At 43.8% G+C, this 144,179-nt stretch overlaps 3 protein-coding genes across 6 annotated transcripts; 2 read left to right on the top strand and 1 right to left on the bottom strand.

Annotated features, from left to right (window-relative positions):
• Window positions 1–35,882: 35,882 nt before the first annotated feature.
• pofut2 (protein O-fucosyltransferase 2) lies at window positions 35,883–52,907 on the bottom strand. Of its 2 annotated transcripts, none has more exons than XM_080535507.1 (9): window positions 52,757–52,907; window positions 51,873–52,123; window positions 51,604–51,748; window positions 51,236–51,346; window positions 51,002–51,068; window positions 50,718–50,843; window positions 50,344–50,524; window positions 42,524–42,647; window positions 35,883–37,147 (listed from the first exon to the last, which is right to left on the bottom strand). In XM_080535507.1, exons 1-9 carry the CDS (start codon window positions 52,900–52,902, stop codon window positions 36,994–36,996), a joined length of 1,305 nt encoding a protein of 434 aa, XP_080391633.1. In that variant the 5' UTR covers window positions 52,903–52,907; the 3' UTR covers window positions 35,883–36,993. The 2 variants fall into 2 exon arrangements, 1 of the variants encoding a protein (XP_080391633.1); XR_013937534.1 differs by having other exon boundaries at window positions 37,016–37,147; window positions 42,524–42,639.
• A 1,248-nt stretch (window positions 52,908–54,155) lies between these two features.
• myo1b (myosin IB) lies at window positions 54,156–116,816 on the top strand. 3 transcript variants are annotated; one of them, XM_080535512.1, is made up of 32 exons: window positions 54,156–54,371; window positions 66,504–66,648; window positions 69,709–69,824; window positions 85,241–85,335; window positions 89,406–89,510; window positions 90,959–91,005; window positions 93,311–93,374; window positions 95,800–95,898; window positions 96,335–96,438; window positions 98,136–98,283; window positions 99,420–99,538; window positions 100,562–100,648; window positions 100,788–100,853; window positions 102,599–102,703; window positions 103,875–103,937; window positions 104,242–104,442; window positions 104,868–105,094; window positions 105,292–105,492; window positions 106,288–106,381; window positions 107,413–107,562; window positions 107,778–107,846; window positions 107,953–108,039; window positions 108,470–108,556; window positions 109,825–109,911; window positions 111,033–111,119; window positions 112,200–112,274; window positions 112,412–112,546; window positions 112,734–112,840; window positions 113,198–113,330; window positions 113,590–113,742; window positions 113,947–114,077; window positions 114,184–116,816. In XM_080535512.1, the coding sequence occupies exons 2-32, from the start codon at window positions 66,523–66,525 to the stop codon at window positions 114,311–114,313; spliced, it is 3,498 nt and encodes a 1,165-aa protein (XP_080391638.1). In that variant the 5' UTR covers window positions 54,156–54,371; window positions 66,504–66,522; the 3' UTR covers window positions 114,314–116,816. The 3 variants fall into 3 exon arrangements, with proteins under 3 accessions (XP_080391638.1, XP_080391639.1, XP_080391640.1); XM_080535513.1 differs by lacking the exon at window positions 109,825–109,911; XM_080535514.1 differs by lacking the exons at window positions 108,470–108,556; window positions 109,825–109,911.
• Window positions 116,817–124,516: 7,700 nt separating this feature from the next.
• LOC308162649 (F-box only protein 39-like) lies at window positions 124,517–129,115 on the top strand (the record flags this gene model as incomplete). Its single annotated transcript, XM_080536793.1, has 4 exons — window positions 124,517–125,346; window positions 125,534–125,909; window positions 128,117–128,293; window positions 128,978–129,115. The coding sequence occupies 4 exons, from the start codon at window positions 124,517–124,519 to the stop codon at window positions 129,113–129,115; spliced, it is 1,521 nt and encodes a 506-aa protein (XP_080392919.1).
• Between the last annotated feature and the right edge of the window lie 15,064 nt (window positions 129,116–144,179).

Here is a 144,179-nt window from a genome sequence, read left to right as displayed (position 1 = left end):
AAAGGCTTCATGCAGGGAGCCAAGGCTTCCACCTGCTCCATGGCTATTCTGATCCCAAGAATACTGGGAAAGAGAAAAACATAGACATATGACATAATGATGTCATTATATTTGTATGGCAGAAAATGTTGTGACATATTAAAATAGAGTGCTTTCACAGAGAATGAGACTCATGAGAATGAAAGGTTTCATACATAGCCTATACAGTATATCCATAGGTACACAAGTGTAGACCTATGTGAAATGAATGTTTTTGTGATACAGCTAGTCCCATTAGAATAATAGCGTATCAGAGTAACTGATAGAGTTACAGTTTCTACAAAAACTCAAAGCAGGATGCAGAGTTGATGTAGTGGTCAAACTGAAATAGAGAGTATACTGTATGTGTAACCTCTCGTCCTGTTTCTTAGTTTATGTTTATCTTTGTTTTATGTTATTAATTTATAGTTCCTGTTTATTTTGGGTTACTCGCTTTTGTCTCTTATTTCAAACTACCTGCCCTTGTGTGTTTACCGCCTGTGTGATTGTCTACCCCGCCCTGATTGGCTTCACCTGTTCCTCATCATACTCCCTGTGTATTTAGTCTGTGTGTCTCTGTGCCAGTTCATCTTTGTACCTTTGTGTGATACGGTCCAGCATTCATCCTAGTGTTTATTGATTCCCTGGTTTTTGATCTACGATAGTTTATGCAACCTTCCTTTTTGTCTACCCGTGTCAGATTATCTGCATTCTCTTTGAACTGACAACCTGTGTACTGAGCTGTGTTTTGCCCAGCCTTTACAGTATGTACTGTACTGTGTGCTTTCATGCAGCCTACTGCCTTATTCCTACACAGAATAATAACTCAGTAATGCAATAATTTCTGATTCTGAATCTAATGTTATCATAATATCAACATTTTCATACTTATTCATATTATTTGGATCTAATTTGAGCCTTGATAATAGACTTTGGAATATTTCCATGGTGGTCAATGAGCTAAGACTCATGCAGTCTGACTTGATTGATTCCCCAAGATATGCATAATGTGATTCTTATCACCACTGAGTTCACTATTAGAGCGAGCGCATAAAGGGAAATCAATTTAAGACGAAAGAGAAAGAGTCCCAGATAACTGAATAATAGTAGCATTACTATTTGCACAGACCTGTTTTCAGGCAAAGAGTCAAAGCAAATGAATCTGCTTTGATTGTTCCAATTCTGTATGGATAAAACTGGTTTGTCTCCTTGATGAATGTGGATAATATTATAACCCCAAATTGAGTAGTGTATTGTGTGTTATTGACAATTTAAGCAGAGATTACTTTTCTTGAGATGACTGACGGATATATGATTCACTTACTTAGACAAATGTATTTGTTGTAAGTCGCTTTGGATAAAGGCGTGTACTAAATGCCTAACATACCGGAGAGTCATGTAGAGACGGAAATGACTTGCACTATTCAGCATTGTATTTACTCAAAACACACCCACCCACTGGTGGCATATGACATATTATGGCATATGTCAACATTATGATCAGATCAGGGGGGTATTCCATCAATGTCACTAAAGGACAATCCAGGCTTATTTTGATAAATCTCGCAAGATTTATTTAAAAATCCATCCTTATTTTGATAAGTCTAGCGAGATTTATCAAAATAAGCCTAGATTTTCCTTTAGCAACATTGTTGGAATACCCCCCAGGTGAGTGTGGGCTGATAGTCACCTCTGGCTTAGCTGCAGGGCGAGGAACTGGGCTTCCCATTCGGCCATGTCTTCGGGACTCATAGTCAGTCCTCCCAGCTGGGTGATATGACTGAGGACCTCAGCAGTGAGTTTCTCAATGACCAGGGTACGGTTAACATTGACCCAGTAGAAAGAGTGCAGTGCCTCCACAATCCCAGCTGCTGTCGCATTCACTGATGCTGTCCCCATCCCCATGCCCTGTGTGGACAACATGCAGAGGGAATGTGTTAGTACTGTTGTGGTAGCAAGGTTAACCTGGTGAGGCCACACTGCCATTTAGTGGAAAATGCTTTGAAACATTTAATTACGAAAACAAATGATAATGATCATAGAATAACTACTGTATTGACCCGAATATAAGACAGGGTTTTTTCCCCGGAAAAAAGTCTGAAAAAGTTGCATCGTCTTATATTCGCGCCCTAGACTTTTACACGTCAATATTAATTCACAACAACGTATGGCACCAAAAGACTGTTCCCCACGCGAGCCACCGTGTTTCTCCCTCTCACACACACCCCAGTGACGGGTGCCTGGAGAGATGGAGACACACTCACACACACACCCGCGGAGAGACACCGCAGAGACACACTCGGACCAGCTCGAAAAAAGTGGCTCAAGTGGTTGGTCAAACAACAGAGGAGGAGTTACGATGCCAATTTTAAGACCATGGTGGTCAATGAAGCAGAGGCATCAAACAACTGTCGAGGAGCCAAGAAATATGATATTACAGAGTGTAATGTTAGAAGTTGACGAGCCCAAAAAGATCGGCTTAAGAATGGTAACAGTCAGAGAAAACCGTATCGCCGTCCGCAAAGCGGCCTCTTCCAGGTGATTGACAGGAGGGTGTGTGAATACGTGACTGAAAAACCTAACGATTGTATGCCCATACCCCAAGATGATAAAAAATAACCTACATTGTTTCATTCAATGTGAATACAAATCAAATAATTTTCTTTATTTGGTCTTCTTGATTTGGTCTTCAAAAAAAGTATTTTACCAAAAATAATTATTGAAAAAGTCTTATAATCAGGGTCGTCTTATATTCTGGTCAATACGGTATATCACCCAACAAGGTTGGTCACAGGACTTAAATAAATCAATTACCATATCAAATGTGTCTGATTAACATTCCCTCTAGTAAAGTACAATTACTCACAGTCATATTCAGGGTGGCAAAGACATTATCAGATGCTGCATAAGCCTCCATGACTGGCAGCAGGCTGATGTTACACCACATTCCCAGGCTGGCCTTACTGAGCCCTGCCGCCTCTCTAACTGGCTCCCAGGCTTTCAGAACATGCTTGCACTCCAAGGCCCCACTGCTCACATTCGCCTATGGGGGAGATCACAATCATGAATAGACAGTTTAGTTTATTAGGAACCTCATTGACTGTTGATAATGCAGCAGCTACTCTTCCTGGGGTCCAGTCAACATATAATAGTGTACAGAACTGTTATAAACAAATTATAGACAAGAATAACACAAGGAACACTGTCAAGACACTAAGAGACAAGACACTTACAGACATTCAGATAACTGAGACAGCTAGATAGAGGAGAGGTCCTGTGACACAAGATGTTTCTGGAGCGTAGCCTTGCTGTTCACTTGAGTTAGCAGTGGTGGCAAAGTATTCCATGTTAACATGGTTCTATACATTACTGTACACCACATACTATTAATTTTGGGTTTGGGTACAATTAAGAAACCCACCTTTCATGAAACCTATTTAATCACCTTTCTCAGCCATTGTTCACACAAAACCAGTTTACTCAAGACAAATTAAAAAACAATCCACACGCATTTTAGCATGAGCCAATGAAAAAGGCAACAGTCTCACACAGGTAGCTGTGATAATCTTACATTATTACAGTTCATCTTACAATCTGCTTTCTTACACATAATGGGTATAAAATTCCTGCCCAGCTTAAAATCTTAATACTGGAGAGTAACCTGATTCTCTCTAGGATAAACACGAAAAAAGGTATCATGTGAGGGATATTAATAGCATTCCTTGTGATGATACTAAACAACAAGAAGAATCTGTCATCACAGTGCAGGACAGAATGGCTGTCAGACCTGTATGGCAGCTTCCACCGTGTGCTGGATGGCCTGGGGCAATCGTTCGAAGACGTCAGCCATGTTGAAATGACTGGCATTTACAGAATATGCAATGTCTGCCATCAGGCTAGACAAGGGCTTCTGGAAACTCACTATGAACTCTGGGGAGGAAAGAGAGAAGGTTTGAAAGTTCAGCATCAGTGTACATAATGAGAATACAATCTAGGAACCAGAACAACAGTGTTGGAGAAGACTGCCTCCCTCACCAGTTTCAGCCTGCATGTTATGTACCAAGGCTCCAAAGACTTTGCCCATCATAGAGACAGCAGGGAGGAGAGGGTCCCACACTGGGGTGTCCTTGAGGGTTGACAGTACAGCCCCCACCATCCCTTCCAACCTGAACACATGGAACACTTGGTTTAAGACACAAACTAATCTGGGAAAAAATAAACATAAGCTAAATATGATAACAATATCGGGTATACATGCAGCAACAGATGATTCGACTATGTCTCTCAACATCATATTTTGAGTTATTGGTTTTGTTTTGTACAGATGACTCCTGAACATACTCGTCCCAGCTGTGCTGGTCTGCCTGTCCCAAGAGGAGCTGCGTCAACACAGGGATGAAGTCAGTGAAGACCTCAGGAGAGGGAAGGGTTAAAGCCATGCCCGGTTCACCAGAGATGAGGGGCAACAGAGAGTTCAGGAGTCCACCCATCTGAAGAGAACACAAATGAAATGTTACTGTTCTCCATTTTGGACTGTTAACCAAATATACACAAATGGTTATCATGGCTTTAACGTATAAAGGATGATTTTATATCAGTCTACCACAATCCACATCATTTTTACAACTGAAACAATCTTATATCTATTTGAGATAACGTTGCTTTGTTGATGGTATGTTGTTTGGCTGCCAGTGACGTACATCCAACCTCCACCAAACCTGACATGCACATCATCTCTCAACTACAGCATGAGAAGGAATAATTACTGACTCTTAAAATAATTAGTTGTCAGTGAGGGAGCATTGTATACAGACATTACTAATAAAGAGAGACATAATTTTATATGCCATTACACCAGGGCAAGAAAGGGTGCCTAAAGAAGGGTCAACAGGGAAGTCGCATCGACAGCTACTTTTTGAGAAGCAGGCCGAGTCAGTCGACTGAAGTTCAGCAGCAGGACACACACCACAGTCTGCAGGACATCAACACCCCTGTCCCAGAGGAGGAAGAACAAGGCACAGGAGAGCAACCTGAATCCAACACATCACGACCACCAGCAGAGAAGAAGATCCAGGGGCGAAGGCCATTAGTCAAGTGGCCAAAGTCCTGCAACAAGACGCTGTGGAAGGAGGTCAACACTGATCTCTGCAACATCCTAGAAGGGATCAGAGGCACCACCATGAAGAAGTTGGAGAGAATGGGCAACCTCATCTATGCCTATGGAGTGGAACAGTTCGGAGTGGTCGAAGGCAAACGATCTACTCAGTCAATTCCCACCAAGTCCAGAAGGCAGACAGAAATAGACCGACTAGTCAAGGAGAGGAGGCAGCTGAAGAAGCAATGGAGGAAGGCCACAGAGGAGGAGAAGGAGGGAATAAACCTGCTGCAGGAAGAGATTAAGAGCAGGCTTGCAACACTGAGGAGAGCTGAAAACCTCCTGAAGAGGCGCAGAAGGAAGGAGCAAACAAGATCACGCTTCTACAAAGATCCTTTCAAATTTGTGAAGACTCTCTTCACAAAGGAGAAGAGCGGAAGTCTCTCTGTGGCAAAGGCCCACCTGGAAGAACATCTGAAAAAGGGCTGCACAGATGACCGACACCAGGAAGAGGTCACGCTCCCACCTGACATGCCACCAGTCAATCCACCAGAGCACGAACTAGATATCAGTCCACCCAGGTGGAGTGAAGTAGACAACACTGTGCGTAGAGCAAGGGCCGCGTCAGCTCCAGGTCCCAACGGAGTTCCATACAGGCTCTACAAAAACGCACCAGATGTCCTGAGATTCCTCTGGAAGCTGATGAAAGTTGTGTGGCAAAAGAAGGCGATACCAACGTCCTGGCGGAGAGCCGGAGGGATCCTTATCCCCAAGGAAAAGGACTCAACAGAAATCGGACAGTTCCGGCAGATCAGCCTTCTAAATGTCGAGGGAAAAATCTTCTTCAGCGTGGTCGCTCATAGACTGGCAGGATACCTGCAAAGAAACAACCTGATTGACACGTCAATCCAGAAAGCAGGCATCTCAGGCTTCTCAGGGTGTGTCGAACATGCTAGTGTCATCTGGCATCAGATCCAGGTCGCCAAGAAGGAGGGAACGGACCTCCACGTGGTGTTCCTGGATCTCGCGAATGCCTTTGGCTCAGTCCCTCACAACCTCCTGTGGACAGCCTTCGACTACTTCAGGATCCCACCAGCTCTCACAACCCTTGTCAAGGCCTACTTCCAGGACGTCCAGCTCTGCGTGACCACAGCAGAGTACACCACAGCATGGCAACATCTGGAAGTGGGAATCATGGCCGGCTGCACCATCTCCCCGCTGGCCTTCACCATGGCCATGGAGGTCATTATTCGGGCCTCTCGATGGGTGGTTGGCGGACAGCGAATAAGACCTGGGCTGAGGCTGCCGCCGATCAGAGCCTACATGGATGACCTCACAACACTCACCACGACCAAGGCTTGCACAGTACGGCTACTAAGAAAGCTCCAGGAAAACATTGAGTTGGCTCGCATGAAGATCAAGCCGAGCAAGTCCAGAAGCATCTCCATTGTCAAGGGGAAGTTGTCAGACCACCGCTTCCACATTGGCAAAGAACCCATTCCAACGGTCTCCGAGAAGCCTGTGAAGAGCCTAGGTCGTTGGTATGATGCCTCCCTCAAAGATAAAGAGCAAGTAGAGCAGCTCAGGAAGGAGGTAGCCAGCGGCCTGGAGAACATTGACAGAACCCTGCTTCCTGGCAAGCTGAAGCTCTGGTGCATGCAGTATGGACTACTTCCACGTCTCCTGTGGCCACTAACCCTCTATGAAGTTCCTCTCTCAAAGGTGGAAAAGCTGGAGAGACTGGTCAACTCATATGCAAGGAAGTGGCTTGGCCTTCCCAGGTGCCTCAGCAGCATTGGGCTCTACGGCAAAGGGATGTTACACCTGCCCATTTCCAGTCTGACAGAGGAGTACAAGTGTGCCAAAGTCAGACTGGAGATGATGCTTCTGGATTCGAATGATCCATTTGTAGCCCAAGCTGCCCCCATCCTGGCCACTGGGAGGAAGTGGACCCCATTGGCTGCAACTGAGCAGGCAAAGGCAGCACTCAGACACAGGGACATTGTGGGCCGAGTGCAGGAGGGGAGGAGTGGTCTTGGCCTCGGGATTAGTACACCGGCCTGGAGCAAGGCCAATCCATCTCAGAGACGCAAGCTGGTGGTCCAGGAGGTACGTCGGGAAGAGGAAGCAGGAAGGCGCGCACAAGCTGTGGCGCAGTCAAAGCAAGGGCAGTGGATGGCATGGGAAGGAGTGGAAAAGAGGAAGATCTCCTGGAAAGATCTGTGGGAGATGGAGGCATTCAGAGCGAGCTTCACCATCAGGGCTGCCTACGATGTCCTGCCTTCTCCTGCAAACCTAAGCCAGTGGTATGGCGAAGACCCCACGTGCCCTCTATGTCAAAGTCCAGCAACACTGAAGCACATCTTAGTGGGATGCAAGACCAGCCTCACCCAAGGCCGTTACACCTGGCGGCACGACCAGGTGCTAAGGTGTCTTGCAGCAGTGCTGGAAAGTCAACGGACAAGTGTGAACGCCCTTCCTCCCCCATCATCCCGGTGGCAGCCAGCACCATTTGTTCGGGAGGGCGAGGGTCAAGCCAGCCTCACCACCATAAGACCAGACACTGGGCAGCTGGGCAGAGCACGGGACTGGAAGCTGCTGGCAGACTTGGACAAGAAACTCTGCTTCCCAGCTGAGATCGCAGCCACCAACCTGCGACCAGACCTTGTGCTGTGGTCAGCCTCGCTCAAGCTCGTTTACATCATCGAGCTCACTGTGCCCTGGGAGGGTGCAGTGGAGGAGGCCTACGAGCGGAAGAGGCTGAGGTACACTGAACTCGCAGCAGATGCCCAACAACAAGGCTGGACAGCGAAGGTACGCCCAGTGGAAGTAGGCTGCAGAGGGTTCGTAGCCACCTCAACATCCAGGCTACTCAGGGAGATGGGAGTGCGAGGGAAGACCCACCGGCAGGCAATCAAGGACCTCTCCAGGGCTGCTGAAAAGGGGAGCCAGTGGCTGTGGATGAAGAGAAAGGACTCGACCCGGGCGTTCAAATGAGCTGATCGCATCTAGGGAGTGAACCTGGGACGCTGGGATTCACTGCTGAACCCTCTGGAGGTGTCGTGGGCTTATCAGCGAAACATTCATGAAGGAGGGCGCCCACTTGACAACCCAAAGGATGCCATCGCTCATTTGAACACCACAGAGTCTCATCGGTGCCTTTAGTATGTATGTATCGAGGGATATCAACATCTAGTCCTACATAACAGATCTATACATTACCTGATGAGTGATTTCTGTAAGGTCTTCAACAGTCATATTCCCAAAGCTTGCCCAAAGGGTAATGTTACCTAAAGATAATATTGACACAAATATGAAAAATGAAAATATGTAGTCCCTCAGAAACATAAAATCTAATCATCTCCATTGAGACTTCAAATACTAATAGTTAAAGGTCCCATTTGTAGATTTGAGATTCAGAAAGTGCAAAATGGACATGATAAATCGGTAGCAATCAAGGAATGACACAATAAATAACCTTCAGAGAAAAGCTTGGTTCCAAACAAAGCACTGTCTAAAATCTGTGTTGAATGTGTTGAAGTTGAAGTCGTAACCTCTAGTAACATTTGTACACTTTGTTATGTGCAGATATGCACATATTTGCCACTCTAAAAAATGTAGCATACTGTAAATTTCACGTTTTTGTTTTTGTTTTTTTGGTGGGGCCACTAATGGCAGCAAAGCACAAACTACATTTTTTACTTTTTACAGCTTCACTAAATCATTTACAATTTATCAGACACTTTTAATCCAAAGTGATTTACAATTAGAGATTACAGGGACATTTTCAACTCAACTCAAAGACACACTAGTGGTGGTGTTCTGGGCAGGCTTCGAACTCATGACCTTCCGACCATGACCTTCCGTTCATCAGTCCAACTCACTATCCCCTAGACTACCACTACCCCTAAGTCACAGTCCATGAAGACACATTACGTTGCACACCTACAGTGACATTGAGAAGCTGACTTGCCTTGGCTAGAGTCCAGAATGAAGTGAGTGATGTCCATGATTACAGAGATATAGGCCTGTGCACTACTGTCCGGGGGCAGGAGGCTCTGTACTGCCTTCAGCTCATTCACAATGCTAAGTGGAAACAAAAACATCAGGTCACATCTGTATAATAATTTAGTAACTAAATCATCATCATCATCATCATAATCATCATCATCATCATCAACTACAACAACAGCAGTTCTTCAACCCTGATTTTAGACTATACTCACATCTCATTCCATGCATCTGGTCCACCAGTTTGAGAGATGGTCTCAAAGTAAGTGGCCATGAATTTGATTACTGGCAGCAGATAATCAGCAGCCATCTGAGGGAGCAGGCCTTTGATGATGCCCTCCCCTTTACTGAGGATGCCCAGGGTGAGATTACGGGCTTCTGTGTAGGACATCTCAGGCCTGAGGATCAGGTGGAGCGAATCCTGCAGCATTCCCAGGATATCTTCACTGACAGATGCTGGCAAGGGTCCTGTCACTACAGTAAGGTTACGCATGATTGTCCTGGCTGCTTCCAAGATAGCTTCAGTGAAGAAGTCACTTTGTAGGCCGCCTGGTTGGCTGGCCACTAGTAGAGCCTGGTTGAGAGACTGGTAGATGCGGTCGATGACTGAGAAGTAGGCCTGCTGGTCGGCAGTGAGGAGAGGAGCTATGGTCTGGAGCAGCTGCTGCATGTCCATTCCTGGGGTGGTGATGTCCATCAAACTTGTGTTCCATTGGAGCATGCTGGTGATAACTGAGGTCACACGAGGATCTCTCAACCAATCCTGTGTGATGCTGAGGTATCTTCTGACATGGGCATCAACCTCATTCAGTAGGCTGGTGTTCAATAACGGGAAGGCCATGGACTCATAGTAGTCATTCTGAATCTCAATGTTGACCTTTATCAGCTCCATTTGATCTTTGAGTATCTGGATGATTGAATGTCCAATTGTAGTTACATCTGTCCCATTTATGGGGTGGTGGATACTTCTTATCAAGTACTCGACCTGATTAGACGCAGATATACTAAAATCAGCCTGAGCGAGCTGGATTGCCAATTGCATCTCTGTCATGCGGAAGAGGGGGGCCAAAATATTTGAAAAAGAGCTTGTCTTAGTCACATTTTCAATGTCATTCAGATACCACTGAATGATCTCTAGATACACTTTTTGTGCGTATTGTGGTTGTTCTAGCGAAGTGGAGTTGATGTTGAAGAGATACTGTCCTGAGGAGGCCAGTTTGAGCAAACCCTCCACTACATGGAGCTCATTACTGATCATCTCCATAGACGTTAGGTTGAGATGCTGGAGGTTCTCTCTGATATTGGTCAAGGTGCTTGTGAGAGCCTGCATGGTTGGAGTGAACTGATCTGGGCCAGAGGAAGCTAAACCAATGCTAACAGAGTGGTTAACTAGAATTGGGATGAGGGAGATAAGCGCTGTGTAATTTGACTGGTTGCCTGGAGGCATGGGCAGGGCCTGGAAAAAATCTGTGACCCTGTTAATCAGTTTGAATGCACATTGGGCCTGGTTGGAATCAGTGAGGCCCATCTGGGCTGAGATGTTCATAGGCTGGGGCTCTAAGCACTGTTGGATGTTGATGATGCCCATGATTTTAGCCAGAAGATCACGTGTATTTGCTGCTCCCACTAAAGTAGCGATGCTGTCCAACTCCTCAAGTGTGATGTTGGACTGTTGCAGAGCCTTCTGGAGGTCAGATATGCTGATGTTGGGAGAAGCTGTGACCTGTTGGAGAAAGTTCAGGGTCTGGAAGACAGTCTTCATTAAAGCCTCTGGGGAGGTGGACATGTTGCTGGCTTCTGTCCAGGATATGAGCAGAGAGAGAAGATTGGCTGTCACAGTCATGGACTCCTGGCCAATGGGGTTGGGGTTAGCTGGGCCCAGAGTAATGGTGATATCCCCGCTGGCTGCTCGCATAGCTTCAACGGCCCGAGACAAGATCTGCAGATTCTGTAGAACTGGAGCTAGGCAGTCCTGGCCAGATGCTGCACAGGACATCAAGCTCCCCGTCAGGGCCTGTGTGTGGTCGACCAGGCCAAGGAAGCGCTGCTGGAGCTCTGGAGGTAGGAGGGCACCAAGTTTCTGCAGTAAAGCCCCCACTGCAGCTTGCCCTCCAGCCTGGCTGAGCTGCTGAAGGGAGGCAGGCGAGAGTAGCTGGAGGATGTCCACCACAGCCAGGTGTAGGTCAGTGACCTGGGCTGTGTTCAGGTTCCCGCTGGGCAGCAGGACCTGCTCGTATCTGCGTAGCTGCAGGGCAGAGACTAGGAACTCCTGCAGCTGACGCACGTAGCCAAGGAGCAGAACTGTGGGGTCACCGTTGGGGGCTTCAAGCACCTGCTTCAGTAGCTCCATGGCGCGTAGGACTGTGTCAGTAATGCCTGCTGAGCTCTGGTTGGTGACGGACTGCAGGAGCTGTCTGAGGAAGGCCAGGTCTGTTGCATTTAGAGAGCCAGAGTAGGTGAGCAGGATGTCTCCCATACTGAGAGACAGAGGGAGGGTTGCATTCCCCTCCAGGGACAACCACTTCATCACCAAGGCGTCCAGCTCGGCCAATGAAGTGCCAGTGTGGTTGACAGGCAGTCCAATCAGCAGGTGCTGGGTGTTCTTGGCCACCTCCAGGGCAAGGGACAGCACAGAGGAGGAGTTGGGGGAGTTTTGGGTCCACAAGGCCTCCAGGGGCTTCAAGCCAAGGGCATCCAGCATGTTTCCCAGGAGCGAGAGGGAGAGCTGGGGGTTAAAAAACTGATCCAGAGACACGAGGTTGGATACGAGCTGGATGTCTGTGTCTAGCTGGTGGATCAGGTTGCTAAGGAAGCTTCTGATGGAGCCGTCACCTGGCAACATCCCAGGGGAGTTGAGATACTGTATGACTGTGCCTTTGTAGAACTCTCTGTAGATGTCTTGTAGGAGAGCCAAAGACCCTTGGACACACCTGTGGAGTAGAAAAATGATATATTGTTTAAATCAAACGTCTTATGTAATGTAATGTTGTAATATGATCATTTTGAAAATCATATGAGTAATTGTCCAATTAAAGCAATGTTTATACAAAAAACATAGCATAATATGTGTGCAAAAACAAATTAATCAATACAAGTTTATCTATTCTCATACTGTAGTTTTAACATCTATATAAATCGCCTCTAATAATGTTACCTCAGTAAGGCTGCAGGGTTGGCTGAGAACTCCTGCATCAGATCAGCAGTGGTTGGAATGAACGTCTCCCAGGTAAAGCCAGTGTTGCAGAGAGGGACCAATGTGGTAGGATCCACAGTGCCTAAGTATGAAACATACAGTATATAAAAACTCATGGACTGGCAGTCTGGCAGTCATTCTGTTACAGTGCTACCATTCAGTATCAATGACAATAGAGCAGTTAGACTAATGCAAAGAAACCCCATCTACTTAGGTCTGTTTTTGTGTGGGCAGTATTTGTGACTCACAGTTTGGTGGTGCAGTGACATTGGGTTGGTAAGTCATGATCCAGTAGGCGATGTGGAAGTATGTTTCCATAGAGGGCCACGTGGTGCTCTTCTGTAGCTGTGTGCCTATAGTCTCAAATGCTTTCAAACCCCTGAGAGGCGCATCAACAGAAATGGAAAATGAGTGAAGAAACCACACAACATATGTGACACAGTCTGGTGAAAAGGGCCACATGTCGGCAATTCTCAACTCGAACAAAAAGAAGAAAAAAAGAAAAACAACAGTTTTAGGACCACTAAATACTTGTGAGTTGGATTCACTGTCTCATCTGCTGTAGGCTACTGGTAAGTGATACATGGCTTGTAAACAAACTTGTGTTTTAGGACGTGTTCAAAAGCAAGGACTGCGTGATCATCTAATTATGAGTAGTTATGTGTTTTTAGCATTATGTTCTATCAGGATATTGTGATGTGCTAAACATGCAGTTAGATGTTTGTAGTGAAGTTCCTTTTTAGCACTAGCTATTAGCAGCTGTTTTGCCTGTGTTTTGATTCAGAGTGCGTTTCTCTGCTATTTGGTTTGAGGTGGACCAACATTCAAATAAGCAAACATTCAAATAATATCTTCTTCAACTATTTTCAGATTTCAATGTATGACGCATCATTTGAAAGCTTACAATCTTTCATAATCTGGAGGGGGTAAAAAATGGAAGGGGGGAAATGTAATTTTTAACCAGACCCTGTCACATGACAGAACCATGTGCACGTACAGGATATTGCTCTCTATTGTGATTCACCATCCTGAATGCAGCACATTTCTGCTAACTCTACTTTGGTGGTAGAGTACATTATATCACCACACACATCATATTACAGTATATCTCCTCCAACCGTTCAGATAATTCTGTGTGTATTGCAAAACTAATGTTCTTTTTCCATGTCTTAGTAATCACAATAGGAGCATTATAGAAGTTGCAGACATTCCCTTTGTTTACCTTTCTTTTTTTTTCAGCAACTGAGACAAAAAATAAATAAAAAAAACTAACCTAGTCATGAGGATATCTGGCCAGTTGACAGTGACATTTTCTGGGACCCAGCCCACAAGGTAGCCCACGTTAAGCTCCGTGAGAACCCTATCTAGGAAGGCTCCAAAGCGCAGGGAGGTTCCAGACAGCTGGCGCCACTCAGCCAGGATCATGGGAAGGGTGACATTGAAGGTTTCTCCCCCCTGGACCACACCCATAAGCTGCATTACCTAGGGTATACACAACGACATGACAAAATAATAAAGTATGAAATACACTTAGAAATAGAAATAGAAATAGAATACTGCATAACACTGAACATACCTGATGGCTTCCCTATGTAAAGACTACAATGAATGAACCTTCCCAGCAATTATTTTAAGCAATCACTACCAGTGGAGGCTCCTCCATAGAGGTGGAGGAGGCCTGGCCTCCCCAATAATTTGAGAGAAGAGAGAGAGATTTAAAAAAGCAATAATTATATTTTTTATCAGACACACAACATACAATTCAGAACAATACTTCACCCATTTCTAATATTTATCCTGCAGAACAGCACTCATACACGCGTGTGGCGGAAAAAGGTACTACACGGAGGCCAGGCCTCCTGTCGGAAAGTGGTTTCTCATAGAAGTCAATGTAATGCAATTTTTTTCATGGCAATATGTGATTGGCCAAATCACTGAAAATGGGTGGGCACAGGAGGCCTGGCCTCCGTGTAGTACCTTTTTCCGCCACACGTATATGAGTGCTGTTCTGCAGGATAAATATTAGAAATGGATGAAGTATTGTTCTGAATTGTATGTTGTGTGTCTGATTGACATAGTGTTTGAGTGCTTTTGACATGTCATTGATTGTATGTAGTATGTTGTGGTGAATGTTGTGAGCCTGAGCAGAAGGGACAATAGCTGCTGCAGGCGGACCAGAGATTCATGCCAATTGTTTTGTTTATTTGATGACCCATTGTGCAGGCAATAAAAGCTGCTTCATCCACCATCTTGAGAGTGTCCCAATCCCTTCAGTACCGCCAAACACAAATTAATAATTTTTAACAAAGACAGATAAGAAGAACAGGGAACATTCCATCGCGAGTGAAGCGAGCAAGCGGAAAAAAAATTGGCCTCCTCAATTCTGGAAGTCACCAGCCTCCACTGATCACTACTCAAAATGGCAGAAACTTGATTGGTCTACTCTACAGCATTTACAGGGTTCCTACAAGTTTCAACAAGTCAAATTCAATACCTTTTTAGACCTTTTTTAGACCTCTTTGAATAGAATTTTAGACCTATTCGCGACACCATATGATAGCTTTTTGTCATCCTCGAGGTGATGAAATTAGGGATTTCACTGCCATACAAACAAAAAAGGAAGCTGTGGGGAGCATGGCGCGTTCTGGCCTGCAGAGGGAGCCAGACTGTCGTTGAGAGGGGGATAATGAGCTGATTACGGACAGGTGTCAGTGATCAGACTCGTTATCCCACTGGTCTATTTAACCTGTGTGTGTTTGTTCCCTCGGGAGAGTGGAGGAGGCAGTGAAAACCGATCGAGAGAAGGAAGGAGGCAGGAAGTACCTGCCCAGAGTGAGAGAGAGAGAGAGAGAGAGAGAGAGACGGCGAACGCAGCAGCAGCAGCAGCAGACCTCGAAAGGGGGTGTGAACCAGAGACGCAGTTGAGAACTATCCCGAAAGGGGAACAGCTGGGCGGGACACGCAGAAGCGGCCGCGCGCCAGCGGAGTTCTAGTGGACACTGCCGGTACTATAATTGTGAAAGTCTCTCTCTCTCCAGCACGCCGGTGGCGTTTGACTGTCGCAGCAAATAAATACGTGTTGACTGAACCGTTTCTCTGTGTCGACCTCCCTCTGTGCCTAGAGACCTTTACATCTGGCACCCAACGCGGGGCACAGAGAGGGGGTCGGCACACACCCAGAGGAATGGATTCGTCGCTAGGCCAGGTGGTGGCGCACCTGGCCTGGATACAGCGGTCGCAGGAGGCGATGGCTGCGGAGAGGGTGCGGGGACAGGCGGAGCAGCGGGCCATGCTCCGCGAACTACTGCACCGCACCAAGCCACCCGGGGGAGGTCCCCGGGTTCGGGCCCAGAGGAGGGGGGTGCTGGTACGGCCAGACGCTGTGCGCGCCCACCCGTATTTTGTATTGATTAGGGACAGACTGTATAGAGTGAGTCGTGACACTCGCAGGGACAAGGAAGTGACCCAGTTGTTGGTACCTAGAAGCCGCCGGGAAGCTATATTCCAGGCGGCGCATTATAACCCTATGGCAGGCCACTTAGGATACGACAAAACACTCAATCGGATAATGGCTCGATTTTATTGGCCGGGGATTTGGGCAGAGGTGCGGCGGTGGTGCGCATCCTGCCGCGAGTGCCAATTAGTCAATCCCCCGGCCGTGCCCAGGGCGCCGTTGTGCCCCCTCCCCCTGGTAGAGGCACCATTCGATCGGATTGGGATGGATATAATCGGGCCATTTGAACGTTGCTCACAGGGCTATCGGTTTGTGTTAGTCCTCATAGACTACGCGACTCGATACCCCGAGGCAATACCGCTTCGTACTATCTCTGCAAACTATCTCTGCGGCCGCACTCTGCGTATGCTGCGGCGTACATAGATGACATTGTCATCTATGCGGACACCTGGCCACAGCATATGCAGAGGGTGGCTGCGGTACTGACGGCTAACCCGGCGAAGTGCGTGATCGGGCGGGGGGAGATCCGGTATCTGGGGTACATCCTGGGCGGTGGGGAGGTGCGACCGCAGGTGGATAAAACCACTGCAATCAGCTACTACCGGCAGTTTGTGCCGGGGTTTTCGGAGCTGGCCATCCCCCTTACCGACCTCACCCGGAAGGGGGCCCCAGATCCGGTCCAATGGAGTGAGCTGTGCCAAGTAGCGTGGGGAGACAGTCTTGTATGCTCCTAACTTTAACATTCCTTTTTCTCTGTAGACAGACGCGTCGGATAGAGGGCTGGGGGCGGTGCTGACCCAGCAGGTGGAGGGAGCCGACCGTCCGGTGCTGTACCTGAGCCGAAAGCTCAGAGAGAGAGCTCAGAGAGAGAGCTCAGAGAGAGAGAGAGCTCAGAGAGAGAGAGAGAGAGAGAGAGCAGAGAGAGAGCAGAGCGAGAGAGCGAGAGAGAGAGAGAGAGAGAGAGAGAGAGAGAGAGAGAGAGAGAGAGAGAGAGAGAGAGAGAGAGAGAGAGAGAGAGAGAGAGAGAGAGAGAGAGAGAGAGAGAGAGAGAGAGAGAGAGAGAGAGAGAGAGAGAGAGAGAGAGAGAAGAGAGAACGCAGCAGCAGCAGAAGCAGACCTCGAAAGGGGGTGTGAACCAGAGACGCAGTTGAGAACTATCCCGAAAGGGGAACAGCTGGGCGGGACGCGTCCTAACGATTCCCACCGTAGTTGGGGTAGACCACGCCCACGCCACGCCAACTTCTGGAATATGTAGGGGTGTTCTCTGTATCTTGTTCTTCCGCCCCGCAGGCTGCATCCCTATGGAAACGGCATACATTTTCGCGGACTGCGGGGCTATTTTAATCGAACCCCATTGGATTTTAGCTTGTGACGTAACACGGGGTGCACGATTAGATATAGGTTACCCATCTCTGTATGCAACTCGGCGGCGCCGCAAGCGGCCGGGCGCGGCTCTCATTGCCCTGTGGGCCCTGGAACGCGCGCCTATTCTTAGTGTCAGTGATTGTGTTTGTGTTTGAGAAAAAAAAAAAAAAAACACCCCTACATATTCCAGAAGTTGGCGTGGTCTACCCCAACTACGGTGGGAATAGTTAGGACGCGGGCGGCGTACGCAGGAGCGGCCGCGCGCCAGCGGAGTTCTAGTGGACACTGCCGGTACTATAATTGTGAAAGTCTCTCTCTCTCCAGCACGCCGGTGGCGTTTGACTGTCGCAGCAAATAAATACGTGTTGATTGAACCGTTTCTCTGTGTCGACCTCCCTCTGTGCCTAGAGACCTTTACAGAAGCGAATTGGTATTTTTTGGGTTCCAGCTTGATTCATTTCCGCGTAAATAGATGGGGTCGGGCTGATTTCCTTGCAGGATCTCGTTTTTAAGACCTAGCACCTAATTGTTTGACCGAATAACTGACATTTGAGACCTTTTTAGGCCTTATAAGTTGGATTGCTGGATTTTAGACTTTAAGGCTTTTTAAGACGAGCGCAGGAACCCTGCATTTATCTCAAAACAGTATTCACTTCCTATTCATTGTCTAGGTGATGGTGATTGGAATTGGCCCACATATAGTATCATATGACAAGGTCTGTGTGAATTGTTTACTATAAACAGAATCTTCCTATTTCTGTTTGTCATTTCCAGTCACTTGAATAATTGTCAGTGGATATGGCCTGCATGGACTTTGCATGGAGTTTTGGATTGTTTACTGATATTCTGTTCAGGGACTCTGAAATTACCTTCTGAGCCACAGGCGCCCACTCTGCCAACACAGCTTCCTGCAGGACAGAGCCATTCCCCGGACAGAAGAGTGCTGTCCATAGTTTAGGATCCATAGAACTGAGGGATGACAGCCAGGACCACGGGTCTATGAGCTCATCGCACTCCAATGGACCCGTAGTCATAAGAACCTGTTGGAAATCAAGATTGAGTCCATGTCAGAGAATATACAGTCTTATATGCTACAATGCTTGCATGTACGCAATGGCTTGTGCTTTGGCAATCCAATTCTAATTGCTCCTTGGGAATCAATAAAGTCATAAAAACTCATGCCAGTCCACTCACCTTCATCATCATCTCTATTGTGGAGTCTATGACCCGGCCAGCCCACAGGTCAGCCATAGACTGATTGGACATCAGGGAGAGGAAGGTCTTCTGGACGAAATTGGCGTCCGTCAACACCTTACCCATCATTTCTGTGTTTCAGGGGATGAACACAAATGCAATGTAATCAAATAATTTTTCAATAACCAACTGAGGTCTGGTGTGCCTCAGTTTATAAAGGTCGAAGGATGTGATGATGTCTGTTGTGTGTGTGCCCTGTATTGTGGAGGATTATTGTTTGTAATCTGCCAATACTTTCTCAATTGTCCCTGAGGGGATCAACAAAGCTGTATGGAGTATAATTACATACTATGCACACATACCCTCTAGAGTGTCCATGGCCTGAGTGGCCAGCTGCATGGAGGTATGGCCACCCATGAGGAAGGTGTGAATGTAGTTGTCCAAGCCAGGAAGGCCCTTCAGAAGCTCCAGCCCCACTGAGCCCACACTCAGGAACCTAACAATACAGAACCCAGGAGTGACCCAAGAGAGATATTGCACTTCTGTACTAGATCATCTGTATTTGCCTTGTATTTGTAAAACACTACCAGATTAAGTCGTAGATGTACAATATGTCAAGTGGTTAAGGATCAAGCAATATTCCTATTATCACCATCATAGCAGAATAAGTCCACCACTTATCAAATGTCAAACAAAGCAATTCAAAATTCACTTGGCATTTAGCTATCAGTAGCATTGCTGTATGACATTTAAAAAAAATAGTAATCGTCCTCACAGTTCTTCCCCCACATTCTGAGGCTGTGAGTCACTGCTACGCTGGGACCTGGGGTTGGTAGAGTTTCCCAGGCCCCCGGGAGCATACACTCCCAGCAGGCTGTACAGCAGCTCTTTAATGAAGGCCACATCACCTGGGGCGGAATCCTGACTCCAGGACAGGAAGGCCTGTGGATGGGACAAACATAAGGAAAGAGGTTTGGAAAAAAAGAGCAGTTTGGTCAGATGTGGTGTTAAAAAAGACTAGATAGGTGGGCTACATCAACCAGCACAGCTCAATCTCACAATCTCCACCACTCTACTGTCTCCTGCTGCCTGAGACGGATTACATTGTGTACGCTTTTTCATCATCAGTGAGCAAACAGTCAGCCTATCATCCAAAAATGATGTTATCATGAAAAGTAGTGAGTGAGTGAGTGAGTGAGTACACAGATGAGGGGTTTAGTTAACAGGCTGTGATTGGTAATTGTCATCCTCTTTCTAGCGTAGTGGTTAAGGATAATTGGTGTTCTCTGGGGTTCTGTCCACACTGCTGTGAGACTTACACCATCAGTCCCCACTGCACTGTTTCTTGTTATGGCTAACATGTTTCCAAGGCAACCATTATACCATTATGTATGTTACGGTCTCTGAGTCTCTGTGCGTTCATTACAGTGTGTGTACAGTGTGTACCACAGAGAGAGAGACAGAGAGAGAGATAGTTATGGTATTTATGAACAGCTGTCATGCATGTCTTTTGGAATGCATTTAGGTAATGGAAAAGAACTGTGTATTATACAAACTTCCCTCATCTCTGCAGTACTATGAATGCCTCACCCCACTATGACTGGGGTGAGATGAGGGCAGAGTTGTCATAATGCCCTCACACATATTTTCAGGGAACAACAAAGACACCATCTATCACCATCCTCTATTGTTAATGCCATTTCACTGATGCCACAACATTTTACATTTGGTCAAACTAGTCTTGACATACCTGTTCGGCCACCTTGTCTGGGCTGATCCACCCCAGCACCATGTCAATGGTCCCTGCATTACATGCTACTGCAGTAACAGCATTGCTGTTGTTGTCACATATATAGGAGTGAAGGGATGTTCTGTCCATTGTCAGCCCTGCAGCCTAAATGTATAAAGAGTCAAATTGTAGTACAGAATGCAATATCAAATACTACCTAATATTACCTTACCTTGATAAGCCAATGTGTTATTGCATTTGTGTGGTAAAATCGATAGCAAGGTTCTATGTTCTGTTATCATTCCTGATAACTTCATGGAGATTATATAATTTAGCATTATGTCTGTCATACAGGCAATAGGTGGATTTCTCTATTGTATTCAGAGATAAGATGTGGGCCACTGGAGCTTACCTTGTCTAGTGGGATCCTGACCTGCTGCAAAATCAGTTGGACTTCCATGCTCAACGCAGCAGTGTTGTTGGGCACCGTGACAACATCGGCAAGAGAGATGTAGACATCTGAGCAGTATCAAAAGCGAAAGTTACATTTCAGATACAAGTGGCCCTGATCTAAAGAAGTCACTGACTTGAGGCCTGAAATATAACTGTCAACATTTCTCTGACGTTTTGGTGTTCACAATACAAGACAATAATAATCTTTCTACTTTGTGTGTAAAAGCTCTTCAAGCATATTTTCTATGAAGCAGGTAGGCATATTTTCCTACAATCTACAATGTACAATGTTTACGATATTCTCCTATTTGTCCTATTTGTCCTATTTACACCCCATCAAAGACATGCAATGTTCCATTGTGTTGTTCGTCGCAGACCCACATTGTGGTGACACCAAATTACCCTTGGTTTTAGTGGTGCACAGTACTTTTTAGCGGAAGCAAATTGGAGTACATAGTGTATCTCTTTCCCAATTAAATCAACATATCAAAGACAGATTAACTAGATGCAAATTAACATTTGGTGCCTGAGGAAGTAATTAGAGATGCTTTGGATATACAGTGTATCGATAGAGGGAGTCATTAGAATTAGAAACCAATAAACACATTGGTGATGGAAATTCACAGTGAGAGAGTAGAAGGTGTATAGATGGGTTTTGTGGGGACAGCCTTGATTTCAATGAGTAAAACTATTTGCAGTTGGATTAGCCTGGCGGACACCCTGAAGAAGTCACACCTTCACCCTTTGTCAATTCCTTTGAGATTGTATGTCACACCTTGTCCGTTGTCCTGATATTTAAGGTGAGGTACAGTGAGATAAGCGTTTACTTTTTGGTTAGGCCCATCGCGGGCACCATTTTCCTGTGTGTCCTTGAAACGTTGAAAACGTATGTGTTGCTTTGAAACTGTTAAATTGGTTCTTTTGAGCCCCGCGGTGGCGCAGCGGTCTAAGCATTAGCCTCTAGTGCAAGCTGCCCACCGGGGACTGGGATCGAATCCCGGTCTCGCCAGACCCGGATATGGCCGGGGCTCACAAGGAGCGGCATATTGAGCGGCCGCTCCCAAGGGGGGTATAGGACTATTTTCCGGACAAGGATCCGTCGCGCAACACCGCCCCCGTCTGGTGCTGGAGTAACGGTGTCGGGCTCGAGGAGCCAGACAGCTAGTCTGCCTGGCGATCTCCTCTGGGGCTGCCGGCCACGGGGTCGTGCGGCGGATCCTACGCAATAGGCAGGGGATAATTGGATGCTAGGTTGGGTGCAATTGGATACCAAATTGGGTGAAAAAGGGATAAAATCAGAAAAACAAATAAATAAAAATAAAAATTGGTTCTTTTGTTGATACTCTATTCGCATTTTCTGTTAATACAGCACAACATTATCGTGATCAGGTTATCACAGAGTTTACCCTCAATGACTAATGTTCACATGCATCGTTAAAGAGACGTAGAGTGAGTCATCAGCTTCAGCTATTGGCCTGAGCGTAAACTCAGATATAACGTGTTAATGTTAACTTATGTTAGTTGGTCATGTGACCACTTGTGTTGAGTTTGTTCGATCATGTCCATAACGGTTAAAAGTAATCATTGGGAATAAATGTGTTTTATATTTGACGCGTCATCTATTCTTCCGTGTTTTATTTCCATATTGTATAGGTGGGCAGTGATTCACATTGATAAGACAACTGCTTATCAATGTGTCTTGTGTCTTATCACAACTGCTTTAACTCCAGACATATGTAGTGTACCTCTGCCAGGCCATCTACGGATGTACTGAAGCAGGTTGATGCCTCCCACCATAGCTGGGTTCACCAAGGAGACTGGAAGATTAGCCTCTGGGAAACTCTTCTGGATGGCATTCATAGTACTGCAAAATCAAATCAAATCAAATCAAATTTTATTTGTATAGCGCATTTCTTACAAGATGCAACTCAATGCGCTTGAACTGCAGAGAAGAGGGGACGACACAAACCATTACCTGCATTCCAAAAGACATGCATGACAGCTAAAAACCAGTAACTTCAGTAAATACCATGACTTAGCACCTCCCACCATTATGTAACTCATCTCTCTCTCTCTCTCTCTCTCTCTCTCTCTCTCTCTCTCTCTCTCTCTCTCTCTCTTTAACAACTACCAATTATAATGAATAATGAGCTATCACTCTCTTCCTAAAGTGGCCCAGACTTCAATACCTCCTCTAACTTCAGTAACTACCATAACTTAGCGCCTCCCACCATTAAGTAACTCGTCTCTCACACTATCTCTCTTTATAAGGCTGTGACCCATTGCCTAAATGCCCCCTCTAGAGCATAAATGCATTTTGTTGGACAAACTTTGAATCCCTTTCCCCTTTCCCGAAAGAACTATCTCTCTCTTCCTAAACTGGCCCAGAGTTCAATACCTCTCTATGTTGGTCAATAGAGTCTGCCCCTCGTCCAGTGTCTGGTCCAGGCTGGTGGACATGAAGAGTCGGGGCAGGCCCAGTAGGCCCTCCCACACCTGGTTCTCCTGCTGCAGCCAGTCAAACAACACCACCACCTCCCCTGCCATCATCACGGCATCCGCAGGGTTGTTCAGCATAAGCTCCGTCAGAAACTGAGGACCAAAAGCATACGCCACCTCAGAATCAAACATGACCGTTCATACTATTTGTTTACATTTGCTTATACATCATGCAAGATACTTAATGATATACCTAGTTCAATATAATTTTGTACATTTATCTCTATCCATTAGACAATGCATAGGCCATGGCCATCTCATTCCCCACACACACCTGGTTGATGGTGAGCAGGGAGACCTCTAGCAGGGTGTCGTTGGATTTGCAGAAGGTGACCAGGCCATAGGTGAGAGGGTCGATGGAGGACAGGGAGGACACGTTCAGGACAGTCAGCGAGAAGGTGCAGAAGTGCTTCTTTATCGTGCCGACCGACTCCAGCATAGCAGTTAGAGCCTCCTGCACAAGGTGACATTATTGAACCAAAGGCGAGGTGAACTGATTATCTAAATGAACGAGTGCTTCATTGTCTATTTAATTACTCAGTATCTCAATAAAATGCACTTTGCAAACATAGTCACTGATTTATGGGGTTCATATAATTGATTGTGTGTATTATTTATTGAAGTGTATGCTTTGTATGTTTGCTTTTGTTGTACCTGATTTGCCAGTAAGGTGTTATTGAAGCCATCCATGAGCGACATGTTCTTTGGTTTATCTGGGTATGTTGAATCTAAAAAAATAAAAAATAATAAAAAATAATAATAATACACTGTTAATGACACCAGTGCCATTATGGTTAATTAAAACTGTCACATGTACAGTATCTTTAACATTCAAGGGTATACAAATAATAAACATATCAAGAGCTCATAATTCACATAAGTAGATCATTTAGTGTCATCGTTTTTTTAGAAGTTCCTGATACTGAGGGGGACCTACTGAGAATCTTGTCCCATAGCTCCATGATCCTAGGCTGGTCATCAGTGTTCTTGTCCAGCATTGAACGGACAGTACCACCATTCATGATGTTGGTCAGTAAGGGAGGGCCATTGGGCAGGAGGTATAAGCTGGGACATGGAAATGGGAGGGAGGAAGGGGTGGGGGAGGCGGTTAGATAAGAGAGAGGGGAGCTTAAAATAGGTACCTTTCAAAAACCACACCTTTGTCATGCATACAGTAACCTCGGTACAGTCTGTACCTACTGTTTGACAACAAAATACATCAGCATGACATTTCAACAAAAAGCTCAAGGACTTGAATGGCGATAATGATTGACATAAGCGGAAGAAATAACCAAGCAAGGACTTGGAAGAGAAGGGTGAACTCAACAGCAGTCAGTCAACACAAGGGTTACACAAACAGGTTTTCCAATCAGAGCACCATCATGGAAAGCCGTGCCCACACGCAATGACGACAACTGAGTAACTGACAAAGACAACGGCACAGTTGATTCCTGAGAGGAATGGTGAATATGCTAGGGGATAGGGGTACTGTACTCAGCACAAAGAACTCAAAGAATTTCTTTTGAAATGGCTGATGTTTAAATATATGATGTTGAATACTCTTGACTCTCTGAGTGACAGTATAGTTATAGTACATAACTAACATACTAGGACATACTGGACAGCCTAGAGGTGGTGGCAGAACAGAGGATGGGGAAAAAACTGGCGGCCATGCTGGCCAATCCCTCCCACCCGATGTACTGCGAGCTGGCGGGGATGAGGAGCAAGTTCAGCCACAGATTTGTTCTCCCCCGTCAAAGTACAAAAAGATTTGGACAGTCCTTTGTTCCAGCTGCACTCCGACTCTACAACCAGGCCCTGCAGGGTGGGGGAGACCTGGAGCTGGAACTTTTGGAACTTTTTACTTATTGAGCCTGCACTGTTTTATGTATTTTATTGAATGTTTTCTGTTTTCTGTATTGAATGTTTTCTGCCCTAACTGAGCTGTTTGACAACAAAATTTCCCCATTGGGGACAATAAAGGTTTTCAATCAATCAATCAATCTATATGATGTTGAATACTCTTGACTGATGAGTAACAGTATATAGTACATAACTAACTACATACAGCACATAAATAAACATGGTAGACCATATGATATTCAAGCACAAATATAAAAATATTGAATTAGTTATGACACAATATGTATACTGTAGATGACCGATATACTGTGTCTTTTTTAATTCTCTTTGACACCACTGTGTACCTGGAGTCTATGGGTTAAAATCAGTCAAGAGACCAGAAGAGCATTCCACAGATTGTGACCAATTGTCTGAGGCTAGCGTGACAGTCTTCTCTGGAGATAATTTTCCAAGCAACTAATCAGCTCCCAAATGATGTAGCAGTGCTGCAGGTGTGTCTCCCCTCTCCATTGATTCCCAACCCACATGAGACCAGAACATGTGAAGAGCAGTTAAGGTTTTATGCAAACAGTTATTATCACTTGATTCAATGGAGGATCACATTTGACGAAATTGAAAATACACAAACCTCTCCTACAACTGTTGTTTGTCCAGTGTTGTTTTGTTCAGTTAGTAAGTGGTGCATATTGAAGGACACATATTAACAGGGTTGCCACGCTTGCCTTGAAATAATTTTCCATACCACCTCTTGATTTTCCAGGTACCATGTTTTGTGATGATATCTAGACTGTTAAAGTTTTCCGCCCCCGCCCGTCGACCCAATTTCTGGGTGGTAGAATTGTTAGAAGTTTGACTTGCGGTCAATGCAAATGTATGGTCTTTGCTACTTTTATAGGTTAAAATAAGAAAACCGTAGTGCTTTTTAGCTATTAGGAGCCCAAATCCGATGGCCAGTCAGGCAAACTATTATATAGTGTCGTTGCCGATCAATGATCTACGTCGTTATATATTTTAAAAATCATGAAATAGAGGTTGATGTGTCACTTGCTGTAGTTAAGATACTTTATTTTTCTGTTTTGGTAGTCTGTCCAATGTGACACTTGCCCTCCTCCACCGGCCCTAGTTTTGGATCTTGCTTGCTGTTCATTATTTTGATAATAAATCCTAGCTAGCTAGCTATAACATCTTCATATAAATATATATATATATATATATATATATATATATATATATATATATACACACATACATATACTATATATACCATACAGGCTAAATACTGATCACTTGGCAAATGCATCATCTATTAAAGTAGCAAAGATCACACATTCGCATTGACCACCAGTCAAACTTCTACCACTTCCTGAGTAAATCCAACGTTCCTACGCTGAGATGTGACCATTTTAACACATCAATGTTTGTTTGCAACAATGAACCATGTGCTTGCCAACCAACATTGATAAAGCCACATTTAGAACAGCCACAGACAGTTCCAAGCCAACTACTTAAATTTGAGAATAAACTTCAATTATTAAATGTTTTAGAAAGCCTATCAAATTTTCCAGGACAACACAATTTTTCCATGTAAATTTTCAATTTTGCTCAGTTTCCATGCCTTTTCCAGGTATGGAACAGGGCTCAATCATTTCCATGTTTTCCCTGTTTTCCAGGTAGCGTGGCAACCCTGATTAAGGGTATAACTGTATTATATTTCCACAAATTATACCCACACCATTGGGCCAGGTCAGTGAATATGTAAAACCACTAATTGATCCATCGATGAAAGGTGTGTGAGCCACAGAGGCAGGAGAGTACAGAGATTGGTGACGAATACCTTCTGGTTTCTTTTTCTCCCCAGTGTGGATGTTTGGATCTCTGCACTCCCAGGCTCCTCGTCTGACGGGACTTGTCGTGGCAAATGCTGTCAGTGTTGCACATGAGGGTCTGGAGGAAGGGGAAGAAGCCTGTGCTTGGAAGGTTCCTTGGACCCAAATAGCCTGGAAAACACAAGCAACGATACAGGCACTGCAATTAACTTACAATTATGACTGTCTTCAAGTTGAAGCTGTATGTAACTGGAAGATATTGCAGATATTGCAGGGAGAAATAATAAGCTCTTACAAGCACAACTATAATAAGGGCTATTGCATGTTTTAAATAAGATTGCTGTAGCTTATTCACTAAAACAATGACAATATGACAGCAGCTGGTGAAACTGGGAACAAGTCTCCAACCAATCAGAATGTTCAGAGTAAAACATGTCTTACTACACGTTGACGTCATGTGTGTTATGCTTCGCATATAAGTATTCATGTATTTATAAGTATTCTATCAAACAAACCAATACATCTTAGCTTTACTGCCTACATTTAACTGGTGATTTCCCTGTTGAAAAGTGCGGATCTGCCTATTTGTTTTCAATTTCAAAAGGAATCTTCTACCTATCAACTTTCACAAGATGTTTCAGTTGAACAAAAGAACTTCAACAAAAGAAAGGTCAAATCTTAAGGAGTTCAAGGCACGTTTTTCTGGAACAGCCAGTGTGTGTGTGTGTGTGTGTGTGTGTGTGTGTGTCTGTGTGTGTGTGTGTGTGTGTGTGTGTGTGTGTGTGTGTGTGTGTGTGTGACTAACACCTTGAGTCTTACATCTTACATTTTTTAAATGTTATGGCAAACCTCCATAAAACCTCTCACACTTCCTCTCACACTTCTCTCAGATTGTCCACTGAGGTTACCAGGACTAAGGTGTGGCAGTGGTATCAATTCACATGACTGTCATTGTCAGTGTCACCAGATCCAGATCCAGACTCAAAGCTCATGATTGTGTTGGGGGAAATTGCTAAGTACAAGAATAGTGTGTTATCCCTAAGGTGTATAGTGTGAACTGTTAAAATCTCTCAGCGCAAAATGTTTTAAAATGTAGGAAGGGAAACCCTCAAGTGTACTTCTCTAGGACTTTTGAAGGGAAGGTAGAGGTAATGATACACACATCTATTGTATTCCAACATTTCAAAAGATCTCATCAACAATGGTTGGAGGCTTAATCATCTATTGTACATTCATATTGAGTCTTAAAGGTCATGAGGTAAATCTTACTAAAGAAGAGAGAGAGAGAGAGAGAGAGAGAGAGAGAGAGAGAGAGAGAGAGAGAGAGAGAGAGAGAGAGAGAGAGAGAGAGAGAGAGAGAGAGAGAGAGAGAGAGTGCAAGAGAGAGAGATAGTGGTGGTCTAGTGGATAGTGAGTTGGACTTGTGATCGGAAGGTTGTGAGTTCAAATCCCACCTGAAACCACACCACTACTAGTGTGCCCTTGACTTAGCCCTCACTTACTTCACGGGGAATGTCCCTGTAATTTGTAATTGTAAGTCTGCTAAATGGCAAAATTAAAATTAAAGAGAGATAGTGTGAGAGATGTGTTACGAGTTACCTAATGGTGGGAGGCGCTAAGTTATGGTAGTTAGAGGAGGTATTGAACTCTGGGCCACTTTAGGAAGAGAGAGATAGCTCATTATTAATTATAATTGGTAGTTGTTAAAGAGAGAGAGTGAGAGAGATGAGTTACCTAATGGTGGGAGGTGCTAAGTCATGGTATTTACTGAAGTTACTGGTTTTTAGCTGTCATGGAATGGCAAACAAAAAACCATATGAGTCAGTTGTTCAGGGCTAGTCTACATGATGACGAAACACAATTTTGGAGCCAATCTAATCTCTAGTCAAACAAGCATTTTCTCATCGTCGCGCAAAAGAATCTCTGGCCACATGGAATCGAGTATTCAAGTACACTGGGCATGTGCGTGCTGGTAGACCCAGACAATTATTTTAAAATAACAGAAATTCAGTCATTTTCATTCGGTAGTAATGTCAACTCGCGCAGTCCCGATCTCCTCTCCACTTACACGTCTTCATCCAGTATATGGCATGTATACATTATTAATCTGCATAACTTTAGGTTGTATGAAAAGAGCCAATGCATAATAAACTTTATGATAATTGTTGAACTGCTTCTTGCTAAGATGTTTCTTTAAGACGTTTAATAATGTCATGTCATTGCACTACCCGCTATCTGCAAGTTTTATATGTCATTACGTGATCTTAGAATTATACGGTTCTATCTCAATTTTTGTCAAAATTGAGTTTTTTTACATAATCTGATCCATTAGGTGTTTATTAAGGTTCCATCTCACAAAACATAATGGAATGTAAAAACTTTGACGCTCAATATCTCTGAACTGCCCTAGACGGAGATATAACCTTATCATTCTAAGCTCACGATAAGTCATGCACTGAATGTAACTTCAAGTGCTGAACAGTAGTAAATAAACCACAATACAATACATTCTCCACCGTTCCCCTTATTAGTGAGTGTTCACATTAGTCAGGCTACTTGCACCCATACACATCCAATATAAAAATAAAAAAAAGAAGCTAAAATAGCCTTATCTTATTGTGTACAAGTGTGGACATTGAGATAGTAGTTAGCCATGCATTACACTATACAGACGTATCATATTGATATGTACATTTAACATTTTTTATATTTAGTAGATGCTTCTATCCAGTGACTCTACGTCATCGTTTTCAACACACGCTCCTGTATCACCGACCACACGAGTTACGTGGCCATGAGGCGCAAACGGTATCAAATCCTGGCCGTTTCAGCCAAATCCGACACTGTGTAGCCTGGCCCTCAGTACAGCTTTTCCACTATAGAAAACTAAATGTATGGATCCTCCTTTACTTACATGAGTTGTACATCTTTGGGGGGAACTGGGAGCGGGTGATGGCCAAGATGATGAAGATGACCAATGGCCAGATGAGGAGTGCCAGAGACCAACACTTAACAAATCACATACAATTCCATAAGTCAGACACAGTAAGACAATTTTCAGAACAACATTTCTAAAAATAGATCTGGGAAACCAACTCTTTGAGTAGGGTATGATGATGGTTTCTGTTCAGTATGCCCCCCTAATGTTAAACCAGTTGAACCTCTATCTCTGTGTGACCAGAATAAAAAGGAATAGCTTTAACAACAAACCAATAGAATGGTTGTCTTTTACTTACCGGTTGTCTGATGACACCAAGGCCATTTTTCCAGAGTAAAAGTCGCAATTGTTGGAAGAATGAGGCCATAGGTGAAGGAAGCTAAGGAACAGAGATTTACTGATATTTATTGATATTAATGACAAGGATGTGAATAAATTATTATCCAGTGTGTAGCCTACTTGTGATAATGTGTGTAAAGAGTGTCACTGTATGGACACATTATTTTCAAATGTAGCAATAAAGCAATAAATATCAGATTTGTTTAGGGTAAACATAGCAATTACAGTTACAGTTTTTTTTTTTTACAGTTAAAGCGCTTTAATGAATGATGCCAATATAGATACAAGATACTATATATATATATATATATATATATATTATATATATATATATATATAAAGAGAGAGAGAGAGAGAGAGAGAGAGAGAGAGATTTTGTTTTTTGAAAGTATACCCTGTATTTAAGTTTACCCACAATTCAACAATTACGCACACTTGATTTATCTATCAATTCGTTCTCGAGCAATGTGAATTCTGAATATAATTAGATCGCTATAAACATTCCTCCTAAATAACATTAAAATGTATATATATACATTACGTACCGTCTGTTTATTCTTCGAGGATAAAGGTGGCCGTTATCGGACTCTTTCAACAAATTGTAACGACGGCGGCATCTTACTAGGGGATTCCTAGCAGATGGTCCTCTCCATGAGTTAAAATCACTCGATGAGAAAACAGATTAATGTAACTTAAAAAGTTCCACGAGTGATATCAATCAAAATTCAAATCGCGAGGGTTTGCTTGAATCCAATGTATTCAGATCACCCTGGAAGCTGCTGGAGTAATCTTCCTTGGCTGCTGTCAAAAACAAGTGAAAGAGCAAGTGCGACGCAACCTGTCCGTCTCGTCTGTGTGCGTAGTGGCGCGCGTAAAGCAGGGATCAATGCCACTGCGCACTGAGAAAAGCCCTATTGTAACTGTTAGTTCTATTATGAGTCAGCCACCTCTGTTTTCATGAGAAATGGCATTGACTCCCACACACATTGTTAACTTTCTTTTAGCTTTTTGGCAGGCACGTAGAGGACCCAGGCCACACCCTCACAACAACTGTGACACGGTTTGGTGAAAATAGTCGGCAATTCTCAAGTCGCTCAAATGACGAAAAAGCTTCTTTAAAAAAGAAGGAGGAAAGTTGAAGAGCCCACAAAGAGCCTAACAAACAACAGTTTTAGGATTTAATTTAATTTGTGAATTGGATTTACTCCATATTCCGGTTGGGCAAGAGTCATGTAAACACGTGCAGAACCGGATTAAGGCCATATTCCACCATCCTACCCGACAGATTGGTGCCCATACTCCTAGACCTCGGACTAGACCACCTCCTCTGCCGGTGGTCCAAGGACTTCCTGTCTGACCGCCCCCAGAGGGTCAGGATAGGCCCCCACACCTCCACAGCCATCAGCCTCAGCACCGGATCCCCCCAGGGCTGCGTGCTGAGTCCCCTATTCTATCCGCTTGTTAAGTCTGACGTCAAAAGTGACGTTTAACCATTTCCGGGTCTAAACCAGAAATTCTCCGCACCAGAGTACCTCTGAACTACAGCGGTAGAATGACAGTTTAATCGTTTTTTAGACTCGGATCTATTCATTCAACAAGGGACACAGCACTTTCCCGTTTTCTCCATATTGTCAGGGTATTTGAGCCTCGGAAAAGCGCTATATAAATATAATTAATTATTATTATTATTTCTCCATTTCGAAGACAGCGCCTCAGCCAACGTTGGGACCCGGAAACACGTCACGACTTAACAAGCGGATTCCATCTACACCCACGACTTCATCGCCGTCCACCCCAGCAACGGCATCATCAAGTTCGCTGACGACACCACCGTGGTGGGCTGCATCTCCGAAGGTGACGAGGCTGCGTACCGCAACGAGGTGGAGCAGCTGTCAGTCCTGTGCAAAGCGACCTGCAGCTGAACAAGCTAAAGACCCAGGAGATGATTGTGGACTACAGGAGGAAGAAGACCATCATACAGCCCCTGTACATCGATGGGGGCTGCGTGGAGAGAGTCTCAGTCTTCAGATTCCTGGGCGTCCACCTGGAGGATGACCTGACCTGGAGAACCAACACCACGGCGATCGTCAAGAAGGCACAGCAGAGACTCTACTTCCTGAGAATACTCAGAAACTACCACCTCAGACAAGACCTGCTTGTGTCCTTCTACCGCTGCACAGTGGAAAGCATCCTCACGTACTGCATTTGCGTGTGGTTCCTCAGCTACACAGCCGCAGAGAGGAAAGCGCTCCAGAGGGTCGTCAACTTGGCCCAGAAGATCATCGGATGCCCTCTCCCCTCCCTGGAAGAACTGTACAACTCCCGATGTCTCAACAAGGCAGTCATAATCCTCAAGGACCCACACCACCCTGGCTACAAACACTTCATACGGCTGTGCTCAGGCAGGCGCTTCAGTATCATGCCTTATGTCTATTTATGTCTTATTCTTGTTTTTTATTATCTTAGGACTGTGTTTGATTGTTAGAACCTAGGGCTTGCATTTAAATTGTGTTGCACCTGTTACAATGACAATAAAGATCATTCATTCATTCATTCATTCATTCATTCACTCTATAATCGCACCAGCAGCCAACTCAACATCAATGAAGCCCGTCTTGAGTTATTCACCAAGAAAGGAAGGGGAAAGAAAAGAGTAGTGTACCAAGGACGACACGGTTGGGGACAAGCTCTTGTGGTTGCACCTAAGATGCCATCACCAACAGACTGGGGTTGGATGGATCCAAGTAACTGGAAACCTTTGTGGTCAACTCGCACTGCTCTGTGTCAGTGTGGAGGAGACTGTGGAGACAGTGAAGAATAGGTGTCAGGGTAGTGTGTGGTGGCACCTTTGTTTTTATTAAACTTCCTTAAACTTATTCCCTTGTCCCAGTGTATCTGCTTCGGTGATCCCTGGCACATTATGAGGTCTGAGGTCACCACTTAACTATTCACCAGAACACTTTATGATGTTGTATATGGTATCATTGTAATCCTTGACCTTCAAAACATGGGGGTAGACATCATCTGTTCGGTGTTATCATGTTTGGTTAAGGAGATATGAAGCAAAATACACAATTCGGCTATGGCGGAAAGGAAAATGGCTGCCACGGCCACTAGGAGGAGTTTTTTCGAGGGCTCCACGTCTGAAAATGTTCAGGACAACAAACTGTACAAGTGTACCAAGTTTCGTGCTTTTATGAAAAAGTGAACGATTACCCTAACATTTTGCACATATTACCCCCACTAATTGGGGAATATTCTGATTAAGACCCCTGGCATAGCCCTGTTTGAATCGGAATATTGTGACATGCATACACCTTAATCGGAAAATGACCCTTTCCGGAATATTCAGTTACGTTTGCGCATGCTCGATTCGCAGGGAATCCTGGGTTTTGTTGTTGAAAGAGGCCCTGGACATCCTGAAGTTCTCTTTCCAGTCTGCATCCATGAACTCCTTTAGGACGACACGTTCCCACCAGTCCTGGCTTCGTACCTTCATCCACAGACTCTGGGGGGCTCTGGCTGGCGCGAACAGCATAAGTTAGAAGGCGATACAATAATGGAGGACTATGTTGGAGCTACCAACACTAACGTTACTATAGTAACAACTATTTCCAGACAAATTCATCAGATTTTTTCCCGCCGAACTACGGGAATATGCCAATTAACATGTAAACAGAATATTCCAGTTGCTACAGCGCATATAAACACCTCCTTCGGAATATTACATTAATCAGAATATTGACCTTAATCGGAATATGGTGTGCATGTAAACGTAGTCAGTGTTGCACAGTGCCTTCTTCAGAGCAGGGCCCACGTCGGTTAGCCCCAAAGCTATGAGGTAAGTTTCGAAGGACTGTAACCAGCGAGTCCAAGGTATCGGAGGCTCGTCTGGCAAAGCGAGGAACGAGGGCGGTGGTGGGAGAGAAATACCAGCCATCCTCGTCGCCAAATATTGTGTTTGTGATATTCACCACACAACACAGTCGTAGCATAAACTCAACATGTGTTTACTTATTTCAATTGAACAGAACAGAGCAATACATCACGTACATCACTCAGGCATAACACCACAATAGCAGCACAATCGAACACTACCATTCAAACTCTGATGCATCACTGTTAACCCAGTGTGCGGACATAACACGCTCAAGGTACATTTCTATTCTGCGGGTACAAACATATTTTGTGTAACCTCAAGGGTACACTAATGGTTCTGAGCTGTACCTTTCTTAGCAGAAATAGTAGCTATGCTTTGGTACCATTGGTCCCTTACATTATACGTATATAAGGAAGGTACTACATGTATCTTGTTCCAAGGCACATACCTGGCTCTTTTTAACCTCATAGGAGCCAACGGACCCACAGGTGGATCCGAAGTGATATAAAGAGCTTACCTCGATCAATTCTCTTCATCGATATCACATTTTTTTCACAACTTTGCATGCTATACGATGCCACCATTTTTTTCCCGAGACGGTAAACACGGCCTAAGTCACATCCAGTTTTCTCCAACTGGAGAATGTGTCATGTCCGGTTTCAACGCCGAATTTCCATACCATTGGTCGGCCAACCCAAAAAAAATCCCCCCCCCCAAAATAAAATAAAGAAATCTGATACATGAGAAAGGTCAAAGGTCAAAGATGGTGCCAACACTCCAAATGGCCTAAACATATAGGTGTCCGCCTAAACATACCTGTACTAAAACAGGTACAAAGTTGCATTTGCTCACATTACTAGCATCGACTTTGGTACAAGTACTAATAAGACCCTGGAGTACTGATTCCTAGATGATTTGGGCTTCGTCATCAGGTTTCCAAGGTGATATTCACTGTAAAAGCTGTTGTTTTTTTAGGCGGAGACTGAATTTGAGATGTTTTATAATGTTCTAGCTCTATTTACTCTGACACAGTAACATAGATTTTGATTCTGACACTTCTACAGCCACCCCACAGGTGTTAGCTTTCATTTGATAACAAGATCATTATGAAGGCCCTTGTGATTGTGGAGATATTCTATATTCACTGTGGGCATGTCATTTCGAGCAGAAAACCAGAAAAATTAGGTGGATAAGATCTTAAGGTACAAACTACAATTATGGTAGGCTGCTCAATGTACAGCATGTACCTAACTAAGGTTCCACTACAGTGACACATACAATGGGACCATGCTGACTCATTTAATAGGAATCTAGGGAAAACAAAATTAGGCACCTATTGCTATTCATTTATGTTCTATCTGCTAATCATGTTGTACTTTTGTCATATCATAAATGTAATATCAAGATAAAAGAGGGGCTTTAAAGCAATAAACAGTTATTGATGTTGTTGAATGTAAGGTATATATAGAGGTATATTTCTAATGAGTACAGTCGGTTTATCACCTCTCCCTCAGTGACATCCACCAGTTAACCTATTCTATGTGCATTCATTCTACCGACAGGGAGAGAATACAAAAACATATTTGGGTTAGTAAAGTACTGTATGGTTTGGATGAAACATGACACCTATGCCATTGTGAGACAAAAACAAAGCTCAATTCCACAGAGAAAACCTTTGTCCGGGTGGCCATACTGGCTTTTCCCATGTCAGTTATGAAGAGAGAAAATGGCAGATGGAGAGAGAAAGAGATAGGTAGGGAAAGGGTCGATCTGGGCGGGTAAACCAGAGCTTTGGTCATTATCCTTTAAGAACGGCAGGAGTCAAGTTACTTAAGTGCTCTGATTTGAAGCCCTACCACACACCTCACTGAGTACAGGATGAGGTGTGTCAGGTGTGCTTGATTTGGCTATTCGTTCATAACCGCAATACTATTTAAACAACAGAGCGCCTGTGTGAGCCTCACCTACTTGGTATATTGCAATATGTGAATTGCAACCTCAACTCTCCAAGTCAAACAATTGAAGTGTACAAACAAACGTTTTTATTGTATTCTAAACAGGATTGTCTAACATTGAGACAGTGCCTCACCCTGGCATTAATATAGACATAGTTTCTCCAGTCAGTACCACTGAATTGTGTGACCCCTCTTGAGCTCATGGGTGGGGCTTGTTGATATAGAAAATAGCCTATTGAAGGTTGTGACTTTATGATCTTAACAGGAGATAGCAGCTGCTTTGTCTCAGTTCCATACCTTTCAGCTTGAGCCAAAGGCTAGGAATGCCACGGTCTTGAAAAGTGTTTCTAATGTAATAATGTGTAGGCATCATTCAACAGCAATACATTTGAAAGCTACAAAACTGCACATTGTCCGATTTAAAATCAACAATCAACAATCAATGCATCTGTAAATTGCAAATAAGTTATGCTAATGATATCATAGAAAAAATATAGATCATATTCTGGGCTCTAGCATATTGGTTAATCTATTTGAATACTGAAATGTTAACCTATGTGTGTTCCAAGAGTCCATAGTAATACCATATTCACAGAGGCAAACTATGAAAAACACAATATTTCTTACGTTCGGAAAACACAGTATGTGGCACCTTAATGACAAGGTAGGATCACACATAAGTTGTGGTTGAATAGGCAGGGCTGAATGAAAGACGACAGTACATGGCAAATAATTCTCGTATAAAATAGTGTAGGCAAATAAAATAAGACAACAACGTACATTTCATTCATTACAACCAGACTAGTGTGAAACACACAGTCACACTATTTCTTAAAACAACAACAACAACAACAACAACAACAAAATATGTCACAGGGCAGATGTAACACATACAGAATAAGTGTGAATAGAAAAGTGTAAACCCGTGTTCAAGTGAAAGGTGAATCTAAGTGGTGAACATTAAAACTCATCTGAGTGTCCGCCCACCCTTGACCTTTTGAGCAGAACATTGTCGTCACAGTGGTCACCGAGGACTTGATTGCACAATTCTCAAAACAATAAAAAGTAACAAAATATACCAATATACCATAAAACACATGTCTTTTTATGCATTTAAAAAGACCCACTTCAACACTGCATTTGGCACTTTTGTTTGTCAAGAAATGAAGTTGGATTTAGTGTCAGTAGACTATTTTCCAGTGTGTGGGCTGCTCGCAGTCGTTCTCACTGTCCCCACAGAAACGGTTGTAGGTGGTTTTGGGGTCAAATCCCAGGATCTCTCTCTCCTCGTGGATCCGGAAGGAGAAGGTGGACACAGATGTTCCAATAAAAAACCTGGAAAATTGGAAAGGAGTGAGAGGGTAAGATTTTATCATAGTGATTAAGAATTGAATGCTTTGGTATACAACATCAAATCATGTGATAGTGTGGGACAACAGTGGAAAAAACACTGCCGTTTACATTGCACAATGTCCAGTTAGACTTGTTCCTCTGAGTAATAGCGATACTATGGTAAAGTAGGGCTAGGCGATAGGCCTAGTGTCTAAAAATACAATCTAACCCAGATTTTTTCACACCACACCCAATTGACGATTTTAATTTTAATTAAAGATTGTTTTTCTTCCACTGCGGCTGTATTGTGCAGCTCGCAGTGCCACACACTTCTCCCACCCAGTGTGTGTGTGTGTGTGTGTGTGTGGGGGGGGAAGGTTACTATGAATTACGGGAGCTCAGGGAAGTGGTGGCAGTTCCTTACCTTAATTACCCAAGTTAAAGTAAAATAAATATTTTCATTTTCAAACAACGTCCTAAACCAAATTCTAATTAAATGATCAAATCTATTTATCGTCCAGCTCTACTGTAAAGTACAGTCTGTTATCCTGACAAGGGGCAAAAATATGGCATCTGTAGAAATGATATTATACTGATCAGCATATATCATGTTTCTGCTGTGATTCAATGTTTTCAATGATCTGTATGTCTACTACATGCTGTTTACTCCTATAGCACAAGTGTCATTACTTTCTGAGTGCACAACTGTTATTTCAAACATTCCAAATGTATTGATGCTGAAAAAATAGAAGTATCACTTAGTTGGAGACAGCCCTAGCCCTGTGAGATAATGTATCCATGCCTTCTTATGCCGTGTCACACTTGACTCGCCGCCTTTTTCCCAGAATGCATTTCGCACCGGCTAGCAGCGGGCAATTTAAATCATCCATTTTAAACCTCCATTGGCTAAAAGCTGTACTTTTGGCTCTAAAAGTGTTAACTTGTCATTTTATGAAGTTTTAATATGTTTTCAGGCGAAAAAGTAACCATATACAGTATATCTCAAAAGTGAGTACACCCTTTAGATTTTTGCAAATATTCTGTTATATCCTTTCAGGGGATAACATTATCCTACTGAAACGTTGATATAACTTAAAGTAGTCAGTGTGCTGCTTGAATAACAGTATAGATTTATTGTCCTTTGAAAATTACTCAGTACACAGCTGTTAATGTCTAAACAGCTGGCAACAAAAGTGAGTACACCCCATAGTGAACATGTCCTAATTGTGCCCAATTATGTTGTTTTCCCGCCCTGGTGTCATGTGACTCGTTAGTGTTACAAGGATTCAGGTGTAAATGATAAGCAGGGCTGTTAAATTTGGTGTTTTGGGCACAATTCTCTCTGAATGCTGGACAACATGGCACCTCATGGCAAGGAACTCTCTGAGCGGCTGAAAAAAAGGATTATTGCGCTTCACAAAGATGGCCTTGGCTATAGAAGATTGCCAACACCCTGAAAATGAGTTGCAGCACAGTGGCTAAGATCATACAGCGGTTTTCCAGGACAGGTTCCACTCGGAACAGGCCTCGCCAGGGTCGACCAAAGAAGTTGAGTCCACGTGCTCAGCGTCATATCCAGAGGTTGGTTTCCAATAGGGCTGGGCAAACGATCAACATTTCTTTTTCGATAATCGCAAGAATTAACGATCAATTATCGATTAATTGATAAGCTTTTTTTCATAAAAAAATAAAAATAAAAATACAAATAGGGCAGACATAACAAGCATGGAACGTCGCGATGGAACAGGATATGCTGGCTCGACTATTTGCATCAGCGCACGAAATCCTCTACCCTCGACAAAACTGAGCGGCAGAATATCTGTTTCAATTAATTTACAGATGGCCATCGTTACTTTCTCTTCTCGTTGTGCATCACACCTCCCGCGTATAAGATGAGACATGATGGAGGGCTGAGAAGGTAGCAGGTGGTATTTCATCGGGGTCGTTGTCGTGTTGTATTTATAGGTCACTGTGTTTGCAATGAACGGCGTCGCCTTTCAGATCAAAATGCTCCCACACCAAGCTTCGTTTCGCTCGCTTCGCCATTTTCCGAGCTTGCTCTGCTAACCTTTTTTTTACAACTGTGTAATAAACGTGAACTTTTTTATAAGACGCTCTCAGTGCCTCTTTGTTGAGGGGAACCTGGAATTACTGGAGGTTACACTAACGTACGGGAACTTGTTGCATCATGCCGTACTGCGTTGCGAAATTCAATGCGAAGGCAAATGCAAAGTTCATTTCTCACACATAACGTGGACAAACTAATTTCCATTATTATTATTATTATAAAAATAAAAATAAATCCAATTTATTAATGATTATCGAGAAATATATTTTGTGATCGACCAAGATCCTTATCGATCAATTATCGATCGTCGATCATTGATGCCCACCCCTAGTTTCCAAAAATAGACGTGCGAGTGCTTCCAGCATTGCTGCAGAGGTTGCAGAAGTGGGATGTCAGCCTGTCAGTGCCCAGACCATACGCCGCACACTGCATCAAATCGGTTTGTATGGCCGTCGCCCCAGAAAGAAGCCTCTTCTGAAACCGATGCATAAGAAAGCCCGCAAACAGTTTGCTGAAGACAATGAATCCAAGAACATGAGTTACTGGAACCATGTCCTGTGGTCTGATGAGACCAAAATAAACCTGTTTGGGTCAGATGGTGTCCGGCGTGTGTGGCGGCACCCTGGTGAGGAGTACCAAGACAAATGTGTTTTGCCTACAGTCAAGCATGGTGGTGGCAGCATCATGGTCTGGGGCTGCATGAGTGCTGCCGGCACTGGGGAGCTGCATTTCATTGAGGGACACATGAATTCCAATATATACTGTGACATCCTGCAGCAGAGCATGATCCCCTCTCTTCGGAAACTGGGACGTTTTTTAGGGCAGTTTTCCAACATGATACTGACCCTAAACACACCTCCAAGATGACAACGGCCTTGCTGAAGAAGCTGAAGGTTAAGGTGATGGACTGGCCAAGTATGTCTCCAGACCTAAACCCAATTGAGCACATGTGGGGCATCCTCAAGAGGAAGGTGGAGGAGTGCAAGGTGTCCAACATCCGTGGGCTCCGTGATGTCGTCATGGAGGAGTGGAAGAAGATTCCAGAAGCAACCTGTGCAGCTCTGGTGAATTCCATGCCCAGGAGGGTTAAAGCAGTGCTAGATAACAATGGTGGTCACACAAAATATTGACACTTTGGGCACAATTTAGACATGTTCACTATGGGGTGTACTCACTTTTGTTGCCAGTTGTTTAGACATTAACAGCTGTGTACTGAGTAATTTTCAATGGACAATAAATCTATGCTGTTATTCAAGCAGCACACTGACTACTTTAAGTTATATCAAAGTTTCATTAAGATAGTGTTATCCCCTGAAAGGATATGACAGAATATTTGCAAAAATCTAAAGGGTGTACTCACTTTTGAGATATACTGTATATTCCCAAAATGTGTCCAGTTTATCAAAATAACCTGTTTATACATCTGATCTGACGTTTTTGTCCGTCTTCTGTTCGCTAGCTGCGTTCGTAAATTCGCCCTGGAAATCTGATCATTATTCATGGAATGCCTCTTGTCCAATCAAATTACCTGGTCCCTTTATGACCCAGTGTGCGCTCCGGCGCTCTCCGAATTTACGAGCGCACCCTGCGTTGCTTATATACATTCAATGCGGAGAAACATCATAACCAGGGGTGCACATAACTGGTGCGCCAGTGCGCATGCGTCGCCAAAATGCATGCTGCGCAGCAGATCAGCGGCATGAACGCGCTCTTGCGCACCAACAGCTGGAAGCGCTGGGAGAGGAATTTACTTCCTCAAAATCTGACTGCTGACTGCTGCATCACTGCAAGCCCCACTAAGTAACTATTTGCCGTCCCCTCAGCCGAAGGCCCGACGAGTAATCCATCACAACAGTCGACCGACGACGACCACGGCGACTCCCCTCACGAAAACATTCAGAAAGTATCGTAACTCGTACTTTCATTCCGCGTATCGCATGGTTATCACGCCGCACGTGAAAATTCAGTCCCGAACGACTCGTCGCTAAAAGGAAAAACAACACCAAGGGACTTCACGTTTCTTTTCTCTGAAGCTTTCAAACGTTCAGACGTTTGTTTTACAGCTTCATTATCGCACCTAGACCCCTGACCCAGGGAATATGGTTGGGAATTCTATTAGAAAAAAAAGACTTTGTTGCACAATCAAAATAATGAGCTATTTAAAGTGATAGCCTACAACATCCTCTCCCATGGTTGAAATTGAGGACAGTATTAACAGCAGTCAAGAGAGCAGTGATGATGATGATCAAGCTTGTAGCATAAATAAATGCTTAGGCTGTAACTTTTTGTTGAAAAGTTGATTTCAGTGTTTACAGAACAGAGCAGTGCTTAAAGAGATGTCAGTTGATTTCATTGTGTTTAAAGAACAGACATTCAGTTAGTGCTTAAAGAGATGTCAGTTGATTTCATTGTGTTTAAAGGAGTCTGACAGACGTTCATGCTTAAAGAGCAGTCATTTGATTTTGCATTTGTTTCTTTTGTTTTGCACACAATCATTTGTTCGTTCATCTTTATTTATGAACAAATGTCGTTTTGCTAATATAAGTTATCCATGTATCCCTTTTTCATCCATCCTGTGGGACGGGTCGTGACTCGCGAGCTCGGGGAGCACCAAGCAGCATCCCTAGGTGCTCCTCTGAGCACTGGCCCCAAAAAGTTATGTGCACCCCTGATCATAACATAATTATAACAAGTTATAAAATGATTTGGGGGGCCAATATCTTTAGCTAGCTAAAGTAACTAGTTTACTTTATTGTTGTCTTAGAAGTTGGTAAAAGAACAGGATTAAAACTAAAATATCAGCAATAACATATCGTGCTCTGCAGCAAGCACAATTACAACCCAACTTGAAGCCACAATACTGGGACCATTCGTGACTGACAGTCCGTCAAATACTAGGCGAATATGTAATAAACTTGGATTTCATGCATTTCAAGTGGCATCTTTGTAATCATGACGATGTAGTCATGTCTAAGAGGCAGACAAGGCTTCCCTTTAACTCCCCGAGGCAACGACTATTACCAAGTCTATCGCTGGGTATATTTGCAAGGTGTGTTGTGTTGAACTGGGTATATTTGCAACAGTGTTGTGGAAAATGAAGATTTCTGCCGAATGCTGCTAACACTGGAACCACGTTATGAAATACCAGTAGCAATCAGTAGCAGAGTTGTTCTGGTATGTAAAAAGGCGGTGAAGGCTGCGCTTTTATCTAAAAAAAGAAGTCAAGTGTGAACACGGCCTTACTCAGTACACTATTCAATCTTCATAACACTTTCAACTGAATGGAAAAAAGCACATGGCTGTTGTTGTACCTGGCATGTGCACAGATCCATTGGTCGATGATGGCCACACCCCCATCCTTGAGGAGTTCCAGGTCCTCCCATGTGGGCTCAAAGCGCACCATCTCTGGCAGCATCCCCTTCAGCTCCTGCAGCTCTGCAGAAAACAGGTACCTCGTTCATAACAGATTTACAGATTCCGGGAGAGCCTCTCTTTGATTTGGAGTACTGACGGGCAGTGTTACTGTCGTAGTGTGTTTGTTTTGTTCGTTTCCTGTGTTTCTCCACAGGTGATTGCCCTTCCCCACTTCCTATAACCATGGTGATGGCCTGAGTGAGCACACCTGTGGTCAATCGCTCAATCAAGGGTGGAGGATGTGTGTGTCTGTCTGTCTCAATTCTTAATGTAAACATTGATATTTTTAACAATGCAACATGTTAGACGGTTCCTTGAACCCTTTATAGCATTAGTTCTGAGAATCTGTTTCATATTCAAGCAAAATTGGTATTGTAACTAAATAACTGAATCGTGAACAGAATCTAATCGTTTTGGGAAATCAGTGGCGATACCTAGCCCTACCTGCCAACCCTCGATGGGGGCTCTCTCTATTGGTTTGACTAACCCACCAAAACCAACAGATAGCTCTACTCTTTCATGTCCTTGGAACTGCTAAAGCCCGGTACACACAAGGATTTTCTAAATCTTAACAGATACAAATCTAATCTTGGATTGAACAGCCTTGATCATATTGTGTGTGGTGGTGTGCGCCGATATTCCCATTTCAGCACACCCCATACATAAAGATTATCGTTACGACAGTCTAGAGCAGGGGTCCCCAAACTTTTTTCTGTGAGGGCCACATCATTTTTCCTTTCTGTGATGGGGGGGCCTGGGTCGGTCTCTAACATAACATAATATGGAACGGAGTGGAACGGTGTGAAATGGAGGCGGTTGCGCAAAGCAATTGCGCGCAGGAGAGCACATGTGGATGCAAACAAAGTCTAAACAGTTGAATTTGGATGGAATGTATACCTATAGTGATATGTCAATGAAATATAATCAGTTTTACAGTTTGATACATGAGGGAGGACCCTCATCATACACGGGGGGACCCATGAAGCAGGGCTGTCTGGGGGTCCTTAAACGAGCATCAAACACTTAATTTCTTGCATTCTGGTGAATTTAGATGCACCAATTTGTGCCCTTTCTGCATCAATTTATGGTGGAAATGTCATTATTTATGTACAGGAAAACACAATATTCAGGCACCAGATGACCATTCAAAATGTAATGTAATATAATGCAATATAAGGCTCTCAGGCATTCTGTACTTTCAAATATGTATTCTCTTTGAGCAGTCAACATCAACTATAAATCAACACGAAAGCTAACTTATTTGCGAAACAGTGCCCCCGCCATCACGTCGGCGCAATGCCGCAATTGCAGTTAGAAATTACAGAAATCCACCGAGTGCAGCGCTTGTAGAAAATACGACCGTCAGAGTTTTGTCGAGAGCTGGAGGCGGCTAGAAATATGACGGAGGTAGCCGCCTCATAATTCTCAATGCAGGAAAAACCCTGCTTGACAGAGATCATGAACATATCGGTAAAATTATTTAGTTTTCTCCTGCAGCTGGGCATCTACATTATCTAATCCCCCATTGTTTCAATTCATCTGGTGCCTACTTGCGGACAGACTCACCGCGGGACACACCTCCTCCGCGATCACATTCATACATTTATTGACAAACTTCTTTGCATTTAACAATAATAATCACTTGTGCACTGTTGGTTAAAAACCCTGCATTCTGAATCAACTTTTCTCTTTACCAAACGTTTGGCCATTTTTCATCTCTCTGAATGTTCGTTCTAGCTCGCGTGCACCTGCTACAGATCCGTGCTCGTTCACTATGGAACGTTACGTTGAATGTACCGCATTCTGTGGGCGGGTGAAACTAACTAATAATGCCCCGCGGTGGTGTAGCGGTCTAAGCACTAGCCACTAGTGCAAGCTGCCCACCGGGGACTGGGATCGAATCCCGGTCTCGCCAGACCCGGATATGGCCAGGGCACACAGGGAGCGGCATATTGAGCGGCCGCTCCCGAGGGCGATATAGGACTATTTCCGGACAAGGATCCGTCGCGCAACACCGCCCCCTGGGTGCCGGAATAACGGTGTCGGGCTCGAGGAGCCAGTCAGGTGCCGGCTACGGGGTCGGGCGGCGGATCCTACGCAATAGGCAGGGGATAATTGGATGCTAGGTTGGGTTCAATTGGATACCAAATTGGGTGAAAAAGGGATAAAATCTGAAAAACAAATAAAAAAAAAAAGAAACTAACTAATAATGTTATTAATGAAAATAGTTTATAACTAAGGGAAATTTTCATTTGAAAGCCAACCTTTAATATCAAATACAGATATGATATGATTAAAACATATATTTAAAGTTTCATTTTCAAAATATGTTTCTGGCATTGTTGAGAGTGTGTGGGGGCGACGTTGTTCAAAGGGCTGGTCCAAGTGTGGGGGCGGGCCGTGTTCGGCCCGCGGGCCGTAGTTTGGGGACCCCTGGTCTAGAGCATCGTTTCTCAACGGGGGCGTTCAGACAACATCGGGGGGCGCCGGAACAAATATTTTGGGGGGCGTTGAGGTGTTCTTGGGGGGCGGTGACGCATAAAGTATTTTTCTCATGAAAAACAGCTGTCAGCAGTGTTATTACGGGTACGTTCGTAAATGCACGAACGGTCAGTTCGCTCGGACAAACCGTCTTTTCAAAGGTAGTATGGGTAGATCGCATGGCATTGAACAAAACCCAAAAGGAAAAAAAAAAAAAAAAAAGTTTGCCTATCATCCATCCTCACTATGGCTTTTGCCACTTGATTGACGTAGTACAGGTAAGCCAGTCTGCGATCTGATCTTTTCACCTAACACACGGTTCACCACGCATGCGCAGTCAACAGCGCCAACTACAAAATACTAAATACCGGCGAGACTAATTAACTAGTTAGCCTTCCAATTTCTACTATTTACTATATAATACTAAAGAAAGGGTATACAAATGAGTGGGGAAGCTGGACCAAGTAAGAAACCAATAACGTACAACTTCCATCCAGAATGGGAGGAGGACTTTTTTACACGATGTGATATTGGAAGTGCGTCTGTCTGATCTGCAAATCTATGATGGCTGTTTCTATGATGGCTGTTTCTATGATGGCTGTTTCGAAGAAGGGAAATGTGGCAAAAGAGTGAAAACGTACGGCTGCAACGATAGCTTCTTATCGCGTCAGTCACGTTCTTGTTAAACACAAGAAGAAAACAAAGACGGCGAAATTGTGAAAAAAGCGTTTCTCGAGGCTGCAGATTGCCTTTTCGATGACAGATCCACAGTGGCTGATGACACCTTGCAGCCTGCCTACACCTTGCAACCAGCTCCTATAGCCCTGACTACTAGAAACTAGCTGCCTCCTCCCAGTGCCAGGTCTCCCACTAAGGTAGAGAAATGCATTTATTTCCTCCTTTCAAACTAGGGAATTACCTGTTTTGTATCTGGTTTACTTTTCTGTTTGTTGGATCAGTAGTTGGCTATGGTACTGCAGACTGGCTGTCAGTGTGTGAGTGAGAGAAAGTGACTGTGTGTGTGTGTGTGTGTGTGTGTGTGTGTGTGTGTGTGTGTGTGTGTGTGTGTGTGTGTGTGTGTGTGTGTGTGTGTAAGAGAGAGAGAGAGAGAGGGGGGGGAGAGAGAGAGAGGGAGGGTTTGTGATATGGCTCCCTATGCAGACTGGCAAATGTGTGTGTGTGTGTGTGTGTGTGTGTGTATGTGTGTGTGTCTGTGTCTGTGTGTCTGTGTGTGTGTGTGTGAGTGAGAATAGCAAAGAGGGAGGGTTTGTGATGGTCTTCTCCTGTGTGGCTGTGTGACAGAGAGAGAGAAAGTGTATTGTACTATGCAGGCTGGGAACTGTGTGTGTGTGTGTGTGTGTGTGTGTGTGTGTGTGTGTGTGTGTGTGTGTTTTAGGGATGGACGGTTTTTCGGTTAAACCGAAAACCGGGGTTTATAAAAATAGAAACGTTTTTTTATCAAAACCGTCTGAAACCGGATTTTTTTTTTTTTTTTTTTTTTTTAAGAATAAAATAGAATAAGAATAAAACTGGAACATGTCACATGTTTGTCGTGTGTGAAAATAACTGATACAGTCTGAATCTGCCGCGCAATGAGTGAGAGGTTTGGTCAGTTGTGAAGAATAACTGAGGATTAATATCTAATTGGGATTATATTTAAGGGTAACGAATCACTCTATGGGAAAGATAGTTGCCTTCAGTTATTGGTAGATAGGAACGTTTTTTTTTTACAATTACTCGCTTACATTTAATAAGATCATTTTCGCTGCTCTCTGTAAAGCGCACCACACTTTTGTGAGAAATGCGCTATAGAAATAAAATGTGATTTGATTTGATATCAATCAATCAATCAAACTTTATTTATGTTCTATAGCACAAATCATGCATTGAATGTAACTCCAAGTGCAGTATTTACTAAACCACAATATAATAAAACAAGAGCTATACGGATCAAGAGTGTTTGTGCACAGCGCCACTGTGTGTGAAGGCGCTACTGAAAGTGATGACAGAACGCATGTCTCAGAAGATACGCGGTCACTTAGTGACGCAAAGGTAGTTCTGTATTGATCTCTATCTGTATTAGTACATTTATTTTGAAAGCTCTATTTTGACAGCTCTACCATGGGCACTTTTATTTTGATGGGGCATTCTTTGTTGATTGACTTACGACAGTTCAGGACGAGTCAGTCTCGCGGCATGTGGTTTTTATGAAAAGCTTTAAGTATGTTCACTGCATAATTCTAAGTCTAATATTTCAGTGATTATTGAGCAGTATTCAAATATTTAAATACATTGAGCAGCAGCTGAAACTTTGTCTAAGAACCAAGATATTGAGAAAGCAGTTCATTCAATGAAGACGCTGTGTTGCGACTGTGCTTACGGTGTTTTAATGGTGTTCGACATGAGTGTATTGTAGCAGTAGGGCTCAATTATTTGAAATTGGCGCTCTTTTTTTTTTTTTACTTTTACTTTTTTTTTTTCGGTTAACCGGAAAACCCCGGTTTTACTCTCTGACGGTTTTTCGGTTTCAATAATTGGAAACCGTCCATCCCTAGTGTGTGTGTGTTTGTAGTACGTGCGTGTACGTTTGCGATGTTTAAACTAGACTGGTAGATCTTGGCAGACTGGCTACTTGAAAAGTAGATCTTGGTTCAAAAAAGTGTGGGCACCCCTGCCTTATACCATACCACCATACCAGAACATCACAGCAGGAACAACCTATCTCAAAAAAGCGATCGTATTGTAACCAGTCCGGAAAGGGCTCTGTCGCTTAGCCTACCAATAATCTAACCTGGAGAAATCAGCTACGAATGTCCCCTCCCCTCACAGGTTCATTACAGTATATTACATAAATGTATTACTGTTAAGTGTTGTTGTGGATGTTATCCCTAGTGCCATTCTGAGGTTAGCATTGCGATGTGTTCGTCTTAACGTTTACAAACTAAAATATACGATCGCTTTTTGTGATATGTTGCTCCTCTGATGTCCTGGAAACGAACACATAAGCACTCCGAACAGCTGTCAGCGTCTTTTGTTGCTATAGGAAACCACTACTCTGCTTGCGATTGATCAGCTGTCAGCAGTGTTATTACAGGTACGTTCGTAAATGCACGAACGGTCAGTTCGCTCGGGCAAAACCGTGTTTTCAGTCAGAGCACCCATCTCTGAGCGCTCCCAGAGCGCAGAGCTCTGAACTTTGGAACTTTGTTATGTTTTGATATGAGAAATGAGAAAGTGGTCAGTTTATGAAAATAATACCATAGAATACTAAATAAAATATTTAAATAATAGCCCCCTAGCGGTTGCTGCCATATTGTGACACACCCCCCCCCCCCCAAAGTCCAATCAAAAATTAATAAATATTAGCATCATAAAACAGCAATTTGGCGAAATGCAACACCAGCACACTTAAAAAACAAACAATGTTAGTTGTAATGTACAGTTTTGTAGTCTACTGTTTGTTCTGCACCGGACATGTGTGAAATCGCTGCTGTGTTATTGTTGTTCTGTGATATAACACAGAATATTAGTCAACATTAATATTCAGGGAAGAAAATAAGCCTACTTTTTTTGATGGGGGGCGGTAAGAGACCTGGATAATGGACAGGGGGGCGCTGGCCCAAAAAAGGTTGAGAACCACTGGTCTAGAGTCTCGTTCCCCAAGACAGAAATCTCGCGTGATCTAACGTAGCACCCTGACTGACCTGTACGAAGCAGCCATGTGCGACAGGGCAAATAAAGTGGGCAAATAAAGTCAGCTCGCTTCTTGATTGGCTACATTCCATCCACGTCACAATCAGACTCGGGAGCAGGGTTGCCAGATGGGATTGACACTTTCCAGCCTAACCACAGTCTAAAACCGCTAATTCCACCCAAAAAAACTGAGCCCATCTGGCAACCCTGCTCGGGAGTTGTCGGGAGTTGCCCACACACAAGAAGATTTTTGGCCCGACCATTTTCCGACCAGATTGTCGGGAGAAATGGACTCTTAACACACCTCACACCACAGGATAATCTTGTAGGATAATCTTTAGAGCCATCCGATAATCGGGCGTTTGCTGTCCTTGGTCGGAAGGGGGAAAATCGGCCCCAGATTATCTTTATGTGCGTACCGGGCGGCGGGCTTTAGTTTGTGCATAGCATGACTGGACGTTGGTCTGGTACAACTTTTACTGACAGCATAGCTGAATCACCACTTAAAATAAATTCACTCTCAGAGGTCATAAAGACAAAGCATTCTTTGGTATTATAGGACCAAATCATATCTATATAATGTGGGAAACATGTTTTATCATCAATAAACAGATACAAGCGTTTTGTCATTCAGGGCCGGTGTGGCCTGGTCCCACCTGCCGATGGCGCTGTTGCAGGAATCACCTGTGTCATATAGTTGTATTTTAATAACCTACCTTTAGCAAATCTAATACATTTATATTCATGACTGTGCTTTAGTTTATTTTCCTTGAGTATGGAAGCTCTGAAATGCGGAATGTTTTCACAGGCTGGCTCAATGGTCGTTTTTTTTCTATGGTAGCGGGACAGTCTTTTCGGCCCCTCTGTGTCAATGAAACGCACCAGTAATTTTAAACCTAGGTTGGCCTCCTCAGGCTTATATTCTTACTGAAAAAATACTTTTCTGGTTACAAATAAGCTACTGTAGTGTACTGTAGTGTGAATTGTATGTACTGTCTGCAATATACAGTATTCAATTCCCAGTACCAATTTCTAGGCTTGGCTCCTACGAGTATGATTCATGCTACAGTACATTTGATGTTTTCAAAGGTCATAAGTGGCTTTAAAGCCCATGGTGCTGGTGCAGTGAACACCACAGCAGATAGTTACAGAACTCTCTGAAGGGCTGGTTTTCACTATCACGGAGGCCTGTGACAAACAAACACATAGGCCTGAGGAGGGCGATAAGACGGCGATTGGCAAACACGGAAGTAATTGTGTTAATTAATCGGTAAGTGGTTAATCTGCTAAAGCAATCTACGTGGAGGAAATAACTTTGTGACTTTATCAAGCGTTGTTAATGTTAATGGCAGAACTTCTGCTGACCTCGAATTCAAGTGTACTTGTTTGAGGTGAGTAACTATTGTGAACTTATTAGGAGAAGGGGAAAATGGTTGTGTGCAACAAGTATGACTCTGTTGAGTCAAAGGCAAGTTCAAAGGGCCAAGCTCCACCGGCCTCGCGGCCCTTAGTGGTTCAAAAAGGTGCTGAAGCATGCCAGTACCTTCCTCCTCGGCATCCGTAGCAACGAAGACCCTTTCGAGTTTGTGCTTCTTCATTAAGCCATGGATCTTCTTAACGGCTCCTTTGAGGCTGGGCACATCCTCTCGATGACCCCAGATGAAGTCCTTCCTGCGGAGGTGGACCCCAAGGTATGGCCCCCCTTTGGCCGAGCCCAGCTTAGCCTTAGTTTGAATGCAGACACAAATTAGTCTTCAAGCCACTCATGCCAAATCAACCTCTTAATATCAAGCCTTTTTGCATATTTCTGTCATTCGACAGATACACAAATATATTTGTGAGTAAGTAACCAACCGATCATCATGAAAGTCTACAAATCGACAAAGCAGAGCATGTCTCTGAATAAAACAAAAACACCTTCATACGAGTCCAATCCTCGTTGTATATAGTCTGGTCCCTGTCATCTGTGGAATTCAGGTACTTGGCTCTAAAGTCATCCCCAATGACACGCAGGTGTTTAGCAAAGACCATGCTGCGGCGAGTCTGGAGAAGACACAAACACACATTAACTACTGTTAAAATAACATATCAAAGATCAATTGATTCTCGTCTTATCTGTCAAAATGATGTTTTGTATGAGGAATAGGACAATGACATAATCATCTGACACTCTCTGCTATTGTGGTATATCAGCCACTTACATCCCAGTAGTCCTTCCCAGCGTAGTGATCATGGAGGACGGTCTCTGCTCTATCCAACATTACTGACCTGGCAAATACAGATGCATTAAAATACTAACAGTCAGTATCCAACATTACTGACCTGCATTACTGACCTGCAGCAACAGTGTCATCTGGTCACTTTTTCCAAATGCACACAATAATGACTGATTAACACCTATGCTGGAAAAATGACATTGACTTCCACTGACTCACGTTGATGTGACATTGCTTTGCAGGAGTGGGGCCATGATGGAAGCGTGGCCCTGAGCTGACAGACATGTGACCTTCAGACCTCGTGTTTCCTCATATCCCCAAAACCAGCCTCTAAGGGAGGTAGAGGAAAGAGAAAGATATTGTAGAGGAAAAGGAGCATCCATTTCATAGTGTATAAAACAAGCTTTATATGATGCCATATAGGTATGTCAAGCTGTACATTGAACAGAATACTGTAATTCAACTTTGAGATAGCATATTTATTGAGGCATATGAGTTTCAAGATGCCATAGAAGTGTGTTAATATATGAGTGTATGATGCCAACCTTTCTGTGTCAGTATCTGGACTAGCCTACATGACACACTACCTGAAATAGCCCTGATTGTCTTTGGAGTACATCAAGCGCTCAATGCAGGGCCTCTCATCCACTTTCTCCTCCCACTTCCCGTCTGTCCAGCCCTCAGCGTAGTTCTGCAGCACTAGGACCTGCTCTATAAAGGGACCACCAGACTCTAGGCCCAAAACAGAAAAACACTCATAAACAAAGAGACAAGGAGAGCAGACCTAGAGGGTTAATGCAACTGACAGCCATATGGAATGGACTCAAATGTCTGAGATAATGCCAGGCACACTCACCAGAGATGAACTCCTCGTACTCGATGACTGGCACGTTGGCCTGTAGGCTGGTCAGGCTGAAGAACTCTCCCCATGGGATTCTGATCTGGTGGATGTCAGGGCTCTGCCAGTGGTAGAGACGCCCCCAGGGGGGGAGCACCAAGACCCAATCACCCTGTTTCCTGAGGGTCTTCATCAAGGACGCCATGCGGATGTAAACGTCCCGGCGAAGGTTGAAGCCCTCAGGGGGGTTAACATCATAAAGCAAATACCTGGGAGAGTGACAGAGGGGGGCAAAGGTAGGTTATTCCATGATACAACTCATAAAAACTCAGGTGCAGTGATGTAGCTTGGTAGCTGTAACCTCAGAGTTTAACTATTCAAAATGCTGGGAACATTTGTTTTCTATTTTTAGATAATAAAATAAAATAATCCACAGCAATCTAGTTCACAGCCTATGATAATCTTATTCCTTCATCACCTGCCCAAGTGCAATATCAAAAGGGCAGCTTGAAAAAAACGGGGGAAAAAACGAATCACATAGCTATTATGAACAATTACATGGTATGTAAGCGAACAGTTACTACATGTAGCCCACAGCATACTCGTGAGCTTAGAATGATAAGGTTCTATCTCCGTTTAGGGTAGTTCAGAGATATTGAGCGTCAAAGTTTTTACATTCCATTATGTTTTGTGAGATGGAACCTTTGTATTTTATGAATTACTAACTCAAAAATGTCAACATTTTAAAAATAACACCACACAGGCATTAATAAACACCTAATGGATCAGATTATGTAAAAAAAAAAACTCAATTTTGACAAAAACGGAGATAGAACCTTATAATTCTAACGGCACGTACTGGCTGCTACTGCATGAGACCTGAACCCCCTCCGGACCCTCACCGTAGATCCCGGGCTGCCGCAGCGATGGGCGATGACAGGACAGTGTGCCCTGCGCGGAATGCATCCTCGGTGTTGACCTCGGCGACCACTGCCCTCAATGTATGGAGAGCAAAAAGCAACCTGATTAACCACTGCACCGACACCATGCACGACACCGGGGGATGCAGTCCACTGTTGCCTCTGTGCTCCGCCATTTCTCCTTTTAGCCACGCACTTCCGGAATGACATTATAGCGTCTTTGGTTGCATAGCGACTACACCGGGTTTTTAAAAACTGTTCCAAATCGTGACGTTAGAATTATAAGGTTCGATCTCCATTTTTGTAAAAAAAAAAAAAAAAAAAAAATCCAATCCAAAACCTGATCCATTAGGTGTTTATTAATGCCTGTGTGGTGTTATTTTTAAAATGTTGACATTTTTGAGTTAGCAATTAATAAAATACAACGGTTCCATCTCACAAAACATAATGCTATGTAAAAACTTTGACGCTCAATATCTCTGAACTACCCTAGACGGAGATAGAACCTTATCATTCTAAACTCACGAAATGTGTTCTTGCACTCTATCTTAGATCTAGAACGTATAGTGGTATACTACTAGAATGCAAGAACGCATTTGGAACACGCGGCCATTGACTTATTATTACAGTATCTACATGTTTGCATGCATCATTCATCATGCAAGTTCAGGCATTCATCTTCATATCATCATATTCATCATAGTTGTATTGGCCGGATGGGTTTGCCGCATTACAATTAAAACAGCATTCCCTTCAGATAAACAGTCAGATTGCATTCACAATCATCTTAATATTGAATGTTCACAATGTTTTAGAATGTCCGTCGCGCATTCTCTCCATCCTCGAGTGATGAGGACATGTTAAGTAAATTGTTTTTTTTTATTTTTTATTTTTTATAACTATTTCTTTTTTCACATGTTCGAAATAAAGCTTTCATTCATTCATTCATTCATTCATTCATGCATTCATCCATTCATTCATTCATTCATGAGCCACATTGATGAGCCATATTGTCTGGGACCTTACAAAATGCATACAGGCCTAATGTAATGTTACACATGGGCGGCAAATAATGTATGCATATATAATATTACAATAATATTTGTGATTGTGATATATTGTTCAAGCCATTCAGGACTTTAACAGAATCGAATCGATACCACCGCACATGTTTTCTTGCAATCCCATCTGTGTAACACAAGAGGGGGCTATTGCACTGATGTTTGTAGGCCGACATGCAACAGTAGGCTAAATTGTGTCACCCCCCCCCCCCTCCTCTCTCTCTCTCTCCTTTTTTTTTTTTCTCTCTCCCCCTCTCTCTCTCTGAAGGTGATTAACATTGAAGGAGGTCTAGCAGCACTTTGCAGCCACTCCCTGTGCCTGTGGACCCGCAGTCCTTCAGTGCTCCATTGAAAGTTCCCAGAGCGCGGATGAGAGACGTGTCTGTCCAGTGTCATTCAACGGCGGATAAATCAAAAGAAACGGGGGAAGGGGGTAGATAGAAGAGTCGCTTTTTTTACCCGAAGGGCCACCCCGTGGAATCTACACTGTCCTCCAGAGTGGATTGTAAAGGGGTACAAACTTTCTGACTAAAGAGGCAAGTACAATCTGTAACGTTCAGCATGCATGGACCCATTGTTACTTTTATGGTGGACAACTCCAGCGTGGCTGCAGCATCTCCCAGGATGTAGCCTGGAGTCTACTTTATTAGATGCAGACATTCACTATGCATGCGCTCAGTTTTAAACATGGCTAGTTAATGCATGCACGTAGCCTAATTGTTTTGTGTAAAAGTGATCAGTTAGTTCATCTTTCATACATTCGTTTAATAGCCTACAACATCTATTGTCGAACTTTGGAAATTATTGAGTTGTGTGGGCTGAAGCCTTGGCTACTTTGTCTCTCAGATCAGAAGTGATGTTATGACCATTCATTCCCCCTTCTTCTCTTGTGATTTTTCGAGGGGGTTTGGAGGAAACATTCTTTCTTTGGGAAAATAGGGGTATTTTTTGGGAGGGGTAGGTCTACTTTTGTTACCCGTCTCCCCCCGTTGAAATCTATCTAGGTCGGTTTTGTATTGTTACCGGTAATCAAGAATGCGCGTATCGTTGATTGCGAACATCTGTCAAGTGCGCTTGAACCAGAACATCATTATCAAACTTTTGCGAATTAATGCTGAGCTACAGAAAGCCATGCATTAATTTACAAATGTATTACATAAATCAAGCAATGCAGCCTGAAGGCAAAACAGATGTTTCTCGGAGAAACTTTCTCCCAATTTAAGTGACTGCATGTGCATCAGAAGCGACAAAAGCTGCATTTCTGTTGTCAACTTGTCATCCTAATCGGTATTTACTATGTATACTGATTTCTATAATACTCACTTTCCACTTTTAGTTTAATTAATTGATTAATCTAAAATCTATTGCGCACGGACACGCACACACACACACACACACACACACACACACACACACACACACACACACACACACACACACACACACACACACACACACACACACACACACACACACACCGTATGGCACCATACAGTGGGTGACAGACTTAAAGTTTGCACATTACAGTTGCATAAAATTAATGGATGCATTGGAAGAAAGAGAATTCCGGAATTTCTTATCAAACAAACATCTATTGCAAGAATAACAACGTTGTTGTTCTCTGAGAAACATCCCAGATGTCCCCCTGTCAAAAGCTGTTCTTCTTTTTCTCTGTAATGGCAGTTCATAAAATGTATTGAGCATGTCAAATCTGGTGTCAAATGAAAGCTAAGAGTCTATATTGTCAGAAATCCATTCCATCTTTCATCATAAGAGTAGGGATAAAGTAAAGACTATGACTTCTGGTCATACATATGGAATAATGTCTAAGAAAACATAGACCAAAAAAGTATTTAAAGGTGTTTAGAAAAACATCAAACCTCATTAATGTTCAAGTATTGTTCAAGTACCCCGGTCAACTAATATCCACATCAATAGCCGACCACACACATTATCATGCAGTCGCCAAGTCAAACTTTGCAAAATGTTGAGTTTTGCGGGCTAAAGCCTAGGCTACTTTGTCTCTTTGTGCTTTTTTTCTAGGGGGTTGGGGGGAAATATGGGTATTTTTGCGAGGGGTTGGTCTTCTTTTGTTACACTTTTGTTTACGTCTCTCCTTGTCAAAATCTAGGGCGATTTTGTATTGTTAATCAAGAATGTGCAGAACAGGGCGACCTCCCACCTCACAGATTGTACAGGGGTGACCTCCCATGCGTGTACCCATCCACAACGAATGCCTTCAAGCCCTAGATGGAAGCCCACCAAGAAAAAAATGTTGGGTGGTCCAATCTGCCTGAGATGGAAGCCTCGCTGGCCGACTATCTCGACCCAAAGGCTGGTGCCTCTGCCACGCCCAGAGATGTGGACCGGTTTGGTTCACACCTTCTGATGACAGACACGCCGCTGCTAGAATGGGGGGCAGAACGTAACAGTTGATAAGCGTGCTCGACCTCTACACAGTGTTTCTAGAAACACGCTCTCTCAGATTATGTGCCGTAGCCAGCTGGGCCTCTCCATATACCTTTCGAAGGTTTTGGAGCCCGCACATGACTGCGCCTTCTGTGGCTCACATTGTTCATAGTACTGGTTTGGAGACAGCGTGATGTAGACACAGTTCGGACCAGGCAATCGGGGTGTTTTGCAGGGACGGGGTGTAATGAGGGGTCGAACCGAGTTGACTAAAAGAGAACTTGAGGTTATGAATGATTGAATGTAAGCCAGTTTCTTCAAGGAGAAGAGGGAGATATAAGGGGGTCTTCAGCGAAAACGAAAAGCGAAGTGTGTGTCCCATAGTGAGAGGTCTCCCTTCATAGAACCTCAGTTACATTCGTAACCTCTAGATTCCCTTTGGGGCCCGACGTGCACTCAGTTTGAACTTGGAATTTGGAGCATTGAAGAAGGCTTGGCACTAGACGAGTCGATTAGTTAGGTTTTCATATTTAATGAAGCTTAGTAGTTTTGGTTCACTCAGCAGTCTGCAGTCTGGGATTGGGGTGTTTTCTTGTGGAGCCTGGCAGCATCGTAACAAGCGACCTACCAGGCTTTAGTTCTCAAGGCCTAGACGTTGTTTGTCTTAGTCTAAACATGATTATGCTTGTCCTTCTCAGAATGCTGATGATGCTGATACAAAAATGTGTTTACGGCCTTGGGCCTTCTCTTTGTCACAGCATGTCTAAGTTAGGGGAACAACTTTTTGTCACAGTTAGGGGAATGACTGTTCATCTGTTCCCTAAAGATCTAGAGCTTAGGTATAAAATTAAATTACAAATCTCAAATGTCATTAAGTTAACCTTTAGCCATCATATCAGTCTCTGTATATCCAATTCTGGTGTGGCAGAGGGAAATGCATGTCCAACTCTTCATGGGGCCAGAATGTCCTTTTAAAGACTTCTCTGTAAAGTTCTCTCTGTGGCTTCTGTGGTTTCATCAAATATGCACAGCCTTCAAGAGGCACATCACAGTGGGAGAACCAGATGGGAACTTTATTACTGGGACTGATCAAATAAAGGGAGGCACTGCTTCAACATTAGGGAAATAATTGACCCATCGCTATCAACCAATCTGCGGACTAATGATTGGTTCAGAAACACAGAGGTGAGTTGCATTTGTCAGAGAAAGGGTAATGGAGTCTAGTTTATCTACTTGTTGTACCCTTGCGTAGATGAAGGCTATCCTAGGCAAATGTGATTGCCCTCTGAGCTGGCCTTGTTGTTGATGAGCAAAGTCCCTCAGCCATGGTGATGAATTGTGTTTGCACTGACCTGCCATGGTCGTTCTGAGTAGTGAGGCGTGTGTCCTGTGTCCTGAGCCAATACAGGCTCAGAGGTCTGCATAGAGAGTTGCAGTGCTTGCTGTTATGAAATATAGCTTTGATCATAGATTGATTATAGATTGGCCATATTCATGAGTTTCTGTGTGTTTCTTTTTTGGGGGGCTTTTTCATAGAATCATACACGATTAAAAGTATGCTCCTCAAAACTCATCATTTGTTTTGTTCCATTGAAAAACTACCCATGAAGTCACCCCCCTCTATGGGTCTTTGTTTGATACTAGACCCTCATCACATACAGTTCCCTGTTGCATCGATCTCCTCATAATGGATTAATTCTGTGGGATATTTACAGCACACTGTTTGTTTAGCCAGGGAAAGCTCAAGTTCCATCTTCTGATGCCACTGCCAGCTGTTCCTGGTTGGCATCTCCAGCTTGTGGAATGTGGGATAGACTGTAGATACTGTCGAAGAATGTACTGATGTAAAGGATATCATATTCACTGCTTAAGTTGATAAACTGTCTGATGTGCAGCACCACTATTTGTTAGCTTACTGTGTTGCTATGTGTTTTGTAATGTCTCCCTCTCACATGTTGAAAGTCCCAGGTTTTTGATACACAGCAATGGAAAAGCAAATAGGTGCAAATTGCCGTTTACATGCCATGAAACAGAAGCCCACTCCTGTACTGGGCCATATAGGCCAAATGTTGATATTTTCCCTTGTATGTAATTTCAGTAAGGTAACTGTGTTTCCCCTCACTGAGACTGTTTGAACTGTATGCCTTTCCTCCCTACAGAATTACTGTGCAATTTGATTCAGTCCATTACTGAGCTCTGAAATCCAGGACAGCTGCTTTTCCCATTTAGTTACTGAAACTTAGCCATAGAAGTACATTGCCCACAGACTGCACATAACCTAGAAATGTAAGGTACATTGTACATTGATTGAGGCAGTGGAACATTTGAGTGTGTGGTCGATGCAGAACACCTTAACTCACAGAGGGATTTTGTAAGTATTGGATCAATGTACTGTAGGTGGGTAGTCTTTCTAAAATTGGATCCACTTTTTATGTTAATAGATTTTCTGGGCCAAGGTGTTACATTTACATGTCACATGGCAGCATCCCAGGCCTCCTGTAGCATATTGTGATGTTAGTGTACTAGGGTTGGGCGTTTATACGGTTATACCGTATACCGCGTTTTTTGAAAATAGCAATGGTATTTATCAATAAAGTACGTAAACCCTGCTGAAGCCTGAAAAAGTAAATGTGCTTGAAGAATAGTCTAACGTTGCAGTCTGTAGGATACGCTTTTATACCCGTTTTCATTACTGCCGTTTTTGCTCTTCTGTTTCTGATGTTGTTCAGAAAATAAAACTGGAACATGCATCACACTTTTGTTGTTGTGTGAAAATAATAATGATAATAATAAACTTTATTTGTATAGTTTCATACAATAAATGAAGCTCAAAGTGCTTTACAACAAAGCACTGAGTGCTTCACATAAAAATAGATATAAAATGAACATAAAAACACATTAAAAACGCTAATGTAACATAAAATGGACAATCACACTTGAAGTGCACTGCAGCCAGCCACCTTGTAGCGGGAAACGGTATAGCAGTGACTACATTCATCATTTGAAATGTTTAGTCCCATGGTAATACCTTAAACCACAGTTACATTTGGGGACTGTTTAACGGTAAACAATTGGAAACCGCCCAACCCTATTGTGTACTGCCATGACTGCATATGCGCTGCACGAATATGCCAGCACTTCAGAGTGCAATTGAAAGACGTGCAAGGGGACGAGGGAGGGGCAGGGGGCCAGGTGTATTAACCCCACAGGAGGCTGGGTGGGTGGGAAGAGGGCATCATCACCATGGGTGAAGTACATGGCTGGACCAGACACTGTAAACACTGAAGAGGAGGAAGAGGAAAAAGCTGTGGTAGATTAAAAGGGACCCCTGCACACCAAAGAACCTTTTGTACTGTCATGATTAGCACTGAGGGAAAACGGGTGGGCTGGGTGATGTGGTAATGGGGGGCAGAGGGGATCACTCACCGGTTGTACTCGGTAAACAAGACAGGAACCCCTTCAGTACTAGGGATGGAAGGATGCACCGAAATCTAAATGCTTGGCCAGAGCCAAAACCGAAATTAAGGAAACACTTAGCCGAATACCGAGTGCCTACTGGCAGTTTTTCCTTTTTTTTGCCAATTTTTGTACCATTGCAAAAATGAAATACATGTTGCTTTTTATTCATGCTTGTATGCTTATTCATGTAAAATGATAATTATCAAAATTACGTGTTTGAAATTGTATATACTTTGTTACGTAATATTTCCTAATTTCATGAAAGATGTAAAATACTGTGATCCCATCAGTTTCCAGTGATCGCTTAGCTCGCGCTTTTATCATAAAGTCACAAAAACTGAAGTAATGTTGGAATGTGCCTCTTGTTGTCTTTCCGAGAACGGAGGCCAAACTGCCTACATGTTTGCTGCAATTGACTTGGCAGTAAGCACTAGTAGGCAGTAGGGGAGCAACGGTTCTCAGTTTTATATTGAACCGTACGGTTCGCCATCCACGGTTCAATACGCACTACTGAATGTCGGGTTTTCGGTTTATGCTGCGTTCTATTGAAAGTCGGAGGTCGAGTTTGTCTGGAACCCAGTTGCTTCTTGTTCAAATGTTTGTTCATGTTTTTTAAAGTGTTTATTAATTATATATTTTTTTACATTTTATAAACATTTGAGTGTACCGTTGTACCCCTAGTAGGCAGTCATCAGTCAATGCTCGTCTCATTCACAGAACAGCATGGGTTGCTTGCACTGTTTGATCGCGTCACATTTCTCGTATTCGGTAAACATTCAGTCTTTTCACTCATACGGCCGAACACGAATGTGATTCTTTTTGCTATTGTCGGCCGGATAATTTCAGTGCATCCCTACTTCAAAGAGATGCGCTAAGTTATGTTGTGGTCTCTTTTGTGAAGGTGGACTGGACACTAACACTGGGACATGGTCAGCTGCTTTGCTTAAGTACAGGAAAAACAGAACTCCAATCTAGAAAACAGGCTCTCACATGACCCTTCATGTTTTATAGATGCTCTAAAAATCATTATTTTAAAAATTATTATTTTTCTTGGATGACGATTTTGGACGACTGTCAAAAAGTAGGGATATCCCAATCGGATCCACGTTATCGGTATCTGTGCGATATTGGTCCAGAATGCTGGGTCGTAAATCGGACAGGAAAAAAGCATATCAGACTCTGATCTGCGCTCCCGATCTAGCATGTCACTCACGTGATGACAACAGTAGTAGCAGTGGTTACGTGCATGAGTTGGCTAGTAGCTACCTGTGTGTAATGAGTCTGACAAAGTCATGATGCCATCTGATGAAATCATAAACCATTTGTACGTTTTTTTACACAAACTACAGATTGTAAGCTTTCAAATGATATGTCATACATTCAAATCGGGAAAAAATCAAGACAACACGAGTATTTGAATGTTGGTGCACCTCAAGAATGGGAATGCGACAGAATGGGAGAAAAGTAACTGATCAATCAGTGAATCCAATCCACAAATGATAAGTATAGTGATCGTTAAACTGTTATATCAAGTGGGTAGCCTACTTTAAAACTTGAAGTTGCCCAGGTATCGGTATTGGTAGTGAAAAACTGGGATCGGGACATCCCTATCAAAAAGTAAAGCTGTAATGTCATGTGAAGCTCTGATAGTTTCTGACTGGGAATGTAAGCTGGAGTTGTTGATCATGAAGATGGTGGGGGGGTTTATCGATAGCACTAAATCGTATGGCGATTATCTATAAGGATAAATTATATGGACATAGAGTACGCAGTGCGAATTTCAAAGATTGTGTCGCTCACGTGTAAAAATGGTGTTGCTTGCATATTATTATTGCATATCATATTTGTAAAAATATATCTGGTTTGTTATGAGACTATGACGGGACAAATTTGACTGTGGCGGGCTGCCAGGGTCTAGGTAATTAATGGGAAACACTGGGATATTCAAACCCTTACAGCAGCTGTCTCGAAAACTGTTCACCAAAGTAGCTCTTAATCCTCCTGACTCAGCTGTATCCTGATGCGACCAAGCAGCAGTGTTGTTAAAACAAATCAATAACCCTGTACACTTATAACTCATTATTATCTACACTACTACCATGTGTATTTTGACCTCTAACCTTTGAGTTTCAAATGACCATTGCTCTAGTCTTGGCTACATCAGATAATAAGTCTTGGTAATCAGGATCTTCTGCAGTTGAATGGAGTCATGTTACTGTAAGTGTAGTGTACTAATAAGTGTATAAGTGTAGCCTAATTAGGCTCTTATTATTATTGTGGGGGAGCATGGCAAAAGCAACTTAGGTTGGCGTGGCCTGCAGAATGTCCTCTACTATCTTTAGATTAGACTGCTTGGACGAAAAGCACTAAAGTTGTGCAAACAGATCTTATGATTCATCACAGTGAAATTTCCTCCTGTTTCATAAACAGAAAACAGATTTAGGAATGGATGACTGAGTGCCAGGATTTCTCAGCTCACAGATGATTGTCTTCATAGCTCTACTCAATCACCTAGGGCAATCACCTCACCATCACCCCACTATGTTTGTTGTCGGTTCAAAGAACCAGTTAATTTCTTAAATACAGGCAGGAATGATTTGGGGATGTGCACAACTGCCAAGTTGTGTTACAGTGAGGCTTTGTAAAAAGTGAAAGTGTAAAAGATAGACATGCACACACACTGCAGTGTTTACGGTCAGTGGCCCAGCTCTGTGCTTCAGTAAAGCCCAGGCCCTGCTGCTCCATTAGTAGGGGGTTTAATCGCTCTGATTGCCAACAAGCTGTGATGTTGTTATTCTGCAACCCACAACCTCTCTAGCACACTACTTAGGATTTCCAGTCAATTAAACTCCATAATGGACCTTAATCTAATTTGTTTTTCAAGCCACTGTCATGTTCTCTAAGGTGGATGAAGACCCTTAAGATCTGGCTCATGGAAAACATTTTTATGGTTGTGTTAGTTCAAAAATATCGCTTTAGATTCATGTATTTAGTTTCTCAGGATAAACATTTTGTTTTGAATCTGTCTCCCTTTCAATTCCAAATCCAACTGTTTTAGTTGGCAACAGTAATTTTATTTGCTCACCTCTGTATACTTTTAAAGGTAGTCAATGGGGGCTGTCAAAATACCATCGTGCCAGAGGGGTGTGTGTGTGTGTGTGTGTGTGTGTGTGTGTGTGTGTGTGTGTGTGTGTGTGTATACGCGCCTTAGGTTGAGATGAGGGGGAGTTTTCATACTTCAGACAGTGTGTGGAAAATCATGCATGTCTCCAGTTCAAGAACCCTAAATGATATATTATTTTTGCTGCTCTGGCTGGAAATCAGGTGCAGTGTCCAACATGCCAGGTGACGTGCTCCTTAATCCCAGTCCTCCATGTTAGTCTTTCATGTGGACTTTTCAGATGGCAAAAGATTTTGTCAATTGAATATCTATATATTTTCCTTTTAATTTTAGTGAATATGACTAAAATGCCTATTTTATGTCATCAAATCTCATACTCAACAAGGGTTTCCTAATGCAAAACAAATACATCCAATTATTTAAAAGCACATTTGACCCAGCAGTATGACAACACTAGATTTACTGTATTTTTCTTGCTAAATCCTTTGCCTCCGTGACTGTCGACTCAAACTTTGTAGAAAGTTCTCAACTATAAAATGTGTATAAAATGACAACAAGGTGCATGTAGATTCTAGTAACAGGAGACAAGGCATTACCTGAGTGCTTATCAATTCTTCACTTATTAAAGGCTGACCTGGATTGTATCAGTTAAATCGATTGAGAGCAACAAAAAAAGCTAACTGGATTTGCTGTAGTTGGGGGCAGCTAAACGTTTGCAGCATCAAATACAAGGAATCACGATTGTATATTTGGCAGAACATGCACATTTCCACTAAACTATTTTCCCAGCCAGTCGCCAGTCGGGGTAATCCGGCATGAGTTTATCCGTTGATGTCAGCTTCTCTCTCTCAATGGGATTCAATATGACAGGCTGGGCGCTCAGGCACTCTCTTTAATGTGGTTACGTCACTGGCTGCCTGCCTGTCAGGACTGTCTGAATCTGGGGTACTACAGCACCAGCTTGGGGCAGGGCAGGCAGCTCAGCCTCACCCACTGCACAGGGATATGTACAGTTCATATCCTTAGAAAAGGCAGCAGGGATGCACGGTATACTGTGCTGTCAATTAAAGTTGCACGGAAGAGACCCTGGCAACATGAGGATGAGTATTCCTCCTTATGTCACTGTGATGTTAAGTGCAACAACATTTACCCTTGCACAAGCCACAGTCGCTGGTTAATGAGAATAAAGGCCTAAAGCAGCTGCAAGTCACATTCATGACTTGCATACTGTATTGTTTGATGATTTGAATCCAGGATCGTTGGTGATAATTGAGTGGTGGTGGTGGGTGATGGCAGAATATGACTGCATAAACGTCCTCTCTGCTGTTTTAATGAGTCCCCCAGGTATGGCCCATAAATGAGCGGTATGTTAATGCTGTCTAATTCACAGCTGGGGTAGGCTGTCTCTAAGCTCCAGCCAGGTGCAGCAGGATGTTTCCCTGTTGGTTCCCTGGTACCTTCCTGCTCTAAATTCATTTGTGGATTATTTTCTCAATTAGTCTGAGAGGGTCCACCTGGTTTAGACCCAAGGATAGGCACACTGCTGTTGTGCCTGTTTTTCCTTTTTACTGTGGACAGGAAATTAATTACTGACAGAGGTTTCTCAAGAGGCTTACATCAACTTGTCGGTGATACAGACTAGGTCAAGGAGAGTTACCAGTTTCAGCTGTGAAGGCTTTATCTTACACTCATCTTTAGGGTTAGGGTTAGGGCGCTTCATGCGAGTGAGGAGGGCTTGCATTCTACCAAGTGAGGCCAGGTTTATGGGCTCTTAACACTGTACCTTCCAGAAGAGAAGGAGAACAGAAGCCAGTGAAAAGCAGAGATGGGGCACACAGGGAGTCCAATTTTTTACAGAAATCATGCTGTTGCTATGCCTGGTAGAAAATAAACCTTGGAATTGTTTTCTCAGCAGGGGAGTTGCGTATTGGAGCCAGCCAATGGGATTTTATTCAGCAAAACATTGGACTCTTGTGACTGCAGTTTTATAGAAATCCTCGAAATCGTTATAGAGGACTATCACAATGAATTAAGCTTTTCATCACCTTCACATTCCAGGCTCCTATCTTGGAGATGGTTTTGTCTAGCTGAGCCAACCAGGCCTGTAAAACAGAAGTGTGTTCATGTAAGTAAGATGAATATTGAAGAGTCAGAAAAAGAAAAGGCCAACTCACCTCAACCATACCAAGAATAATTTACTTACACTAGGGCCGAATTTAAGCTGTTGGTATGCCATGTATTCATGGCAATTAGGTCTGGAATAATGTTTACTATGCTGATCTCAAAGAACATCTTATCACCCTTTGAATTGGGTGTGATAGTGGTCGCAACAGCTGAATTGGATGCAGTAGAATTAGTAGTTGCGATTTACACTTGTTTCCATGTTTAAGACGGTTGTTGATGGTTTAGCTGTATTTAAGTAAACTCATATTTCTCTGTAGGGAGATTAACATTTGGCACTCCTCCTCATGATGTTGTAATGGAGAACACCAAGACTTGATGTGCATCACACCACCGTACTGGTCCAGCTGTGTTCTGTCTGGGCCAGTCAATGACCCTGCCCCACCCTAGCCCCCTACCCATACCTCCAGATAGCGTGCTCCGTGCTGAACCAATTGTGTAATGCCTCACATTAATTGGCCTCATCCAGGGCCATGGTATTTGACTTCTCAAATGGCTGTCTTAGACTGCTCCATATACAATCCATGCCTATAGAACAAACTGCTGTATGTTGCATCGGATGATTTTAAGTTGTTAAAAAAAGATAGTTGCCCAATTATTGACAATAGTATGACCTCTTGAGTGTTGTTAAACACAATATAATTGGTGTCATCTTTGTAAGGAATTGTAAGCCTTACTACCCCAATCTGCTGATCTAAAGGGGGTTGGCGGCAAGGGTAGTGCTGAACAATAGAGAATGAGTACATGGCTTCACCCCCGGCCCCTCTGTTTTAACAGCACACACAGAGTGGTTTGGGGTACAGCAAAGCCCTGTATCAAGGCCTTGAATGTGCTCTAGGCCTCTCTTTATCTCTAGAGCTATAGCACTGGGATTAGTGTCCACAGGAGATGGGGAAAGTCTGTGAAAAACTGCCACCCCCAGCAGTGTCTTTGTCTCCAGGCTACACTCTGGTTGGAATTTCTCCCTTTTCCAAATATCACCCTGCTTTACAAACAGCTGGAAAAGAAAGGTATCTGTTTGCTCCTCCGATTTTGTGTCTAGGTTAGGGTTAGGGTTTAGGGTGTTTCATTCAGTCAGTGAATCAAGGATCTGTTTTCAGCAGGACACCTCAGTAAAACGGATGACACTCAGAGGTCAAGTCCAATGTGCTTCCATTACATAATTCTGTGTGGAATCTGTCAAGTCCATGGTGTGCAGCGTCAAGTGAGATTTGAATAGGCAGGGGCCAATCACAAGCTCTGCAACTCCAGCCCAAACCGCTGCTGAACAAACATGTCCCCCTAGAGTTTATTTGCGCTGGCTATGTTTAGAACTGTTTGTTATTGGGTGATCAGAGCTCCTCTAGAGACATAACCATCAGCATTAATATACTTCTGCTTCTAAAGCAACACTTCAAGGCAATGAAAACGTTGCCTTTTCCGACCAAAACTAACTGGTCTCCTTCCCTTCATAGGCCTCTGTGTCTGATGTATGTCATTTGTTTTGTTTCCTGTACAGGGTGGGGCCTACATCCAAGATGGAGGTGAAGACATCACTTCTCGATAACATGATAGGGGTGGGCGACATGGTCCTGCTGGAGCCCCTGAATGAAGATTCCTTCATTGAGAACCTGAGAAACCGCTTCGACCACAACGAGATCTATGTAAGTCTGTTGTCGGTTATGTATGACTGAAATATGACACGAATTCCACTGTGTAACTGTCTCTTAATCTCTTTTGTTCCTCCAGCTTCCCCATCATTTCGGCATGTTTTCCACTTCGCTCCACAAATAAATATTTACAGTACACTGCCCTTAAGAAATATGCAGATTCTTAATCCCTCATTGTTCTTTCACTCTGCTGGCCCTCTGTTCACTCGTTTTTAACCCTGGCCTCAAAAACAGTGGCACAGATACAGCAACCACAGAGCCCGACCAATCAATAAATCACATCACTGAGGAATGTAGATGATGTCTCAAACGAGGCAGAACATCCAGCGCTGGGGATGAGGAGCTTGACTGCGGCCACTTCCTGAGGGGGGTGGGGCGGGAGGGGAGTGAATGTAGCCTGCATCAGGGATTTGGCTCAGGGCTATGTCGCTCCGGCACTCCCAGGTTCCTCTCTGCCTCTGTGGGTCGGCAGCTCCAGACGTCAGCCTCTATGATTATGGCTGCTCTGGCTCTGGTTCCTCATCGCTGAATAATACAGGCCCGGGGCCCAGAGAATTATGTCACCATTCTGAGCTGTGATTGGTTCACTGGGTTTCTCGATATTTAGTTGAGTTTACTACTTGCTGCTTGTTGTGTTGACATCTTGGGTGCCTTCATGATTTTCTGTCACAACCTATAAACTCAAGATGTTGGTGTTCCTAGTGTGATGACCCATGACGCCTTAATCAGTCAACAATGGGCCTGTACTGTCAGTGATGTGTATTCTGCTTTAGCACATTTAGCGCAACTAAATTTAGTTTGACTAAAATCTTCAGGTAAGTGTCAGCAGCATGGATCACCAGCTTAATTGCTGAGGTTGTAAAAAGAGTGGTCTGTCATAGAATGGTTAAACGTGTGGTTGGCCTTAGTCTATAATAACAACATTTGGGTGGGCCACACCTCCTCCATTGGTGGCCAGTAGTTCTTTAAACTGTCTGGTTGCAGCCAAGGTGGCTTTCCTCAGAATTGTTGTCCCTTACCAACCCCCCTAGTATATCATGTGGCACCTAGCCCACAGCATAAACCTCATGCTTTTGTTTACCTGAGGTCTGAAGGAAAATATCAGATAACTGCATGAAAGTTCACGTATAAGACGCAAGTATAAAAATATCTACCCCTTTAATTTGTGGCATTTTGAATAATGACGTCTGTTCAGTTGATTAAGCCAAATGTTGAAAGTAAAGGTCAATTTGGGCATGACATTTTCTTTGTGTTTACTATCTGACTAATTTCCCTTGAAAAGTGCTTGCCATGTTATGTTCGATCTAACAACATTACTGTACCATGAGACTTTGATGCCTGGATTGTGATGCTTGAGTCGAGGAAGGACGTTGTTTTTACTTTATTTTGCAACTAGTAATTACAAAGTCCTGCAAGGACATTCATCCCCTCTGTAATTTACTCATCACTGCCTGACTTTCATCCTCAACTTCAAGTGGAACTAACTTCCTTTCATATTGGATGTGGGAGAACAGCCACATTCACCATACGCCAGCTATTAGTATTGTTGAGTACACCGGGATCAGTTCAGACCAATGGTCATTCCTATCTATGTGCTTGATACAGTAGATAGTAATGGCTCAGAAGACCTTCCATCTTGTCCCCATTGTTAAGCTCATTGAAAAGCCCCTTCTGGCTTTGCCATAAAATCCCCCAGCTCAGTTACATGGATATGATGTTTACACTTCACATTTCCTTGTCTTGAGCCCAGATAACGATCTCTACTGTATCCCCCTCCGGTCCCATTGAAACTACTTATCTGAGGCTTCCAGGGGGTGAGGGGAGGTGTAGAGGTGTGACTGTGTGTGCTTTTAGTCTGCTAAGACTATAGGCTTCAGCCTTAGCTTAGCTTAATGTCTCTGCAAACGTATCTTATTGCAGTCTAGTGGCAACCTCATGGATCCAGTGTTTGTTTTCATTTTATACAACCCATTTGTCTGCCCTGTCCTCGGCATCTGGAAAGGCTTCACTATGCCTCCCATGTACTCTTTGACAATAGGCAGTGTGATGTGGTGTTGCCATGGTAAAGGTCTGGCTCTCTTGTTTGAGTGGCTTATGCAATAGTCAGCCAATGTAATGGCTGCGCTGCTCACAGGCTAGTGAGAGTAATTGTGGTATGGTCCTCCTCAATGCAATGTTTTCAGTTTGAGGGTTTATTACGTGTTCTTTCAGTAATGATTGACTGTCGTAGGTGAGTCACTGTCGCCAAAATAAATGTGGCTTAGGAAAGATGCCAACTTGTTTCAGTTTTCCTCACTTACTCTGAACTGTGATTAGGAAAAGCATACTGTAAAATACACGCACACACACACCTGCCCCAGCATTCCTCTATCTAACAGACAACCCTGTGACACCTCAACCTCCTGCTCTTTTCAGCGTTCAAAGCATCGTTCTCCTGCTGCCACTTTTTAGGATTCCACACATTTTTCCTTTGTTATTGCGTCTCCCGGTGCTCACTCCAGGCCCTGCATGCCTGAACACATGCTTTCGAAATACCCTGCTGGGAAAAGCTGAGGGAGGCACTTCTCCACAAAAAAAAGGTCATACAGCTGTTTTCTCTGTCATCCTTCACCTGTAAGAGACTGGTGTTTGTGATGATATCTCTTAATAGAAAAGAAGAGCGCGCACACCGCAGACAATTTAAGAGAGGTGCTGGCAACGGAACAAAATCCAATTAAAAGAAGTAGAAGCCGCACACTCTGTGATGATATCTCTAACACCAAGAGCAGTGCTGAACATTTAATCTCAGTCATCAGGCCACAACAGCAATATGCCAATTCTCAGTTTCAAACCAGCACTCCTTCCAACACGAATCCATCTTCCACTCAGTTAAAACCATTCAAACAGGGCCATAGATTGTATGGCTCTGCATCTAGCTAATGTCTCCACTGCTGATGTCACACCCTGATGTTTCTCTCTGTCTCTCTCTCTCTCTCTCTCTCTCTCTCTCTCTCTCTCTCTCTCTCTCTCTCTCTCTCTCTCTCTCTCTCTCTCTCTCTCTCTCTCTCCCCTCAGACCTACATAGGCAGTGTGGTGATCTCCATGAACCCCTACAGGTCCCTGCCCATCTACACCGCAGACAAGGTGGAGGAGTACCGCAACAGGAACTTCTATGAGCTCAGCCCACACATGTGAGTTCACCCGATGCCATTGTCAAGAGAGCCGGCGTGTTGTTGTGTAGGATGCTCTTTTTGTGAGTTTTGAGGACATGGGCAACAAAGGTCCCCTGTTTTCAACGGCCTGGTGTTTGCCTTTCAAGCTAAATGTCAAACACACAAGTGAACAGCACTGCTCATCACATTCACTTGGAGGATGCAGACACACACACACACACACACACACACACACACACTCAAACATATTTGAGAGCCCTATGTGACACAAGACACATCTCAGACAATGATCTGGCACAGGGTTTGGTTTGACCCTCTTTGAGCTCAAATGCTAATGCAGGCTTACAGTGCAAGCCAGCCACTGTATACATTGCTTTATAGTTTCATTATCACAATCAAACCTTTTAATAGTTCAATATCTGAATGAATGCAGCTACTGTGTTAGGATTTTAATTGATACTGAAGTGTGATTGCACTGTTATTTCAAATTTTTTATGTTCACCTTCATATTGCTCATTTTGTGCATTTGAGGGACCAGTTTGGTTCACCAACTATAGATTAACCAAGTCACCCAGTACTGAAAGGAGTACGTGCTGCCTCCCCCTAGACCTTGTTTTTGGGACAGTTGGGTGGTAGGGGGCCTTTCAGCCTCCGTGCCACACTCCAGCGGGTGGCCATCTGTCTCTCTAGAGCAGAGCCAGCGGCCCTGCTGGCCTGCCGGAGTAAAACAAAGGCCACTGCTCGTCAATTAGCCTGCCATCTCCCTGGGCAGTAGCTCAGACACACACACACACACACACACACACACACACACACACTCTGAGACCCCATCCCAGCCCTGTCAGACCCTACGCACAGACAAAAGCATGGGTCTGTATTTATACTACAGCTAACTCCACAGGGCCTGTTCCTGTTCCAGCACCCGATCCCCCCCTTTCTAGCTCCTTTTCCCTCGTCTTTCTCTCTTTTTACCCCCACATGCAATGACCAGGCACGACAGTCCAACATGGCAGATGTGTCCAGCTGTTTTTTGGGGGGGGCAGGCAGGCACCAGGGGGCTGTTTTCCACTCTCTCTAGGCCCTAAAGCTGTTCTGTTCAGTGTTCTCTCTCTGGCCATCAGTGTCATTTCCACCAGCATCCTGAGTCGTGTTTGAAAGAGCTCAAGTGAGCAGATATCTCTTTCCCCTAATGCTGATGTGAAGCTCCCGGGGCCCTTCGTCCTCTCCGATCTGGAGCCATGCAGGGGTCTAGCTGTGCTGGGGCTTATACAGGGCAGCTGCTTACTGTAAGCTATGATCGTCCGGACACACATCTCTCAGATTGGGAGACGGTGATAACCAAGGGCCTCGATTTATGGACCTCGATTTATGGACCTCATGTAGCTTTGCATTCCAGCAGCCTGAGACAGTGCACTACTACTACAGGGCCCATGGAACAGTGTCGAGGCATCACAGTCAACACTGCATTCTCTCAGCAGACACTGCTAAAGTATCAGTAGTGATAGCCTTTGGCACAAACATGTATTCAGCCTAAATTGATTATCCATTTTGGATATTGCGATGATATATGTAAGCACCGATTACTCAGTCATCCTCTGCCATGTCTGATCCTTTTGTAATATAGACCAACTGTTCTGTTGTTTTTAAGGGTGCTACTCAGCATTAGCTGATTAATTATCAAGTTAAAGTAGAGCAGTTAAGATCGTAATCCATTTCAGCCAACGCAGATATCACACAATATCTATGTAAGTGCTTACCTAGCTTTATCCAAATCTTAGGAATTGATCCACGCATGACTTACTAGTGTTTGCCTCCCATTTCTAGTCGTCAGAGTTGACCATGAACAGTTACAGTTGATGTCAACACAACAGACACATTTCACCTATGCCAAAGTGTTGGCTAAGATGAATAGATACTGTAAACACAGATGAGAAGACTATAGCTTTCATAGTGGGTTTCAGTCAAAGGGATTAAGCCCCCTTTAATTGGGTTCACCCTCATTGGTTCCTGAAGTGCTTGACGAGGCCGGATTGTTTGAAAATGCTCCATAAATTGATCTTAATCCTCCTGTCAGACCATATGGACCTGCCTTTGTCTGCTGACCTGTCCTGTGTAACACGAAACCCATAGTCCAGTCAAAACACTTGTCAAACCCTAACCCTATTATATGAATATGCGATAATTATTACACAATCTTTCTGATATGAAATGCAGTCAAAGGAGGATGTAGGATGATGGATGGAGGATACTGATCAGCTGACCTCTGTATCAAGTGTCAAGTGCACGTCTGCTCCCAGGGCAGCTGGAGATGCTAACTTGTGGTTAAGAAACACATTTGGATGGAGCCATTTGAATCTATTTGCCTTCACTGGTAGTCAAAGCAGAGCGGGAAAATATGTATCACTGCAGTCTATGTAATTGTATGTTGAATTTCCAGAAGCATCCTTGAACTCTTCTTTTAGTTGGAGTTGACCATGTAAAAAAAAAATACATTATCTGGATTAATATTGATGTCAATGTCACTTTATTAAGAGCCCTGACTACTTAGTACTGGTGTATGAACTAAGGCCCATATCTGACATGGTGTTGATTTCTCCTTCAGTCCTTTCCCTCAATAACCATTATCAGATCCATGACAAAAGAAAGAACTGTGTGTGAGCCTCGTGTCCAAGAGGCGGTGTTGGCATGGTGCAACAGGAAAGGCATTAGGCAGCACTGTACTAATACAGCTTGTAGACAACATGCGTCCGTAGGCTTCAAGGAGACTGAACCAGTGTTTATTTTACCACACCAAACTGAGCTTTCAAAGGTCACCCACGCAGTAAAACAACCAGATTAAATGAAAGATAAACATTTACTAAGCTTAGCAAGATCTCTGCACGTGCAGCTCTGCTAAGCAAAGTGGTCCTTGCGCTCGACCCAAGGCCACTTTGGCTATTTAAAAAATAGATTTTCATACAAATATAACAACAGTTAGTTGTAAGGAGATTTCATTACGAGCACTGTTTGCTTCACTCAACTGTTTGCTCGTGACTTATGATTAGAATGATAAGAAGCATAAGTCATCGAAACATTTCTAGAAATGCCCCTATTACATTTTCATGTCAGAAATGTCATTCGTCCTTGTGGGATGATTCCCCCCCCCCCCCCCCCCCCCCCACACACACACACACAGAGTGGCTGAGGTCATTGTGGCCATTGGTTGGGCTTTCCTAAAGGGGATCACTGTTGGGCTTTAATTAAAGTAGCACCAGGGGGTCTTCTGGGCTTAGGACCCCTCCTCTATTCTGATCCTCGTTAGAGACTTAAACACCCTAAAACCATCAGCAAAAGATGGACCAGAGCTTAGCCAGGCAGTTTGCTCCCTGTGCTCTGGTGTTGACATTTCGGGGGAACTTACACCTGAAGTTATTCTGAAGTCATGTGGAAGTTCTCTGTTTTCCTTTTAAAAAGATGAATCATTTCAGTCGAGCTATGGCTTAATACCAGCCAGCAGAGTGGGAGAGGAAACTAAATAAACACAGGATGTGTTCTTGAAGCTCTAGCTTAAACAGTAAAAGAGCAACCTGGTTCTAAAATACCACAGGACTCCTTGCACTGGGTCACTTGGGGCTGTTGGGGGTATTATCTACAGCTGCATAGCCGGAGGGTTTAACAGGGCTTCAGCTGTTAACTGCTGATGACCAGAGTGGGCCATCATGGGGGTGGCAGGCCCACCCCTGGTGGAGTCACACCTTCAGTTTTACGATCAGCCCTGGGCAGGATGAGCAGGAGCAAAGTGGACGATTTCACAGGCAGTTTTTCTCAGTTGGTTAGGATATCTTCACCATTCCAGCAGTGTGAATTCAGAGGTTGTCCAGAGGTAGGAGGCTGGACAGTACATCCCAATTTCCTATATTTTCCAAATATAAAATGCAGAATCTGTCATGGATTTAAGACATTGTTGTTATGCATGTCTTGCACATATGGTTTGAATGGGATGTTTTCCAAACGGGTTAAGGTTTATTATGGTTCTGCCTGGAGCTATTAGTATTTTCCAAGTCATGGGTTATCATTGTAGAGTCTTTTAAGATCACAGATGAGATTAGGCAATAAGGCTTGACTGTTTAACTTTATGGCGTTCCATAATTACTGGTGATGTACTGGAGTTTCCCTAGACGCCTGGCTGCATAATTTACCGTGGTTAAAGAGAGGCCAAGCCATCGCTGTCATTTTAATATGGCTGGGCCAGCTGCCTGCTCTAAAGAAATGATTACATGCATATCAGTATACATTTTGGCTGGGGTATTAGCAGTGCACACTGTTTCATGGATATCTTTTATCCTGAGCGTTGTCATGTTTTGTTACGTTTTTCATCATTTGATGTATTACCCCCCTACGGGTTGGGCTGTCTTTTTCAAGAGACTGCAGTTCTTAAATGTTTCCACCTACTGTAAGCACTCTAGCCAGAGGAATGTCAACTAAAGCAGGAGTGTCAAACTCATTTCATTTAATGACTTATGAATACAAGCAAAAAAAACTCAACTAAATATACAACCTCTCCTCTGCCTTTCCAAGTCACTCTCCAGCAGTGGTTTTGAGCATAGACATACAGTACAGTCTGTCCTCAGAGGGATGTGCTCTCCCTGTGGAGGGATGTGCTATGCTGTGCTCTCCAGGCCTGCGCTGGCCCCCCAGATAGGCAGCAGACAGGCATAGGGGTGAGGTCACTCCCTCATTGTGAATGAGTTTGCTCACTTTATTGTCATTGCTGAGCTGCTGCACAGGACAAATAGCAGGCCGCTGATGACTGGGGTTCTCACTACGAGACTGTTTGCACCTCACCACCTCAGAGCAAATAACACTGACCTGTCAGTTGGCAGTACCAAGAGAATAGGCAGTAGAGTTAGAACATGTGCGCCATCACTGGCTCAGTATTGGATTAATGATACCACTGCAGCCTCATGTGTATAGCTTTACAGTGTGAACCAGACTTCTGAGAACATTCTCTTCGCCCAGTGTAGGAGCCACCCCCTGGGGTCTCCCTCCTTCTAGTCCCCTGCTCTGTGCTTCAAGGTGGGCCTGCAGGTGGTCAGTGGACAGTAGCACTGGGGATCCAACTCAACACACTGTTTTCTTTGACGGCTTGGCTAAAGGAAAACATCCACCGCAGGCTTGTCAACAGTTTGGCAGCTGTTCTTAGCATAGCCTGTTGAAAAGCATTGTGAGGGGTATAGCTTTTGGTCTGATATGTACAGAAAAATTAACTGCATGTATAATAATTTTATTGTCCCAGTCTCTGTCATGTTGTCATTCTCTGTCATGTGTTGGGGTTAGATGATGGGAAATGATGGTGTTACGGGAAGTTGTTAAACACCTAGGACAGACTATCTGCCAAAGATAAGGTTACTTATTGACAGAATGGTTGAAAAGAGAGAGTCATTCAATACAAAGTCACTGTGGTTTAAGATACACTTCAGTTATTTCATCAATTTGATGGCAGCTAATAGATTGAAATCAAGTGCAATACTGAAACACAACTGTGAACATTTCAAACCTGCAAACTGCGACACTTTAAATGAATGTGCAATAACACTATGTGCAATATGACAACCCTCGGGTACATAAGGTTCAGAGATAGGAAATATTAGAATAGGTATAGCATAGCATAGAGTACAGCACAGTGTTTTATTTGTATAGTATAGTATAGTGGATAGTGTACATAGCCTTTATTTATGTAAACCAGCTCTTTTCCCTTCTTGTTTTTAGTTTTTTTTTCCTAGCACCAGGGGAGCCCCCCCTCCCAAATGTCATTGTTTGGTACCTGTACTATATCAATGACAATAAAGACCATTCATTCATTCATTCATTCATTTATTTTTATTTTTTTATACTTAATTGTTTTTCAGCAACTTTGCAGGCATAACACACCACACAAACAGAAAAACATCATACATAAACAAACAAAGAACACAAACTTGTGGTGCAGATATCATGAGGTCATGTTCAGGAACCGTGCTAGTTATTTCATCATTATTGACACACAACCCCCTCATACATCTGTGGCCCTGGAAGGGTGCTCTGAAGGGCTCCAGCTGGCAACCCTGCTCTAATGAGATAATTGTCACTTATTGGGTTCTACTGTGATCAGAGGCCATTACAGGAGAAGAGGTGATCTGGCAATGAGACCAGAAAGCATCCATCCCTCCTAACACTATGAAAATCACTGTGTCTGTCTATACAAATGAGCCCTGGAATATTAAACAGCAGGTGTCGTCGTCGTCCCCCCCCCTTCAACACTTATCTTTGACATTTTAGAGTAATGGTGCGGTGGCCTTGCAGATGGTGTGGCCTGTCTTTTGTGTCCAGTCTCAGTTGCCAGCCAGGCACAGATTGCGCTGGTACAGTACAGTCAGTGGGGACGCAGGCAGCTAGCTAGCTGGGGAGATCATGTTCCCGCCTGTGGGTAATGAGGTAATGAGACCCCAGCGCTCCCTCACAGACCCACTCTCAGCCTCATTCAGCGCCACAGGGGGCATCACGGCCAGCTGATGGACCAGAGAAGCCCACAGAAAGGTATCATGGGAGTTTTGGCTTTCTCAGAGAAAGAGAGAGGGAAAAGGGGTAGCCTGACCTCAGGTCCTTCGAGAATACATGCTTGTATCGCTGTACAGACAGAGTTTCTTACACCATATTATTCAACTTAATAATTTAATGAGGAAATTGCATGAAAATCAATGCAACCCAAGCCTGATCTTCATCTTTTTTTCTTGTACATTTTCTATCCTTACATGGTTGCAGCCGGTGCGCTGTTATTCTTGTTTCATAATGTTCTAAGAACAAAACAAGACAAACGGTAAACTCATGATATCACTCTGAACCCAGTGCCATGCCTCCATCAACTGTTGCTGCCTAGGAAAGTGCCAGTTGGTTCGGGCCTGAGGTTAGACCTCGTAAAGAGGAAGGCACCCGTTTCCATCAGAACACTGCAGTGACCCTGGAGGTCAGACTCCAGATAGCGAGTGCCGATTTAGTCTGCGGACAGCTTGGGCTGATAGGGTGTCTATGCCCTGGGAACAACATGGCCTTCTGCTGCTGTCCCACTTCAGCTCAGCTCAAAGCCAGGGACTGGGTCAGCGACCCAAGGTTGAGAGGCTCATCCCAAGATTTCGCTGGGATTCAAGTTTTGATCTGAAAAAGACATGGTCACTGCTGCTTCAGCTTATGATATGATTGCAGCCTGCTGTGCCTAAATATAGATATGGGGAAATTGCATTAAACTAGTTGCGGCATGCATCTTTTGAAGATCGGTTCCACTTCACGTATCTTATTCCAACTGTCACGCCCATCTATTTGTAGAGGAGGAACTCCCATCTAGCCAAGCTACATCATGTAGACAGCTGTTGGCTGAAACCAGGCCCCTGCATCATATACCTCCAACAGAAAAAGTCACTCTGACCCTAGAACTCCTCTCAGGGAAGCCCAAAAGAATGTGTTCCAGGTCAGATGTTGGCAGAACCGTCTGTGTAGGGGTTGAAGGCAAAGGGAGTAGAAGCCTTTACCAGCATTACACAGAGTACCACTCTGTTCTCCTCAGCTCACTCCCACACGGAGAGTGAGTGGGATATTTCAGCATGAAACAGGTTCGATGAACTTGGATGCCGCTGAGTTAGAAATTGTGAGGAGAGAAAGCCTCCCGTTAGGCCTCTGTGTGTAACATCTCAGTGCATGTCCTGGGCTGATTGAAGGGTGATGAAGACTTAATCGTGGACAGAGTAGTACCTGAGTGTTTCTGCTATAGGATGGTGTGTTTGACTTGGTCTCTCAGCGCCACATCTCACAGCTATGTGAGGAGACACGGCTGTTGTTTTTATCCAGGGTGTAGACCATATGTCTGGCTCTATCAGCACTGTGTGAGCCCCTGGCTTCAGTGGAGGGTTAGGGTTAGTGTTAGTGTTCCACTATAAACCTAAAGCTAGATCAGGCTCGTCGTGCAGCAAGGTGTCATCTGGGTAAATTGGTACAAGGGTCCTACCACACCTTAAATGGCCACATTAAGCTATGAAAGTCATTCTTGTTTCCTCGAGCGTTGTGACTGCCTAGATTGCATAGATTTGTTTTTCTTATGATGGATGATATATAGATGATTCACTTACTTAGACAAATGTACTTTCGATACATTCGCTTTGGATAAAGGCGTCTGCTAAATGTCTAAAATGTAAATGTGAAAATGTAATTCACTAGACAGTGCATGTGTCATAAAAATGTGCCATGGTAACTTCACCTATACAATGATGGAAAATGGACTTTGGATCCTTTTATTGTCATACAGTATGTTTGCTTTATCATTGTTTGTGGTAAGAGTGCATAGTTCAAAAGGTAATGAGGAAAAAATAATCCTAATATGAACTATTTATGGCACACAGACATTACAGTGATAACTCTGACTTGAAACAGCCATGTGTTCCATAAGAGAGGTTATTTACTGTGTATGTCTTGTCTTCTATGGACAGGTGTGACAGTACACAATACAGCCTTCTTTCATCTTTGTTTACAGTACAAGCTCATGTGTTTGCTTTTCAATGACACTTGGACTGGTAGAATTGTACATGGCAGTGTGCAGGTTTATCTTGGAATGCAGTCTGTTTCTTCTGTGCCAAAGACATGAGGTGTTTTGGGGAATAATATGCATCAGTCCATTATTTATTCATCACACCTCTGCAGGCCTTTTACAGACCTGCCCACTCCATGAATTGTCCTCCATGAATTGGAACAAATGGACTGCATTGAATCACCGGTATGTTTACATAATACCTGAACATCCTTCAGCATCTATCTAATTGTTAGTGGGCAGCGGGAAATTGAAGTTGCCATTTTGACACAGGTGTGTGGGTAGAACAGTCCACTCTACAGCTCATCAGGTGTGTGGGTAGAACTGTCCACGCTACTGCTTCATGTGTTGGCGTAATGGTGAGGAGGTGAAGGTGGAGAGGGATGAGGAGACCGCAGCGCTCCTGGTGAGCGTGCCTCCTCCGCACGCCCACATGCACAAAGAATAAAGTGATACATTGATACCACTGTGCCTATGGCAACCGTTCACAAACAGCTGTATTCGTGGAAACTCCAAACTCACAGAGACTGACACTGAAAGGCAATCCCAGTCTCTCTCTCTCTCTCTCTCTCTCTCTCTCTCTCTCTCTCTTTCTCTCTCTCTCTCTCTCTCTCTGTCTCTCCTCAAGGTTATGGGTCCCAAGAGAAGGACAAGGAAAGGGACTCACCCTCACTGGAAATTATTTCAGGCAAAATGATGACTTAGTTTATTGTACTCTTACCACATACTTAAGGTTGGGCTGGTCTTGTCTCTAACTGTTTACTTTTGGCAGGGTGTGTATTGCAATTCATCTGTCCAGAGTGGAACAGACAACACTGAAGCAATTGTGTTATGTCATTCTAAAAGAATGATTTAGAAGCAGACAAGTTAACATGTTGAAATTGTACACGTTGCCTTACTGTATTGTTCCAGTGGTATGATGACATACTGTAAACCCATGAGACAGAGCCCCACCCTGTGTTGTTTGCATGCATGTATCTTAACCAGTTAGTCAGGGTGTATAGATGTCCTTTGTAGAGTGTTTTATGAGAAACTTCCCTATTCACTGACTGGACAATAGACACCTGCCTTTGTCTGTGCGTATAGCTTACATAACCCCAAATGAAATGCTGAAGTGAATTCAAATTGACAAGATTGATTTCAATTTAGCAGAGCTTGTTCCCACCCTGTACCTTCTCACACCATTATACACAATGTCCTGTTGTTCACCACAACCACGACACAGAAGTTTCCTTTGGTTTCTGATGGTTACTTGACCATAACTCAATATACATTGACCACACATTGTTGGTTCTGTAATGCCTTATTCACAACCATGATCAAATGTATGCACATGTCGTTAGTTTTCATGGCACTACTCAATTTACATTGAACTCTGACCTGTGCTGTGAAACAAACATAACATGAACTTGAGCAGCTTGAGCCACAGTGGCAGCATCTGTAGTCCGATGGAGCTCAATTGCTGGCCCACAGCATTGGGTTCGAGTAGGGATGTAGGGTCACCCTGAGGCCACTGCTCTCTGAGACATGTCAAGTGACGTTGTATTATACTGAGGGACATTATTTGTCTATGCGCTCTTTGTCCTCCCTATCTGAGTAGGTTTGTGTGTGTACGTAGAAGGCCTAGGGGTAGTGTGTATGCTGTTGTTGTTCACACATTTTCAGGTTCTATAGACAGATTGTTTGCTAAGCCACTGCAGTGTGCCATCAAACATCATTAGTTTTATTAGGCGCACAGAAGCTCTCTGTTAAAAAAAAATGCTGAATTATATGAAAGCAGTTTAATTTCCTGAGTTTGATTATCATGCTCTGTCCTGCTCTGTCCATTATTTCTATTGTCTACATGCATGTGGCTTGGCAGTACCAGCCATTGACTAATAGTAGGATGGAGTGGAGACCAGGAGGAAAGCTGAGTCAGAGAAGGGCCAACGAAAGCAGACATAGGGAGGTTTTAAAGCCACCCGGAGCCCCTTGAGCTAAAAAAAGGCCTGACTTATCCCTCTGTTTCCAACATCCTGTCGAAAAGGAGTGTGTGTGTGTGTGTGTGTGTGTGTGTGTGTGTGTGTGTGTGTGTGTGTGTGTGTGTCTTGCCAAAGGAGATGGGGGTTCCCCTCAGAACACCAGCCAGTCACGCACACACGCTACCCCAGAGGCTACTGTAAAACACACTCTGAATTGTCTCTAGGTTAAGGCTGTCAGCCAACATCCTGGGGAAGCCTCCACTATGTGAAATACAATCTTTAATCACTTACACTTCTACGGTAAGAAAAAAGCCTTCCACTCCTTTAAGGGGTCTGTGAGTGAGGGAGCTGAATAATCTAGCCTAATGGTAGTTCTGGTTACGTTGTTCACCTTTTAGGATTCTAGATTAGACATATAACTCAAATAGACTCTTGCTGGTGTTGACCCAGTATGGAGAGAAACTGCTATATGAATGTAAAATGTTATTATCGTTATAAATCTGTTATTTATAGATGTGTGATGACATAACGTCTCCTTCCTGTATGTGGGAATACACTGTCAGATGCTGGCTCACATGTGCCAGAACAAAGACTCTGGCTTGCACCTCCACTCCTAATAGTAGCAGCCCTGATTTATTTGATTTGATCTGTTTTCTTCCCTGGCTGCCTGCAACTACATTTTGGGAGGCACCGCCAGTGCCGTGACTCTGGCCCCATTGTGTGTCACTACTGACCCTAGTCAGGCTGCCACCTGGTCTCATGGCTGCAGGAAGGACTTGCTTCCCCCGCTACTCAACCAGTGCAACATACGGACATCCTGGAACCTGCCTGGCTGAGATCAGAGATGGTGGCACAGCCTCTCAACAGCGCTGGCTGTCACACAGGAGCCAATGAAGTATCTTCGTTTTAGCACCACCAGCCGCTGGGTACTAGTTGGAAATCTTGTCTGCTGTTCTTTGTTCTGCAGTGTTAAAAGTTGAAACCTAATACAAACGGGTTGGATAAATAGGCTGTTAAACTACTCTGTGTGTACTGTGTATTTATCTGCAGCAGAGGGAGGATCGGTCATTTCCCATTAGCTGGGTGGGCCATGGTTGAGCGGTGACTTCATTATAACTCCATTATAATCACGTCTGCAGGGGAATCTGATATGTTAGAGTAAAGGATGACGTCCCTCCTGTTCAGATCCTTCACCCCCTCCCCCTCTCTCAAAGGTTTTGAGAAGAAAGGCAGAGGCTATTTTCTGCTGCTCGCCTCATGCCCAGTGTGGCATTGCGTCCCACCGCTGCCACGAGGAAGCCCAAATTACAGCCGTGGCTCCTGCTGACTGTGTGATCAGGGTGTGCCAGGCGCACCGCTCCTTCCACCCCCAGCCCCACCCCTCAGACCCTGGTCAGAGCTGGTGGCCTCAGGGCCAATGGCTTGCCCTTTCATGTGCCCATTGAGTGCCTTGTTGTAATTTCCGCGCTGATAATAAAAGAAGCTTTGGTGTATAAATGGCAACTCTGTTCGGTGAATGGTGCGTCAATTTGCTGTTCTCCGTCCTTTTCATGGTCATGATGATTACATGATGCTGTGCCCAAGCAGATGGTCTGATTTAATTCAGGTTTCCTCTCTCTCTCTCTCCTCTTGTCACAGGGTGTGGCCACTATGCAGGCTTAGGACAGATTGGGTCTTTTGGCCCTTAAGCCTGAGTGTGAGCTGCTGCTTTTGAGTTTTTTTGGTGAACTGTAACAAATTAGATTTATGTATGCCCCACCTTGCCCTGCAAATGGAGGGGTGTTTCTACAGACGTTTTGTTGCCCCCGTCTCTTGGTTTGCCTCTGATGGGAGCTCTTGTTCCCCATGCACCAGCTTGCAGGTCTATTCATATTGTGATCGGGCCATTCATATGCCCAGCTCGCTTCATAATGGGAGCTTAGGGTGGTGCTGGGAGGAACATGGTGGGTCACATCGGACGACGGCTGACCATTTGACAAACTTCCCTAGCAGGGCACCTCCCACTCCGACTCCCAACCCCTCCCCTACTCGGCCCTGACCACTCCCCTGCCCCCACCCCTTATCGGAGCAGGGTAATTGGGATGGTTGTCCTTTGTCAAGCTCATGTCGAGCGGTGAGGCTGTTTTCACAAAGCACAGACATCTGCAGCGGTGCCCTGCACATTTCAGCAGTGACGTAATGTCCCATCATTGCCTCCCTCTCCAACCATAGGGAGGTAGGGCCAGTGGCTGGGCTGGGTTGGGTTAGGGCTGCCCAGGCCCCAGCACTTGGCCCTGGCCCAGAACACTGTGTGATGATGTGGAACCCAAACGTCTATTAGCCAGGCTGAGTGTTGACTCCTCACTGCAGCCTGGAATACATTAATCTGGGTCACTCCCAATCACTCCTCAGGGCTGACTGCTAGCAGTAGTCAATCGGTCAACATATCAGCGGTCAACAATGGTTCAGCTCTCTGTGATTATACTTTGATAATAAATACTACGTATTTATTGAATTGCCTGTACGTGCTTGAGACTGTGACAATCTCAAAGCCCAAATGCAATGGCAATACTAGTCTGATAGTCTGGTCATTTTAATTAGTGTAGTCTGGTCAATGTAATTACATGATTGGACTTCGAGTCGAATATGATAGAATGTTGTTCCTGGAGTAATTACAGAGTTACTAAACATGTATAGGGCCAATTTAATGTAAAGTGTGACCAAAGATTGCACTCAAACAAAAATGCATTGGACTTTGTGATCTCGTATTTAGCAGCAGGTCCTAGTCCCATTGATTGTGGCGTGTGAACACTGTTCCCACACCCAGAGTCTGTGGGATCAGAGATTCCAATCGTCTAGGACACTGGTGCGTGTAACTACTTAATTAATAACATTACTCATCACTGAGAGCCAGTACCCATTCCCATTGGGTGAAGAATTGGGTCATGACCTGCCACTAAAATTAGACACTTGGGAATGCATTCCTTAAAAATTACCTCAATCTATACATGCACAGTACTTACAGTGAACATGACTTATGGCTCTGAGGTTGTAATCATTAGACATATTTCAAATGAATCTCTGACGGGCTAGGTTAAAGTCAAAATGAAGTGCTGAGTTGTATTTTAACATAATTGACATGTCCACAATGACCCCTCTCTAATTTGGACCACTATCTCTTTAGTCCTTCCATTGTCATGAAACAGACATATCCCCGGAGGGGTCTACAAAGGCATGGCAGAGTCTGCTTACTGTACCTTGACTTTAAAAAAATAAATGAATCATCATCATATTTTCACAACAGAAAGGGGGTGTGAAGGAGGGTTGAGCAAAAGGGAAACTACATGCAACATTTCCTTCACAATCAGAGCTATTATTAGTGGTGGCTCTGGAAAATTCCTGAGTAATGAATGCAGAAAAGTACAGACTGAGGGAAATTGGGAGACCTAGCTGGCTAATGTGGAGTCTCGTGGGCTGGTGAAGGAGAGTTGGAACATTGTTATAACAGCACTGAAGAAGACTGTTTGTGTGCCAAGTGTGATCCATAAAGCCCAGCAGCCAATAGGATGGCTTCTACCCTTTTGCGGTGTGTGTCTTTAAAGATGTAGACCACTGCAATGCCAATCATCAAAGGTTTAACGCTTTCCACCTCAACCACCGCCCTCCCCCCCACCCGCGCGCCCCACGCCGCCCCAGCCTTACTTTCCCTCTGAGGAGGACAATGACAAATACTGCATTGTTAGGGAATCCAGTAAGTCTTCTATACCGTGTCCCACTTTCCCATTGTGTCACCATCCTGGAATGTATGTACAAAAGGGGCCTCATGTTCTGACCACCATCCCCTGTATTTGATATGTCAATATAAGTTGATGCAAAATAGGGAATTCAACTGGGTCACCTCACAATAGAAGCCTTCGACTGATTTCAACTGTCTTCTCAATAGGATTTCTCTCCATAAACAAAGAATGGAAAATGACTTGTCCATTTCCACACACATTGTTCTTCCCATCAGCTGTAGAAAAAAGCAGAACCAGAAATAGCTCTATCAAGAGTAGAACATGTCATAATGGATAATGGTCAATATGACGCAACCAATGATTTTAAACCTCAGCTAAGTGGCCACTGCACCGACATTAGTACCCCAAACAATGTAGCTCCACTGATGTGACCTAGTTTTAATCTGGGATGTAACGTGCTATCGATAAGTAAACATGTGGCCTGGCCCAACAGTTTGCCACTTATCTAAACATTTACTGTCCTATTAACACTGAGAATAAGGGAGTAATGAATGAATGAATGAATGAATGAATGAATGAATGAATGAATGGTCTTTATTGTCATTGATATAGTACAGGTACCATACAACGAAATTTGGGAGGGGGGGGCTCCCCTGGTGCTAGGAAAAAAAAAACTAAAAACAAGAAGGGAAAAGAGCTGGTTTACATAAATAAAGGCTATGTACACTAGTATCCACTATACTATACTATACAAATAAAACACTGTGCTGTACTCTATGCTATGCTATACCTATTCTAACATTTCCTATCTCTGAACCTTATGTACCCGAGGGTTGTCATATTGCACATAGTGTTATTGCACATTCATTTAAAGTGTCGCAGTTTGCAGGTTTGAAATGTTCACAGTTGTGTTTCAGTATTGCACTTGATTCAGGAGTACTTGAGTAAGGGAGAATCAAAAACATTATACACATTGAAACTCAAATCCTCAAGAGCGTGTATGTAGTCCATAAACCCACTCAGAAGTCACTTGGATTTATTCAACTTGGAAAGTAGAGGATATGGAATTGGAGGTGACTGGTCTTCAAACTGACTTGAAATGATGGAAATCTGTGATGCGATACCAGTGTTCTTATTGATTTCTGTGTCTGTCCTTGTGTGCTGCAGCTATGCCCTGGCAGATGAGGCCTACCGTTCTCTGAGGGACCAGGATAAGGATCAGTGCATCCTCATCACAGGAGAGAGTGGAGCAGGAAAGACTGGTGAGTCCCTCATCAAACACACCATGGACCCACCATTTTATGAGGATCTTTCTCATAAAATCAACATCGAAGGATTCGTACAAACTAATTGTTGCAGCTAAACTAATAGCTACTCAAGGGTTAAGGGATAGGCCCTTGGAGCTCCAAAAACATTGGAGGCCACTGTTTGTAGTGTTCCAGAACATTCTGTTCAATGTAATAAGACTTCTATCGAAGGGCAACTGTATGATAAGAGGTGCACTTACACTAACAACATGCAGGAGGATTTAGATTGTTAGATTACTGAGAACTGTGACTTGAATATGTTTTGGGAATGCCTAAGTCAGGTTTAAACTAAAGATAAATTCCTCTGTACAGAACATGATTCACCAATTCTCAATTGTCAATGCTTTGTCAGTCTGTGCTGTCAAGTTGTATTGTTCCTACCAAGAAATCACACATGCCATACAAAATCATACAAAAGATACTTGCTGTAGAAACTAATTCCCAGGTGTTGGCCATATTTAGTTGGCAGCATCGTGACTGGCTGGAAAGGCCTCACATTCCCTATAGGATGATATCATACCATACAGTCCCCACACAGTAGTTTTAAAGGTTATTTTCTCTTGTGGTTTCATGTTGCTCTTCTACCAAAGCTATCAAAATCCAACTTCACATTTGGGTTTACTGTTACTCTTTTACAAGCTTTATCCTTTCAACTGTCTCATTTCCGCTATGATAGCCAAAGACTTTAGAATTTGGTCTGACGGTACGAAATCAGAATTAAGTTGTGTTCCTATTCATGTTTTTCATAAAAGCCCTTTCATCATTCTAGCATAGCTTGTGGTAGCTTTCTTATGGTGGACATTATCAGGCTTTGCTAGCGTGGCAATCCTCCTCTGGAGGTCCTGGAAGCTTCACTCCATCTGCACATGTCTGCCAGGTGAAGATCTGATGGAGTGCGCCATGGAGTGATTTACGAATGTGGTGTCAATTCAGTTGACTCCCCATTTGGTTCCTATTAAACTTGCTACACGTGGCCTTCATTTCACTAAAGAAGAGACATAAATACATTTATGTCAACAACAGAAAATATCCCATTCGCCCAGCCTTGAAGCCTTGTTCTGTGGTTAACCATTGCTTTGAAGCATTGGATTATCAAACACGCCATGTTGACATCCATCCCTGAGTCAGTACATTGTTGTGATCCAAGTGTGACAGGTCAAGATTATCAAAATATATGTATTTTTTTATGGTTACAGGGGGGGGGGGGGGTGCGCAATCAGTCATGATTGGAATCATCTATTTTTAGCTGACCAGATGTTTTTTATCTAGTGTATGACCACAACAATTGACAATCTGCTGATGTATCAAGCGTACAACCACCCATATTTCTTGTGTTTTTTTGGGTGGAGGTTGCGGAGGGCTCTTTTAAATATTGATTTTTTTTGTGCCAGTCACTCATGGGTTTAAAGTCCAATTCAGGAAGTCAGTCAGCAAAGGCAATGAGTTAGGATTTGGGTAATCTCATCATTTTTCTAGGTTTACAGGGGATGAGGTTGATGAAAATGGGTCTGTTTTCTTGGGGTATAAGGGGTAGGGATGGGAATTGATGAGATGTTATTGATACCGATTCCATTATTGATTCTGCTTATCGGTTCGATTTTTTATTGATTCCCTTATCGATTCCTGATCAATTTACTCTGTGAAAAAACACAGGTTTTCAGCGTCAACACAGCTTTTCTGAGTCTCTGAACAGTGTATAATAGCTGAACATAACATTTGAACATAAATAAAAATTTGCTTGAGCAGCTGGCTGTAGCTTCATAGCTAACTGTTGCAACAGCCTGTCTGTCATCATCTAAAATGGATGAAATGGGAGAATATTTGTACAGCATTCGTTTTCATTTAGGGTTTCTTAGTGAAAGGAAAAAATCTGCTAAACCTGCCTGCGTGGTGCTAATATTACTAGCATAGGATATTTACCCTCAGTAATGTAGCGTGGTCAAACGTTCTGGCCACAATACTATCCCTATGGGAACGGGTTCAAAGTTCAAAGTCCTCTGTCAGGCAAAATAGCATAAGTCCACATGGGGACTTTTTAAACTGTTCAAAATATCCCAAATAGTGTATGTTTACCTTACACTATACACCTTAAACGTTAATTCATGTTATCATTACACTTACTGCTGAAAACTGTCAGTGCTTTCTTCTCAGAAACAATAACGTATATGAAGGTAGCATTTGTTGAAGCATAAACGGTTGTGCTTTTAGTAGCAAGTACATCAAAAGACGAAGCTTAATAATAATAAAAACACATATTCGTAAATACGTTCGTAAATACACTCTGGAAATCTGCTCTAGTTTCAGAGTGTTCTGGTCTTGGAAATCAGTTTGTTTATGAATGGTCAGTTAAAAGTCTTTACAAACTAACTGTAAACATGTTGGACACCAACAATAACATTACCATTATTTCGCTGGCGGCCAACAATTTTACGTTATCGTGTTAACATTAGCGTTGACATTAGCTAGCTTTCTGTTGCTAACTTTAGTGATGTTGACAGTAGATACTCGTTAACTGACGTTGCCATTTTCATTTTTTTAAATTCATTCAAATGAACGTTAATTCATCCCATGTATTAACATGATTATTACCTTTTTAAAAAAACTAGTTTTTTTTTACCCATGGATGCGTGTTGAATAATACTAGAGTACCAATCAAGCCGTAACCATAACATTTTGCAACGACTTGCTCCGAAATGTTTAAATTGGAATGTTCAGACGCTCGGACAACTGTCAGCGCATGTACAATACATGACGGCATCGAAAAAAGGAATCGATAACCTCGGAGGCGTACGTTTCCGACGCATCGAACAGTTACCGGTTCTCAACTGGAGAATAATAATAAGGGGTCAGCGTACTCATGTTGTTCACTTAATTTACATCCTCATACGGAAATGGCAGCCTTGTACTTGTTATTGCAACTTTCCTCTGAGACTTACTGTACTATGTGTATTCACTCTTGATAGTTCTACTGCACCAGTGTATGAGGAAATACTGAGGTTCAACAGCTGAAATAGGGCCACAAATGTAAACTCAAGACATCTTACCTCAACCCCTTATGTCTGCATGTAGACTGGAGTCTGGAGGGCGGGAGTCTACATAACGAGTAGTGCTACAGTATCTGTATGTGACAGAGGCTACCTTCTGAACCTAGTAGGGAGGGTATTTTGTTTAGCGGTAGGGATGCAGTATAACCTTATATAGTATAACCTTTAAAGGATTCATGGAAAGCTGTGACAAAATATGTTTTTTGTTACCATATAGGTGACAATGCATACTTCTCTTCCCTTGGACAAGGCTGAATGCTGATGTTCATTTTGATGTTCAGGCCAAACAGTCCCATTTTAGATCTTACAGTACCTTTTGAGATGACCAAACATGATTTTGGGCTTACTCGCTGTTTAATGTTTGTGCTGATATTCTCTAGATTGCACTCATGTAATTTTCATGATCATTTTCATCAGCTCTTGTTCCTGCTCTCCTCTCTACTCTCTTATTTATATATATATATATATTGACTGACTCAGTTTCTAGGTCACCCCATGAATTGGGGGATAGATGTTCTAGACATCATGACAGTTATCCTTAAAAATGTGTTGCTCTCTGCCAAGGGGATGAATCAGGATCATTACAAATGCATAGCTCATCAGGTCCTACAGATGCTCAGACAATTTTCAATCCTGACATGGGAAGTGATGGAGGGTAAAGGATTATTCATCCAGCCCTCTTTTAGCTTGGACATGGTACATACGTGCTCCTCAGAGCCCAGTGAAGCCAGTGTGATTAATAACGGCCCAATGTAATAATGAACAACATCTAACCAAACAAGGTGATGGCAGTCCTGGACCGTGTGAACAGTGTTCCATCCCCCACTACTGGCCCCAAAGTGGGGTTCACACCCTGTCCCAGTAGGGCTTTTGGGAATGATGTAAGGGGGATTTAGGGGGTGTGGCTGTGTCAGGGTTGTGTCTTAGCACCATTTTGGTGAGAATTACTCTTGACCTCGTCTGTTGCGCTGTGTGTTCCAGAGGCCAGTAAGCTGGTGATGTCATATGTCGCTGCGGTGTGCGGTAAGGGCCAGGAGGTGAACAAGGTAAAGGAGCAGCTGCTTCAGTCCAATCCCGTGTTGGAAGGTGAGTACTCAACCCCACCACCTCCTTTCACTTTCCCCTGAACCAAATTCAGATTGGGAGTAACTCTGAGCCATCAGTTGGAGCCACATTAACACATGCTTCTGCTTTTTCTATCCTTCTCCCTTTGGCCATTTCTCACACAATTCACTGCCCCTCTCAACCCACAAAAACCAAGAACTTGAATATTCTTGTTAATCAATCATTAATGCATGTTAATTTATGATTGATTACACTTTTTTTTTTGTCGTTGTTGAATATCTATGATGGAGAGAATCTACAATCTGTTGCTCTTTTATTATAGGAACGGTTTGCATAACGTCACTCCTCACTTCTTCACATTGAGACACAACAACAAGACCATAATTCAATGTTCAGCTTTCCCCAGTCTACTGCATTAGGGGGGAAAACTACCCATACCTCCGTGCTGGCACAAAGACAGCTGTGTTTTAATTGGGGGCTGCAGACAGGAAATGCCCATGAATGATGAAGCAGTGCCCAGTATTGAGCTGCTTTACAGCCTGGCCCAGAGCACATCTGTAAGAGTTTAGCTGCTGGCTGTAATGACCCATAAGGTAGAGAGAGGCAGAGCAGACTTCCTGCTGCATACTGCCCTCTCCTCTCTCTCCCTCCCTCTCTGCTTCTACATCTCTCTTGTCCATCTTTCTATTCTCTCTCTCTCTCTCTCTCTCTCTCTCTCTCTCTCTCTCTCTCTCTCTCTCTCTCTCTCTCTCTCTCTCTCTCTCTCTCTCTCTCTCTCAACCCCCACCCACCCTTAGGCCTGCTTTGTACTAGTTTAAAATCACAGACATGCATGTTGGTAATAAGGTTAATCAACACTCATTCATTAGCTGGCCAATTAAGCACACTAAGCCATGTGGTGTGCTGAACGACAAATTAATGCTATTTACTGTAGATACAGATAAGTGCTGTTTTTTAACTGGTGCTCCCATGAACCTCGGCTTGTTCAAGGAGTGTGCAAATGTGTACCTCAGGGTATTTACTTGTTAATGGTTTGTAGTTGTGGTGTGTGAATTGAGCTATGAAATACTGTAGACCTTTCATTTGTGCTCTGTTGTTATTCATTGTTTCGTTTACGTAAGCACAAAAACACTGACTTAAATGGAGTGAGACTGCATCTAGCCTTAAGCCTTCAAAGCCTCCAAGCTTTGTTTTATCCATACCATCAATAACATGATGTGATAGAGTTATGAGGCTTCATCAACACAAATGGCTTTGAGATGTCGGTGATGCATGACTGACCCCTGAATGAAGACAAGACTGCAGATCTGCATCATCAAAATATTTTTCCTGAATACCAATTCAATAGCACTCACTGTGGCAATGCAAACCTGCCTACAAATACATTTGTAATAGACTGAGTTGGATCACCTTTTCTGCCGGACTGATACTCATGCTAACATGCCAATAATATGTCTCCTCCTTTTCAGCTTTTGGAAATGCCAAAACCGTGAGAAATGACAACTCATCTCGGTTTGTAAGTATGTTTTTTTGTTTTCTGTGAGGGCTTCAATGTTTTTTTCCTCCAATGAGACAGTGTTTGCTTAAGACCCAGCTCAGGTGGACCTTTGATCTGATCTGGACGTCAGCATTGGCAAACAAACCATTCACCTCTTCTCTTTTGCCTTTCACTTCCTTGTGTTTCACCCTTTCTCCTTCCCTCGCCCCTCCCTCATGTTCTTCCTGCGTATCAGTTACTTCATCAGTCTTACTCTTAACTTGCCAAGGAGAGATTGCCTTTGGTTTAATAGTAAGGCTGTGAAAGCCTTCTTCTCACATCCTCTGTACAGTAGTTTTTTCCTGTTCATTAGGATAGGTGTGATTTTTATCATCAGTGAGTACTTTGTGACCAGCATCTGGACACGTTTGTCTTTTGCAGGGTCTGACATAACACTAAGCAATTACAGTTACAGCACAGGACAGGACAGAAATGAAACTCAAGTCAGTGTAACATTTTTTGGCAACTATCTCCAGATGTCTGCCGATGGCCCCTGCCAAGTTGCCTGTGTTTGGGAACTGCTGTCTTCTCCAGAAGCTCATCTCCTTGTGTCTTGTTTTTCGCAAGAGAGATGGCTCTAAAGCACTTCTGCTGTCCACCCACCTGGCCCAGGCGCCACTATGCTGCTCCCTTGTTTACAGATTACACCACATGCAAGATTACACTCTGCTGGTATAGAGACATTATTGGTACTATAGCCACTAGCCAATGATTCCCCTGACTTTTGATCTACAATGTCGTTCATCAGTGGCCATTGGCTGACTGTTCATGCAGAACATGTTTGGTTGCAGACACATTACCTTTCCGCCATAATGACTGATGTGGCTTGCATTCTGCATTCTGGTGCAAAACAAATGGCTGCTGAGCATCACATCAAGTGTAATGTACAATACTGTTACTGAGGCTTTGATGGTGAGATAACATCATGTGTGATTGTGAGTGATGCAACCGCTATCTTGCTCAAGATTTTTTTATCTGGCACACTAATCTAGGAAAACATTTTATTTCCAGACAGTGGAGATATGAAACTAGACGTACCATTTTGGACTGCAGTTTTTTGTACAGGGCTTTCTCACGCTCGCTGGCGGCATTTTCAGGGGGCCCATTGGCAGCAGCTGCCTTATTCAGATTCCTCCTTGATGTCATCACATTTCTGCAGGCTTCCCCAATCAGACTGAAAACACACTGCGCCCTGCCTCAGACCCTAACCCTAACTGCGCCCTGCCTCAGACCCTAACCGAACCTCACTCAATGTCTCATGTCCCACAGATATATAATTCCATGACGCAGTCTAGGGCACTAGTGCATGCCTTACCTGATGTATTTCTTTAAGCTCCTAGTGGAGCAAAGGTCCTTAACTACTGCACTTGTGTGTATTATCTTCCCCCCTCACCCTCTGTGTGTGTACTTTTCATAACGTTTCTGCCACAGTCCATGGGTGAGGCCAACTGTATACAGTACCTGTTGGTTTAGGTTGTCATAGAGAGGATATTATGCAGGATTATGCCTGACCTGTTTATGTTTAGTTAACCTTGGTATAAACCCCACTGGATGAGCAATGAACACCTTATTGTTTTCCACTTAATCCCATTTAGTTAATAATTCATCTCCTTAGGATGATGAGCACAAACGTCCCTCTGCGGAGAGACTAGGGGATCATGTTGAATTTGGCTGCAGCCATTGCCAGTTGAGCCACAGCTTTTTGAAGAACTGTCAGCTATAAATAAAAGTAGAAAAAAAAAATCAGTTTGAAAAAGACACTGGGCTCTCTGTTCTGACCCAAAACTTAAACAGAGGGGGAGAAATGGTTTGTTTTACCCTTCCACTGGGGGGAGAAAAAAAAGTCATTTCCTTCACAGTAGTCTATTACTTCATAGCGAACCTATTTGAGATTGGCAGCTGACTCTATGAATACATCTGTGCATGGAGACAAAATGACTTTGTAGAGAAACTCTTATTGCCTCTCGTAAGGCTCATATTTCTGTGAGGTTTACAGTGATCCCTGCCTGTGAGAGCTTCCTCCAGAACTGTGTGGCACTCCTCCAAAGTAACCTTGCTGCCACAGTATTAAAGGCCTTGATGCTGTGTCATCAAGGGGCAGGCTCTGTTCCCAATGCATCCCATTGGTCCTCTTTTATCTTATTTTGGCTGCTTGGAAAAGGTCTTCATTGCTAAAAAATGTCATTGATTTACTAAAATGAGAGTTTTTTGCTACCTACAATATGTTTATCTGTTCCTTTGGTTTCAGGAAGTTTTAATCACTGTGTTCTCTTTCCCTTCACAGGGGAAGTATATGGACATCGAGTTTGACTTCAAAGGAGACCCTATGGGTGGAGTTATAAGCAACTGTTAGTATTATGAGGTGGAATATCTCTCTCACACACACACACACACACACACACACACACACACACACACCTTCTAGCTACCCTAGCCACATGTTAAACTGTTCTATCTATCCTCTCATGTCCCAGCTGGGAGCTTTGTACAGATTATGTGGACTCTCCCACAGACACAGATAGCTCAATTAGACTGCCCAGCCCTCCCACCCTGGTAAATGGTTTGTCACGCACAGCACAATACGGATGGAGGTGACCATAGCGCGCTATTGCCCACGTGCCGTCCCTGACCGCCGGTCGGCTCACTAAAGACTAAAGAGAGAGCCTGATCAATATAACACTGTTTGTTTCGAGTCAATAGACGGTCAGTGACACAGGACTACGTTTGGCAGTTGCCTGCAACATGAAACCTACAACTCCCATGTCTCTCTCTTTGCCCCTCGGACTCTTTGCTTACATTTTGTTGGAAAACTGGAAAATCTGCTAGTAGTGGTCACAGGAAACAAAGAGTGTTTGATCTCTGACTCACAGATTCTCCACTGCCTGTCTGTTGGGAGAGCTCGTGGATGTTGTCCAGTACAAGGAGAGGTTTATGATGGAGAGAGGGACATGTGACTAGGGGGTCTTTTCACATGGCTCTGCACAATGTGCCTAAGGGGGTTTCTGTCCTCAGACGTCACAGGCAATAAATTCCTCTGTTCCTTGACCCAACAGCTGAATCAGCTACTGTAACACCTTGTTTTCACCCTGTCTCCAGCTCCATGCCTTGAGGTCTTCTACTGTATAACTGTGGAGGGAGAGCAGGAGCACCCACATGCCTTGTTAACAGAATCGAGTGCATCAGGGTTACTGACACTCCATGCTCAGTAGTTATGGTGGGATAATGGTAGCGTGATAAGAAAAGACAATTCAACATCCAAATGGCTAAGCTTTTGGTGCTTGTTAAATCCTAGTCAAAACAACAAAACAGGATATGGGCTCTTTTCCTACATTACACACATTATAGCATGTCCAACATTTCTGCTTTAATGTATGTTTGTTTATCTAAAAAATAAATTTAAAAAAAGCAGTGCATCCTGAATGCTGCCTGATGTGAATACCATTGCATATTTCACAAATACTTTATAACAGAACAGACATGAACAACATAGCACAGCCTACGGTGGTAAAAGACAATAACAACACTGAACTCTCATCGTGTACAAAAGGTGGAAGGTCCCTCAGGCGGACACTTTCTCTAGAACATTCTTCAGCCTAGCTTCCTGCATGTTATTCTGCCTTGTTAGAAGAACTCGGTTTGCTCAGGAGGATGAGTGCAGTCGCATTTGTCTCAATGAAGCGAGGGTGGAGGGTGACATTTCGTAAAGAGAGGGTGACACAGAGAGGCACACTCAGAGTGGCAGAGAAAGTGGATCTTTTGTGTCTGAAGTCTTGTCTGCTGTTCTTTGATTACAGTTGAAAGGGAGCACTCGCTGGCCCACACTCTAAAAGAGATTCTACATTATTGATGAGCTGGCGGCCCCAGAGCCACTTAGTGGTGACCGCTGTGGAGTGTGACAGTGGGCGGTACAGATTCGTGACCACCACCTACCTGCTAGCTGATTACTGGGGCTCTCTCCGTTGACCTCAGCTGCCTCTGTAGAGTGGCAGGGCCAATGGCATTAGCGATGCACCAGAGTGTCTGGACTGTAAAATACAGTATGAAGTGGGCTTCAAAATGCCCGTAAGCATTGAATGTCCATAGAGTGTGTGAGTCAGGACTTGGAGCTGGTAAACTAAAAGCTAACAGGTAACAGCTCCCCCTCCAGAACTCAGTGTTGGAAGATTTCTGCTTTTAACCAAACTTCCCTATAACTATAATAATATAACTAGGATAAAGCAGAGGCTGATTTGCTTATTGTCAAGGCAGTACATAGATATGGGTTGTGTTGAGCTCTTTGAACTACAACAGTGGCTGCTGAAATTGAAAATGGTACCATACTCGATTTGTGTTTTAGTATCACCAGACTCCATACACCCCCCCCCCTCCCCCCAATCAGGTGTTATATTTGGTCAGTAGCCCTGGAGAAGGAGCTGGTTTTTGATCTCCTCATATGGTTTCCTCTTCTGAGACTTCCCGTCCCGGCACCACTTATACAAACAATGAACAATGAGAGTCCAACAGTGGCTTGGTCACCGTGGAAACCCTAATATTTAGTAGCACCAGGGATCCATATGCCCCACAGATGTGTTTTGGACACTGACCATGTGTGGACATAAAAGATTAAGTGATGTTATTGATTTCAATAATACCTCATTGAATCACAGTTTTATATTTCCTATCTTAACCATTGTTTGATTGTAGAGAGTCATGTCTCATGGTCTGTTTTTAACAGGCATGTCTCAATCCTGCCCTTCTGTCTCAATCCTGCCCTTTTGTCTCTCTCTCCCTCAGATCTTCTAGAGAAGTCCAGGGTGGTCAAGCAGCCAAGGGGAGAGAGGAACTTCCACATTTTCTACCAGCTTCTGTCTGGAGCTTCAGATGACACTCTTAGTGAGTTACTAACACACACACACACACACACACACACACACACACACACACACACACACACACACCTCCTCTCTGACTGACCCACACTCAGTTAGTTTTATTTAATTCCAAAACACTATATATCCACTTGCTAAAATGTTTGTCATGTTACATTGCTCATCAAAAATCTAAATAATCAAGATTGCTTGACGTTCTTGATAATGGTCTTTGATTTGCTTCAATGGTGTACAAACATCAAAAGGATGATTTATCAGCAGTAATTTAACTTGTAATCTAATGACTCGTGCTGTGGCAGTAGAATAGATTTCCTTGATACTTGATACAGGTCTTTAAAAGGCCCATTCAGTCTGCTTCTCTGAAGTGCATTGCACCTGCACAACAACAAGTGAATTGATATACCATGTTAAAGCCATGTGTTTGCCTTTCTGACCCACAGAAAAGCTGAAGTTGAACAGAGACTTTAGCAAATACAACTACCTGAGTCTGGATTCAGCCACTGTCAATGGGCTGGATGACGCAGCAAGCTTTAGGACCGTTAGGGTAAGTCTGTCAACCTACGCAAGGATTACTGTACATACAGTACACATGCACACACCCCTCTTTTTGGAGTGCCACTCATTTTTCAGCTTTCCCCTCGGAACAGAGTTACAAGGGGTAGTGGTTGAAATCTTCCCTTATGAAATGGGATAACACTTCAAGACCTGATACGTCATCAGTAGTATAATAGAAAAGCATGGATTCACGCCATCAATCGAACAAACATGTCATCAATGATTTCATATGCTGAAAGATATCAGCATACTAGCTTTTTTTTGTTATGCTTGTTAGAAAGAAAAGGTCTATAAAAAATGTAAATGACATTAAACTAAGTTAATACGATGGGTCAAATCTTTATTAAAGAAGAACATAATTAAATTTGTGGGTTTTTGTTGCTTGTGCATTCGCCACTATCTTGCCAATGATTCACAAGACATTCTGGGAGATTTCTCACAACACTCGATTTTGAGTGTGCCTCTGAACTGTTTGGAGGGCAAAGTAGCCCTACCACTTTGCCCTACCCCTCTATCCAAACAAGAATCGGAAAACACCCTACCCCTACGCGTGAACGTGCAAAATGGAGGGGTAGGGCTAAATTGTAGGAGCAAAGGGTGTATTGGGATTGGGCCATATAGACACACACTCAGGGACTAATTCCTTCTCAATGGCTGTGCTAATGGTGTCTGCCATTATGTCAAGCTGTTTTTGCACTGTGACCAAGGGTAAGAGGTGGGTTGAGCTCTTTATCTCCTATATGAACCAATGAGCAGGTTGATTGGATAAGGGTAACTCTGGCCTATGTTCCTACGTATCCATGCGTTGATTATGGCTACCCTCCACTCCGCCACAGCCCTCTCTCCCTGTCATGTAACCTGAACTTTGAATTAACACTAAGAGTGACTGAAATGGCCAAATGCCAGCCATATCATAAACAGAAGCTTTTAGATTCTCTCTTTTTTCATAATATATATATATACTGTATATGTTTTTAGGGCATTTCTGCTTTATGGTTGAGATGAGAGGAAGGATGACATGCAGGATAGGTCAATGGCCGGAATCAAACCAGGGACCCTGCGATTACGTGGTATGCTCCTTAGTGAACTAAGCGACACTGGCGCCCCTGCTTTTAGATTGTCAATGACAGTCTGGCTTCTGTGGGAAACCTGAGAGAGAGACGGCAGCTGCATCCTTACTTCCAATCACACTGACACGTGGGGATGTGGAGCATGGTCCCCGTGTGTAGTCTCTCTTCCTGTCTGTTGTTGATGATGACACATCAGAGGATGTTATGTGTTGACTTGGCCCTGTCTTAGCCCACTCTACTGTACTCCACTCCACTCTACTCCCTGCTCCTTGGTCCTCTCCTCACTGCATCCTGCCTAACCACTTCTCTCAGCGAGCTTCCCAGATATAGCAGGCCTTTGCACAGCTGCAGTCCAAGCCAACACAATAGTGTCCGGTCCTAGAACAATGGGGCTCTCCACTGGATATGAAGCTGAGCCTGAGCCGAAGGCGGCCAGAGTCTTTTCACACCCTCTGTGACAATGGTGTCAAATCATAATAGCACGTTATTCATACATAGTCACACTCACCCCATCTCTGTACCCTAGTACAGCACTAGTCTCACCATCCTCTCTCCAGACACACCCCTCCACGTTTTCTTTGACTGATTTAATATTTGTCCCTTGTTGCCATTCCAGAATGCCATGCAAATCGTGGGCTTCATGGAGGACGAGGTGCTGTCGGTGTTGGAGCTGGTAGCCGCCGTCCTCAAGCTGGGGAACATTGAGTTCAAGCCTGAGTCTCGGGTCAACGGCTTCGACGAGAGCAGGGTCAAGGACAAGAACGGTAATTCTATGGTCTGAAAAGAGATCTTAACAGAATCTAAAAGAAAGGCACAATAATGGCCAAATATCCCAGTTCTCGTTCATGGTATTTGTGCATAGGATATGTATTTTGTTTTCTTTGTATTTTAAAAAATGCTAAATTCCAATATTGTGGCAGTAGTTATAATTCTTTAGATATTTTTTAATTATTATTAATTGCCTGGTGAGATGATTGATATGTACAGATATCATATTACACCAAATGATCACACCAGACAAGTAGTCACTCCACGTACATTCTGTTATGGTGATAATCATTGCCACCTACTGGCTGATGTGTCAATATCCCCATGGCTTAATAACTATGAGTAAGTAGATGGATGTATTGTGTTATTACACGGTACCGTGTTATCTTTATTGCTCCCAGCTGTACTCCATTAAGCAAATATCATAATTTACATGTCTGAATTGCCCAGAACTTTGCACTCTTTGCAAACAGACTCTGAGCATTGTACACTGACATGGAAAACTCAACTTTGTGGTGTCATAGTCATAAGATCCACACTTCCACTCTCTAAAATTAGACTGGGTTATTACAAGTTCCCCCTGCTACCATTTGCCGCTGTATGGACAGTATACAAATACTTTTGTCAACACCTTCTCTTACATAAGACCACAGAATAGGATGATTGGTCTGTGGTACCGAAGTACATTAAGCTAACATGCTTAAGTAACTCCTCATACACACGACTCCATTTGACTACTGCGGAGAATCACGGCTGTAATGTTTGGGCCAGAGAGGGAAGGGGACCCTCTTATCCCGAGGAGATCCCTTGAACAGCCTGACCTGACAGTGGGTCGCCCTCAGGTCCCCTATTAACACCCCCATGGCTACCTATTAGGACCATATGGCACTGACTGAGGGTCGAGTTTATATATATATAATATATATATACACACACTGTACTGTATTTTACTTGCAGGAGGCACTTGCAGTACATTCACCTATATCATTAGAGTCATATACAGTATTCATCACCTGTTTGTTTTCTCTAGAGCCCTGTCCCTCACAGAGCTCATTGAGGCTTGAATGTTTTGTCCTTGACTTTTGTTCTGATTTGAATATTTTTTCTCTTCTTCTCTGCCCTCATTGTATAGACCTGAAGGAGATGTGTGAGCTGTTGGGGATTGAACAGTCTGTGCTGGAGAGGGCTTTCAGCTACCGCACAGTGGAGGCCAAGATGGAGAAAGTTTCCACCACACTCAATGTGGCCCAGGTTAGAACATGAATCTGTCATTCTGTATAGCAACTCACTGTAGTCATAAACAATAACAAGTCATTGGCGACCTTGAAACTGGCACATACAGTTTGAAACGCTGGGAGGTATTACTTCCCTTTGACTTAGCTGTCTACCACACTCCCATTCCTCATCTATACTACATGGAAATCTATCAATTATAGATGAAGAGCTCTCTCCTGAAAATGCAGAAGCAGGTCACATTTTGGACCTATATAACCCCAGGCACATAATGTTCATCACAGAAACGTGTTGCTCCAACAAAGCAACTAAATAAGGGTATATACTGTAAGGGATCAACTTCACCCATGACTGGTGGTGTGAACACTCCTGGCGAAGACAAATCTGGTTTCTGGAGGCGTCATGACCATCCCCTAGTGCTTTACTGACAATGTAGACCAGAATGTCCTCTCACAAACATCCGTCCAGATGAGTAAACAAAGGGTAGAAAAAAAAGAGATTACAACCGGAGACAATAAATCACAACGCAACACAGCCTCAGAGCAACCTTGTAGCCTTCAGGAATGCCAGTTCATCCATAACACATTATCACCAGTCCAAACACCAACCCCTACTAGTGTCTGTGGGTTATGCTTGGTTCTGCCCTTGCCATAAGTCCAATGTCACTCCGGGTCTCGTCTTACACTCTCTGGCTGTGTGTGTTGTGTGCTGTGTGTTTGCCAAGTTTACATGAGGGATGACAGGCTTTACTCCAGTATGGCGGTGAGCCAGCAGACGAGCCTCCTAAACTATAGGGATCAGATTTTGCCCGGGATGCTCCTCCTCAGACAACGCAATGTGTAATTTCACTGTTGCTCCGCAGATGATTGGAGTGAGGCAAATCTAGTTGCTCTGATTTGACAACATGTGTGACTTGATGCAGTGTAATGTTTTCCAGCTGTCAACTTCTGGCTCCACTGTTATATGTGAACTGTGTTGTTGTGTCTCTTGTTTAGCATTTTTGTTTATCTATTAAACCCATATGTATATCTGACTTGACAGGCCTACTACGCCCGTGATGCCTTGGCCAAAAACCTCTACAGCCGTCTTTTCAGCTGGCTGGTCACCAGGATCAATGAAAGTATCAAGGTACTGTATGTCCTCTCTGGTCTCATTCTTTATAATCGTAATAGTGAAAATGTTTACCACTGAATCACATGTCGTTGTGTCTCGTACTGTAGCAGAGAACAGTATATCTCAGTACCCTCTCTTAAATGTCTAACCACAGGCTCAGGCCAAAACACGCCACAAGGTGATGGGTGTCCTGGACATCTATGGCTTTGAAATCTTTGAGGTAAGGCTAATGAAAGACAGTTTTTAACATCTTACAGTAGACTTTCTTTCAAGTCAAGCATGATCTTTTACCAATTCCTTATGAGGTTAAAAGCTCTGCAGAAACATGTATAGGTTTGTGAAATTTGACAACCCAATACCCCAGGCTATCAGCTTGCTAGAGGTAACCATTTGAATTCAATTAGTAGCCATCTGAGGATAATGGTTGTGAAGTTGATGTGTCCAAAAAGTGCATGTGCTCTCGTCCCTGTTCCCCACTCATTGTGAAGTCCTCCTCTCTCCTGAATGTTGTTGTGTCTGGGTCGACAGGATGGAGTAAGTACACCTGCCGAGGGTTTGCTGTGGCAGTGTGCATGCTGTGATCTCAGTCTTTAATCCTAGTCCTAATTCAGCTCTTTATCTGAAAAACAAAAGCACCCAAGGGAGCAGCCTGCCACCTGGCTGAAAAACAAAATACTCCTTTTTAACGTAGACAACTGTTGTGATTTAAACGTTGTCATGATATTCATATACTGTTTGAGGAGCAAGGCCCTGTGAAAACCTTATCTGGCTGTGCGCTGCAGTGCTATCTGACTTGGATGTCTGTTATGAGGTTTACTGGTAACTGTCTGTCACCATGTACTGTCAAAAAGCACTGCAGTTCCAGCTCTTGAGGCCTTTTTCAGGATGCCGTGAGCTGCCCTTGGAGAGTGCTGAGGTGTGCTGATGCCGTATTGTAGGAGCAGCAGAGATGCTGAAGTTTGCAGTTGCTTGTGTTCTTGGGATAAAGATGCACTGGTCTTTCTATTAAGGGGATGAGAGGACACTAATATAACAGGTTTATTTGAAGGGTGTGTGAACACTCTCTCTGTTATGTTTGTCCTGTCCTTCCTGATCAGAAGTCTCCAGTACATCTTTCAATCCATGTGCTTTTAAAGTAGGCATGCAGTTCTAACCTAGCGTATCCTAAGCAAATGAATGGTACCTAACCCAAACCAACTGTCATGCTGTTAGCCAAGAGGAGTCACTAACCCAGTCATAATTGATAAGAAAAGGGCATAATTGTGAGGCTTAAAATGGTTCGCAATCTTTCACATTTTCAAAGGCTAATTTTAAAGGTCACACACACAGTTCATAAACACACACAGGGCCTTTGGAGGGTAGTTAACATGTATCCATGATAGGACATGCAGATAAGCCTTTATCTATTGTTGCAAAACTGTGTACTCTTGATTTTGTTCAGTAGTGGTTGTAAAGCAATAGGGTTGTCACCACCAAGTAAAACGCCTTTCCAGGCCCTTGGTTTCCTTGCCTGATTGGAAGCAGTGCCTCAAATCTATGAGAATAGTTCCCACAGTGCAACGTGAGGGAGAGACAGACAGACAGAGAGAGAGAGAACAGATTTGCTCTGTTTGTTTGGAAAGAGACATTTTCTTTGTTAGCGTGACATAACAGTGGAGGAATGGCTAGAGGAATGCTGGAGTCGAAGCTTTTTTGGCAGTGTTCTAGTGGGATCCAAGAGACACAGGGGGGAACAAGAACCCAGGGTGACCCTAAAGCTTATCGAAGGCTCATGACAACATAGAAACAGGTGGCAACAGATGGGTGGTTTTTTTCTTCAGAGGCTCGAGGACAGCAGTGTATTCGTGAGCCCACAGCAGTGTGTTAGTGAGAAATGTTAGTGATGTTCCACTATGTACATCTAGAAGGGGTAAAATGTGTCCTAATGACAGAACAGATGTCAAAATGGTGTCTGTGGGCTTACAGGACAACAGCTTTGAGCAGTTCATCATCAACTACTGCAATGAGAAGCTGCAGCAGATCTTCATTGAGCTGACGCTGCGCGAAGAGCAGGAGGAATACATCCGGGAGGTAAGTTGTCCTCCCTCTCACTGGCCCCGCTCTTACAGTAAGATTTGTTACACTAAACGGTGGCACACACATAGTGGAAGGAGTTGCCCATACAGCCCACACCCCCCTCCCACCACCTACAGTACATTCCACACGTTGACAAGCCCAGTTTTGGTGTGAACAAAGCATGTCATGGTTTGTTTCAGTATGTCAGAGCTGTGGTGTTGACCCTTCCATATCAGTCATCCGTTAAACCTTTCGCCACATTTCTGCCCAGTATGCTCTGTTTCTCTCTAGCTCTTTCTCTGCTTCATACCCCTCCCATTTCACCTCCCATTCTTTTCTCCACCCTCACCCCTCTCTCTAACTCTCCTCACCATTCTCCCCATCTCTCTTGCCTTTTTCTTTCCCTCTGTGGGCTTGGGGACGGAAGTGATTCTTCACTCCAGCAGGGGTAAACACACTTCTCCCCTTGGGGCTCGAGCCTCTGTTTGCTTTCAAAGCGCTAAGTATGTGAGTGCTGCTCCCTTGACCTCCCCTCCATGATATTCCACTCCCTGGCCCTCTTCCAGAGGAGTGCATGGGAAAATACCACGCTTTGCAAGACTGGGGCGGCGGGAAAGAGGGGAGGACCACCAATAGGGAGTCCACATCCCAGATCGCTAACCCACCCACTGCACAGCCCCAACCCCTCATCACCCCCAAACCTGGTCCCCCTGTCACACAGCCCAAATCAACTGCGACCACTTTCCCAGCCCATTCCATAAGATTTTCATCAAAAGCCTGATCTCAGTGAGGCACATTATTTTCCTGTTCAACAGTCCAAAATGCTCTTTCAGGGACGTTTCCTTCTTATGAAGACCTATGAGTTATGAAGAACTATGAAGAATTATGAAGACCTTCTAAAGGCCACAATGCTGCTGTCTTATTATAAGCAGTTTTATAGAAAAGGGCAGTTGTCATGCTTAAAGGCCACCAGTCAGGGCAGACATTTAGAGACGATCAGGGACCTGCTTTAAATTATTCTCTCTCGTTGACTAGATGCTCATTGGTTAGCGGTCTGAGGTGGTCAATGGCTTTATTTCTTTAACCAGTCAAGTCTGTATTAGACTTTCCTCAAAACCCCAAGTGTATGTTGAATGAGGGAAGAAAGAGTAATAGGCCTTTGACCCCTGCCCTTGTTTGTTTACAGGGCATTGAATGGACCAACATCGAATATTTCAACAACGCCATTATCTGTGACCTCATCGAGAATGTAAGTTGGCTTCAGTGTCGTCTTATTCTTCAAAAGCAAACAATGTCATTTCACAAGTGTCCACGATCCACTGCTGACATAGTCTCCCATTGTGACAGTTTACAGCCTGTCGAGGGACAGTCTCAATGATGATTTAACAGCCCTTGAGCTCATCATTTTCTTTAATGATTTTTATACCGCAAAAATAATGCCATTCTAAAGCACTGTGTGCCTTATGGCAAGTATAAACATCAATGTTTGGAAATGTATGACAGCCTCTCATTACGTGCTACCTCTCTCATTTCCCCTTCCTCCCTCTTTTCAGAACCAGAATGGGATCTTGGCTATGCTGGATGAGGAGTGCCTTCGGCCAGGCACAGTGACTGACGAAACCTTCCTGGACAAGCTTAACACCATATGTGCAGAGCACCTGCACTTTGAGAGCCGCCTCAGCAAGAACTCCAAGTTCCTCACCGACCACAGCCTGCCACATACCTGCTTCCGTATCCAGCATTACGCTGGGAAGGTAGGAACCATAGACACGCACACACATCATTGGTAGGAACTCACCTCAGTCATAATGGGACCACAAGGATAATACAGTATGAAGTCAGTGGAAAGCTTGGACCAATAATGATTGCATTCACCCAAGTGAGGATTACCGAAAGTGTGTCATTTTCATGATAAGGAAACAGTAATACACAAGATTCAAGATTGACATGATTGAGTTAATAGACTTATAATCCTAACTACCTCAGTTTGGATGAGCCAGAAATAGTCATTACTCTAAAATTACAACAATATTACAACAATACTATGAATAGTAGTGGCAAAAAAGATGCATGATCCTTTACAGTAGCCTAGAATAAGACAAGTGTGATTAATGATGCCTCTTGGTGTGTAGGTGCTGTACCGTGATGTACCTGATTAACGATGCCTCTTGGTGTGTAGGTGCTGTACCGTGCAGAGGGCTTTGTAGACAAGAATAATGACCTGCTGTACAGAGACCTGTCCCAGGCCATGTACAAGGCCAACCACAGCCTGATGAAATACCTCTTCCCAGAGGGCAACCCTGCCAAGATCAACCTGAAGAGGCCGCCTACGGCAGGCTTCCAGTTTAAGGCCTCAGTGGGAACACTTATGAGGAACCTGCAGACCAAGAACCCCAACTACATCAGGTATATAACAGTTACACTGACAGCCGTGTAAGTAACAGGTGGTCAAAGACAAAGTTGATATTAACTTCACAACAACCCAACAGTTAAAACCTACTGTCGACGTGGCCCTTTCCTCAGCACTGTCCCAATGCTAATGGAATGATAATAAGATTCTCCCATGTGTCGTGTCTGACCTCCACTCTGGCTTCTTTCCTCAGGTGCATCAAGCCCAATGACAAGAAGGCGGCCCACATCTTCACCGATTCGCTGGTGTGCCACCAGGTGCGTTACCTGGGCCTGATGGAGAATGTACGTGTGAGGAGGGCTGGCTACGCCTTCCGCCAGCCCTACGAGCCGTGCCTGGAGCGCTACAAGATGCTCTGCAAGCAGACCTGGCCCCACTGGAGAGGTCCCGCCAGGTATGCCCGTCCAGAATGGAGTGCCTATCACTGAGCAATAAGTGTCTACCTCGTTCTCCCAGTTCCATATCAGCCAAGTGTTCAAGAACTAACCGATGCCTGTCGCGCTTGTTGTTCATGAAGCGGATGTTACACAGAGCCATGACATCATATCCGGGGGAATGTCAGTAAATTTAGGTAAAACACGGACTTTGCTTATCCTGTGCGAATGCACCACACGAAACACAGACGTTGGGGGGTACTTTCTAAATTACTCTGAGGTCCCCAGATAATACTAATCCCGTCCGAATAGGGCTTATGTCAACAAGCCCTGTTAGTATGGTACATTGCCTTGTCGCTATCTGGTTGCTTAGGGTGACTATCAGACAAACCAGAGTGAATTCATGCTCCTCTTTATCCTGGACATGTTGGGGCGTTGTGTCCATATCTCTGCTGTGTGCCCATATGTCTGACTCATGTTTCATTTCCTGTAAAGGTAACACATTGATTCATATCTGTTGTGTGTTAAGCATTTGCTTTCCAGTGGGTCTACTGTCCTGATCTGTTTTTCCATAATACAGTGTGTGAGTGGTTCATGTGGTCACAACATGTTTTTCATCCCACATGATGAAGATATGGACCTCTATCGTCTTTGAATGACGTTCTTTCTCTCTGTGTCTCCCTCGCATATCAGCCTGTGTGTGTGTGTCTCTCCTCTCCCCCCCCTCGGTCTCCTTCCCTCTGCCTTTCATTTTAACTGGCTTTATTTTGTCCCCTGTGGGGAGTAAAGAATGTAACCAATCTGTCCCCCTACAGGGATGGAGTAGAGGTGCTGCTGTCTGACCTTCAAGTTCCAGCGGAGGAGTTTGCCTACGGACGCTCAAAGATCTTCATCAGGAACCCCAGAACGGTAGCACCTCCATTTACTGTTGACAGAATCACTCACAGCCCACCTGGCCACCGTTTTTAACTATGCTTAGAAAAACTATGTGAGAACTTTCTTGAGAACAGAAAAAAAACAGTGTTTGTCCAATTGTATAAATGACTACAAAAGTCTTTGATTTTATGTACGGAGAAATCGTTGTATTTGTATGGCAAATATCCATTGAGCTGATGCTCTTTGTTTGACTGCATTAAGAAGGTTTCCAAGCAGGAAGTCTTGCTCTTTGAGCCACTTTCTAGTAATTAGCATTTAACCAACATTCTGGAAACACATGATTTCACTTATCCATCCTGTTGCTGCTCTCTGGGCATGGGAAATGAACATTAACTGTACACTGCATGGGCTTTGAAGACTCTGCAGTGCTGGAACACCCTCACCAGGAGGCCAAACAAAGCTAGTAACATGGTGGCATGTGGGTTGGTCTTATCCATGATCTGCATGTCTACAGGACTCTAGCTATCTCCATCTCCCAGCTGTGTCTATCTGTGACTATCAGGGTGGTGATCTAGGTCAGGTTCGTCCAGGTTGCTGAACCTCTATCCCCGTATGTCTCCATTCCCTGACAGTTGTCTGGGACTCGTGTCTGAGGCAATGTGTTGTTGTACCCAGTCAGTATTCATATTTTACATATTGGGCTTGTGCCAAAAGGCTGCACAACTGTTTTTGTGAGGAGAGGCTGCTGTATCGCTGTGAATTCTGTCTCATCTTTGCAACCGCACCTGGTGATATCCATATCTATACATACTGTATGTTCCTGGGTAGTCCCTGTACAACAATGGCGATAGCGCGCCTTTATAAAAACCACATTGAAAGTAGAAGAATCACAAAATGACATCCTGTCATTGCGACCAATATTTTGCTCATAGCGGTCTACTTATTGATTTACACATCCCAGAATTATAATAGTGTAAATAATATTATGGTGTTGATATTTCCTGCCCATGTTCAAGTTGTGACTGTATTCCTGATGATGACCTCCCTGTTCCTCTGGGCCACAGCTGTTCTGCCTGGAGGAGAGGAGGAGGCAGTGCCTGCAGGATCTGGCCACGCTCATCCAAAAGATCTACCGGGGCTGGAAATGCCGTAGCCACTTCCTGCTGCTGAAGAAGAGCCAGGTGGTGGTGGCCGCCTGGTACCGCAGATACGCGGTGAGCTTCCGATACTCCACCCGACACACTGCGTACCATCATAGTCACGAGACTTCTCTTCTCCTCTCATTTTCATGAATACACAACGTGATGATTACTGGAGTTGTTATGTACTGTATATTACAGCTGTAGATCTGTGTTGTTTGTAGATCAAATGATGTTATTTTGGGTTAATATGTGAATATAAATGGGTTTTCCCTTTTTTCTTTTTGCAGCAACAAAAGAAATATCAGAAGATCAAGAGTGCCACCATAGTGATGCAGTCCTTCATCAGAGGCTGGAAGGTAGTCTCATGGCCGCATATAAACACATAAACAGTGGGAAACCAGAGGATGTTTGTCTGTGACGGAGGCAATATAGGCACATTTTAAAAGCAGGACTTTTCAACAGGCCCGCAAGATCTTGCGGGAGCTGAAGTACCAGAAGAGATGCAAGGAGGCAGTGACCACCATTGCAGCGTACTGGCATGGGACCCAGGTAATGCTGGTCAACTGAGTCCTCACTGGGAGAATATCAGTAGGGGGAAAGAGGGGTCAGATGTCTCTCACCTTATATGTCTAATGCTTTCTCTATAACATTGACTAAAGACTATATACTACTAAAGCAATAGTATGCGTAATAACAGTATTTGGAATGGTATGGATGGGCATTCTTTGCTTTTTGCTTTAGCAAGGTGCCTCGTCCAAATAAGCCAGGCAAAGAAATACAGTATTATAAGATATGGCCCATGCTGGGCGCCCAGGAAAGCTATACTGGAGCACACTTCTATTTTTCTTTTAATCTTCTTCTTCTTCGGCTGATCCACTGCTGCCTCTTCTCACTCTCTTCCTCTCTCTAATTGTGCACTCCTCACCTCCATCTCTGCCCTCCCTACGTACTTCAACCTGCCCCAACCTAACACCACCAGGCTCGGATGGAGCTGCGGCGCCTAAAGCGGGAGGCACAGGAAATACACGCTGTGTCAATCATATGGGCATACTGGCAGGGGACTCAGGTATTTCACAAGCCTGCCATCATCATGTGTCGCCATCCCAGCTGTCCGTCATCCCCCCCTCTATGTCTCCTTGAAACCAACCGTTTGAATGAGACGCATCCTTGAATGGCCCCTCGTCCCTTTGTTGTCCAGTGGTCCACTAACTTTCCTCACCAGTGTCCTGTTACTCATCTGTCATTTTATTGTCCCTTAGGTGTCATTTTGGGGGTGTTGGGAAGTTTACCCACTAACATCTTTTACCCTTAACTTTGCTAGAATCCTGTTGTTACTGCTATGGATTCTCTCTCTAGGGAAACAACAACAACAAAATCTCAACTCTCCTTTTCATTCCCTTGTTTTTCTCAGTGTGTTGTTTTCATGTTGACATTTTGTCTTTCCATTCCTCTGTGTCAGATCTGATAATTATGTTATTATCAGATAATCAGAAGGGAGACAGTGTCATGTGTTCATGTTGACGCCGCATCAATTACCAGGACCGTGCTGTGGACACTGTATTTAATGCAGCCTTATCACTTCAGATAGCTTTACTGATCATGTGGTCATAATATGGTAGCACTTTATGGGCTTCGTAATCGTAATCTCTTAAAACAGTCCGTGCACAACTTGTCAGGACTGCTCCATCCGTAGTGAATGGAGATTTCCAGATGATGTAATTCTGAACATTTTACTTGTTATCACTGCTATCCTTTATCCTGACAGCAGAAACATCTTATCTCTAGGCTTTATGATTGCACCCATCAGATAAACATCAAAGAGCATATATTGCCTCATACATACAATGGAGCCTATTACATATGCTACATGTTGCATGACCAAAGCCCTCGCGTGTGGCTTAATCTATGTACTCATGGGCCATTTCCATTGGTTAGCTATTCATTCTCCCCCTCTTGGCAAAGCCCAAGGGCATTTGAATCTGGCTAGCAAAGTGGCATTAGAGTTCAAATGTGCTGTTGAGTACTGACGCGGTGCCAAGCCAGGCCGTGTCTACCTCTACCCCTGTGCCAAATGGCCATATACAGTAGTCACAAAGTAATGAACATGATCAGTATCAGATACAGACATTTACTATGTTCAGGGAAACTGATGCTTATTTTATATTACGCGGTATAAATTCAAAGGGTAGATTTAATGCTCCATATTTTATTCTTTTCATCTTTTCTGCTACTTTATTACACATTATACTCTCCTTCATGCTTTCTTGTACAAACACCCAACCCCCTCTGGTGCCTTCGATACACGATGAAAATAAACCCCCACCACTTCCTCAGGCTCGGAGAGAACTGCGTCGTCTCAAGGAGGAGGCACGGAATAAACACGCTGTGTCGGTCATTTGGGCCGGCTGGCAGGGCACTAAGGTATTTGGGAAGCTTGTCACCATCCGTATGCCGCCATTTCCATCAAACCAATCCCAGACCCTTGCATTAGCTAAACAATGGAGGGACCCCAAACGTCTCTCTCCTCCACCCACCCACCCACCCCTCCCCCTTACCTCAATCTCATCTATAATGCATGATATGGTACCACACAGCCCGTCTAAATTGCATGTTAGAATGAAAAGAGGAAAAGTCCAAGGAGGACTGAGACCCCCCTGAGCCCCTCATGCTGGCGTTCCCAGCTTGCTGCTGTTTAGTCTAATGGGGGTAATGTGGATGATAGATGGCTACAATGCATCTGACCCTTGGTAGGCCAGGGCACTGATAATAAGGGTGAGGGGTGGGAGTTGGGTGAGGGTGCGGTTACTTAAGCCTCTTTGCTGCACAGCTGATGGATTATAGCTGATCCAGACGGGCACCACAAAGTTGGGGGTGGGGATCGGCGGGATGTTACCACACACTAGGCTGGCATCCCAATAGGCACTGCCCCCTCCTGTGCCAAGTGGCCCAGTTAATGGTAACACACACAGACACACACTCGTATCGCTGACATAGCTCCTCCATCACACAACAGGACATGTTTGGAGTGTGTTTTTATTTTTCCCCTTAGGCCCTAGCCTCACTTTTTCCAGCATGCTGTCTCCTCTCTCTGGATGTTCTCATGATGGGTTGTGTGTGCATGTTGCGCCTCCTTGCTTGCTGATACTTTGAGACTTTTGGCTCTTTTTTTTGGTGTGTGTGTGTGTGTAGTGTTTGGAACCTTGAAGTGACCTTTGCTCCTGCCCTTTGACTCTGAAGTACCAAGTCTGTGTCACTCAAGAAGGCTTTAGTCAATGTAGATATTAGAATATAACTTTATTGTCCATTATGGAATGGAAATGTTTCATTTTGTGCCAACCCATATTCATTTACCAAACTGCTTTTTCTATGCAGATTGATAAGTGCGCCCCCCCCCCTTAAGTGGATTAATTCATCTCTATGGTCTTGGTGATCAGACAGGGCTCTTGTGTGACACGTGTGTGTCTCCACCTCCTCCTCCATGCCTGTCTTTATCATCCCTCCCTTCACTCTTTGCTGCTTCTCTCTTCCTCCTTCCCTGACAGGCGCGCAGGGAGCTGAGGCGTTTGAAGGAGGAAGCCAGGCGTAAGCACGCCGTCGCCGTCATTTGGGCCTACTGGCTGGGACTCAAGGTACCTGCCCACTGCCCAGCCACCCCCAAAGCCTCCAGGAATACCCCAGTATTTGTCTGTGGTGTTGGAGGGGCAGGGACAGTGCTAGCATGCAGCCAGCCTCAGTACCTGAACTATGCGGCAACCATCCAATGACTATATAGGGAAGGCAAACATCTGGGTGATTGATTACCTGGGTGCCCAGAACTAAAAGATGTCATCTCGCACCATCCCTCTCCCCTCGAGCTATGCTTGCATTGACATAAATGTCTATTCACAATGGGTGGTTCCTCTCCATAAAGTTAAATCTGCTCTTACAGTATTAATCCTGGGCTTTAGATAAGAGGACTCTGAATAATTGAGTGACAGATGCTTCCCCCCCCCCTCGCCCCCGGTTCATGAAGATTGCCGCCTCTCAACAGAAAGGTCAAAAGCGCTGACCCTGGCTGCCTGGATGTCTGTCTGTTTGTCTCTCTTTCCTGTATGCATCTAGTCCATGCAAAGCTGTCTAACCCTCCAAATGTCCTTTTTAAACCAGTCTGTATCATCTTTCATTCTTTTAAACATTTTTGTCCAGGTTTCTTTGTTGTCGCCTGTGTGTCGATGGTGATTGTTTTGTCTGTTGTTGTGCAGTAGTAGTTCAACTTACTAACACTGTCAAAGGCTTATTTCTACTCAGTCTTTGTCTTTCGTCATCATTGACTCACTGAGTGGCACCGAACCTCTCATCTTGTTAATTGACATCTCATCACCACTGCCACAGAGCAGCTCTCAAATCTCTTAACAATCATTTAAGTTGAATTAAATCAGTGTGGTTAAAGTCAGCAATAATGTCATTGATTAACAACATTCACTTTTCAGCAAACCGTTGGGGAAAATCCCATTCTCATTCAAGATAATGCTCAACAGTTTAATTGCCGAGGAGTTTTTTTTCCCCCTGTTTGTTGATCTGCCGCTTGGGTTCATTGTTTGTCACTAACACCTCTGTTGTTATAGTTTTTTTTGTTTTGTCTATAAATGTTGTCATATTTCCTGCCTTGGCCTGTGCCTCATGATATATGCATAGCGATAGATGATTGACGGTCATTTTCTTGGTTCTAGGTGCGCCGGGAGTACAGGAAGTTCTTCAGGGCTAACGCTGGCAAGAAGATCTATGACTTCACCATCCAGAGAATAGTAAGACGGGCAGGAATGAGCCATTAATCACCTAAACACTAATACAGAGTATCCTACTGAATCTGATGCGTGTCTGAATGTCAATAGTAACCCAGGAGGACTGAAAGGGGGTATTGAGTATGTGCTTCTGTCTCCAGATGCAGAAGTACTTCCTTGGCCTGAAGACCACCATGCCCTCCATGTCCCCCGTAGACAAGAATTGGCCCGCCCGACCTTACCTCTTCCTGGAGGGAGCCCACACAGAGATGAGAAGGATCTTCCACCTCTGGAGAGTTAGTGACATTCCTCTAATCTCCTTGTTCTTTTTTTTTTATTACCGGTATTAGTGTTGATGACCTATTAATCCTTCTGACCCAATGGTTGTATTGTACACACACATCATTCTGGACACCCAGTCTATTGTTACTGTATAACAATCTTTCTAGAATTGACAATACAGTATGTGTTTTGTCTGATTAGTGCAAGAAATACAGGAGCCAGTTCACAGAAGAGAAGAAGGCCGTCTATGAGGAGAAGCTGGAGGCTAGTGAGCTCTTCAAAGATAAGAAGGCTCTGTACCCCAGCAGGTACAGTATAGGGAAATGCTGCTTGTCTTGTCTTGTGCTCTTCAAAATCTTTTGTTGCCCCTAAATTCAGTTTTTGCATTGAATTTCATGGCTATGTTAGACGCAGTATTTAAAACTTCCATTGGATTATTTGTCACTGCATCTATTCAAGAGATTATGGTAAAGCTGCCCTACTTTACCCCAATTTTACACATTTTTGTACATGCAAATTGGGGCCCATGTATTCCATATTGCAATAATGAAATATTTCCTCCTCACAATGATTTGTCAGATAAACATTGTATGTATGGAATACTGTAAAGCTGACATTGTACGCTTGATAATGTTTTGTGTAACTTGCCCCCCCCCCCTGTTCAGTGTGTGTATGCCATTCAAAGGTGACTATGTGGAGATCAGCAATAACCCCAAGTACCAGAAGCTGAGCAGCACTGTGGAGGAGAAGGTCCTCCTGGCTGATGTGGTGAACAAGATCAACAGGGCCAACGGCAAGGTTAGTACTCTGTCTCAGCAAACAGGCAGTCTCTGAATGTACTGAAGCTCGAGGGAATTAATGGACATGTCTGAACGGGAGTCGGATACTGTTCAAACAGTCTAAACCCTTCAGACTGCCACAGCTACTGTATAGTATACACCGTACAGTAGTTGAAGATTATTATGATAAAAATGTCTTTTTTGCTACACATTCTTACTTTGCTATGACCATTGGATAGAGAATACGGTAGCCTAAAGCCGGCCTGTCCTTGTTACAGGGCGCTGCGAGGATCTTCCTCCTGACCAAGAACAACTTTGTACTGGCTGACCAGAAGACCGGCCAAGTGAAGGTCAGCGTGCCCCTGCCAGACCTGACCAGCGTGTCCGTCAGCACTCAGAATGACGGCTTCTTCGCACTCAAGCTGAAAGAGGTGAGGGAGGGAACCCCACACCAGATACTGTGCCACACACATTTCTCAGTCGTGTTGTATTCAGTGATGTTGAGCTCCATACTTCTATGGATTCAAAGCGTGACACGTGTTATATTAAAGGTAGTTGTGGAGTTTTTGTTTGGTATATGAGGTGATCTGCCCCCGGACTGAGAAGTGACACCCCTTTGTGCTTTTCACCCATAGGGCTCTGCGTCAGCTGCCAAAGGAGACTTCCTGCTGAGCAGCGAGCATCTTATCGAGATCATCACCAAACTGCACCGCACAGGGGCCACCACAGCCGACAGGGAGCAGATCAATATCCACATCTCAGACGAGTAAGAACCAGACCTCCCTCTTGAGCTCTACTTGTTAGTGCTGACACTCAAATCCCAGGAAAATGGTGACTGACTACGTTTCCTTTCTCCCTCCATCTCTCGACAGGTTTCTGGTACAGTTCAAGCAGGACAAGGTCTGTGTGAAGTTTATCCAGGGTGGTCCCAAGAACGGCAACAGCGCTGCCTGCAAACGCAAGAACAACCGCCTACTGGAGGTGTCTGTGCCATCGCCATAGGGACACCGCCTCCTACAACAGGACTGGGTTGTCAGTTCTGGGACAGTTGACCATCAGACCCAAACTCCACCCCCAGCCCCTCCAAATGACTGTGCAATTACTCTACTTCTTTTTGTTGTTATTGCCTCTTATTGCTCTCATTCAGAATCATTCAATCACCGTAATATGTATCTGCGCTGCCACGTTTGGTAGAGAGAGCCCCCCACAGGGTTGCATGCCGATAGGTGCACAAGAGAGAGTTGGGTGTTAAAAAAGAAAAGTAGTGACTTCTTCTATTGTTTTTAAAGATGGCGAGTGAAAGAAATAAGTGCTCTCCTCTTGTCAATGAAGCTCATGAGATCTCCTCCAATCAAATAGCGGTGATGATGATGATGATGATGATAATGATGATGATGATTGTTGTGCTTGCTGAGGCTATACAGGCTGTGTGATATTATGTCATGCCAAGTTATACCCATTTTCAGAGTTTTCTATCTAGGGCCAAGAAAGTAACAACAAGCAACAAGCCACAGCCCTAAACTGGCTTTGGGTCATCCTGTCCCTGGGTCATCCTGTCCCTGGGTCATCCTGTCCCTGGGTCATCCTGTCTATTTGAGCTCTTAAAAGGCAACTCTTAAGAATGAAGATGACCAGACAGCATTTGAGCTAGCCCTGATGTTGTTGGTTTTTTTGTTTTTTAAAGTTAATGAACTAAATGACTGCACTTGTTAGGTTCACCTGGGTGAGTTTAAAAAAGGAAGAATCTGGTCTGAATACTGATTTGATTGTTTTTTTGTATGTTGTATTTTTCTGACACCTACACAGCATATAGTACAATGGGTGGTTCAGTGGAAGCGTCAAAGCTTGTCAAATGTAATTTGCCAAATATTGTAAACCACTTTGTATCTACAGCTCCCGTGTGCCATTCAGCTGGTCCCTACTCTGTACCATGACTTGTTTCATGTCATTGTCTAGTCACGTTTGGACTGTAATTGAAAACCAAAAAGTTGAAAGGCCCCTATTCAGTCTATCATTGTAACTAAATGTAATGCCAAAAGCAGTTGAAATGGGGAACTTGTTAACATGGGCCAAGATCTTGTGACATCACTCTGAACATGTGATCAATCTCTGTCCTCTACATGTCCTCTAAGTACAGGTCTCTTACATCGCAACGCTTTGCTCAATAAATATGGACAAAAGCGTTATTCTAAACGTCATCCTTATGACTTGTAACTGAATAGTACAGATTAATATCCTTTCACACTATGTTATCAGGAAACAGGAAGTCCCCCATGCCCCTATGCCTTTATTGAGGTTTGTGTCAGACAGGTAGGATGGACAGGAAGTACCCACCCACAGGAAGTGAGGCTACCTCACAGTTCCCAAGCCTTCCCTGATGACTTTCCCAGATTTTGGGCTATCAGTCTATTTATCACAAAGTAGAAGGGCCTCTTGTGTGAGAGGGAAATGTACTTGTTGCCTGATTGCTGCATACTCCCATCAATAGTATTCTGCTCCTTGGCCTGAGATTTGAAAAGTAGTGGCAGGATATACAGTGCCGACAGGAGATTGAGTACTGCAGTCTGCGACAGACGATCCTCAAGCAAGTGCTGTTGAGAGATGCCCAAAAGCAGCCTCACTCACACTGTATCATACACATCAGATGTACATAGGCTAAAGCTGTAGACCTAGCATGGATGGAATACATAGAGGAGAATTATAGTACCCTATGCTAGTTCTCTTATTGCTGTGTTGCAGAAATATCTGTTTTTGCCATTGCAATGTGGGCTGTTTTATTTTTAGTGGCCCACTCTGGCTAATAATAAATGGTATTTTTGGGGGGGAAAAGCTAAACTGTTTGAGTACATACATTCTTGGGAGGTTTGCAGAACTGCTCAAATCGAGCAATCACAGCTTCACTGTCTATTCTGCTTATGTTCAAATTTGGTATTTACACACATGCCAATGTCGCTGATCAGTACAGTGAGTGCTATATTTTGAAGTATATTTAATATGGTATTCTTTACCTGGATGTTTTAGTAGGGGTTTTGTACTGTTGATTTCAAAGTTAACTAATTAGTTTGCTGGTGACAATGTGGAGGTATAGCTCAGCCAAACTGTTCTAGTCACATTCCTTAGATTCTGCTGGTGTACCTTAATTTTAACACTTTTTTATGTTTTTGTAATTTTCACAAAACAAGCTTGACTTGAGGAATGGTGGTTCTTTTTCCTTGCACAGGGAGGTTGAGCTGAATAGAAGTGTGTTTTTGCTTCTCAGCTCTGTACAGTTTGAGATTTCAATGCAGTTTGCAAAGGTTAAGCCTCTTTCTCTCCTGTGTTTGTATTTGAAGTAAAAGACATGATAGAAACGCAAATGATGTATGCATTATTGTTGTGTGCCTAATGTAACCTGTGCTGAGACAGAACATGGAAGTGTTTCAATATTACTCAATGTAACACATTTACAAGTAATCTTTTTTAAATTAAAAAATAAAGCAATATGAAATAAATTACTTTGACTACCCTCTGTGATTTTGTTGTTTTGTTTGAAAGAATGTCTTCAACATGTATGCACATGCATCACCATTGAAGCAATTAGACGATGTACAACCAGTTCATGCCCACTCACTCGAAGATGATCTCTGTGGAAAAGCAAGTATGGACAACTCACTATGGGTCACATGGAGCAGAACACATTATTAGCACCTTATTTGCATGACACACTAGCAATACACCAAACTCTCCTTTTCATGTTCTTTCAGATCTAGTCAGCCACAGTATATTAGTGACATGGGCACTGCAAGCCTAAACCACCACTCCATTAGATCAGGTTGCACATTCCTCTGACGATGCTATTTATCAGTGGTACCAGTGGGGCTGAGAGAGAGAGAGAGAGAGAGAGAGAGAGAGAGAGAGAGAGAGAGAGAGAGAGAGAGAGGGAGGGACTGGACAAGCCTGTAGGCAGCTGCCCAGATGTTTTCCATCACATCTGGAGAGTTGTCCCGGGTTAAATTCCGCGGCTTGGGGAGGCTGCCGGCGGCAGGCCCCAGGGGAGCAGCCCTTGACAGATTGTGCACAGAGAGGTAAAAATAGTGCACAATTATGGGCTGTCCCTTACCAAGTTCCCACCATTCTGCAGGCTGGGAAAGGGAGGAGGGGCCAAGCCTCCTGCCGGGATCCATCCCTCTGAGGGAGTGTCAAGCAGGGAACAGACAAAGCACATCTTCTGGGCCCACATGAGATTGACATGACAACAAATTTGAGCATGCTATACAGTATAAGCACATAATTGTAGTTATGGTTGTCTCATCACAGCTTAAATACACTTAGAAAGTATGGCGTAATTAAAACGTATACAATGTATAGTCTATTATATCTGATTATCTACACATTGTTGCAACAATGATGCCTTGTAAATCAACATTATAATGTTTCACATCAGTGTGCCTTAGCATTGTGGATAGGCATGGGAAGCTCTCCCTGGTTTCTAATTCAGACCTCTTGAGGTTTCAACCATTTCAACAGTCTGTGGCGCCACCTACAGGCATCTCTGAATGTACTTTCTTTTTTTCTTTTTTTCTATTCAGCTAAGCAAGAACATCTCTATGAACATCTAACTGCATGTTTAACACATCACACCTGAGAGAACATCAACATGGTAAAAACACATAACTACACATAATTAGAGGATCACACAGTCCTTGCTTATGAACACGACCTAAAACCTAAGTTTGTTTATAAACCGTGTATCATACGAAACAGGACAGCAGCGATACAGTGAATCCAATTCACTAAGTATTTATAGTGGGGGGGCAATCTATGGGTAAATTGTTGTTTTCATTTCAAATTTGTGCTTAAGTTTGTTTTTCACTTCGTTGAAGATAATAGTTACCCTCTTGGCTGTGGTCTGAGCTACCAGGGTAAAGGATTCTTAATAGGACTGGTTGTTAAAATCCCTAAATATTCAGCACAACAATTGAGTGGAGTTGGAGATGTCCTCTTGGGTGGAGTGGAATTTGGCAATGATCACCTGGTGCCACCAGTACGACACATCTTCAGTTGTGGTCCCCGACCTCATTGGGTGTTTCGGCCAGTTATCACAAGACACCCTCTGCCGAGGTTGGCCCACCACAGGCTGATCAGGCACCTTCACGTTCCAGCCCCGCCCCTCTGCTTCGACTGCTAAGTTGGCATACCGCAGCCTCTTCCGTTCGAATGCCTCATCGATGGCCTCCTCCCATGGGACCGTCAGTTCTACGATGAAGACACGCCGGCAGGACTTGGACCAGAGGACTAGGTCTGGGCGCAGGTTGGTCGCTGCAATTTCGGGTGGGAAGGTGAGCCTCTGGCTGAGGTCTACCCGCATTTCCCAATCCCGGGCTGCGTTCAGTGGGCCTGAGTCTGGAGGTGATGGCTTGGTCCGCTGTTTCTCCCCTTCCCGGATGAAGGTTGTTTTCTGTGGAAAGGTAGTCTGGGCATTTAGAGGCATGGCGTTGGTGGTTACCCTCTTGTGCTCAAGTTCGGCAGCCAAGCACTTTAGCACTTGGTTGTGGCGCCAGGTGTATCTTCCTTGAGTTAGACTGGTCTTGCAACCCACCAAGATGTGTTTGAGGGTTGCTGGGGCTGCACACTGGAGACAGGCTGGGTCCTCTCCATACCAGAGATGTAGGTTGGTAGGAGAGGGCAGGACATCATATGTGGCTCTGATGATGAAACTTAGCCTATTAGACTCCATGCTCCACAGCTCGTTCCACGTGATTTTCCTCCTCTCCACGCTCTCCCACTTCATCCAGCGGCCTTGCTGGGCTTGGGAGACTGCCTTGGCGCACCTGGCTGCTTCCTCCTGGTGGCGCACCTCCTCACACACCATCTTCCGCCGTTCGGTTGGAGTAGCCTTTTGCCATGTGGGTGTTGTTGTTTCCAAGCCAAGGCCCCCTCTGCCATGTTGGACATGCCCCACTATATCCCGGTGTCTGAGGGCGGTCTTTGCCACCGCAACTGCTGCAGATGGCTTCCATTTCCTCCCCGTTGCTAGGATTGGAGCAGCACCTCTGACGAATGGATCCCGGGATTCTGTGAGAGTCATTTCCAGCCTTGATTTGGCACATTTGTACTCCTCCACCAGGCTTGAGATTGGTAGGGAGAGGGCTCCGTTGCCATACAGGCCTATGCTGCTAAGGCCTCTCGGCAGTCCAAGCCACTTCCTCACTTGTGCATTCACCAGTCTCTCCAGCCGGTTGGCATGGGATAGTGTGACCTCGTAGATGGAAATTGGCCACATGAGACGGGGCAGCAGTCCAAACTGAAAGCACCACAGTTTCAGCTTCCCAGGGAGAGCAGTGTTGTTGATCTGCTTGAGGCCACTGATTGTATCCTGCTTGAGTTGTTCCACCTGCTTCGAGTCTTTGAGTTCTGCGCTATACCAGCGGCCAAGGCTTTTGATGGGCTTCTCCAGAACTGTTGGTATTGGCTCGTTGTTGACGTGGAACCTCTCATTGGCGAGCTTGCCTTTGACAATGGAGATACTGCGGGACTTACTGGGTTTAATCTCCATTCGTGCCCATTTGATGTTTCCCTGGAGTTTATCCAGCAGGCGTTTGGTGCATGCGTTTGTTGTTGTTATTGTCGTCATGTCATCCATGTACGCCCTGATTGGTGGAAGACGCAGCCCGCTCTTCAACCGTTCCCCTCCAACAACCCATCGGGATGCTCGAATAATGAGCTCCATTGCCATGGTAAACGCCAGTGGAGAGATGGTGCAGCCCGCCATTATGCCTATCTCGAGGTGCTGCCAAGCAGTTGTACTGGCTTGTGCTGTAACACAGAACTGGAGGTCCTGGAAGTAGGCTTTGACCAGCCTTGTGATGCCCTCTGGGACTTGGAAGAAGTTGAACGCTGTCCCCAAAATCTCATGAGGCACTGACCCGAAGGCATTGGCAAGATCTAAGAAAACCACATGCAGGTCTTTCTTCTCCTTCTTGGCCGTTTGTATCTGGTGCCAGATGACATTTGTGTGTTCCAGGCACCCTGAGAATCCACTTATCCCTGCCTTCTCTACTGAGGTGTCGACAAAGTTGTTCTTCTGCAAGAATACTGAGAGCCTCTGGGCCACAACACTGAAGAAAATCTTTCCTTCCACGTTCAGTAGACTGATCTGGCGGAACTGGTCGATGGTTGAGGAATTCTTCTCTTTGGGAATCAGGATCCCTCCTGCCCTTCGCCATGCGTTTGGTATGATTCCCTTTTCCCATGCCACTTTCATTAGCTTCCAGAGGTACTTCAAGACGCCTGGACTGTTCTTATATAGCCTGTATGGAACGCCGTTGGGCCCAGGGGCTGAGGCTGTTCTTGCCCGTTTTACTGTGCAAAGAACCTTATTTCTTGAGTATGTGTGGCAGTGTTGAACCTGTACAAAGAGTGGAGACAAATATGACAGCTCCTCAAGGATCGCATGCTACCAAACCTTTTAGTGTGTTGGTGGATTTGTCGTCAGAGTATGACTGACTTTGTAAGCAGTAATGAGCTTGGCTTTTCCATTTTCAAATCGGTGCAGTCAAGTATTGCAAATGTATTTGGGTGGTCTTCCTTGTATTTATCTGGCATGTTTGCAGTGATGATATCTCTATGGGGCCATATTGCTTAAGAACCAAGCTTGTTATACATATAATCAACCCATGCTCCAAAAATTCTGCTAACATTAGGTGTGTCGATATCAAACTTGAAGGCAAGGACTTTCAGGTCCCTGTTGTTGCGTAACTTCATGAGGACCATCAGTAACTGTTGACGCAGAGGAATTGCACATATGTGGCAGTTTGTCTTTCTGTATGTCAGAGGGATATTTGTTTGTGGGCATACACTATTGTTAGGGATCTCAAAAAAAGAACAGAAAATAATAATAATAATAACAATAATAACTTTTATTTGTACAGTATAGCCTGGAGAGGGGAAACAGCTACGCGAGACTGCTCTTCGTGGACTTCAGCTCCGCCTTCAACACCATCCTTCCAGACAGGCTAGTGACCAAACTACTAGACCTGGGTCTATCACACTCTATATGTGCGTGGATCAAGGACTTCCTGACCGACCGCCCCCAGAGGGTGCGGGTGGGCCCCCACACCTCCACAGCCCTCAGCCTCAGCACTGGGTCCCCCCAGGGCTGCGTGCTAAGCCCCATCCTCTACAACCTCTACACCCACGACTTCACCCCCGTCCACCCCAGCAACTACATCGTAAAGTTTGCAGACGACACCACCGTGGTGGGATGTATCTCGGGGGGGGACGAGGCGGTGTACAGGGATGAGGTAGAGCAACTGAGCAAGCTGTGCAAGGTTAACAACCTGCTGCTGAACAAGTCAAAGACCCAGGAATTCATCGTAGACTTCAGGAGGAAAAAGTCCGAGATCCAGCCCCTGCTCATCGACGGAGAGAGTGTGGAGAGAGTCTCAACCCTCCGATTCCTGGGACATCACATGCGGGATGACCTGACCTGGAAGGACAACACAAAAGGCACCATCAAGAGGGCACAACAGCGGCTATACACCCTGAGATGCCTCAGGAAAGAACACAACAAGCAGGAGATACTGGTGGCCTTCTACCGCGGCGCAGTGGAGAGCATCCTCACCTACGGCATCTGCAACTGGTTCTACAGCTGCACAACAGCGGAGAGAAATGCGCTACAGAGAGTCGTGAGAACAGCACAGAAGATCACCGGCGCCCCCCTCCCCTCTCTGGAAGAGCTGTACAACACACGCTGTCTCAGGAAGGCCTCCAAGATCTCCAGGGACCCGACCCACCCTGGGCACGTACACTTTATCAGGCTGCCCTCGAAAAGGAGGTACAGGACCCCGGCCGCTAAGACAAACAGACTGAAGAACTGCTTCTACCACAGGGCCGTCCAGGCCCTGAACACAGCAAAGACCTAAGTTCTGGGCCCTGGACAGTCTGGACGGATTGTATGGCAGCTGCTGGACTGAAAAAATCAGGTGTAGTGCTGAGGCACAAACATGTACATTTCAAGCCTGCAAACTGTGACACTTTAAATAACGTGAAAAAATACTATTGTGCAATATGACAACCCTAGTTGACTATCTGTGCAGTATAGTACAGTGGATTGTGTACATAGCCTTTATTTATGTAAACCAGCTCCTTCCCTTCTTGTGATTTTATTCTTTCTTTCTTTTTTTTTTTTTTTCCCTTTCCTAACACCAGGGGAGCCACCCCTCCTAAATTTCGTTGTTTGGTACCTGTACTGTAGCAATGACAATAAAGTCCATTCATTCATTCATTCATTCATAGTGCTTTTCCTGCTAATGTTGCAGCTCAAAGTGCTCCAACAGACAGGACAGATCATTGTACTGTCCATATGTAAAACCTGTACAATACACAAAGTAGTTGGGTACTTTGCTTTCCTTGACTGACTCAGAGGTTAAGTAATTATGTGGATTTTAGTTTTTCTCAAGATCTCTAATGCGCTTTTTTGAGAGCCTCAATTTCTTTGTTGAAAGATAGATTCTGTTCAGTCTCCAACAGGGTGTTGCTTTCATGGTCTCCACGTCTCTCCAAGAATTGGTTGTCCTTTTACAATTCTGTGAATAAAACACAAGATCGTGTTAGGTATGCTTTTTTTTGTTACCGTTTATGCTCACTGACCTTCTTTTACAGGTCCCTCTACTTGACCAGTCATCCCCACAAACTGCAACAGCAGCAGCAGCATGTTGTGGAGATCGGAATATTCAATATCAAAATAACTAATTACAGTATCAGTCTGTGCTCCATTCACACTTATAATAATAATACATTAGACTTATATACATCTTTTCTAGACACTCAAAGACGCTTTACAAGCTGAAAAGTTCGAGTAGTAACATAAAAAGAAACAAAAAAAAGAAAAGAAAAGAAAGTATAGGGGTCTAATACATTTTTTTACTACTAAATCTAAATCTAAGTGTCTTTGTAGGACAATCTACTCTGCATACTGCAATTACACCTAGATTTCGGGCGGAGAAGCGGCAGACAAGCAACGCCAGCGTCCTCTCTTGAACTTGAACTTGAACTTGAACTTGAAGAAATCCAGCAGATACAGAGGGAAACATCAGCACAAACCAACAGTGACAAGTGACACCAAGAAAGAGAGGGGGGGGGGGGGGAATAACCACATGAAGATTTGTAATGAAAAAGTAATGAATAGGAAACACAACTCAGAGAAGTTTTGTAAAGTCAGTGCACAGCCCAAGTCCATTCACATCTGAATCATCTACAAGGTATGGCTGTACCAACGAGGCTGTGGCAAAAAAAATATGCCGGTAGATGTGGGACTTTAATCGTGATTTGTGGGTTCGTTTTGTGCACTTGTATCTTGAGATTTGCACTTGTAAAATAAATATTTGCACTTGTATCTTGAAAGTTGCACTTGCAGATTTGATTTGAGAACTTGTATCTTGAAAGTTGCACTTGTAAAATAAACATTTGCACTTGCAGATTCGATTTGAGAACTTGTACAACAAATATTTGCAGTTGTATCTTGAAAGTTGCACTTGCAGATTCGATTTGAGAACTTGTACAATAAATATTTGCAGGTGTATCTTGAAAATTGCACTGGCAGATTCGCGACTTTCGCTGCTCGAGTTAAGTCCCATTTCTTGCAGTCGGTATGGGACAAAACAAATCTGTGACTTGTGTAAAGCAATGCGAGAGCGCAGGGAAGGGCGGGCATGCAATGATTGATTGACCAATGACAAGAGAGCATTTTCGAGCGGGCATTGAGTGATTGACTGCAGTGATTGACCAATCACAGAACATTTGAGAGAATTTCAGCACGAGGGGAGTGGTCTCATGCAATGATTTCTTGACCAATGACAAGAGAGCATTTGAGAGAATTTCAGCTGGTCTCATTACAAGACAAGATGGATGACCAGCAATCGCACACCCCTCAGGTAAGTGTAGCTAGATAGCTATATTTAGAAGAAAAAAAGTTTGTTAACTCTTAAACCTTATCAGTATTATGCTTCACTTGTTTTCTTTCATCGAAATACATGTGGAAGAGTCCCTCTGAATGGTCACTTAAGTAGTTTATGCTAGCTAACTCATGACCATCATGTAAGCTAGCTAGCTAGCATGGGTTGATTATGATTGCGCTAAGTTAGCTAGCGTAGAGCTACTGTTGTTTAACCCGATAAGCTTTTTTTAAACTTATTTGATCTATTTTCACTTACCTATTTTACTTTTATGCAACAAACAACAATACAACCCATACCTGGCGCCTACAAGGAGTATGAAGAGGAGGAGGAGCAGCAGATAGGAGAGGATGAAAGAGAAGTGATGGAGGCCCAAGAAGAGGGGGAAGGAGAGGAAGCATTGGAGGAGGTGGAAGAAGAGGACGAGCCAAAATATGGCTGGGCTTATCTCCCAGACGTGTGTCTTCTCCAGGTGTTCAGGTGTCTGAGGGACAAGGACCGGGCACGGGCCACCTTGGTCTGCCGCCAGTGGCACCACATCATGCGTTCCCCATCCCTCTGGAGGGCCCGGACCTTCAGTTTCTCCGGCCGCATCTCCACGAGGGGCTGCTCCGAGCTGGATTCGGCCGTCTGCTACGCCAGTGTTTACGGCCGCTACCTGGAACACCTGGAGGTCCGTTTCTCCCACTCACTCAACTCCCTTGTTCTTGTCCAAGTCTCCCACACCCTACGCCTCCAGCTGCAGACCATGCAGGCGTTCCTGTCTGCTCTCCGCAAGACGGGCGGATGCCTGCGCTCGCTCACCATCCTCCACATGGAGCTGGACCATTGGGGCTTGTGCCGGAGCGTCCGGACCCCCATGGTCCGGAGCCGGACCTTCTACCTGCGGTGGGAGGGCTCTCACCTGGGGCACCTGAGCCTGCGAGGGGCATGTCTCAACCTGCCCCAGGGCCTGGAGGTTCTGGAGGCGGTGGCGGCTGCCCAGCAGCATGTCCATCTGGGTCGGAGGCCCGGGATCACCACCCTCAACCTGGAGGAGTTCTTCTCACAGCCGCTGGCGGTGTATACTAGTAGTCCGGGCTTCACACAGGTCATCAACAAGTAGGTGTGGGTGTGGGTGTGGGTGTGGGTGTGTGTGTGTGTGTGTGTGTGTGTGTGTTTGTTTGAGTGGCTCCTACATACTCTTGTTTATTAGCTACTCTTTTTTGACTTGTGTGTGTGCAACTTTGCATATGTGCCTGCAAACACACACATACTTTAAAACGCACCTTGATTTGATTTTGACCAGGTTCCGGGGCCTCTCCACCCTCACCCTCGACTACAGCTGTCTGTCCAACGAGCTCCTCGCCGGCCTGGCCGTGTCGTGCCGTAGCCTCTGCGGCGGCGGCTCCCTCCGCTCCTTCACCTTGCGCTGCCACATCCACGAGCCGCACTTCCAGGTGATCTGGGGCGACTCCTGGTCTCACCTGGCCCGGCGCTGCCCAGACATGCAGGTCCAGATCTCTGTGGAACAGATCCTGAACCTGGGCCCTCTGGGTGGGATCCTGCTCAGAGAGATCCCTCTGAGGTCACTCAGTCTCACCAGCTGGTACTTCAGTGAACAGGACTGGAGCGCTAAGCCAGCTCTGAGCAGCTTGGTGCCCTGGTACAGCAACTGTCTACAGGTAAGGGGATTGGGAAGGGCTCCATAGAAATAGAATGAGTAGAATACTCATAATGATAATACTGCTAGACTTTGTTAGACTTTGATTGCTGCTTTTATGACATGGTTTTATGTATTTGTTTTGCTTTTGTTGTTGTTTAAAAAAAAGCACTTTATAAATGTAATCAATTATAAGCATTATTATTATTCTTAGAATGGACATGGTCCCTCAAACCGACAAGGCATTGTTATATATAGTTGCTAGGGTAACCATTATTGCTGCAGGTGTAGAACACAGAGAGAAGTTAATTCAGAGGCGGGACTAATAGCAAGCCTCATTTTACTGAACATTCCGATGTCAGTTGAGTTTAGTTGGTTGTTAATAAGGCTGTGAGATAAAACTTCCAAATGATGACCACAAGATGGCCGCCACTACACCCACCATGGAATGTTGATTTGAATGAGGATGTTTCTTGTACTATATGGTATGCTCTGCTCTGTCAATACACAGTAGCAGCAGTGGAGTGTTGATATTGCTATAGGGGCATGGGCGTCACCACCATATATTTGGGGGGGGACGTGTCCCCCCCACCTTTGAAACAAGGTCGTTTGGACCCCCCCACATTTGCCATCAAAAATATGTTGCATGACTGTTCAGCGTTATTTTCATTGCTTCACAATCAAATCCGTTCCACTTTATGAGTAGGGGATTGCCCATATCCAGAAGTCCACTCCGCGTTTTACTTCTGTTTTTAACACGGCAGTAGCAGCATCAGACACGCACGCAGATTCAAAACATTCAGACTGAGGCAAGACGATATTTAGATCATCCACCAAGATGGATATAAGGAAAAAAAATTCTAAGAAGAGAAAAGTAAGTCAAAGTCATCCAAGTTTTCCCGTGAGTGGCCAAACAGCAACATTGCGTTCTCCCAAGGTCAAACACAGCCAGCTTTTCTGATAAGAATGTTAGCACCTTATGAGACATTCTCTGTATTAGCAATAGAATTAGCATAGCCTACTAGCAACCAAATACGAGCTAGATCAGCTATATGGCACTAGCAGTTTTGTTAGGCATTACTAGTGCGGTTAGACATGTTTAAATGCAGAACAGACACAGGCGAAATGTCATCAAAAGCACAGAATGGCGACAAACACCTCACAGTGCTTACCTGTCCTGTCATTATTGCATCTCCTGCTCCTGTTCATTGCCCTGAGCATTTGCACTATTTAATTTGGCCATTGCACCCACCCAAAGAATCAATTTTGCATCTGATTGCTTGAGCTAGGGTTAAAAAATAAGAAGAAAACACCTGTTCCATTTATTTTTCTATTTCTAAAATGCTTGTGATTGTATTTTTTGTATTGATGATTGTATTTCTATGTCAAATGTTCTATTAGAGAAAAACAATATGAACAAGTGCTCAATGCATCCCCATTTCTCCTGATATAGGTGGTTGAGAGTGAGAGTGAGTCAGAGGCAGGGGCAGCAGGCAGGGGCAGTGGAGACAGCTCTAATTCACTCTTTGATTTTTTTTGTTTGTTATAGTTGTATGTTCTGCAATGCACTGAAGAGGGCTAAGTTTGATTGTAATAGGCTCTGAGTAGCCTAGGTACATATTTTATGTTTCCTCATAACTTTTTATTCAATTTGTTGACTCAAAGTTACCTCATTCTTTTCTAATTCACTCTTTGATTCTTTTTGAATCTTCATATTTAATAAAGTACCTATAAAGTGCCACGTGTCAGTGTCAGGCCTCTGTGAGTTAAACCAAAACATAATAGTAGTCAGTAATTGCAGACCATGCCAGCTCCAAGGAAAAACAAAGAAAGAGGGAGATTATTTTGGGTGTAAAACGCACCAGAATGCAGGAAATTGAATCTACTATTTAAAAAATTTCGGGGGGGGGGGACCCCCAGACCCCCCGAAAAATAAGTGTCCCCCCCACATTCAAAAAGCTGCTGACGCCCATGTATAGGGGTGTTATTGAATATGTGAGCTCATTGTAATGAGGAACATGCGTTGTATACCATTCATTGTAATTCATGGAATGGAATGAGGACTGGTGTTTGATACCATTCCTCATTTTGTTCCATGCATTACAATGAGCCCGATTTCTACCTCCACTAGCCTCCCCTGATGTCCCTTTCCTGTTCAGGCTCCTAGGGGTCCTAGAAATCTATTTAATGTAGTGGTGTCCTTGATGTGGTTGTTTTCCCTCCCTTCAGAAGCTGACCCTGGACCTGAAAAACAGCCATGAGTCGGTGGACGAGGAGCTGCTGGCGCTGGTTCTGATGTGCTCCAAGCTCACCTACCTCAAGGTCTGGGCTTTCCTAGACATCAGCTTCCTGGACCAGCTGCTGCAGAAACGCCTGGACAAGAAGACCATACTCAGAACCATCAAGGTGGGTCAGACCGCAGCTTGGCCTGGGGGGTATTCCACCAATGTCGCTAAAGGAAAATCCAGGCTTATTTTTGATGAGTCTGGCGAGACCAGGGTCAGTGGTCTAGCGTCCGCCCTGAACACCCAGCCAGGAATGCCATCATAAGCTGTTATAAGTTATATTCTTAATCAATAGCTATATATAATTAATCTAAAAGTCTAACATTTGTTGTACCAATCCCTGATTGCCCCTTTAATGTAAAAACAGGCAAACTCAAACGTGATCTGAATCATTGCAGAATGTCACTGTGGGTTAAAACAACTGAGGACATTTGATGTGTTTGGAATATGTTTTATTGAGCAACGTCTGCCATGGTTTATACACTGCATGTGTAATAATGTAACCAGCCCAGGAGTCAGCTTCCTAAAGTAGTACTTTATCTCTTTTGACAATCCAGAGCAACTTCTCTCCTAGACCAGAGTTGTTAATTTAATCCATTTCGTTGGTTTACGCACAGAAGATTGACCTGCAATTGTTACTCTCTTATTATGGTTTTGTACTACTTGTGAAACTGACCTCAGTGTGGTTTATAAAACGCATGTGTAACAATGTGAAGTTGAACTGTCCAGTGTGGTTCATAAAATGCATACGTGCAATAATGCGACCAGTTCAGGGTGGTTTATAAACTGTGTACGTGTGTTCCAGGTGAGGATCTACAACAAAAACTACGACACACAGCATGAGGACCAACAGCTGGAGGACATCTATTCTCGTTACTGTGAGCTCATCACCTCGGAGCTCAACTACTCTGCCATGTCTTTCCCCTTGGTTGTATTGTATTAAAGTTGCTATAAATATTGCAAAATGAACTCCAGGTGCCTCATTTATAGAAAGTAGCCTACTTTGGATCAAATTTGATCTTACCCGTGTCGTACGTAGAAAACCACGTCAACATAGTGATTTATACAATTTCAACGTGAATCAATTTGACCGTGGAAACAATCGTACGCACATTACCTACTGGTTATGCAGAGTTATTACAGGCATGTGAGCCGCACTGCCTACTGTAATTCATGCAAGTGGCTCGTGTAGTGCACAATTATGGGCTGTCCCTTACCAAGTTCCCACCATTCTGCAGGCTGGGAAAGGGAGGAGGGGCCAAGCCTCCATCCCTCTGAGGGAGTGTCAAGCAGGGAACAGACAAAGCACATCTTCTAGGCCCACATGAGATTGACATGACAACAAATTTGAGCATGCTATACAGTACAAGCACATAATTGTAGTTATGGTTGTCTCATCACAGCTTAAATACACTTAGAAAGTATGGCGTAATTAAAACGTATACAATGTATAGTCTATTATATCTGATGATCTACACATTGTTGCAACAATGATGCCTTGTAAATCAACATTATAATGTTTCACATCAGTGTGCCTTAGCATTGTGGATAGGCATGGGAAGCTCTCCCTAGTGTCTAATTCAGACCTTTTGAGGTTTCAACCATTTCAACAGTCTGTGGCGCCACCTACAGGCATTTCTGAATGTTTTTTCTTTTTTTCTATTCAGCTAAGCTATGAACATCTAACTGCATGTTTAACACAATCACACCTGAGAGAACATCAACATGGTAAAAACACATAACTACACATAATTAGATGATCACACAGTCCTTGCTTTTGAACACGTCCTAAAACCTAAGTTTGTTTATAAACCGTGTATCATACGAAACAGGACAGCAGCGATACAGTGAATCCAATTCACTAAGTATTTATAGTGGGGGGGCAATCTATGGGTAAATTGTTGTTTTCATTTCAAATGTGTGCTAAAGTTTGTTTTTCACTTCTAAGTTGAAGATAATAGTTACCCTCTTGGCTGTGGTCTGAGCTACCAGGGTAAAGAACCTTATTTCTTGAGTATGTGTGGCAGTGTTGAACCTGTAAAAAGAGTGGAGACAAATATGACAGCTCCTCAAGGATCGCATGCTACCAAACCTTTTAGTGTGTTGGTGGATTTGTCGTCAGAGTATGACTGACTTTGTAAGCAGTAATGAGCTTGGCTTTTCCATTTTCAAATCGGTGCAGTCAAGTATTGCAAATGTATTTGGGTGGTCTTCCTTGTATTTATCTGGCATGTTTGCAGTGATGATATCTCTATGGGGCCATATTGCCTAAGAACCAAGCTTGTTATACATATCAGGGTTTCCGTTAGAAAAATTTGCCGTCGGACATCGTGTCCGGTAAGAATTCGATTTACCGGACAAACGTGATATATTCCGGTCATCATATTAAAATATAATAAAATAAAAAAAATTCAAAATCATATTTTTTTTCTTCCAAATCTAATATAGCTGTTTGTCGCGGTGATTACTGTTGTGTAGCGGCCTATATATGCCATTTAATGTCTATTTCTCATCCGATACGATTAGATGCGAGCTATATAATATATAATAATATAACATGATTTGACGCATGCGCGCTATGCCATGCGTCAAATCCAGCGCTGAACGGGTCCAGCGCTGAACGGGCGCCTCACTGGGAACTGAACAGACAGCATCGATCAATGAACGGACTCCACATTACGTTAACTGAAGTTTGTTAAATTGTTTGGGATTAATGTGAGTTTTCTATTTTCTCTTTCCAGTTTTACCCTTTTTTCAAAATCAATAAAACAACGTCATTTCTATAACCAGGTCTCGCTGGTTGGGAAGGCATTTCGTTTAGCTCGGGAGTATGACAATGGGGAGAACATAACTGTTTATTGAGAAACAATTGATAGGCAGTCTGGGATACGTATATAAAGAAATACCACAATGTCTAGATGTATAACATTTTATTGAACAGTAACAGTGCAAGCATGTAGGCTTCTGGCGTGACACGGCTAGCCTAATTTCCGTTCATATGCCTTTTATCAGATAAAATAAAATAGAATAAAACTCTTTGAAAATAAATAGGCTTTAAATTAACTTGCAATGCGTATGTATAGGCTAATTTCCGTTCGATGTTACAGCCTAGGCCTATCGCCTATGCCTTTTCTCAGATAGATAGGGGATAGCCTTAAATAAAATAGCCTAGAGTAAAAACTCTGAAAATAACAATGGCTGCTCATATAATTCAGCTACTTATTAGGCCTACGTCGCTTTTTGGCAGCATTGAAGCGTGCAGCTGCGGACTTGAAATCAAAGCTGCAAAGTGTCTCTCCGCAACTTGCAATGCGCATTAGCCGTGTGACCTTGCCCCTCCCCAAGGCGACTTCGGTCCGCAGTTTTAATTCGGTTCTGCAGAGAGAATCCTCTCTCTGCAGGCACACTGGAGACGGGAATCAAGCAGGCTATCTTGGCCAACGTCTTCAGAGTCAGACTTCTCCTCAGGCTCAGACTCATTGTTGCTTGGCTTCATGAAATAATTGCTAAGCTTACTTTGTTTTGCCATCTTTCCATTAATTTAATCGCTCGCTATGGTGCACTTTGAGCTGCAACGTTTGCGTATTACTATGGTGGACGGGTTGGCAGGGTTGCCAGATAGGCATGCCTTACCGCCGAATGGGCTACTGTGTTTAAGCGGTAATAGACTGGTTAAACTGTAATCCCATCTGGCATCAATCCCATGTGGCACCTGTGCGCTGTTTCGCATAGGCCGGCCTATACATTAGGAGTCATCATCATGCCGGTGTCAAATCATATCATAATAAAAGAAATACATAGCCTATATATTCGTCTTTTTTAAAATAGAAGGAATCAGAATGTGAACTTTAGCGAATTGTATTCAAAGGGAATTATTTTCACCGGACAATATGTCCGACGACTTTTCAATTTGTCGGACTTCAACAACTTTTACCGGACAAAGACCGGTAATTATCGGTTAACGGAAACCCAGATACATATAATCAACCCATGCTCCAAAAAGTCTGCTAACATTAGGTGTGTCGATATCAAACTTGAAGGCAAGGTCTTTCAGGTCCCAGTTGTTGCGTAACTTCATGAGGACCATCAGTAACTGTTGACGCAGAGGAATTGCACATATGTGGCAGTTTGTCTTTCTGTATGTCAGAGGGATATTTGTTTGTGGGCATACACTATTGTTAGGGATCTCAAAAAAAGAACAGAAAATAATAATAATAATAACAATAATAACTTTTATTTGTACAGTATAGTGCTTTTCCTGCAAATGTTGCAGCTCAAAGTGCTCCAACAGACAGGACAGATCATTGTACTGTCCATATGTAAAACCTGTACAATACACAAAGTAGTTGGGTACTTTGCTTTCATTGACTGACTCAGAGGTTAAGTAATTATGTGGATTTTAGTTTTTCTCAAGATCTCTAATGCGCTTTTTTGAGAGCCTCAATTTCTTTGTTGAAAGATAGATTCTGTTCAGTCTCCAACAGGGTGTTGCTTTCATGGTCTCCACGTCTCTCCAAGAATTGGTTGTCCTTTTACAATTCTGTGAATAAAACACAAGATCGTGTTAGGTATGCTTTTTTTTGTTACCGTTTATGCTCACTGACCTTCTTTTACAGGTCCCTCTACTTGACCAGTCATCCCCACAAACTGCAACAGCAGCAGCAGCATGTTGTGGAGATCAGAATATTCAATATCAAAATAACTAATTACAGTATCAGTCTGTGCTCCATTCACACTTATAATAATAATACATTAGACTTATATACTATCTTTTCTAGACACTCAAAGACGCTTTACAAGCTGAAAAGATCGAGTAGTAACATAAAAAGAAACAAAAAAAAGAAAAGAAAGTATAGGGGTCTAATACATTTTTTTATTACTAAATCTAAATCTAAGTGTCTTTGTAGGACAATGTACTCTGCATACTGCAATTACACCTAGATTTCGGGCGGAGAAGCGGCAGACAAGCAACGCCAGCGTCCTCTCTTGAACTTGAACTTGAACTTGAACTTGAAGAAGTCCAGCAGATACAGAGGGAAACATCAGCACAAACCAACAGTGACAATTGACACCAAGAAAGAGAGGGGGGGAGAATAACCACATGAAGATTTGTAATGAAAAAGTAATGAATAGGAAACACAACTCAGAGAAGTTTTGTAAAGTCAGTGCACAGCCCAAGTCCATTCACATCTGAATCATCTACAAGGTATGGCTGTACCAACGAGGCTGTGGCAAAAAAAACAAGTACCTTGAGAGACACCCTGAAAGGCATATCCACAACTGTGGACCATTGTTCTCTGCGATGACCTCTCCAGCGTTCTCCGTCATCGTCATGGCCTCTTCAGCGTTCTCAGTCGTCATGACGATGACCTCTCTAGCGTTCTCCGTCATCGTCATGGCCTCTTCAGCGTTCTCAGTCGTCATGACGATGACCTCTCCAGCGTTCTCCGTCATCGTCATGGCCTCTTCAGCGTTCTCAGTCGTCATGACGATGGCCTCTCCAGCGTTCTCCAACATGCTGCTCTCTGTACTTGTCTCTCCTGTGCAGCCCTCTCTCTGTGGATCTAAGCTGCATCCAAAAATGATAGGGAAAAGAGTAAGTAAAGTAAGTAAAACTTTATTTATATAGCACCCTTCTCAGCACGAATGCACTGGGTGCTTTACATATACAGTGCACATTTGAAACATCAATGATTAGACAACATAAACAGAGCAAGAACAAAGTGTTGACTACTATTTCTTATGGCAGACATTCATGGTTTCTCGATGCGCACAGAGCTTGCACATTACAGCAAGCTGCGTACCACAGGGGGAAAAAAATCAATATGTGTGCATCACATTGTGGACTCATTCACTTCAATACAGAATGACTGAGATCTACACATTACTGTATGTCTACCATTGTAATGTTCAAGAGCAATATTTGTTATACAGTATTCTGTCATACTGTTTGTTATGAGATTGTAATTATATGGCACATTTTAAAGTTGTTTGGGCCTATTCTTTGTAATAATAAAATCATCATTGCCAAACTCAACAGGTTTTATGCTGATGTTTTTTTTTTTTATACCTTTTTCGATCAAGTCTGCAAGGCGTGGCAGCTGTTCCTGTTCCTGCCGCATCCACTGGGTTTGGAAATCGATCGCTTGGTGCACCATCAACAAAGTGCTTGTTTTGGAAAAATAAATACATTTTAATGTTATAGATGTATTATATCTGGCTTGCTAGGGCCATCACTGACGCAACGTGTCGTGTTATCTAATGATGACGTCTGACGTTACGTTACACGACGTGAACGTTATATTGAGAGTGTTTACAAGTTTAACACCACAGGTAGTTACTAGTTAGCACACCAATGATGGTGTTAAAGATGTTGGTCACTGTGGCTGTGCTACAATTAAACCTTGTTGCAAGGTCTACGTGTCCGCAATTAAGTTTTAGCTTCATTAGGGTCAGGAGCAATTGATCAACTAGGGGCATAATTTGGACAGTCCAATCAGAATGATATTGTAGCTCAAATTTAGAAATAAGCGCTTCCAAAAACAGGATGGTGGCAGCATCTGGCAATCCAGAGAAATATTTGACTTTGTCAGGATTGGAGGAAATTTGACTGAAGGAAAAGGTTTGCTTCTGTTTCTCCAACAGTGTTTTCAATTTTTCATTCTCTTCTTTCAGCATGTACAGTACAGGCCAAACGTTTGGACACACCTTCTCATTCAATGTGTTTCCTTTATTTTCATGACTACTGACATTGTAGATTCTCACTGAAGGCATCAAAACTATGAATGAACACATGTGGAATGATGTACTTAAAAAAGTGTGAAATAACTCTAAATATGTCTTATATTTTAGATTCCTCAAAGTAGCCACCCTTTGCTTTTTTGTTGTTAATAAAATAAAAATGTGTTGTTGTTAATAAAATATATAATAATATTATTATATATATATATAATAACATATTATTATTAACACATATTATATTTAATATTATTATTATATATTTTATTAACAACAAAAAAGCAAAGGGTGGCTACTTTGAGGAATCTAAAATATAAGACATATTTAGAGTTATTTCACACTTTATTGTTAAATACATAATTCCTATGTGTTCATTCATAGTTTTGATGCCTTCAGTGAGAATCTACAATGTACCAAATAGTCATGAAAATAAAGGAAACGCATTGAATGAGAAGGTGTGTCCAAACTTTTGGCCTGTACTGTAATTCTGTACCTCAAGCACCACAAGACTGTTTGAAGTACAAGGGGTCTGTGCAGTTGCATTGTCATCATTGTGTTGATCTGTTCCTTCCTTCTCAACACCACTGGTAAGGACCATTAGTTTCTTCAGTTTAGGGTGGCTGCGGTGGTCAGGGAATTGGAAGGTCTTCCCCTCGTTCCATGCGAATCGTGATGGCCCAGCAGCTTTGCCATTGGGAAAATGCCAACTGCACACCCTTGAGTTGCAGTTTGGGGTGAAGTTTTCACGCCTGTAAAAAATAAAATAAATGGATCACCATTGATTAGTCATTGTGCACAAGTTTCAATTATAGTGAAGCAGTCATTATTACATCTCAGGCTCCCTCCAACAATGCTCAAACGCTATGTATAGAAAATAAAACAATATAATGGTTGTTGGTCAGACAAGCCAAGGATGAAAATATAGCTAGCTAGCTAAGATTTAGCTGGACTGCTCAGATAAACGGCCTGACAACCGAAACACGAAGATGTGGGTTTATTCATAGCGAGCAAGAAACGGTAGTTCTGACCTCGCTAGCTAGGTTAGTATCCACTGGCGCCAATACATTTTTCATTACATCACTTGTAACTTACCTTATCACCTGCAGCCATTTGCTCTTTTCTTTCTCATCACAAGGAAAGCGGTGGAATGACAGTTTAATCGTTTTTTTAGACTCGTAACTATTATTACAACAAGTAAAGGGACACAGCACTGTACTACCCATCTTCCGTCGTAGACTGAAGACCCATCTCTTCAGGTTACACCTTAACTGCTCCTCCTGAGACATCTACTGCACCCCAGCACTGCATCTCCACAAGACACCTGCCTTTCCCCTCTACTGTGTCCCCTAAAAACTTCTATTGACACCCTTGTACTGTTTCTCTGTTTCTCCAGTGTCTATATATATATATATATATATATATATATATATATATATATATATATATATATATATACATATATATATATACTGTATATATATTTTTAAAAAAATAAAAAAATCCTAGGTTTAGTATCTCCTTACCCTCCCAAGCAGATTGTTCATTGTATCCCATTTTTAAGCGGTGCAACCACTTCTATAAGTGACGCGTGTATGTGTGTGTGTGTGTGTGTGTGTGTGTGTGTGTGTGTGTGTGTGTGTGTGTGTGTGTGTGTGTGTGTGTGTGTGTGTGTGTGTGTGTGTGTGTGTGCACAGTATATGTTGATTGCGATAGTATGTGCAATAACTTTCTTTTTGTTGTCTGTAGTAAACTGATCAGTAATTTCTAATGAGAATGAAACATTACCTGGGCAAATGGACTTTGGATGTGGGTTGAGCTGAATGACCACTACTTAACATTCAAATTTGCATTTAGAAATAGTATTATTTTATTTGGTTTGCCATTTTTCAAACTTTTTTTGTTTTCATAGTGCAGCAGAGGAAAAAAGCAACTTTGGATGACTGACTAACACACCTGCCTACTAACCTACTAACCCTCTGACTGTCTAACACAGGGGTAGCCAACACGGTGCCCGCGGGCACCTGGTCGCCCGCAGAGTCCACGCGAGTCGCCCGTAGGGCAAGTTCTAAAAATAGCGCTATTTACCATGAAGGTCCCTTTAAAACACGGGTCTCCAACACGTCGCTTGCGAGCTACCTGTAAAAAAGATGCAGCCTTCCCCCCAAAAAATCACCCTGGAAACCTTTTCCAATTTCAATCCCTTACTAATGTCCCACCCCCTCCAACACAAAAAAATTATATCAGCTGTCAATCAAATTGCTACCGTCTGTCAACACGTCGTCACGTCACTGTATCAGCGCTGGAGAATTTTTTAAAAATGTGCAAGTGTGCGCGCGAGACGCAAGAGTTTTTGCAGGGTGAGATGTCTGCAGATGAAAGTAAGCAAGTTGAAAACGTTAGCAAATATACTTGCTGAGTGTTCTGACAGAGAAAGGTTGTTATTATTGTGACTAGTGTCTGATTATAGTTCCATGGTGTCAAAGAACTAGCTAGCTAGCTCAGAGGTGATGAGATGAGCTAGTCTGCTGCACACTTGCCAGCTAAAGAGCTAACTGGAGGCACTTTATTATTTTACTTAAAGTAGATAAACAATCTTTCTTATTCTGCTAGAATTGGGCTTCATGGTAATACCATAATGGTATATTTACAGTACATGGACAGTGGATTGAAGCATTGGCACAACCCTCACTCATGGGAAATGTCAGTTTTCTATAGATGGATATACAATTTATTTTTCAGCAACCCAATATTCAATTCGAATTATGTTATGAATTGATATGGATCAATGTATACCTCTTATTAAATTATAAATACTCTGGTTGTTATGTTTGCCTTTTGGTTGACAGCAAAAGAGGAGGATAGAGAAGAAGAGAAGGAGAGAGAGCAGGATGGTGTCGGCACACCAAAGAGAGAGAGCAAGAACCAGGTGAGAAAGTGGACAGGTAGTCAAGACCACATGCCACAGTCCATGCCACCCCCTCCCCAAGGCAGCAAACCTAGGGGAAACACTGAGAGCAGATAGCTGAACTGTTCAGTGTCAAGCCTGGAGAAATGGAGATGGAGGTTATAAAGCTCCAGAATAATGTCCAGCTACAATCGCAACAACATTCACAACATTTCTGGAGCCTGGTAGACCCAGAAAACTATAAGAATATTCACCAAGCAGCCCTGAAAGTATTTGTTGTATTTGGCTCTACATACATGTACCTTTGAGAATCAGATTTTTCTGATATGAATGTAATGAAATACTACTACTATTTCTGAACAAGACTGACAGATGAGCATCTAAATGACTATAAGAGTGAACCTAAGTGGATACACTCCAGCATACACAACTCTTGTAGACTCCATGCAGTGACATTCATCTCAAGTGTAGGAATGAGTGAATGCATTATTACACACATGCACACATTTTTTTGAAAGAGACAAAAGAAGAAAAAAATACTAATGTTTTCTGACTGAAAAAACTAGAAAAGGTGAATGCACTTATTACACACATGTGGACCATACAATTATAAGCTTCTGATATGTGAATGGAGGTGATGTGATACACATAATGATAATGATAATATACTGCTACTACTATAGTGAGCTTACACATTGACATTTGAAACAGAGCATGCTAGTGAAGAATTTCAGAGTGTTTTGATACGTTATGTGAATGAATGTAAGTAATAAGCTCTCGGCCACTTACATTTTTTCAAAGTAGCTCTCGGATGAAAACAGGTTGGAGACCCCTGGTCTAACACACCTTGTGATGAGGCAAACAACCTTCCCCAGCAGGTAATCAAACTCATCTTCTGTCATCCGTAGCAGCTCCCTGAACCCAGTCCTATCATTCATCTATTATTGGGAAGATGGGAGGGAGGGGGTGAGGAGCACAATATAGCCTATTAGAGCTAAAAATGTCAGCTGGCAATAAACTGTTAATCCCAACCAACATTTGACTGAACGACACCATGTCAATCCAACACAACCATCGTACAGTGTCCGTTTGGTTCGTTTTTGGACTGTTGCACGGTGACACGCTGAGAAAAGCCCACGGGTTGTATATCTCTCTGTCTCTCTCTCGCTCTCTCTCTCTCTCTCTCTCTCTCTCTCTCTCTCTCTCTCTCTCTCTCACACACACACACACACACACACACACACACACACACACACACACACACACACACACACACACGCACACACTTTATCATAGTAGTGCTCCTGAGTTTTTACAGACCACAGAACCCACCAGGAAAGTTTCAGGATGTTCCAGATGTTCCATTCCATTTACCTATGAATATAACGGTATTACGTGTGCATCATTTGTATATGACTCATCCTCTCCCAGATTATGGTGATTCAAATGCATGTGACTCTCTCGAACCAGTGTCTTAGGGCATCGACCATGTTGGTCACACTGTGCCATTGCAAAGGGTATGAAGACTTATGCAGATGAGGTATTTCTGTGTTTCAATTTGACTACATTTGCAGGATACAGTTAACATGTATATAGAGCATGTACTCACAGTTAACATCAATGATTAATGATGAATATGATCACATTTTGTCTACTAACAGTGTAGAAGTACGCAAATGCGATTTCAAACTTCTTGAACTAACAGACCAGACCCAGCAGGGGTGGGTGTTGAGCTGCTTTGAACATAAAGGGCCGTCACAGAGTAACGTAATTGTGTATAGCTAGCTAGCTTTTTCTTTTTTACGTCAGGAAAGTACAAGGGTCTGTAACAGGTCTGGGGCCTCATTTATAAAAAAGTACTTGAACGTCATCTTTGACTTTCACGTAAGCACATTGTTCTAAACGGACGTAAGCATTATTTATAAAACGGGCTGAGATGGTTTAAAGTTGCGTACGACATGAGCAGTCGCATCTCTCAACGCTCCTGCTGCTGCTTCGACAACAATGCAACGGCGAGGATTATTCCACACTTTCTCCTGTTCCTTCTGTGGATTACGGATTTATACATTAAATCACCACAGAACTTACATCTTATGGAGAAGGAGACAAACTTTATTGGAAAAAATGAGACCCATAGCGACTTTTATCTCCACGCCGCAAATAAGTATTTAAACTTCGGAGCGGCAACTATTCACACTACGCTGACTGCTGACCTGACGCGGAAGAACAAGCCCCCGGCAGGTAGAATGGACCGAAGGACCATGATCTGTCTCTATCTACTTCTCTCGGGAGACATTCAGCTGAATCCCGGTCCAATTACAACCAGGCAGGCTACACGTTTGGCCAGAGAGCAGCTGTGCCTTTCCCAGGCAACTGTTGCTAGCGACCCCATTGTCGTCAAGCCGGCACCAGCAGCGGACTTCCTGGATTCAGACGAGGCTATCAAAACAAAGGGTAGCTATGCTAACAACATTAGCCCCCCACCTAGCTTCCACCAGCTATCCAGTGAACACAGAGGCGTCACCACCACCACCGCCGCCTCGGGCGAGACCGAGGACCCCCAGCCCCCTCACACAACCCCCATTGATGTCCCATCTCCAACCACCGAGACCTGGGGAGACTACGGCTACTTCCCGGCCTTCAATGCAGTTTTCATGGCTCGTTTCACCGAGTCCTGGAGGCAGCTTACGGCCGGTATAAACACCACCAACGACGTCCCCCTCCACCACCCGGCGACGACCCCCCCTCCCCCCTCCCTCCCCCACCCGGCGACGACCCCCCCTCCCTCCCCCACCCGGCGACGAACCCCCTCCTCCACCCGGAGACTCTCTACCGAAACCGTTGAACAATGGGCAACCCACCCCATCCCCCAATCCTCAACTTGACGATGAACTGAATGGAGACTATTTCCAAGTCAAGGACATGAACACTCTTTTTGGACACAGCAGTAAGGGCCTGCATATTGTTCACCTTAATGTGAACAGTCTTGTGCCTAAACTGGACCAAATCAGAGAAATGTTCCATGACAGCAAGGTTCACATTTTGAGCTTCTCTGAGACCAAGTTTGATGAATCAATCAAAGACCCAGAGATTGAAATAGTAAACTACTCAGTCATCAGAAACGACAGGAACAGGTATGGGGGTGGTGTCTGCATGTACATTCACAACGATATTATCTTTAACACCCGGTATGACCTGAATCGTGACAAATTAGAATCTGTTTGGGTTGAAATTATCTTTAACAAAGCAAAACCGGTGCTGGTTGGTACTATCTACAGACCTCCCGATCAGAATGATTTCTATGATATTCTTGAGGGGTGCTTGGATGACGTTGACTGTGTGGAAAAGATTCTTATTGGGGATTGGAACACGGACATGCTCAGAAATGAAGCATCCGGCTTCAAATCCTTCACTAGGTTTTCTGAATTACACGGTCTCCGCCAACAAATTACCAAACCCACTAGGGTGTGTATTTCTACTCAAACCACCATAGATCTCATTCTAACATCGGATGAGTCCAAAATCTCCAAGAGTGGGGTTATTGTATGTGGGCTAAGTGATCATTACATGATCTTTTGCACTCGTAAAAAGCATAAACCCAAGGCTGGCGGTCATAAAACTGTAACCACTAGATCCCTTAAATCCTATTCTAGTGAGGCCTTAAACCATAAACTGGAGAATCAAGACTGGTTAGATGAACTAAAAAGCACACAGGTTGAGGAGGCATGGCTAGGTTTCAAAACCAAATTCCTAAATATTATTGACAGTATAGCCCCCGTGAGAACCACCAGGGTTAAAGCCCGATCGGAACCATGGATGAATTCGGACATTCTAAATGCTATGAAAGTCAGAGACCTAAAATGCTCTGAAGTTCAAAAATGCAAATCAAAATTAGTGAAACAATTAAACGAAGATCTCAAAACCCACTTTGAGAAAATTAAAAAACAATGCAACAAACTATGCAATCAGGTAATTACCATGACCAAATCTGCTAAGAAAAAATACCTCGATAACAAAATCGAAGAAAACTTAAACAAACCACGTGACCTTTGGAAGCTACTTAATAGCCAACTAGGTTGCAGTCAAAAACTCAAAACCAGGTCTACAAACATCAGCATAAAATCTGGAGATTCTCTCTTTACAGACAAGCTGGATGTGGCTAAGTGCTTAAACACTTTCTTTACAACCATAGCCCCTAAATTAGTTAACAATCTACCACCCCACTCAGGGCGTTATGGTGTAGAGCACATCCGTGCGTTCTACAATAAACTGGGTGTACGCAAAGATGATTTTAAACTCTCCATGGTGTCAAACGATGAGGTGTTTAAAAAACTGGGCGCTCTACACTCAGAAAAGGCCACGGGCCATGACAATATTCCAGCCAGATTTCTAAAAGACTCAGCTGCCTCCATTACCCCAATCATCACCCACATAATAAACCTCTCCATCAAACAGGGACACGTCCCCCTTGACTTTAAAATAGCAAGGGTAACCCCACTGTATAAAAAAGGAAGCAAATTAGACCCAGGCAACTACCGACCTGTTTCTATTCTTAATTCCATCTCGAAACTTATGGAAAAAATTGTTTATGAACAGGTTGATAGGTACCTTACCGAAAAAAATCTGATGTATGAATTTCAATCAGGATTCAGAACATCCCATTCCACTGACACATGCCTTCTCTATTTGAACGACCACATCAACCATGAGGTGGACTCGGGCAAGTACTGCGGCATGGTCATGCTGGACCTCCAGAAGGCCTTCGACACAGTAGATCACCACATATTGTTAGATAAACTGAAAGCAATTGGGTTCGATAGAACATCGGTGAGCTGGATGCAATCCTACTTAGAGGGGAGGGAACAGGTGGTTAGTGTGAACGGAACACTGTCCCCCCCCCTCCCAGTGACCTGCGGCGTTCCACAAGGAAGCATATTGGGACCTTTACTGTTCCTAATATATGTGAATGACATGTCATCAGCATGTGATTGCAATTTGTTCCTGTTCGCGGATGACTCGGCTCTGCTGGTCTCTGACAGGGACATATTGCAGGTGGAAAAAGCGCTAAGCACTGAACTGAGTAGAATCTGCATCTGGCTAGCTGACAATAAACTATCAATACACCTAGGTAAAACTGAAACCATCCTATACGGATCCCCATCTAAACTCAGAAAGGCTGTAAATTTCAAAATAAAAGTGGGTAACATTAATATCACAAGAAAAGAGGATATTACATACCTGGGCTCCATCTTAGAGGCAAATCTCTCCGGAGATAAAATGGCAACAAAAGTAATCAAAAAAGTGAACCATAGAACTAGATTCTTGTACAGGATATCCTCACTTGTCAGTAAAAACACACTGAGGACCCTATCAGGAGCTCTCATTCAATGTCACTTCGACTATGCCGTAACATCATGGTACTATAGAACCACAAAGGCCCATAAAACAAGACTCCAGACAGCCCAAAATAAACTGGTTAGGCTTCTGCTAGGCCTCAACCCTAGGACACATCTAACCGCTGCTCATTTTTTGAGCCTTGATTGGCTACGAGTAGTTGACAGAGTGCAGCAGCTTGCACTGGGCCTGGTCTTCAAGATACGCTACACCACAAAGACACCCAAGTACCTGTCAACATACTTCCAAAAAGTGAACAACGTCCACACATACAATACCAGAGGAAGCTCCACGAACCACGTTCAACCGCGTTGCACCACAAACAAGGGGTTAAACTCGTTTGCAAACTATGCAGTAAAAATGTGGAACGCCCTTCCTATAATCTTAAAGGAGTGCAAAACACTGCCCACCTTCAAAACCACTCTCAAAAAACATTTACAGGAGGCTGCAATCCGTAACTGGACTCTCTAAATCAAAAATCAGATTAAAAGACCCGAACTACCCACTGTACATACTTTGTGTTTTGTCCCCCGCCCCCACCTGTGGTGTATGTCCCCACCTGTCCTACCCGCTGTACATACCTGTTGTAATGTTTTGTTGTAATGTTTTGTTGTAATGTTCTTCCCATGATGGATGTATGTTTATCTTGTAGATAGTACTAGTTATTTGTCTGTATTATCTTGTAGATAGTACTATTTTTTATTTTTTATTATTTTCCGGTCTTACATGTAACGATGAATTGAGAATCAAGGACCCCATTTGAAATAAGCCAGTGGCTTTCTTGGGTTTTTATCCTGTTAGTTGACCTTGTATGTAATATGTACTTTCATGTACCTACTTCTGCAAATCTTCTAATAAAGTTTTCAATCAATCAATCAAAAACACGTGCTGCGCTAGATAAAGCAGGGGATGACGCCATTTCTGTGGCTCCAGCTGCAACACAGCGAGGGCTGCGTTCGTAAATTCGCTC

Source organism: Nansenia antarctica (genome assembly GCF_963989245.1).
Source record: "Nansenia antarctica genome assembly, chromosome: 7".
NCBI lineage: Eukaryota > Metazoa > Chordata > Actinopteri > Argentiniformes > Microstomatidae > Nansenia > Nansenia antarctica.
This window is presented reverse-complemented; position numbering and strand designations above follow the sequence as displayed.

Excerpts from the sequence above, each read along its gene's own strand:
- myo1b (XM_080535512.1), top strand. The coding sequence starts at position 66,523 with ATGGAGGTGAAGACATCACTTCTCGATAACATGATAGGGGTGGGCGAC. Across the intron at positions 85,336-89,405 it reads GAGTGGAGCAGGAAAGACTG|AGGCCAGTAAGCTGGTGATG; the intron begins GTGAGTCCCTCA and ends TGTGTGTTCCAG. Across the intron at positions 103,938-104,241 it reads TCTGTGACCTCATCGAGAAT|AACCAGAATGGGATCTTGGC; the intron begins GTAAGTTGGCTT and ends CCCTCTTTTCAG.
- pofut2 (XM_080535507.1), bottom strand. The coding sequence starts at position 52,902 with ATGGTGTCGGTGCAGTGGTTAATCAGGTTGCTTTTTGCTCTCCATACA. Across the intron at positions 51,749-51,872 it reads GTACGAGGAGTTCATCTCTG|AGTCTGGTGGTCCCTTTATA; the intron begins GTGAGTGTGCCT and ends TTTTGGGCCTAG. Across the intron at positions 37,148-42,523 it reads TGGATCTGTGCACATGCCAG|GTTTTTTATTGGAACATCTG; the intron begins GTACAACAACAG and ends CCAATTTTCCAG.